Source organism: Pinus tabuliformis, chromosome X (assembly GCF_031772625.1).
Source record: "Pinus tabuliformis cultivar Carrire ecotype Pingquan chromosome X, CPIR1, whole genome shotgun sequence".
In the NCBI taxonomy this organism is placed as follows: domain Eukaryota; kingdom Viridiplantae; phylum Streptophyta; class Pinopsida; order Pinales; family Pinaceae; genus Pinus; species Pinus tabuliformis.
The window spans coordinates 777,718,429-777,862,607 of record NC_142308.1 but is presented as its reverse complement, the minus strand read 5'-3'; positions in this window follow the sequence as shown (position 1 = coordinate 777,862,607).

The following is a 144,179-nucleotide window of genomic DNA, read 5'->3' as shown; positions in this document are numbered from 1 at the left end:
TTAGGGATCACACTTGCATGACTTCAGATAGACTTCCAACTTGAAATTCCTAAGTTAACTAAGTCAACTTAACCTAGTTAACTATTACAAGTTGCCATGGGAAAACAATTACAATTTTAATTCACAATCTAATTCAAGGACAAATTAAATTGGAATTTCTGGATTCTATTTTAAACATTTCTTGTTGCTATTTAAAAAAAAAAAGGGTAGTTTCATCCTATTGATATGGTATTTTTATGAATAAGTATAGACATGAGGTCTCTTCTCATAAATAAACTACCACCATTCTAGCCATTTTTTACTACTATATACATAACTTGTAATGATTTACACCATTTGATTCAATAAGAGAATTTAGTTTTAAATTTAATACTCTAATTTATATATTGTATGTAGTATTATCTCTTTCATTTCATTCTCAACCTAATTTGGATCAATATATTTTCATTGGTTTATCGTGTAGTTAAATAAAAGTTTGTGCATGAATCATGGCCATGGAAATTGGATAATATTCCAATTCAACTTTTTGGGCCCCCCACCTTTTCACTAGGTCAGACTCTAATGTTAGGCTTATTATTATGTGCCTTTTTTGGTTCATATATTTATCATTTCAATAAATCCATATCATATCTATGCATTCCAATAGTGAAATGCAACTACATATAGAATGCTATTTGTAATAGAGTAAGCAAATGTTTTTTTTTTTCGTAAGAAAATTGTAATAAATAAGAAAAAGGGATAATTGAGCAATCGACAGAATTAGGAAAAATTAGGTAAACTTCATCAAATTGGGATAATTTGGGCAAGTAGAGATAATTGAATTAATTGGGGTAAATTTAGGCAATTATGAAAAATGGAGAAAGTGTGAAAATTCAAAATTTGGGGATAAATGAAAAATTATAGATAATTAAGGAAATTAGGGTTAATGGAAGAAATTGTGAAATTAAAAAATTGGTTACTTTTGGAAAGTGGCTCTAACTAGAAAATTTGGGTCAATATGGGCTAATTAGTCAAATTCAGCTAATTAAGCAAATTTGTTAAACTAAGCTAATTGGGGAAAAGTAAGGTAAACTAGAAACTAGTGAAATTAAGGCTAATTGGCCAATTTATAATTATGGTCAATTGGGATGATTGAGGCATTTAGTGGATTAAGGCTATTTTAGCTAATTGTTCTAGTTAGGGAAACTGTGGAAATTGGGAATAGTGGGGATAATTAGGAAAAAATGGGCTAGTTAGGACAATTGGGCATTTAGGGAAATTGGGATAGGAGGGATTATTTAGACAAATTAGGTTGATAAGGACTAATTGGGAATTTGATAAAATTATAAAATTTGGGTTGATTGTAGCACTAATTGGGGCAATTTGTGTGATTAGCATAAATTGGGATAAATTGGGCTAATTGGGGCTAAGTAGATACTAGGATAAATAGTTTTTATGAAGGTACTATGTTGTGGTTTGGGACACCATGCATGGCTAATGAGTGTTAAAGGTAATTAGTATGGCCTCAAGCTATGTCTTTTGTTCCTAGAAAATGTCTTAGGAATTGAGAGCCATTGTTAATGTTGAAAATATGGAAATGGACATCATGTCCCATTTTATGGAGAAGGATACTCTATATAGGTGTTATAGTTTTTTCTCCTTGAATATGTACGGAAAGGAAACACTTAAGACTGTGGATGAAAAACAGTTTCAACAATATAAATGGCTGCTAAATAGATCTACAGCAAATGATAGAAACAAAACCTACCAAAGTCCTGATCTATGCCACAATCATAGTTAAACAACAAAATGAAACAATAATAATAACTCCAATAATCCAATGGAAGCCAGATATACAAAGAATAGATTTTAATATAACACCTGTGAAGGAAACAAATAAATGTTATCAGTCCCCCTCTATGGGATGTGTTCTTGGCTATCCTCAAACGTCTTCAAATTGTGTAGAGTCTCTCTCCTATATAATGTGCAACAATGAAAATAATCAAAAGTGAATAATGAATGGAAAACCCTTCTATTTGTAACAAAATATTGAGTTATCCTCAAATAATTAGAAATAATAAAATAGTATTAACCCAATTCTAGGAATAACCACTTGGAATATTTTATTATATTTTGTTAGGAGAGAAAAAGTATTTAAAATTTTATTAGAAATAATAAATAAATAAATGATTTATTTATCATCTGAAGGAATATGGTTAAGGAATAATAAACAAACAATGATTTATTTAATTATTCCTGAGAGATTTAGTCAAACTTGACAGGGAATAATAATTAATTAGTGATTAAATAATTATTCCTAGAGAAAAGTAAGATAATTAATAATTTATTGGTTTATCTTCCATAACTGGGTCAAATATGACAAGGAGTATTAATTAATCAATGGTTTAATTAATTGTTCCTAGAAGAAAAATAAATAAATAGTGATTTATTTAATTATTCTTCATGGGTTTCATTTATAAATTACTTAACAAATGTGGTTTATTAAGTAATTTCTCACAGTGAAAGCGATTTTACTATGGTAAAATTGGCCCTACATGGTGTACTTCAATCCATCTAGTAAATTAGGCTAGATGATCAATTTTTTGGTGTTAACAGTATGTCTTGCATGATGAGCTTAGTCCTTTTCTAAGATCCATGTCAACCTTAAGTAATTTCTTTTTACTTAAGACCCTATATTTTATCCAAACCATGGAATAAGCCCCAGGAACCATATATGGTGTGCCAATACTTGAAATGAAAACTATATGGAACTCACATGTTATAGAATAAAGTTAATACACATGTACTACAAGCCCCATATGCAAATGTTATGGTCTAAGACTCTTTCTTTTGACTATGCATCATGGCTCTAGCCATTAGAATAGTCCTTTGTGTGAAAAAAATTGAAATGAATATTGTTGCCGCACAAACTTGCACTTCTTGAGATAAAGTACTAAAGCTCAAGTGTGACTTTGGTATAACTTAGAGGGGACCCTTGTCACCTCACAAAACTTATCTTACATTGTAGGTTATCTCTTCTCTAGCCCAAGGGGGCCTTCCCTAGGGCAGGGTTGCTATTGCGTCGGCTCGTCGTACAGTAGCAGGTTACTCAAATCGAGGTATATAGTTGGATCGCTTGACAAATAAGGGACTGCTGTGATATGATGCGAGGCTGGGAGGATAGGAAAACTGCTGTGCACACAGAGTCTCATGCGGTCAATGTCAACTTTTCTGTCATGATTGGTAATAATAGATTTACATGTGTTTTAATGATTCAAGAAATAATATACATACTCTTATGTGATTTATTACAAAGGTATAAGAGACAGAAGGGTGTTAATAATTACCTATTGGTGTATAAGTAATGTGACTTCAATACCATTGACAGAGCTCTGCTGCCGACAAGTGTCCATAACCTTGGCAGAGTTGTTTGTCTCACCCGTGGAACCATGATCCTTTGTGTATGCTTAGGAAATTTTGTGCGATGCCAAAATGTAGGCCATTATGCTAGCTTGGTGACCAGTTAGCCATAATGTCATTCACGAGGAAGGAGTGAAAGGTGGGCAAGCCAGCTCATGATGAGACCTCCTGTTCCAAAGGCTCTCTATTTGATGTACCTTTTGGACCATATCCCTGGTGTGGTGGCCATAGTGGGAATGCCACTTCACTTTCTTCCCCATGATCATGGTAGGCTGGCTCTTGATGAGACCCCCTATCTTGCATTTGACAACTTATATAAATAAGTCATTAAAACATATTTTTCATTTTTTTTCTTTTTCTCTTTCATAAAGTACTTTCCCATTTATACACAAAGGGTGGTTCAACACTCCTTAAGAGTAGGAATGGTGGAAGAAGTATTAACATCTCAATAGGAATATATAAACCCTTTGCTCTTATTCCTGAATAATAATCAAAGAAGATTGTGAAAATTTAAAAGGAACCAACACAATGAAGATAACCAATCAAATCAGAATTAGTGGAATAATGACATCAAAAGTAATAAGTAAGTGTATCCTTCCCTCTATCCTCTTACCAATTCAGAGAAATTTCTTGTAAAAATAGCGATTTTATAATTTACTGATTTCAGTATGTGGTCATTTTGTATCCATTGCATAAGTGCATAACTGTATTCCAAAAGACTTGAAATAGCAGGAATAGTAGGCATCCTTAAATTAGAGCAGCAAGGGGAGCACACATAAGTAAAGGGAATACGAGGGTGTTGTTATTTCAAAAATGAAGAGCAAAAGAATACAAGTGGTGTTCCTTTTGAACAAGGAACAACAAAAAAAAAAGTAAAATAAAATGAAAAAAATGCAAGTGTCGTTCCTTTGGAAAAGGAACAACAAGAACCGAAAGTGTTGTTCCTTTGGAAAAGGAATAGAAAAAATAAAAAATGTTGTTCCTTTGGAAAAGGAACAACAGGACACACCAATGCCATTCCTTTGGAAAAAGAACAACAAAAAAATCAGAAATGTTGTTCCTTTGGAAAAAGGAACAACAGAAAACACAAATGCAGTTCCTTTGGAAAAGGAACAACAAAAATAAAAAATGTTGTTCCTTTGGAAAAGGAACAACAAAAAAACAAAATGTCGTTCCTTTGGAAAAGGAATATCAAAAAATAAAAAATGTTGTTCCTTTGGAAAAGGAACAGTAAACAATCAAAATGCCATTCCTTTGGAAAAGGAACAACAAAAATAAAAAATGTTGTTCCTTTGGAAAAGGAAAAAAAAATAATCAAATTACTGTTTCTTTGGAAAAGGAACAACAAAAATAAAAAAATCTTGTTCCTTTGGAAAAGGAACGGCAAACAATAAAAAATGTTGTTCCTTTGGAAAAGGAACAACAAACAATCAAAATGTCATTCATTTGGAAAAGGAACAACAAAAAGGAAAGGTGTCGTTCCTTTGGAAAAGGAACAACAAAAAACGCGGGATAAAAAGAACATCAAAATTAAGGCAAAATGAATAGCTGATCCAAAAGGTGTTTTCCCTTTAGAAAAGGAACAACAAAACAAAAATGTTGTCCCTTTGGAAAAAGGAACAGCAAAAAATAATAGAATTGCTGCTGCTTCGAAAAGTAACAACAAAGTGCTAATACAAAAATATGTACAAAAAATGATTTAACAAAGAAATTATGTACAAAGTGTAAAAAGAGATGAATTACTTAATGAATCACAGGTGAGGAGGACTTCTCTCCCTCCCCCAAAATTTCCATATCAGAGTCTTCGCGTAGTTGCTAGCAAAAGGAATCCCGAGTAAGTGGTTTGCGATAAAGTCGAACTCGGTGGCCATTTGCCTTAAAGGCATATCCAGAACCATCAATAATGATTAGAGTAAGAGTACCATTATCATGTACCTTCTGGATTTCGTATGGCCCTAGCCACCGAGTTTGAAGTTTCTCGGGAAAGTCCTGAAACCTGGAATCGTACAAGAGTGCCCAGTCTCCTTCGCGAAAGACTTTGTTTTTAATGAGAGCATCATGCCATTTAGCTCGCTGCTATTGGATTAGTGCGGTGTTTTGAAGTGCAGAGAGCCTAATTTCATCCAACTCATTGATCTGCTGTAATCGATTAATCTGTGCCTCAGTTAGATCTAAGCCAATTTCTTGTGCTATTCGTAATGTTTGGATTTCGAATTCTATGGGAAAAATGGGTTGCTTTCCAAACACTAATTGATAAGGTGAGTAGCCGGTGGTGCTTCTCCATGTTGTTCTGTAAGCCCACAAGGCTTCTGGTAGTCTTACAGCCCAATCACGTCGATGTGACACAATGGTTTTTGTTAGGATTTCTTCTATTATTTTATTGTTTCTTTCTACCTAACCATTTGCTTGTGGGTGGTATGGAGTAGTGATTTTATGCTCGATATGATAGTTTTTTAGTGTTGCAGCTATTTTGTTACCAGCAAACTATGGTCCACCGTCTGTAATATTATCTCTTGGAAAGCCATAATGCACAAATATATGGAACATGAACTGTATAATGGAATCCTCTATAGCTCTTAGCAATGCCTCTGCTTCAAATCATTTGGTGACATATTCTGTTGCCACCAAAATATATGTTTTCTGGTTCAAGGATGGGTTAATTGGTCCAACGAAATCGAGGGCCCATCGCTCGAATGGCTCAATGACTAGCTGTGGGTTCAGGGGCATTTCATCGAACTGACCAGGGCGTCCTGCTCTCTGGCAACTATCACAGGCTTGGATGACTTTCTTTGCATCTTTGAAAATTGTGGGCCAATAATATCCTATTTGCAGCACTTTATGTCCAGTTCTGTGATCGGAAAATGTCCGCTGCATGGTCCATCATGAAAAGCTTTTAAAATATCAAAGATTTCATCCTCACGGATACATCTCCTGATGTGCATATCTGCCCCTGTGTGGAACAGGTAGCCCCCAATCCAAGAAAATCGAGCACTCCACTGAACAATCTGTTTCAACTTATTGGGGGTTAGATGTTTTGGTAGTTTACCTACTGCTAGGTAATTGGCAACATCAGCATACCAGGGCGTTTTAATGGCAACAACAAACAAATTCTCATTTGGAAATTAATCTTCAACTGTTGTTGCGTCGATTGGATTTAGCATTCGCGAGAGAAAATCAGCTACAAGATTTTCTTTTCCAGGTCGATCCTTGATTGTAATATAAAATTCCTGCAATAAAATCAACCATCGAGTTATTATGCCATTTGTGATAGGCTTGTTTGCTAAATATTTTATGGCTGAATGATCTGTATACAAGATAACAGGATATCCAGTAATGTAATGCCTGAACTTATTGACAACATGTATTACAACTAGAAATTATTTTTCAGTAACAGTATAATTCAATTCAGTAGGGGATAATTTTTTGCTAATATAATAAATTGCATATGGTTTCTTATCCTCTTCCTGCCCAAGGACTGCTCCAATGGTTGTATCTGAGGCATCTGATGATATTTGAAATGGCAACTCCCAATTTGGTCCTCGAAGGACTGGGGCTGTGGACACAAGTTTCTTCAGATCCTGGAAAGCACGTTCACATTTTTCTGTCCAAGGAAAATCAACATTCCCTGTTAGCGCATACAGAGGTGCAGCAATATGCGAAAAATAGTTTATAAACCTCCTATAATAACCAGAAAATCCAAGAAAACTACGTACCTCCGTTTGAGTGGTAGGAGTGAGAATTAGCAAAATTATTTGGATTTTGGTTGGGTCTACCTGAATGCCAGCTGCTGAGATATAGTGTCCTAGAACAAGTCCTTCAGTCATCATCATATAACATTTTTCATGACTTAAACAAATCTTGGTAGCAATGCAGCGTTGTAGGACTTTTTCCAGTGTATGTAGTGTTGGGTCAAAATCATCTCCGTACGATGGAAATTCATCCATATATACTTCAATTCATTCATTTATTTAGTATGAAAAAATGCTGAGGATAGCCCTTTGGAATGTGGTAGGAGCATTACATAAGCCAAAAGGTAGAACTCTATAGGCAAATGTTCCCCAAGGACAAGTAAAAGTGCTTTTGTCTTGGTCTTCAGGGGAAATCTGGATCTGATTGTATCCACTGAAGCCATCTAGGAAGGAAAAGAATTTCCTTCCTACCAAAGTGTCTAATACTTGATCAATGAATGGAAGAGGTAAGTGGTATTTTGTGTTACTTTATTTAGCTCTCTGTAGTCCACACAAATTCTCCACTTCCCATTCTTTTTTGGTACCACCACAAGTGGAGAGACCCATTTACTATCGGAGATACGGTAGATGAAATTGACATCTAAAATTTTTTGAAGTTTAGCTTTTACCACATCTTTTAGATGAGGATTAAGTCTCCTTTGAGGCTGGCGAACAGGTCTAGCATCTTTTTCTATGTAAATGTGGTGTGTACATAATCGGGGATCAATTCCTTTCATATCAGGGTAGTCCCATGCAAATGCTTCTTTATATTTCTTCAATAATTGGATGAGCTTCCTTTCTTGTTCAGAGGTGAGGTTGGCATTAATGTTTAAGGTCTTTCCCGGTTCAATCTCCACAATTTTACTATTTTCAACAAAGGTATTAGGTATTGTTTGATCATGTATATCTTTAAGAGGATCTTCTTCTAATTCGTTATCGAATGCTGCTTCTATCATGTGACATTGTGTGTGGGATTTGAGTTTAGTTTGACTAATAAAATTATTAATGGCATCATCTTCTATTTGGTCTTTAAAATCAAGTTCCTCTTGTATAGTTAATGGAGATCTAATGTTGTCAGTAAGGTATGATATAGGGTGCTTATTAGTTTTCATTATTGTGACACTTGGCTACGTTGGAGGATATAAGGCTAAGTTCTTGATATTTTCTCCTCTGGTTATGGTCATATTTCCTTGTCGGCAACCAATATAAGCATCGGTAGTTGCAAGCCAAGGTCTACCTAAAATCAATGGATGTCCATCAAGTCGGTTTTTGGGATTTCTTATCAGAAAATCGGTCGGATACTCCCAGGAGTCAACAGATACCATAATATCATGTAGTGTGCCTTCTAGCCTAACCACAGATCGGTCAGCCAGTTCTAGTAAAGTAGAGGTAGGTTCTACACATGTAATGCCCAGCTTTTGGCACGTAGTAGTAGTTAAGATATTGATTGTAGCTCCTAGATCAACTAAGGCATTGGAGAAGGTTTGACCATAAATTTGTACGGTTACTATTAGATTTCTTGGATCTTCATATTTAATGGGTGTTTCTTTCCCTGATAATAAGTCAGATAGAGTGCCAACTACTTGGACTCTTGGATTGTTTGTTATATTCCTCCTTGGTTTATTTACACAGAATTCTTTGATAGTCTTTTCATATATCGGGATATCTTGAATGGCTTGGAGGAATGGAATTTTTATGTACAAGTTTTTTAATTCTCCCAGAATGTCAAAATCAAGATATTGTGTAGGTCAAGGTATGATTAATCGTTCTAGGAATGGGGGAGAGGATGTGGTTGCTTGATGATGAATTTGTTGTCTATTCACATCCTCTTCTTGTGACGGTTGTTCTCTCAGTAACTGATTTTCAACATGAGCTGTCTTATCTCCCTCGGTTTCAATAATACACCTAGATCTTAGCTGAAGATCATTACACTCCCTTAGATCGGCTCCTATTTCTGGTGTTTCTACTATTTGGACAGATTTGACTGGTATGTTATTTGGATTAGGGTTGGGCTGGGCTGGGATTTGCGGTCTCAGGTTAGACTGGGAGTTTTGTTGTAAGGCTAGCAGTGTAGGTTGAGGGAGCGGAATGGTTCCTACTGGTTGATGCATCGGTCTTTGCCAGTTTGTCTACCAGGCTTGATTTTGTGAAGTAGGAGGGGTCCATTGTGCTGGATATGCATTATTTTGCCAATATGGTGGGGCATAGGGAAAATTCAGCCAATTGGATTGGCTTACTTGATTCGGCCACGAGGTTGATGAAGGAAATGACTGCTGTGACCAATTCAGGAAGGGGGGTTGATTTTTCCACATATTATATTGTTGAGCATGATACTGTGGAGGCTGAAAAGAAGAAGTTGGGTCTGAGAACATACCAGATTGTCACGGCTGCCATTGACGATGCCGATTGAGCAGATACACTGACTCTGGCTCTTCTTATGCTTCCTTGTATACTGGTTTTAATCTGGGAAGTGAGGGACAACTTTCCATAAGGTGGTCTTTTGTGCAAATGGCACAAATTTGGACTGCATCTAATGGACACTCCTTATGGTTGTGTTTCTTCCTGCATTGGGGACAGAAGATCGCCAAATTTTGTTCTATCTCCACTTGCTTTTGTTTGGCCTGCATAATATCAAGTTGTGTTGTTAGTGTCCCTAGTATATTAGTTTTAAAATTTTCCAATAAATTTCCAATTTCTGCATGTGCTACTCCTTCTTCCGGAATTCTATTATCTCTTACAAACTGATCATGTTCTTCCGATTTTAGTCTTGTGCTGCCTCTCGAGCTCTTGATACATAAATCAATAATGTCAGCAAAATTTTCCTGATAAATATCTCCTTTTCCCATAATGTTTAATGTTTCAATCCATTGTTCCTTAATTCCCCTCATTAATGTTGTTTTTAACACATTATCAAGTAAAGGTAGTGATGCATAAGGAGATCTTTGAAGATTATAATAAAACATTCCACATACTCCTCTAATGTTTCATTTGGTCTAGCTACCATCTGGAATATTTCGTCTTTTAGTTCTCTAGACTTGAAATAGTCCTGATATTTTTTTAGAAAAGATTCTTTCATTTGATCCCAATTATTTATAACACTGCCACCTAGTCCCATGAACCATCTTAAAGCATCCCCTTTTAATGTAGAGGGAAATAATTTCAGTTTCTGGGGGTCGGTGGTATAGTCATATCCCCTACACAGCACATTGAACTCAAATAGGAATGCATCTGGATCCTCTGATGTAAGACCGTGGAATATGGGGATATGCTGAAGAGGAATTGCTTTCATAGGTGCATTTGCTGCAGTATCCATGAAGGGGTATTGCAATGTAGAGGTTTGGGTGTTTGGCTAGTTTTGGGCCATTTGGTCAAATATATGCCAATAACCTTCTGGGATATCTAGGAGGGTATTCCTAGGTTGAGAGGGAATGGCTTTAACAGCAATGGTTTTAATAGTGCTTCCCTTATCTGGAATAATGAGAGTGCCTAATGTTTGAGGAGATTGAGTTTCTTCAACTTTGTTATAAATGATTTTTGCAGCACTTCCCTTGTCTGGGCTGCTTAATGGTTTAATTGCCCCAAGAGGAGACCTTGGTTCCTCAGTTTCTCCTGTCTCTCCTCTTCCTTCACAAAGATTGCTAAAATTCCCTTCTTGCAATAGTTCTGGGCTAGAATTTTCAATTTCTTGAAAATCTTGCTCTTCGGTTTGACTATGCACCTCAGCAAAGGTTACAGATGGTGATCCTGTGGCCTGAAGGGAACTAGTAGGCTGTCTAACTTTTCTGGGTCCTACTGAAAGCTGAGATTCTGCTTTCTTGAAGATTTCATCTATAAAGGTTGATCGGCCAAGGGTCACTGGCCCCTTAGCTTTTTCGGGCTTGGGTAGAGGTTTGGAATTCTTTTCTGGCTTTTTCTGCTTAGTCACGCACACAAATCAACTGCTAGATTCTACCCAAACAAAACAACAACAAATCTGCAGGAAAGCAGGAAAGGGAGCAGGGCTTTTACATGCTCCACACGTAGGTTCTTACCTTCTGTTTTTAAAACCCAATTCTTCCATAGTAGGCTCTTACACTACTTTGAAAAAGAGACAAATGGCTACACTCTGTCCCCGGCAACGGTGCCAAAATGTCGAGTCGTAAAAAGGGTCTCTTTCAATTCTAATTACCTCAAATAAAATTTGTCAATCCAGGAACATTTTTTTATTTCAAAGAGTGTCTCATTTTGAGGCTATCATTTTCCAGAGTAATGCTAGTAGTATAGTGCTCAGAAATACAAGAGTAAACGGATGCTTTTTTACAACAAACTACTTTTAAAGACTAAACCATGCATTTAGGAAACTAAGCAATTTATCAGTCAAGGGTTCAGTAACAGTAACTCATCCCTTTGTAAACTGATGGAACCAAAGGAAATCAGGGAACAAATCATCAATCTGGGAACCAGACAGTAAATGTCAATGCCCACTACAGTCTCTGATCGTTCTACACATTGAAGAAATCATAACGAAAATAACAGGAAATGGAACAACAAATAAGGAATGGAACAATAACTGAGTTTAATAAGCGGCAACACCTAAGTCTACAAGAATAAACGCAACAATTGTGTCCTACAGAAATCGAACGGCAATCCCCTACCTTTAAGGATGAATTGAACAACACACGGAAATAGAACAACACTGATTAATGATGGAATATGAAACAACACTTGAAAGCTAAATACAAATGCGCAACAACTTAACACACGGCTCACCTTAATAGTAATCTGATCTTGGTAATCCAATTATCAGTCTTAGTTATGAGGAATACGACTGTATTTTGTAATGGAATAGTAACGTCAATAGATTCAACAATCACGAGGAAATATGATCTCTAACATGAATTCAGTAATACCAATTAATAAGTGTTACAACACGGATACTCTATAGTTGAACAACAACAATATTATGTAGAAACCAGTTATATCAGCACTTAAAGAAATAGCAATGCGTTGCAAAGTCAATATGATATTACTGTCTCAGAACGTGGGATTAATTAATAGATCAAACATAACAGAGCTGTGATGTAAAATAATAGAACATACCAGATTACCGAATAACCCTGATAAGCAAAACCACACAGAACCCAAAAATAATAATACAAGAGCAAGTGTTCCACCAGGGTCGGGCCCTTAGCCTCCAGGGGCACACCGGTTGAGGTTATTCCAGGATCAAAGATGAAATAGTAACCAAGTTTTTATTAATGCATTTAAACAGAATTACAACAGATCACTTCTCAACGAGAGTCGATGATCAAAGTCTTAAATTCAAGAAAAGTTACATAGAAACATCACAGACCATCCCCCAGGCTAACGGTGCTACCCCTTTTTATAATGGCAGAGGCAGAGATGTCTAGGTGCAAAAATAGCTAAAGCAGCGATCCCTCGGGATCAAAGGATCCTGAGGGATTCGCCAAACTATTGACTCTCAGTTATCTCTTTACTTTCTTGCGTCGAGCCGCTATCTCCATTTCCTTTCTCTGGCTGATATGTTTTAATTTGGTTCGCCTTGTTTGCATGTGGTTCCCTTCCAAAGGGACAGTGATTAAATTGGCCCTATCTTTTGCTTTGGAATGACAGTCTTTCGTTTTTCCCTTTTCCTGCATAAGAAATGACAGTTGTTAATGTTTTCGTTTTGCACATTAATCTTACAGATTTTGTCATAATTTCTTATTATCTACCTAGTTCATGATGCAAAGGGTTTGTAAGTTTGAATGAAAAGATGTCAAAATAATCACCAAAAACATACCTTCTTTATTACTCCACATCTTCCATGTCTCATGCCTCAAGAAAGTGGTTGGGAACAATTGCATGATTCAAACCAGTCTATTGGAATTGGATGAAAAAGGTTCAATCTGGCTCCAACCTGAACAGGTTCTTGACATGTGAGAATGGCACCTAAGCAACTGCACGATCAAGGAAGTCCTCGTCAAGTGGAAAGACACCTCTCTAGAAGATGCGACTTGGGAACCAACCACTATTCTTCAGTAGTTTCCATAGCTTCAGCCTCGAGGACAAGGTTGTTTTTATGGGGGAGGTCATGTTAGGGTCCAACCCTAACCCCCTTATTTATGAATAGCGTCGAGTCATAGTTATAGTTAGTTAAAGAGTCAATAAAGCCCATGTTAATAATTGTAAGTGGTTGACTCACATTTAAAGAAGGGACCACAATTAGTTGCAAATGGGCCATGGTATTAATAAGAACCATGTTACTGACCCATGGTATTGCATGTATGAATCCTATATAAAGGATAGAGACTCCCCATTGAGGAGTGTCGTGTCTTATTTTTTAATCAAGCCCTGCTCTATTGGAGGTTTCCCCCTCAAAGAGGCAAGTGAACAATGCTTTCCTTTCTGAATAATAAAATACATGTTGTTCTTTCTCATTTGTTCTGTGTTCTGGGTTGTATTTCCTCGCATATTTGGTGTTCTGGCATCTTCTTGCAGGTCAAGAGCATAACACGACCTCTACAGGCGCGTTGGTTTCTCGTGCCTTTTTCTGGCTTCCTGAGGTGGATGTCTTAGTGAAGATTTTCTTGGCCTCCATAAATTTTTCCTTCGTGCACTCTAGATCAAAACCAACCTCCTTTTCTAGGGCCTTACGGACCCATCTGTCCTCTTCAAGATGTTTTCCCCTATCATCGCTAGTCATTATTGCGCTGCTTAGCACTATATTTACATTCTGATCTTCTTCTCAGGGTTCAGCTCTCTTCATTTGTAAGTTCTACGTAGGTTTCTCAGGTTGTGCCTTTTTCTCCTGCATCTTAGCTATTAGCACTGGGCATTCCTCTATAGTGTGGTCAAACTAGCTGCAATATTGACATGACAGGCGTGTCTGATTCTGACACTCCCACGCGTACTGCCTTGGTGTTCCATAGTTGTTAAAAATAACTTGACCCTGACCTCTACCAGTCCCTCCTCCTCCTTGGCCTTGTCCTCATCCTTGACATCATTCGCGCACTCCATCAGTGCCCTGAACTGGAGGCTAAGCTTCTGCTTGCATTTAGGAGGTAGGTTTTCTTTCCATCATCAGCTCAGAGCTACGATAGTGGTGCTCATCATGGACCATAGATTTACAGAAGTCACAAAACAACTGTTGTGGTGTCTGAATGGACTTTTGAAGAAAATGACAATTATATGTTGCTTGTTTTCCCGCAACTTGGAAAATAACACATGATAGTGCAACCCCCATACTCAGTCTTGCTAGAGCTTCTGGCCTTAGGGGAATTGGTCCCCCTCCTATGATATAGTTCGCAAATATGCGACAATGGTATTTATCATGCCCCTGGATCTTACATTTCAGTCACCAGACTATCGTGCGCATCTCTGGCTTAGCCTCCTTATCTTTCTTCAATCTCTGCAATTCTAAGAATAGGCTCTGTAATTGAGAATGGATTTGTTGTACCCCCAAGGTCGCATCCTGCATAGGCCTTGCATGCAACCTCATCAGGATTTTAAGGGCTTCTACCTAAGTTCCTATCTTCTGTTGTGACAAAGCAATCCCCAGGTGGGGTAGATGTGAAGCTATAAACCACTCGTGGTGCTGACAATTTGTGAGCTTCATATTAGCTTCTTCAATCACACATTTCAGCCTTTTATCTAACTCTCGTGGCATCTCATCAACCCTTATCCTGATCTCCTTAAATCCAACTACTGATTGTGAGTCAAACTTAGGCTTACTAAACTCTCTATTTAAAGCAGCCATAATCTCTCCTAGCATTGTCACCAGATGATCAGAGCAATACTTAATATACCAAGTCAGTGTGTGATCCTGCAAAGTAGTAGCCAACTATGCCTTCTTTATATTTTCATTAGTAATATTATGCACTATCCACACAAAATTTGGAACAAACAAAAATTGATCTGTATCTTCACTCCTTATGCCCTTGAAATTAGCAACTTCATTGTGTTCAACATGTTGAACGACGATGGCAGTGGTGGAGGTGTGGGCGAAGGTGTATGCAGTGGAGGTGGAGGTGGAAGTGGAGTGGATGGATGATGTGTCTGTGGAAAACCTTGTCTTATCAGCTGAAAAACACTTCGTGGTGAGGCATGTACTGCTCCCTCGTCATCGCTCGAAGGAGGTCCAATCAATGGGCTATATTCAAGACCTGATCTTTCCTAATCCTTGAAGAATTTTCCGCTTCACATAGCTCCGAAAATAAAGGCAATGGCATAACCCGTTTTCCACATAACAACATCTTAATCCAAGTGTTCAAAGATATTAAATAATTACATCATGGTCCATTGAAAAATCTTCACTCTGCCTCGCTATAGCTAGTTGAGGTATCAACTGCGAATTTTGTAACAAATCCTCCTATAATTCGATCAAGCCAGTGATCAACAGCCCACATGATCTTACCTTTAGAGGCTTCCAATCATCGCACTAGCTCTGGAGTCCACACTATTTGACTGTCAAGCTTCCACTTTCCATGTTCATCTTCCAATTTAGCTAACCAATCGTATAATGCAATTGGGAAGGTGTAGAATAAAATTTCATGTATTTTCATATACAAATATCTATCCAACCACTGCTCCTTTGACATGTGCAGATTTTTGTTCTCCTATGCTACGAATTTGTGAATATTTTTGTCCAACCACTTTTCAATTTCATTCTTGGTCAGAGTCCACTAATGTGACATCACACATCTCCTTCAAGCAGATCCTGGTCCCAACAACAGAACCATTTGTTGACTTACGGGGTCTTGACCCAGGTTCAGAGTTAGTGGTGCCAACCAACAAAACCCTACACTACTGGCCCTTTCAGCAACAACCTGCATAACGTAGGCTAGAGTCTCACCCAAGGTAGTATGGAGGGATGTTGGAACCAAGTTTACACATCTAAATATCAGTGTGATGTCTTTTAGCACCCTCGATCTGCTTTCGCGCAGACCTGTAAGCCCCTAGGGCTCGACACTACAATTCCATCCCAACAACCTTTAGACATTTGCGAAGGTCCATGATTGGTCTTTGTGGACCTTTAACATTATGTTCATTAATTTACGCGCACCTGAAAACAACCCTAGATCAGAGCTTGCACAAATCTACTCATGTATTTAATAAACATAGCAAAATTTATCATAGTCTTCATGAAAGTACTTGACATGCATTGTGTATAGTTGTTAAGGCTTATTAATTGAATCACATATCATTAGATCAATCTTCCATAAACATATTATTTATCAACAACATAAATCATAAACAAAATTAAACAATAATACACAAGATTTCTTTAGAAGCAACTTTTTTATTGATATCTAGTTCCAAATACAAACTCAAAACTTCTTTGTGCACTCAGCTGCAGGGGTCGTTGTACTCAGTTGCAGACTTTAACTAGGCCTCTGCGCACTCAGCTACAGAGCCTTTCTCTCCTATCTGACCCACTTCTCTGTGCTAATACTTTCTAGACTTCATTCCTTATCCATCATGACATTAGGTATCTCTGCCTTAGACTCTCTAAGACACACCTACTTATAGCTTTTTACATACAATCCCATGGTTTGCAGACCATGGGTGGATCTCAAACCAACTCATCTTTTACATAAAAAAAAGGGATAAACCCCTTTGACTCCTAACCATCTACATGCTCCCCATCCACAAATCGTGGAGACTTTACATCATTTACAACAATTACATCAAAACTTGGGTTTTTACCCCCAAAACTGACCCAGGGGACCCATCCCAACAAGCAAGAATCCATCCTCAACTCGATCCTTTTTATCAAGTACCCTCCTTCCTAGTGGTTTATCAACCATACATCAAGCACCTTGGGTGGTTTATCAACCCTTTAGGAAAGCACCCTGGTTGGTTTATCATCCCTTCTAGGCAAGCACTCATCACCCACCTCAAATATTTCCTTGAGCCTCTTCAAGCTTGGACACACATAATCCACAACTTCACAATACAAATAATCCCATTCCCTCAGCCTCATCCTGCCACACTAACGCTAAACCAACATTCCAAATTTATTTTCTCAATGCCAAAATCAAATTTCTTCTATCAAGGACCAACTAGAGACCCACCTCTCTCATGTTTCTCAAGTCCCTTTTTACCCTTTTCTTTAGGAAACATTCTTATCTAGATCTTTCTTACTGGATATATATTTAATTAAGTAGTGGTGCTAGCTAACAACACTCATAATCATATTCCTCTTTCGTCTTAGATCATGGATTTTTTGTTCCACTCTTCAGGCCATTTTTTATATAGAGTAAAATCACATTACAAATATCAGGGGGGTATACTAGGGGTGTTACAAACCCCACTTAAGGGGAACACCGCCCCCGTGTTCTTATCAACAATATAATAAAAATAAAGTTGAGATTTATAAACAACCCTTACATCCACTTATTCAAGAAATAAAATATGATACATCACCCTTATTTTCTCAACCATCTCTGAGGTGGATTCATCGGGTCTAAAATGCTTCTATTGAACCTTGACCTACTCTATTTCTCAATTTCGAAGTGTGATTTGTCTTTGATCCAGGATGCATAGTGGTTCTAGTTGGAACTCTCCATCAGTTTCCACTTGTATCATAGACCAATCAACAACATGATTAACATCATGAACATACTTCTTAAGAAAGGAAACATGAAAAACATTATGTCCTTTCATTGTGGCTGGTAGGGCCAAACTGTAAGCTACCACTCTTTCCAAGATCTGAAATGGTTCACAATATTTGGGTGCCACTTTGGTTCATGGGCCAACTTTCAATGGGATTTTCCTTGGCTTAATGTGGAGATAAACATGCTCTCCCACTTGGAACTCTTTATGCATTATTTGTGTTCACATAACGCTTTCATCTATCCTAGGATACCTTCAACTTTTGTTTGATTTTCACAACCTACTGCTATATTTCTTTTAGTATATCTCACCCAAGTGATATTATATCCAATGGATTATCCCAACTGATATGAGTGTTTCATTTATTGCCATATAGTGCTTCAAATGGGCTCATTCCCAATTAATTTGATAACCAGTGTTATATCTAAATGCCACTAGTGGTAGGTAGTCTTTGTTGACATGAGAGAAGATTTATTTGTTGGCATTGAATTCAATCTATTGGTGGTGGCCAAGAGTTTTAGAGGAGTTCCAAGGGGTTGTATAGGGTCTGAAGAAGTTGCAGGAGGTTTATAGGTTTTTGAGCTGCTTGTAAGTGAGGATCTGGTCAGAAAAGGAGTTGAATACAGGGTAATGTAGGTCATAGTGGGACAACCTACATTATAACACACCTTGGAAGGCTTCTCACGTATCTTATAATTCACTTACCAAATTCATATGGTGTGTTGTAGCCTCTAGGTTGAGAAAATGAAGAACCCATTGTGAAAACCAATGGATTGATCATGGTAATGTAGAGAAGATTTATTGTAGTGGTTGATTCAATCATAATTCATCACTAGGACATAGATATTTATATCTAATTGTTGGACGTAAGTTTGTTTGATGGGGGAACACATTCTCCTAATTAAGACAAATTAGAAACCTTGCAAAGAAAAATGGTACAAAGTGATGTGTACCTAGTTTAGATTGTAGAGATTATGATAGAGAGGCAGATAATGGTATACACATAACAAGGAGATAGAGTGCAAGAAGAATACATGTAGGTGATGGAGTATTTTACACCCCTGCATTTGATCTGAGTTTAAACGGTTGGTCTTGGATATAGGTCTAGTTAATATGATGGTGTGCATAGATTGATGGCATAGAGAAAACCTATAGCAGATCAAGTATGGGTAGAGGATTAATGGCTAACTATTTGTTGTTATAGGTGTCATGTGCAATGATTGTTTTACATGCTAATGGAAAAAGTATTTGATTTGAGATATTGGTATGTTGTAGAGAGAGTGTTTCTAATGTATTTGTGTTGATAAGTCATGTCAAAGAGAGAATTGGTATTTCGGTGATGTGTCTATGTTGATATTATGTATTTGGGGTCTGGTCTAAAATATTTTGAATTGTGACCTTAGAGAGTTTGAGGAGGTTGTGCCATTTGGACAGATATGGCTTGTCTTGACAAGGGTAATGGCTCCTTTCTGGAGGTGTCCAATTAAATGATTGTAAAAAAAATTGATTAATTAATAGAAGAAAGAGAAGCATAACAATAATAGTATCAGGGTGGTTTTTGTCCCTTCGAGGTTTCCACTAGAAATATCTTGTGTCTCAATGTGGTTGATTGTTTTATGTTTCATGGCTCTTATGTGTTGATTCTTGATGTAGTTCCATGCTCATATTTACTACTTATATGCTAGATTATTTGTCATTTAAAATATTGGAGAAAAATTTTAAAGTTATATATCTTTAACACTATTGATTCAACCCCCCTTCCCCCCCAATAGTGGCCTAGTTTCCAAAAAGTGGTATGAGAGATTGCTTCCTTCTAGTACAACTTCACTGCTGGAAGTTAGATCATGGATAACCAGTGAAGGTTTGTAGTAGATGGAGTTCCTTTTCATCATGGACCTAATTATGCACTATGCAGGGTGAGATTGGAAGCATACTTCATATTTCTTGATGTGAATGTTTTTCTTTCTATAGAGTTGGTAGAAAACATGAATTTAATGAAGAAGCCAAGAAGTTTACTTTTAATGGCTAATTAGATCATGATGTATCTGAAGTGAGACAATGTATGACTACAAAATACATTTTGGACAAGTTTCAAAATATGTATGGAAGATAGCAGTTTCAAGATTCCTAAAGGACCCTGCTACACTCTTGAGGAAAATGGGAATAATGTTAAAGACTCTACATTCATAGCAGTAGTAGATATAGACTCCTCTCAAGGAAATAATGAAAGCAACCACGAGATTAGTGATGTGTCAATCATTGATCTAAAGAGATAGCACAAAACGTTCAGCAAAGAAAATGAATTTTTAACAAATCAACTGCAATAATGACAAGCCTATTATGCAAGATTAGAAGATGAACTAACCTCATTTATATGTTAATTATAAAAGGCTAACAATAAGTTATCTCAATATCGGAGGCTTAAGAAAAGTACCTGAATTTTAGATGAGATCCTCATCAATCGAAGATCCCCTCTTATCAAGACCGACTTGGGGTTTGAAGAAGAATCATGCTCCATGAAGGAAAAGGAGAAAGAGGTGGACAAACATGATGAAAAGTACCATATGTCCACTAGAAATAAATTCAAATGAGCCCCTAAGGAGTTATAGTAGTAAGGAAATCCGAGGAATAAAAATACTTATCAGCAAAAACAAAGACAAGTAGATCACAACCACAACAAGAAACAACACTCTAGAAGAGAAAAGAAAAAGCCAAGCTCTTATGGTCCAACAAAACAAAACCCAAGGTATCAAAGTTTGTTTTATGGGTATTTATTTTCTTACAATAGTTTTTGACATCAAGCAGTAGAATGTAATTATCTTGCAAGAAAGAAAAGATTGTTGAATGAAAAATGTTTTAAGTCTGGAAAACTCAGCCACATATCACTAGCTAGCAAATATGACAGGATTAAGGCTACAAAAGGAGAAACCCATCCATTGAAGACAAAGAAGGTAGGGAGGAGAAAATATGAGCTACAAAGAGCTAGTATTATTGAACCTCCAAAGGGCTTCAAGGAAGGACACTTTGTTTTGCAGAAAGATAATCTACTCAAGGGGAGTAGATATTTGACCTGTGCACAATAGAAGATGGCTTCAAGAGAAGCCAAACATGATAGATGCATGAAATAAAGAGAAGAAATTTCAACATTATGAATCTAATTATTTTAGGTCCACAAGATCAATATGATGCGCAAAACGAAAACGTTGAACATTGGGGGAGTTTCACAAGGTTTGAAGGATTTCATCTCACTTTTATTTTGTCATCCTTTCATTTTTTATAATGATTGTAGTCATAAATGTATGAGAACCAAATTCCTAGTAATGTATTCTATTAAGAGTTTGTATAGAAATCATGATAGATGCATGCAGTGAAGAGATGAAATTTCAACATCATGCATCTAATTATTTTAGGTCCACAAGATCAGTATGATGCATAAAACGAAAATGCTGAACATAGGGGGAGTTTAACAAGGTTTGAAGAATTGCATTTCACTTTTATTTTTTCATCCTTTCATTTTTTATAATGGTTGTAGTCATAAATGTAAGAGGACCGAATTCCTAGTAATGTATGCTATTAAGAGTTTGTATAGAAAGAAACAATTGTGGAGTGTATCTCACTCAAAAGGAGAGTTGCCAAAACATTGAAGATATTTCTCTTCGATCATGAAGAGATGGCATATACTCAGGGGGAGTTTGAAATGATTTTTATTGTTTACTTATTTTACATTGATTTAATGCAGGATAATTTATCCTCCATGGAGATTATGATGATGCTTTGAATGGCTAAGTATAAATTTATTTATTCACATTAAAAACCTCATTCATTATAATTCATTAGATAATCATTTTTGCATGAAGAAAGGGTTGTTGATGTATGTATGTGTGTTATAGGGTCATTGGTTAAAATTTTGTTTGTTAGAGGATGATTGATAAAAATTCCTTGTATTTATATTGCTGCTAAGCCTAGTATGTTATAGTTGGAGTGTTACCAAGGGTACATGTACTGCCAGAATATTTTCATTGTATTGTTAGGAGGTTGAGTTGTGTTAGGGCCTTGATTGACCTTAGGCTGAAAGAAGGAAATCCTAGGATAACCACAAACCAAGCTTAACCTGGTAGCTAGCCCTACCAGGTCGAGAGAGGGCTCTCTCCTTGTGAATCTCAGTCAAGAATGGCTGGATAAAATATGGATTTCAGGCTAGACATAGTAGCTCTATGGTTTTTGATTGATTTTGTTGGGTTTTTTGCTGGATCAAATGGAGTAGGTAGTTTTAGTTCCAAGAAATCAAGTCAGGATGCAGGGTGTTCTATGGGGCGAGGTAGGTAGGTGATTTGGCACTTGAAATTGAGTGACATGGTAGGTCTAAGACTGTTGAGGAGCTAAGGAGGGCATGCAAAGATCATTTATCCTTCTCAAACAATAGAAAACATAAAAAACTAAATAGTTTCCCAATGCAGAGCACTGTAAACAATGAATTATACCTATCTATCTTGAAATCATTCAGCTATAAGAAAAGAATAAGATTGTGGCACACATAACACATGAGAAAAACTAATAATAGAAGAAGAAACTATGCAAAAACACTTTACCACAAGTATCCCAAAAAAATAGTTGCAAATCCTGGTTTATTTCCTTGCCAAACTGCTGATAAAGGTGTACAATGTAGAACGAGGTTTTCAGAGAGCGGGAGCAGTGGAGCGGAGCAGATAGGGTTTCTCAATGAATAGAGGACGAATCAAATGGAGAACGGCAGGGGAGGGAGCTCGGCTCCCTCCTACAAAGATGCAGTGGATAGCGGAAGTAAACCTCCATCTGGAAACAGTAAAAATGATATTAACTTCAAAAGCTGGGACAGAGAAAAGGAAACAGACGGGTCCAGAACAAAAGACAATAGTAACACAAAGGACAAAAAGGAAGAAGACAAAAGTCTAGGCACAAGAGACAAGAAACAAAAAGGACCCTGCAAACCAAAAGCAGAAATCACTCCTTCAGTAATATTAAATGATCCTGCACTAGAGGAGCACAGGGAACACATGGGAACCTACGCCATTATCTGTAAATTCATGGGACTGTGGCCCACTGAAAAGGCCTTATAAACATGGATCAAGTATCATTGGAAGCCAAAAGGGAGCATAGACCTACATCTTGGGTCAAAAGGATTCTTTACAGTAGTGTTCTCCACCATCGAAGATAAAGACAGAATATTCGAAGGAGGAACCTATTTTTTTGCTGCAACAAGCCTCTATATGAGACCTTGGAAAATGAACTTTGTGCCAGAAAGGGAGACTTTATCTTTAGTTCCTGTGTGGGTAAGGCTCTACTCTCTACCTCTTAATTATTGGCAAACTGAATCGTTGGCTGTGATTGGAAATAAACTAGGACGCTATATCAAAGCTTCTGAAGCCACAAGAAGGAAAAAATATACCTCCTTCGCTAGAATCTGTGTAGAAATGGATCTACCAGGGGCTCTCCCGGATGAAGTTATCCTGGAAGTTTTGGATGAGGAATGGGTGCAGGCAGTAGACTATGAGAATATGCCCTTCAGATGCCGCAGATGCCACGAACATGGGCATTTGTTAAGAGACTACCCTCTCAGCAAAGAATATCACAAAGAAAAACTTAATACAATGAAGGAAACCGATGGCTTTCAGAGAGTGGCGAGTAGAGGAAGAGGAAGGGGGGAAGGGGAAAAAAACAACCACACACTGAAGGGCAAAAAGGAATTCAGAACAATTTTAAATTACTTGAAGAGCCTGAAGAAAACACAAGAGAAAATCAAGAGCAAGAGGGAGTTGCTTAAGAAAAGAAAAAAGAATGAGAACATAAATCACTCTCCGAACTTTAGCTCTCCAAAAGAAGCCACGAGAAGTGAAACCGACATGGAAATGGACCAGGAAATGATTCAAAGTGAAACAGATCTAGAAGAACATGAACTACAAGAAATCCTCGACAAGGAAAATTTGGATCTGGAAGGATTTCTGATGCAAGGAACCAAAGGAGGAATAGAATCACTGCCTCAAGACGAATGCAACAAAATACATCTGTTTTTTTTATGGAACACTCAGGAACAAGGACGGGAGACAGGTAAAAACACCCACAAACAGGAGCACAAAGGGGTGAAAACAATGAAATTAATTCCAGGATTAGCCACTAGAAATCCAGGAATGAAAAGAGGCAGAAAAAAGCAAAATGAGCTCTTGATGGAGTGTGGAAAGCTAATGATAGATTCAGGTAAGATGAAAGATCTAACCAGTTACTCCTTTACAAATATTTAATTATGAAGTTCATTTCATGGAATATCAGAGGTCTAGGCAGTAAAAGAAAACAAAGAATGCTAAGCAATAGAATGAAACTAACAATGCTGGACATAATTTTTATTCAAGAAACAAAATGTTCCATTCAGAAAATAAAACAAATCCACAAGAAGTGGCTCAGTAATTTTGAGTTTCTAGAAGTGAAAGCAGAAAACACAACGGGGGGAATTCTCACTCTTTGGAACCCTCAAAAAATCATTATAGTAGATGCGGAGGCAATGAGAAATTACTTATCAGCTATTATTCAGCCTATGGGGATGTCGGAGACCTTCTTGGTTACGAATGTCTATGGTCCATAGAGAATAGATGAAAAACTTAGTTTCCTGAGCTCCCTGGTTGATCTCAGAAGTAGACACAAAGAGATCCCTTGGGTCCTTGGAGGAGACTTTAATATGATTAAATCTCTGTCGGAGAAGAAAGGAGGCACCAAGATCCTCAGTAAAGATGCATTAGGATTCCATTCTTTCACAGAAGACATGAATATGGTTGACTCGGAGCTGCAAAATGGTCTTTTCACTTGGAACAACAAAAGAGGAGGTAATGCTCAGGTTGCCTCTGTTATCACTCAAGAATTCTAATGCCAAAAGATTTCTCATACCAGATTGATGATAAAGGTCAATGTCAGTCTAAGCTTGTTTTTGTTTTTCCTTAGAGTCTTAGTTCAGAAGGTCTTGAGTCAAAAATGTATTCCTATCTATCATTGGTCACCCTCTTTCATCATCCATCTCATAGCCATGTGTCAGTATTATTCCAAAATCATTATGTACCAAACAACCTTTTTAGGTGATTGTGTAGTGCATGTAATCACTCTGAAGCATTTGTGCAGCGCATTAATCCTTTTAACAGTTTCGCAGTGCAAAAGCCTTTTAAGTGTTTTCACAGCGCAAAGGTCCTTTAGGTGATTGTGCAGCGCGATAAGTTTTAGGTGATTTCGCAGCGCATTATTCAAAATTTACGCTGAGCGCGCTGCAAAATCGGAGATTCATGCATTCCGCAACGAATATTTCCTCAACTATCAAATCTATCAAATTAACCTATGGCTACGTCACCTATTGTCATTTTATGTACTCCATACCTCATCTCCAACTGCTTATCTCCATCATTGCAATCACTAGTCAGTTTTGAAAAAACTTGAAACAACTTAAGGAAGATTCTAACAGCAAAGTGCTCAAATAAGTAAAGTTTGGGGCTAAACTGTGATTTTTGAAAGAACTCAGTAGTTTCATAGCGCGCTACGAAACTGCTGAAAGTGATGATTAAAGCTCAGCAGTTTCGTAGCATGCTACGAAACTGCTGAAGCTAAACAATCCAATTAGAATTAACCAGTTTAGAATATGAGCGGGAATTTTGAAAGGTGAATATCTATAAGGTATGCGAGATATCAGTTGAAGCTATTTAGATGCAACCAGGGCAAGACAGGTGGAGATCATATGCATATGAGTCTTACTTTAGATTTTTATCATAAAGTAAGCATATTTATCACACTTCAGCATACCTGGAACAGTTTGCAAGAATTGTGGCTTCCACGCATGAAAACGGTGGACAACACATCAAGGACATGGCAGTCAGCTCCATTTTGGGTAATTAAAGGATAAAGGATGAACTTCATTGGATCTGAACAGCTTGAGGCAAACTAAAGACCGGTACATAAGGGGTAGTTTCCTATACTTGAAGGCATTGGAAAACATGCAATATTGAAGAGCAACATGAAGCATTGAAGGTCCATCACAGCCACCGCCAGAAGGGAACCAGATGTCAGAGAACGAAAATGATTATAGACCAAGGCTATTATGGAATTAGAGTCCCATTTGATTTAGATGTCTAGAAGATCTAGTGGAAGTTTGTTATATTTAATAAGTAGTTAAAAGCTAAATAGGTGTCATTAGAAGTAGTTCTCGAGTTCCTTGAATGTAGAAGGAAGAAATCTATATATAGAAGGATGTGAAATGTAATTGGGGTTGGAAGTTTATGTAAAAAATCCTGTTGTGAAGCTTATGTAAAAACTTTGTTCCTTTAGTAATACAGTGATGGTTTTTTGCTGCTCAAGAATCATAGTGACTTCAGTATATGCATTCCTCTTGTTGTCTTTTATGTTATTTACAGTTTGATGAGTACTTGATTACTTGGAAATCACATACTGTGTTCTAACTTCTTTCATGTACTCATATGTTGTCCTTGTTGTGTCTACTGTACCTTATATATATTGAAATCTGAATGCCTTGATTTCATTGCAAAACCAATTCACTGTTGATGCTAAATGATATATGACTCCATGAGCCCAATGGATGCTTGTTAATTTAGATTTTACCAGCCTCATTCCTATTCGTTACATAAAAGAGTTAGCCATCTCAATCACAATCAAAAATCTTAAACCCTTTGAGAGAGCCCTCACAGGCTAAGGAGGCTAAGCCTTAGCTAAAGGATTGGTCTGAAACAGTTACTTGAAGTCTTCCTGGTCTGCAGCCTTCCAGGGCCTGATTTTGAGATAACATCCTCCAAGTTAGATAGATTTTTGATCTTCGAGGATCTGATGTTCACAAATTCAGAAATTACTGCAAGTGTTCTCCCTTTTGGAGGCTCTGATCACTGGCCAATTCAATTAGAAATCAAAGGAATTGATGCTCCCAAGAATAGACCCTTCAGATTTGAAAATATCTGGCTCTCCCACCCAGACTTCATCAACAACATTGAAGAATGGTGGTCAGAAGATCTTCAGGTGCAGGGATCCAAAATGTTTATCCTGCACAAAAGGCTAAAGCACATAAAAAACAAACTCAAAGATTGGAACAAGAAGGATTTTGGTAACATTTTTGCAAATAAAAAATCTGTCGAGATCAAAATGCAGGAACTAAACCAAGCAATGATCGCTGAAGGTTTTGATAAATCCAAAAATGAGCAAGCGGAAAAACTCAACCTTGATTGGGAGAATTTATGCAATCAGGAGGAAATTTTTTGGAGACAAAAGTCCAGAATCCAATGGCTCAGAGAAGGGGAATGGAACACTAGGTTTTTCCACCGGTCCACCATAGCCAATTGAAATCAGAATAGAATCTCCTCTATATTGAATGAAGATGGGGAGCTTCAGACCACTCACAAGAACATCGAAGCTGTGATGGTTCAACATTTCAGAGGCATCACCAACGAAAATAACCAAGACAGAGACCATTACATCAAGGAAATAATAAAGAATATCCCTAGGATGGTGTCTAGAGAAGATAACTTTAACCTAAACAAACCTGTTACCGAAGAAAAGGTTAATACAGTGATCAAAGAGATGCAAAATGGAAATGCACCAGGTCCAAATGGTTTTAATGTGGACTTTTTCAAAGCTTGCTGGAATATTGTCAAACAAGATATTGTGGAAGTGGTTGAGGACTCCAGAAGAAGTAGATTCATTATAAAAGCCCTAAACACCTCCTTCATCTCCCTGATCCCCAAACAGGACTCTGCCCTAACCCTGGATAATTTCATACCCATTGCTTTATGCAATGTTGTTTACAAAATCATTTCAAAGATCTTGGCCAACAGACTCAAACCACTACTACCTTCTTTAATTTCTAGGGAACAGTCAGGTTATGTGGAAGGAAGGAAAATCCTGGATAACATCATTCAGGCCCATGAATTGGTTCAATCTCTCACCAGCAAAAAGCAGGCAGGTATGATCATGCAATTAGACATAGCAAAAGTGTATGATAAGGTGAGTTGGATTTACATCAAAAAGGTCCTTGCCACTTTTGGGTTTGACCATGATTGGATCAGATGGGTTATGGCTTTGGTTACTTCACCCATCTTTTCAATTATGGTGAATGGCTCACCCTCAGAGATCTTCACTCCTTCTAGAGGCCTCAGGCAGGGAGACCCACTCTCTCCCTTTCTTTTCATCCTTATGATGGAAGGATTGGGTCGTACCATAAAAAAGGCTAAGGTTTTCAGAGAGATCAAGGGCCTTCAATTAACGGAGAACGACCAAGCCTTAAATCATCAATAATTTTTGGATGAAACCATGTTGCAGGGGATCCCCACGGTCAAGGAAGCTACAACGTACAAAAAAATCTTAAATAACTTTGCCTCGGCTTCAGGTATGGAAGTCAATCTCTCCAAATCAAATTTTTTCCTTTAATACTAACATTTCCATTCAAAGAAACATCTCCAGAATTCTAGGCTTCCAAAGGGAGGCCCTCCCTTCAAAGTATTTGGGTATCCCCCTTACGGATAAGCCAATGAGAAAGGGTATCTAGGAGCCAGTGCTCAACAAGATGCAGGACAAGATCAAAAGATGGACTTTTAGCTCCCAAAGGGGTCTTGCATCAACTCAAGAACATTCAAAGAGACTTTCTCTGGGGAAAGGAGGAAACAAGAAAGAAATGGGCCCTTATGTCTTGGGATAAAGTCTGTAAACCCAAAAGTCAAGGAGGCCTAGGCTTAGATGATCAGGAGATTCTGAGTAATGTCTTAGCAGCCAAACTCTGGTGGAGATGGGTTAAAGAACTAGGGGCGCAATGGGTTAAAACTAGAAGGAAAAGTATGCAAGCTCCTGGAAAATGAATGATCTCATCAAAATGTCAAGGAACATAAAAGGCTCACACATCTAGAATAAATCATGGGACAACAGCAGTATGGTTCAGAACAACAGCTTCTGGGAAATCAGAGGAGGAGAACAAGCTCTTTTCTGGGAAGATAAATGGCAGCAAGATCCGATGTTGTTGAGGGAGGACTTCATGAGCATCAAGCAGAATATGGATTCCCAGGGTCTAATTAGAGTCATGGATTTCTGGAATCCTCCTCAGGTCACTGCGAAATGGAGAAGCTGGAGGAAAATAGAAAGCAGAGGGGATGGCCCCATAAAAGCAAAAAAAGAAGAACTCATGAACATTTTAGAACAATGGAAGATCTTGGTGTTAGAAGGGAAGGATCAGTTAAGATGGGGACAAAACAAAGAAGGCATCTTTAACATCCATGAAGCAAAGAAAATCATCCTTAATCTAGAACCCTGTGGTTTGGCAAAGTCCTAGCAAAACTTTGGAGCCACCAAGGGTGGATGAAGACCAAGCTGTTTATGTGGTTAGTTCATCACAAGAAAATATTAACTTGGGAAAACATTCAGAAGAGGGGGATCATGGGGCCATCTATATGCCTATTATGTGAGGCTCAAGAGGAGACAATGGAGCATATTCTCAACAATTGTACCTACAGCAACTGGTTATGGGATGCTTTCAACATAATTTTTCAAAAAACAGACAGAGACAAAGGTAGCATCATTAACACCTTGAACAAGTGGAAAGGAAACTTTTCAGAGAATGAGATCCTTCATTTAGCCTGGACCTTAACTCCTAGCTTCATAATCTAGAATATTTGGAAGGAAAGAAATAAAAGAATATTCAAGGATAAAAAACTACTCCCCTTGGCCTAATGGAATTAATCTTAAAGCAGATTAAGGAAATTGTTTCCACCACTGTGCACAGCCATCCCTCGAATCCTCCCATTGCGCTGGAATTGAGAACTCTCAAGAAGCTGGGTTTGCAGGAAATCATCCTCCAAGGTCTTAGTAAAAAAGCAAGAGTGTTGGAGAACGAAAAGGATTTCTGGCATCCTCCACCAAAAGGGTATCTAAAATGCAACATCGATGGGGCTTCAAAGAGAAACCCGTGGACTACACGTTATGGAGGTGTGTTAAGAGATGAAGAAGGAAAAATAATTTTCACTTTCCACTGCCACCTAGGCAAGGTCGCCAATAACATGGCTGAATTAATGGTGTTGGAACAAGGTCTGGAGCTGCTTAAACTCAATCATAGCTCGAATTTTCTCATCGAAGCAGACTCAGAGATCTCCATAATTGCAGTGAAGAAAATCAGCTATGGTACAATTCTAGAAAGGGTCTCAAAACATTGGAGGCTCATTCAAGTGTACCAAAGAATCCAAAATCATCTATAGGGTCTTCGAACGGTTAGCTTCAATCATGTTCGGCGGAAGGCCAATAAACTAGTAGATCTACTAGCCAACCAAGGAGTGATTAATTCTTATTGCAGAATCAAAATGAAATGGTAGGAGATGCCTCCAAGTAGGCTAAAAGTTATCTGTGATGCTCAAGCCACAGAGGACAAGGAAGTTTATGATCACTAGGCTCGAGAGGCAAGAAATGATTATTAGTCATCACTTTTCCTTCTTTAAGGGAGTTTTCCTCTTTCTTCCTAGTTTCTTAATTGAACGATGAAGGCGGGTTCAGTTTCTTAGCAGATGGAGGATCAGAGGTCTTTACACAAGGGATTCTTCGAGTAAAAGGTTGGATAGATCCACCGGGGATCCCTAGTTTTGCTGGTTCAATGCGAATGTCAGTGGCACTATGAAGATTGAAAGAGGTTCAAGGGCCACAGAGAGGAGGGTGGTGATGGCTTGGTGCATCCGGGAAAAAAGAGTCGATACTGTGCATGGTTTGTATCAAAGGATTTCTGGTGCACGCAAAACCAGTGTTCCTTCCCTTCTGTTCCCTTTACGGCAACTTGAGTGGTTTTCAAGCGATCGCTGCTCCAAAAGGTGGAATATGGTTTTGCCTGTTTGGGAGCGATCTCATCCATGGTGCGCCACACGACAGTGCGGTAGGGAGGGAACCCCCCCCCGCGTGTTATCCTTCATACAATTTGGCCAGTCCGATATTAATATCCATCGTCGGATGGCTCTTGGTGACTCAACGAATCAAATCAAACGCACAAGTTGGTGGTCCCGGGTGGTGCTGGACAGCAGTGCGTCAGTACGGTTTGGTCAGCAGCCCATGGTTAATAAAGTAAGGCCTATGGATTGTAATTAATTTGGTTGATCAGGGGTGGCAGTTATGTCTTTCACATAATGCCGAACCATTATTTTAGAACTTGTTCTTTTATACCGTTCTTTCATGCTGACCACTCTTTGTTTTTTGTGGCCAAGCCCAAACTCTTTGATTTTTCTTTTTGTAGAAAGGTAAAATTTGTTGGTAGGGAGACAGGCAAGGTTTGGCTTAGTTTTTACTCTCAGTATTCGTCCCTAAAGGCTTGTTTTTATTCTATGTACTGTACTCTTTATTAATGATTTGAAAGGTCCGACTCTTGCATTAGCAAAAAAAAAAGGTGTATAATGTAGCTCAGAGCATCCAAGAAAGTCCAACCTCTGCTAATGGTAGAAAAAATACATAATATAGACATCAAACCACCTATTCTAGCCATCAAGGGTTGAATCCAAGAGAAAAGGAGTTGTTACAACCATTTTCAAACAAGGAACAGGAATATAGGCAGTGGAACAGCTTGCCTCTATAAGCATGGAAACTGATTCATTGACCCCCAAACCACCTCAAATTGATGAATCTACCCTCTAAGATCATTTCACTATTAAATTTACATACCAAGGCATTAATTATAATCATAAATTCATCCATAAAGAGAGAAAAAGTGAACTTGCAGTGAAATAGGCGAAAACTAGGTTTTTTTGTCAAACTGGCTCAATGCGTAGCGCCACTGGCTAGAGGAACAGCGCCACTTCACACCCACTTTTGGAGGCCTTACCCTTATCCAAATAGAGCCTGAGATAGCTCATTGAAAAGGTCTTCTAGTCTAGTTTCTGGAACATCTTGAATTTGTTCATTTGGAGGTCATTTCTCCCCTAAAACGTGAAATATCCCAAGGCTGCTTCTGTGTGTCCAAAAAGAGGTAGAGAGGTCCTTTTTCAGTACTTTTTTTACCTTTTGGTGGGCCAGTTTTGCTCCAAAATTGCTAAAACTTTTAGGGATGAATGCTCTCATCATGATGAATCCAAATATATAAGCCTTTACTCCAAAAAGTGCTCCAGGGAAAAGCGCAGTGCCACTGCCAATTTTCTGTGTTTGAAAATTAAAATTTGAAAAATGCACAATTTTCCCAAAATTTGCCCAGATTGGGCACAAGGCACTACAATCAAATAATTTGATGGGCTAGTGAGGCTTCAGCCAAGATTTTCAACTTACCTTGCTCCTTTCTGCTCTTTAAGGCCTTCCTCAACCTAGCCTGAAGCTACATCATCCCTATGTTGCAGATTTTGTTGCGGGTCATGTAGTGGTAGGCCATGTGGTGAAGCATCTTCTTGTCCCTATTGGCCTTCTCAATCAGCCCTTCAAGATGTATGGTGACCCTTTCAAGCCATGTTTCCATATCATTCTCAATATCTTGCTCAATAGGGGTCAATGGGACATTAGTCTCCTTGATAATTTGCCTATTTGCTTCAACTATTTCCAGCTCCATGAGGACTTATTTGTCACTCAGTTGTTTGTTTTCTTACACCTTTTTCTTGCCATTTATTTTCTTCTTATGTCTTTCCATGTAACTATCACTGAGTGTTTCTTCTTCATAGTCATATTCACTGCCTCTTTCCATTGTTTTTCTGTGGTTGTGAACACTTTATGGACAATGATGGGATAGGGTGGATGAATGAAATGAAGATGATGAAATATGTGAGAGTATGTTGTATGTACAAGTCTTAGGGATGATTAGGGTTTTATAGAGAGTGGGTAGGGTTTGTAGGGAGAGTGGGTATGGTTTGAAGGGTTGATAGAGAGTGTAAGTAGGAATTAGTGAAAATGTATGAGGGGAAAGGGATTTGGGAAATGTGGTATGTAGGATTTGGGTTTAGTGAACAATGGAAAGTATATAGGGTATATAAACACTAGTGATATGAGGAAAACTAGGCTTTCACCCTAGAAGCTAGGGTTTTAGATTTGAAAAATACAAAATTCCAAACTTGGCAACAAAACCCTAAAACATAAAATGTGACAGATGAACTTACTTGTAAGATATAGAAACTGAAGATTTTAAGGTGAATTGGTAACTTGGGAAGGTTTTGGGCTTAGCTGGGTAGATGTGCACTGCCTCACATAGGTGCGTAATGCCTCCCAGATGCGTAGTGCTTGTGTAAATTTACACTGGAAAACACTGTCAGGTGCGCAACGCCTCCTAGATGCGCAGCGCCAGCCTCATATGTGCAACGCCGTTTTACATACCACCAATGGAGGCCTTCTTGGTGTCCAGATTGGGCATGTGATAGCTCGTTGGAAAGGTTGTCGAGTCTACTTTCCATAACATCTTGAATTTTCCAATTTAGAGTTCATTTTCCCTTCCAAAAGTCCAATATCCCAAGACTGGTCAAAATGTGCGGAATGAGGCTGCCAAAATGCATAGTGTTGTTGCAGTCAACTTTTGAAGGTCTTCCTCAACTCCAAATTGAGCTTATGATAAATCATTGGAAAGATATTTGTGTCTAGTTATAATTTGACTCATCAAGAAAGTCATTTTGTCATTCAATCTAGGAGAAAAAATGATTTTACCAAGGTCACTCTAGAGGTGCATCAACCCTCTTAAGCCAAATGATGTTTTCGACATTTCTCCCAAACCATGAAACCTGTGTAATAACTAAAAGAGGTTTTTCTTCTCGGGTGAACGATGGACAAAACCCTCTCTCACGTTTGTCAAATTCATCTTCTATTTCTCAGAAACATGATTTGAATAAAACCTATCCCGATATGTGGAACAGGGGATTTGTAAAAATGAAGGGAAATTAAGGGGATAATGGGGCTTCTAGATTCTTGAGAAAATTTTGGAGAATAGGGAGGGATGTTAGGAAGTAGGGTAAAGTTGAATTTCAAATATTGAGTGAGGGGAAGGGTCCAAAATGGAAAAACATAGGCCTAGCCTAGAAAATTGTTAAATTGTAGCAATAAGCTAGGCTTTGTGGGAAAATGATGAATCTGAGGGATATCAGTGATGGGAAATGATTAATAATGCATATTAAGGATAGGGGAAGGTGTATGAGCATCAGGATACAAGTTTTGCTGATTATTTTACCATCCAAGAAAAAATTACCTTCAAAACCCTAGGAGAGGGAAATGAGCCTTACCCAAGTACAACTGAAGCACGAACAAGGTGTAAAATGACCCATTGGAACCTGAAATGATGATGAAAAATATTTGAATGATGGTACACTCAACCGAATGGTGACATGGACTGACACTTGGAAAACTTTGGAAGGAGTGAAAACAAATCCTAGACCAAATACCTAGTGACCAAAGTTTACTTGAAGACTCATTGAAATGACAAAATTTGGCTTTGGCACCCTAAGACCACTTTGTAAGAGCATGTTTGATCACTAATGTAAGGCTTCAAAGACTAACACTAACATGAGATCCATTGGCGATGGTATCTCCTTGGAGGTGCCAAGAACATCATAGACCTAGTAGAGTTATCCATTGGGGGTCAAAACACTTCAAAGACTGAAACTGACACAATGAAAGCTGAGATTGACTCATGACTCAAACTGACTCTGAAACTGTCTGTGCTCACTTCTGTGAGCTTATTAATCACACCCTACTCTAAGTGATCCATTCCTCACCTGATCAATTGAAATGAAACAACCAATGCAACCAAGTAAGCATTGTGGCTGCGGTTTTAATTCTCCGCAAGAGCTTGTTTATGAACAACAAGAAAGAACTACTGAAAGGCAGCTCCCATGAAAAATTGTAAACAGATTGCTTGAATAATATGGATTCTCTATCCACCTCCAAAAATACTGCATAAGGATCATGAAATTCATGTACACTGAGACTTAGCTCATCCAATGCATTACTTTTCTTCTCCTCATACCATGAATGCAAACTTTCATCTGATCTTTGTGATGAGACTCCCGCTGAAAATGACAAAGAAATTGGCTGTCAGACCAAGTTTGTATGAATACCTTTTTCAAGCTCATAGTTAACTAATGGAGATGGAATTTGACTGTAGACATCATCCAACACATCAGCTATTGGATCGTGAAAAACTTGAAAATACTGTTGCAACCTGTTGTGTGTGGAGCATGATTATTTAGAGGTCTTTGTTTCAGCCAGATGTATACCCCAAGAAGTTTTTACACCCCTCCACATGGGGGGGTGCGAGGGGGACTTGTCCCCCCCCCTTGCGGGGGTTTAGGGGGGTTGATCCCCTCCAGCTGGGGGGTCTAGGGGCCAGCAGTGCCCCGACGGGGGTTTCGGGGCCAACGCCCCCGAAGCTAAAAATAGATGTAAAATTTCCTTGTAAAACTATAGTAATTTCTAGTCAATCTGAGTCGTTCATTAGGTGGATGACCTGACGGTAGAACTTATGTTTAGTTTAGGGTTTTTTTCCCTAGAAGGCAACCCCTCTCTTTGTATGAGGGCATTGTATTGAGGCTTTGTAATAGAAGTGTGTTCTCCGAGCGAGAAATAGCAAGGTGAGATTGTGAGAGAAAACATAGGATATAACAGTGGATCTACTGTAGGTTGTCTCTGTTCATTTTGCTGGATAATAGAAAGGAAGGACTAGCTGTTCGGGGTGGATGTAGCCCAAACTAGGTGAACCACGTATATCTGTGTCTCTCCGGTTTCATGCATTTTCTGTGTTTATAGTTATGCAATATTCTATGTGTTCCATTGCTCTGTAATATATAATTTTCTAACACAACCCATTTTTTGTTGGTTCTAATGAGATTGCATGATTTTCTACAAGTTGCTCACGTGAAGATATACTATGAAAAATTCCCTTCAAAAACTGAAATGATTCAAAACATACTGGTACAGATTCATCTTGCATCATTTGATCATATGTTCCAGCTTCCAAGTCTTCATCTATAACCTGACATTCAATGGCATTCGGAGGCTGTAAATATGGATATGAGAAGTCTTGAACAAGGATTTCATTGCCCTCTAGATGGTCAAGATTGAAACTTATCGACGGTTGATTTCTGATTGCATGAAAGTTGTCTTTGATGAACTGAAATGAAGTAAAACAAAAAGGCAAAGATTCTTCACTTACTTCAAGATTTTCTACACTTTCCTCCTCACTTCCATAGCTGATATGCATTGGTTGATCACTGTATTCGAGTTGGTAAAAGTGAACTTCCTCCTTCCACAAACGAGTTGCTGATTTGTCAGAAAGATTAGCTTCTGTTTGGAGAACATAATCATCATCACACTGATCAAACTAAGGAAAATCATCAGTATAAAACACATCATCAAGCATACATGTCAAATCAACAGATCTCTTTTCTCCAAGATGATCTATAAAACTATCATTATCATATCTATGACAACTAGGATAAGAAAGGAAATGTTTTGGATCAGCCACTTGTTCTTCTTCAAATAGTGAGCCATGATCATGAACATCATACTCATCCTTGTGGTGATCTTTTGCATCATCTCTTCCACTGCACTTACCAAAATGTCGAGCTTTACCTCTAAAGATGTTGATTCCTCTAAATCTATGTTCTTCATCTCTTCTTCCTTCAACTTTGCCCTTCTGATCAATAGATTAGCCTCTACATCTGTTACACTATTCTACATCTCTTCAAGTGTTGCAAGGTTCCTTTCTCCTAGCTGAAACTCCATTTCCAGGTCAAAGGCTTTCGGGTAGTGCAAGAGAGCGGATCCAGGAGGAGGTCTTATAGTAATAGGCATTGAACAATAAACTTGGTTAAATATGGCAGAAAACTGTTGTACTATCTCCCCTGACAGCCTTTTCAACTAGTTATACTCTTCTAGAATCATGAAAGGATTTTTTCTGACCACCCACTTGTCGAGGAACACTTTGACGAACTGCTAGAAATCTAAGATGCTCACATCAGGCAGGGTTTTGAACCAACTCTTGGCTTTGCCTTGCAAAGAAAGAGCAAAAAGCTTAATACTGAAATCTTTTTCATCAACTTCAAAAAGGTCAAGATAAGACTCAAAATTTAGTACATGTCTCTCAGCACTGATGTTGTCACATTCGCCGTCAAATCTTGGTAGATATAGGTAATGATTTTTAGGGAAAGCATGGGATATAGGAGGTAAAATCAGAGGCTTGTATCTATCCAGAATTTTACAAGGTATAGGAATATGTACAGAAGGTGTAGAATCATTCTTGGTCCCTTGAGGTTCATCAGTTTGAATACGGTCATCCCAAGATTCAGAAGAAGGGTATTGATCAAGATCAAAAGCATGCGAACATTTTGTATTCGCAATCCCCAATGGGAAAGAATCAAATGCAGGTCTAGGATCTTTTCTCAAATACAATATACTTTGTAAAGCCTTCTTGACATTCTCGAGAAAATAGAAGAAATAATTTATAACAAAGAACATAATGTCTTGGATGAAATTCCAACTTGAATGCGTGATGTTTCCATATTGTCCTTTCATGTTTTTTCTAGTCAAGTTCATCCGCGAGTGGAGTCCTTGGATCTGATCTCGAAACTGATTTAGAGTTGCCAGGTGAATGATTTCAGCCTTCTGGTGTCTGATCGTTGTCCACTATCAAAAATCTGATCTAAAATTGATACATTTTTCCGAGGAACATAAAACTACGTTCCCCAGTATGGTCTCCACTATGTTAGGGCCTAGATTGACCTTAGGCTGAAAGAAGGCAATCCTAGGATAACCACAAACCAAGCTTAACCTGATAGCTAGCCCTACCAGGTCGGGAGAGGGCTCTCTCCTTGTGAATATCAGTCAATATGACTAGATCAAATATGGATTTTAGGCTAAGTATAGTATCTCTAGGGTTTTTGATTGATTTTGTTGGGTTTTATGCTGGATCAAATGGAGCAGGCAGTTTTGGGTCCGGGAAATCAAGTCAAGATGCAGGGTGTTCTATGGAGCGAGGTTGTTACACAGTAAATTGTCACTGTCTCCCTGTTGGTTGTTGGCCTTGTGAGCATCGACTCCCTTCTATGGCATGTCTGTTCGACCCTTTGCAACTACTTCCCTTGAAGATAAGCTCATCCTTCCACCCTTTTAGGAGGCTCCTTCTCCTATATAAACTTCCACCATTACCATGAGCAGCTAGTTTGGAATAGCTTGGATTGTGTGGAGCTTATAGTGCTCAGATTGCTGCTACTATAGGTAGTTGGTGTGATAAGTGTGGAAGTGTTTGATTGCTTAGGGAAGGTTGTGTTGTGTTGCTTGTGTGAGAGAGAGAGTTTCTTGTCTTGGGAGAATCATTTCCAAAGGTGAATGCTTAAGAGACTTGCTGGCTGAACCCTCCTGAGAAGGATTCGACGTCAGAACATTTGGTTGTACTCTTCTATGTATTTATCATTAATAATAGATGACTGCTATTATGGTTCCATTCTCATTTGTCTCATGATGGTCAATGTGAATTACATCCTTTCTGACTGATGTATAGTTGCTTTTATTAGATTTGACGCTTGTATTTGTATCTCTCTTCGTGTGTGCAGGTATCCATTCACTAGGATCGTGAAGGATTTTGATGAGCCAAAGCGAAGGAGCGAGGACTGGGCTTCTTCATCAAACATAAGCGTTGGAACTCAAGTAGGTCTTCTTTACCTATCTTTTATTTGCAATTAGGAACCTGCGTAGTAGCATTGTGTGATTGTTACTAGACCCGTTGTGGGCTAGTAGGGATCGTCTCTGTCCGCGGAGAGGATTTACCTCTCCAACAATTTGGAGATCAGCTCGGTTTTTTGGACAAAAGTCGCGTTGACAGCGCGGGTGGTCTGTGTAAAAGTTGCGCTAACCCTTGATCATCTCAAGTTCTCAGTGTAAAACTTGCGCTGACTCCTGAAAAGTTGTTTTTATAACTTTATCTCCTGAATTCACCAATCTTTCTTATCCCCTGTTGTTTCTTGTCCCTCATTAGCTTGTTTTGATTACTTTTGGTTAGGGGCACTCTCTCTTTGATTTCATTCGAGTGAGTCTTGTGTTTTTGACCATGTGACCTAGCCCTTTAGAAGTTTCATCGAGAAACCATTTGCTTGGGTTACTTGTCTATTCAAGGTTCATCCACAACCCTCTTATTGATTTGCTTGAGGCTTTTTCACTGCTTGTTGCTGGTTGATTTTTAGTGTCGATTATTGAACCACTTTTTTATGTTGATTCGATTTCTTCACTACCAAGCATAGATTACGATTGTTTGGATCGATCAGTTCACACTTGCTTCCTTCTTGCTTGAATTCCTTTTTGCCTTGTTGGGCTTAGATCACATAGCTCGTACAAGCCTTTGTTTTTCCTTTGATTTGGAGAAACTGTTTTGGTGTCTTGGGAACTTTGTGTGCTTTCATTAAGTGATTTTATCCTTTTTTGCTTGGTGTTCCTGTTCCTCAAAATTCATTTTAGGTGCTTTGTGCCATTGAAAAAAAAATCAAACTAGTATCTTTGTATTCAATAATTGAAAAGGAAAAGGACATTTCGTTGATTTGCATTCTCAAAAGAAAAGTTTCATTTCCTTGCCTTTAGCTGCATTAGATTGTTTGATTGCTTGCGTTCATTTTGTTTGATCGAAAAATCTTAACCTTCTCATAGCTAGAATTCATCGAAAGAAATGGTATTCTTTGGCATGTAGTTTGCATCTAAGTAATTGTGAGAGAACACACGGTAGGACCTGAAATCGAAACTTAATTCAAGATCAACCATAAAATAAACTGAATAAATCTAAAAACGCATTGGAACTTAACGCAAATATCTAGAGGTCTAGGCTAGAGACGTGTTCCGGCGTCGTTAAACCTAGTCATTGTTGTTTCACACTATGGTTGGGTGATTCCTCCTTTTGTGACTCGATAGTGGCCAAGCACGGACTTGTGCTCCCACGTACCGTCGCGTATATAGGGGAGACTCCACTAGGTTATCATCCTTGATCCATAGGAAGCCGAGTCTGTCGCCTTGTGAGCCGTAACGCACCGAACACAGCATTCGGGAAGATTGACTGCAATACAGAAAGTCCTTGGCTCTCATACGATTGCTAAGGTGTATAAGCAGTTTTACGGATTGCCTGGTAAACCCTTTTGCCTAGAATCTCCAGAGAAGTCACTTTTGATCCTTTTCGGACTCCTTAAAAGAAAAGGTGCCTGTGAGCGTCTTGTCACTTCGTACTCATTAAACATTCGAAGGAGACTGGAGTCATCTTTTCGTCCTTTTCTCGACTCTTGAAACATGAAAAGGTCAAGTTTAGTTCCAGTGTATTAAAAATTTATTCAGCCACGATAACATTACCTGGTTAGATTTTGTGTGCGTTAGCTTGAGTAGGTTTTGTTTTATTTCTCAATGGCAACTTTTCCAGGGTTCACCAACCCAAGCTCCCCTCCCGACGGGAATCTTGGGCATTTCCCTCCTCTTGGGAATGTTGGTGCTCCGTATATGGCAACGTTGTCCCTACCAGGGTTAACTGTTGGGTTGCCTGTCTGGTTGTTTTCGACCTCTTTGGTCCCTGCCGTGTCGGTTGTTAGTCCATCAGTCCCTCCACCTGAACAACATCATGTTGATCCTAAGGTGGACCTCTCCCCTTCGACGCCTACTTCTACGTCCTCATCTTCTACTTCGCCTGGTGAAGACCTCGTTTCGAGTAACCAGGTGGCTAAGAAGAAGAAGAAGAAGACCAAGAAGAAGAAGTCCCCTAAGGGAGAGGCTGCAAGTATGACTGTTACTCCCTCGAGTACACCTGAAGTCGGGCCTCCTTTCACTCCTTCGCGGAAGGTTAAGTTTCCTTGTCGATTATGCAAGGAGGACCATCTTCTTCGCGATTGTCCTGGCATTCCCAGAGTACTAGAAGTATGGTCTCGCGATCCGTCCCACCCCTCATCGTCCACTGAACCTCACGGCGATGCTACCTCATCAGTTGGGAATGGCAAGGGAAAAGGGAAGATTCGAATCCCCTGCAGACTTTGTGAAGGCAATCATCCCCTTCACCTTTGTCCACTCATGGATAAAGCCTCCACTGTTTTGGAAAGTCTCCCAGCTCCCTCACCCCAACTCCCCATTGGATATCAACGTCTTTCTGCAGCTGCAGATCATCCGCCTCCCGACAATGAGATTGGTTCACATTCTTCTCTTGTCCAGGCTCCTCTTCCCGAACCCGGCTGTGTCCAGCCTGTTCCAGACCAACCATTGGTCGGAAAGAGTGTCGACTCGAGTCCGCCGCTCGCTCATTCTGTTTCGGAAGAGCCAAATTCCCATGTTCTTCTCGTCTCATCAAATTCTCCTGAGCTTGATAATGGTTTTCCCATCCCAACCTCTCCGGAGAATTCTAATTCGGTTCCTTCCGAGCAGGGGGGCAACCATATGGTTCCCCCACCAAGTAGTTCGGTCGTTTCCTTCGATTGGAGTCGTTTGACTACCCCTCCCCTTCCATCCCATGTGCCTTTTTGGGTCACCGCCTATGCCTCCCATATGGCACTGCCTGGCACTATGTTAGATGAAGGAGCATCGATTAGTCTTATGCCCGTTACTACTTGGCAGGCTTTGGGTTCCCCATCGCTTGTACCTGTCGCACCGAATCTCACCGCTTTTGACGGAGGAACGAGTCAGCCATTAGGGATCCTTCCAAAGCTTCCTATTACTTTGGGGGGCAAGACTGTCTATATAGACATCTCAGTTACCCAAGGTTCTTTAGACTTCAGTCTTCTCCTTGGTCGTGATTATGTGTATGCCATGGGGGCCCTTGTTTCTTCACTTTTCCGTGTGGTTTGTTTTCCACACGATGGAAGAATCGTGACGTTCGATCAATTATCGTTCGTTCGTCCACAAGCCCCTCTGGTGCACTCGTCCTGCCCTCCTGGCTTTCATCCACAAGTTGCATCTGCCTCGCTGCAAATCAACTACGTGGCCACCTACCCCGTGCCCATACCCAGTGATGACACCATCATGCATAGTGTCCTGGGGGCATTAGGTCCTGATTTCCAAGATGTCGGCCTTCCCTCCGGAGCCACTTTCTTGGGGGCCTCCACTTCTCATTCATTATGATGAAGTCTGGATGGAGCACAGTTCTTTTCCGGTGTCAAGCTCCTTAAAAAATGAAACTGGGTCTGGTCGGAGCATAGTTCGCTTTCCTGTGTCAAGCTCCTTAAAAAATGCAACTAGGTGTTCGAGCATAGTTCCTGATCTTGTGTCAAGCTCGTTAAAACATGAAACAAGGGTTATGAGGATAGTTCTTTTACTGTGTCAACCTCATTAAAAAAATGAAACAACTCCCTTTTCAGATCGAGTCTTTGATTAAGATCTCGTAAAATCCCAGTCGAGTCTTTCCAAGATCTCGAAAGTGAACCTTCATTCCATCCACTTTGTCGAATGCAATGAAGCTTGGGGGGCATGTACCTCGATTTGCATTATTATGCTGGGGGCATGCGAACTTATAATAAGCATAGTTTTTCGTTTCAAGCTTGTGTAAACATGAAACCGAATCCAAGCAAAGTTATCCACGGTTCAAGCTTGTGTAAAAATGAACCCATACCCGATTTACATCTCGTGATTGCCATTTTTATCCGCTGAATTCTGCTAGATGAGCCTTGGTTGTTTCATTCCATTGCTACCATCTCTTTGGCCGATCATATGCTCTCACTTGGTTGTTTATCCTTTCCTGAGGAACCGCAGCGATGAGTGGTTTTATTAGCCAGCCTCTTAACCATTACATGTTTTGAACAGTTCCACCATTACCGAAACCAGTTGCTACCCTTTATACCACCCGTTCCTCTAGGACGAGTCTCCTTTAAGCTCTTTTCTGACTCATAAAATGTGAAAATATTGCCGAGTATTTTTCCCTTTTTGACTCGTTAAAGAGAATAAAAATGGAGGTCTGCTTTCAGCTCTTTTCTGACCGTTTAAAGATGAAAAGATTGCCGAGTCCCCCTCTTGACTCGTTAAAAAAATGAGAGGCGGTTGCCTTTAAAGCTCTTTTTTCGACTGTTTAAACTCAAAAATATTGTCGGGTTTTTGTCGTTTCGAACTCGTTATTTGGCTCCAAAACAACGTACTTCTGACCGCTTTTCTACTTTTTCGGGTCGAATTCACTACTTACGAAAAGTACTCCTCGATCGTAATGGTCGGGCGGTTCTTTCGAGCATTGTTTTATACTTTTTCGGGCTCGAGAGACACAACTTTACGAAAAAGGACCCCCCTGGAGTTTTCTTTTCTGTTGTCTTTTCATACTCTCTAAACAGGAAAAGACGCCGAGTTCTTCCTTTGTCAGGCTTGTTAAAACTTAATGACATCGGACACCGTCTAAATGACACTTTCCAAGCATATGCTATCCCCGTCAAGCTTGTCACCCAAAAATAATCGGGGTACCTGCCAGAAATGGTGGGGAAAATGGAACTGTAATAATTGTCATGTCGGCAGTATGTCGCTCTTGAACATGGCACTAGTCTGCATTCGTGTCTGGGTGGGGATATCTCATCTCGTTTCACATTAGCCTCCGTGGGTTTGGGTTACCCTGTTTTGACCTCTCATCTGCTCATTGCCCTGTCACCATGACCTCTGCTCATTTGATGTCAAATACTGCCAAATCCACCGTCGTGCCGCCGATATGTTCAAGAGAAGTTGACCTCTGCATTAGTACAACCTTCCCTTATATCTCACACAAACTATTTTACCTCTGTCTCGTGTCGATGATGTGGGAAACATTATGGCCCACCTTCGATCAAGGTCACTTCCTGTCGACTTCAGCTCATTATCCAGGAAGGCGACTTAGAGACTCCCTTCAGGTGCCTTGGAGCCTGCATGCCTTAATGGCAGGTTCTTCATGTTCGACGCGAGGTTTACATCATTGGCCTCCGATCGAATGATTCCGTGGGTGTTCGACACCAGCTCATTGATTCACACGCCGCGGATTGTACCTATAGTACCTTGAGGACCATTGTCATTATTGGTGGTACCTCTCGCGTCTGTTAATAGTTCTCATCATTGGCTGGTAATCAGACGATGTTCATGCATGTTCGACTTCAACTCGTGTATTCGCATGCTTGGACTTGTACTTTGTTCGGGTCGGGACAGAGCGCAAGACCCTGGATCCCTGTCTGTTATGGTCCAGGTTGCAATTTTGTGGATGATCATTACATGACTCATTGATGGATGGCTGCGCCCATACCTGAGTCTTTGGGATGGCTGCGACCATACCCTCTTATCTTTATGGTCTCTTTAGCTGGGTGGCTGCGTCCATTCCACAGACCTTTTCGCATGTCTTTCGGATGGCTGCGCCCATGCCTAGACTGCATGTACTTGATTATCAGAGATATTCGGTCCTTCCTGGTGGTGTTCCAGTTCGGCAAGTTTCGTAAAGCATTTCACCCCTCCCACTCTCTCGGTCTTCATGCTTTAGGGGACATCTGTTACAAAGTAAATTGTCACTGTCTCCCTGTCAGTCACCCTACTGTGTCAGGAATTCACAATAATCAAGTTCATGCCTTCTGAACTAGCCAAAAACCCACTTTTCCAAAGTTTTCCTCATCAGCGCGTCTGTTTCTAGAATATCCGCGATGACTGGCGCTTCATAACAAACTGCGCGCGCTGCCAGTGCGGAAGCACACGCCTTTCCCGCGCTGATCCAATTTCATGACCAGCGCAGCCCCTGTTTATATCTACCCGCGCTGACATGGCCTTTTCCATTATGTCTTTGCGACGTCAGCGCGCCAGACCAGTTATGCACCCGCGCTGATCCAGTTTTGGCGAATTTGTTCAACAGCCAGCCTTCCAGATAACTCCAGACTTGGTTGTTGGCCTTGTGAGCATCAACTCCCTTCTATGGCATGTCTGTTCGACCCTTTGCAACTACTTCCCTTGAAGATAAGCTCATCCTTCCACCCTTTTAGAGGCGGCTCCTTCTCCTATATAAACTTCCACCATTACCATGAGCAGCTAGTTTGGAATAGCTTGGATTGTGTGGAGCTTATAGTGCTCAGATTGCTGCTACTATAGGTAGTTGGTGTGATAAGTGTGGAAGTGTTTGATTACTTAGGGAAGGTTGTGTTGTGTTGCTTGTGTGAGAGAGAGAGTTTCTTGTCTTGGGAGAATCATTTCCAAAGGTGAATGCTTAAGAGACTTGCTGGCTGAACCCTCCTGAGAAGGATTCGACGTCAGAACATTTGGTTGTACTCTTCTCTGTATTTATCATTAATAATAGATGACTGCTATTATGGTTCCATTATCATTTGTCTCATGATGGTCAATGTGAATTACATCCTTTCTGACTGATGTATAGTTGCTTTTATTAGATTTCACGCTTGTATTTGTATCTCTCTTCGTGTGTGCAGGTATCCGTTCACTAGGATCGTGAAGGATTGTGACCAGCCAAAGCGAAGGAGCGAGGACTGGGCTTCTTCATCAAACATAAGCATTGGAACTCAAGTAGGTCTTCTTTACCTATCTTTTATTTGCAATTAGGAACCTGCATAGTAGCATTGTGTGATTGTTACTAGACCCGTTGTGGGCTAGTAGGGATCGTCTCTGTCCGCAGAGAGGATTTACCTCTCCAACAGAGGTAGGTAGGTTCTTTTGCACTTAAAATTGAGTGAGATGGTAGGTCTAATACTGGTGAGGAGCTGAGGAGGGCATGCAAAGATCATGTGTCCTTCTCAAACAGTAGAAAACATAAAAAACTGAATGGTTTCCCAAGGCAGAGCACTGTAAACAATGAATTTTACCTATCTATCTTGATATCATTTAGCTAGAAGAAATGAATGAGATTGTGGCACACATAACACATGAGAAAAACTAATAATAGAAGAAGAAACTATGCAAAAACACTTTACCACAAGTATCCCATAAAAACAGCCACAAATCCTGGTTTATTTCCTTGCCAAACTTTTGATAAAGGTGTACAATGTAGCTCAAAGCATCCAAGAGAGTCCAACCTCTGCTAAAGAAAGAAAAAATACATAATATAGACATCAAACCACCTATGATAGCCATAAGGAATTGAAACCAAGAGAAAAGGAGTTGTTACAACCATTTCCAAACAGGAAACAGGAATATAGGCAATGGAATAGCTTGCCTCTATAAGCATGGAAACTGACTCATTAACCCCCAAACCACCTCAAACTGATGAATCTAACCTATAAGATCATTTCACTATTACATTTACATAACAAGGAATTAATTAAAATCATAAATTCATCCATGAAGAGAGAAAAAGTCAACTTGCAGTGAAAATAGGCGAAAATTGGGTTTTTTTTGGCAAACTGACTCAATGCGCAGCACCACTGGCCAGATGCGTAGTGCTGCTTTACACACACTTTTGGAGGCCTTCCCCTTAGCTAAATAGAGCCCAAGATAGCTCATTGGAAAGGTATTCATGTATAGTTTCTATAAAATCTTGAATTTTTTCATTTGGAGGTCATTTTCCCCCTCAAACGTGAAGTATCCCAAGGCTACTTCTGTGTGTCCAAAAAGAGGTAGAGAGGTCATTTTTTGGTAGTTTTTTGACCTTTTGGTGGGCCAGTTTTGCTCCATAATTGCTGAAACTTTCAGGGACAAATGAACTCATCATGTTGAATCCAAATGTATAAGCCTTTCCTCCAAAAAGTGCTCCAGGGAAAAGTGCAACGCCACCGCCAATTTTCTGTGTTTGAAAATTAAAATTTGAAAAATGCAAAATTTTCCCAAAATTTGCATGGATTTGGCACAAGGCACCACCATCAACTACTTTGATGGGCTAGTGAGGCTTCAGCCAATATTTTCAACTTATATTGCTCCATTTTTCTCTTTAATTCCTTCCTCATCTTAGCCTTAAGTTTCCTCATCCTTATGTTGCAGATTTTGTTACAGGTCATGTAGTGGTAGGCCATGTGCAAAGCATCTTCTTGTCCCTATTGGCCTTCTCAATCATCCCTTCAAGATGTATGTTGACCCTTTCAAGCCATGTTTCCCTATCATTCTCAATCTCTTTCTCAATATGGGTTAATGGGACATTAGCCTCCATGATAATTTGCTTATTTGCTTTGACTATTTCTAGCTCCATGTGGACTTGTTTTTCACTCAGTTGTTTGTTTTGTACACCTTTTTCTTGCCCTTTCTTTGCTTCTTATGTCTCTCCATGGAACTATCACTGAGTGTTTCTTCTTCATAGTCATATTCACTCCCTCTTTCCATTGTTTTCTGTGGCTGTGAACACTTATGTACAATGATGGGATAGGGTGGATGAATGAAATGCAGATGATGGAATATGTGAGAGTATGTTGTATGAACAAGTTTTAGGGATGAGTAGGGTTTTAGAGAGAGTGGGTAGGGTTTGTAGGGAGAGTGGGTAGGGTTTGAAGGGTTGATAGAGAGTGTAAGTAAGAATTAGTTAAAATATATGAGGGGAAAGTGTTACCGGGAATAGTGTCTATGCAGAGCTGTTAATCCCACTAAGGCTGGTAGCTACCTTAGAAACAAACAAACTAAAACTACTTTCGTTTTCGTTTATGAGAGATAGATGAGAGAAGAATAAAGGAGACCAACCTCTGTCTTGCGCTTGGTTCCTTGTTCGATTCCTCTCCCTTCTGATAGATCTTTTGCTACTCGCTTCCTTGTCCACCCAGCTTCACAGGGTACCTGTAGAATCAAAGCAACATAATAATATCCAAGAACATAGATCTATTATCATAAACAATATAGGATCAGATGTACATTGACCACACAAATACATAAAACATTAATCATACAAACATGTGCAGGAAAACTTGAATAGCTTTATTGATAATCAATAAAGATCCAAAAGAATTACAACCAATTGTTCTGACCCAACATCATCCTCTCAGCAAGAAGCCCTTCTTCACCTCATGAAAAGCTTAGATCACCCAACACTATGATATTGCACCAAGAAACTAGCAGCACTTCCTTACAAGATACAAAATTCCAACCTCTGGATCTCTGGGATGAGGGATCCATATATAGATGTTTGCAAGGGGGGTGAGTCAGCTTTTGAGATTTGATTAGTGTCTTCTCTCTGATATTTCTTGATTCCACTTGGAGATTGATGATCTCTTACTCATCCCTGGTCGAATTTAGAGAGGTAAGTGTCACAGGAGAAGTTTTTGGAAGATTCCATGCTCCTCCACCTTGTGGACTGACCCTGCCATTTGTCCCTTCTCGCCCATCGCACCCCATAGAAGGGATTTTTGACATGCATCGCACCTAATGTGTGTATTCAGGTGGGATGCAACGCACTTTGCCTATGGAGCAGGTGAAATGGTCCAGTTTTGACTAGTTCTGAGTAGTTTTTCATGGAGAACTTCTAGGAGAAGATGTAATCAGTTGACCTTGTTCTTTTAGGGGTTGGAACAACACTTTTAGGGACTTAAGAGGCCTTGGTTTATTGACATTTATGATTGGGGTTGCAGTGCCCAAAAATGTAAATAACAGTTGCCCCCTAAAGCATGAGGTCGTTAATTTGTCGATGTCGGGTGAAATGCTTTATCATGAGGATCTGAAGTTCTTTCAAGCTGGAAGGAGACCTGTAATAAGATACAATACAATACATTATCTTCATAATATTTTCATGATCTAGCTGAGGCAGGCATTCCCATGCTCATCTTTATAAATTCATTTTTCATGTACATGAGACAAACAATCGTCTGAGTGTAGACTGATGATTCTGGAGTCGCACATGGAAAGACATCGCCTGATTACCAGCCAATGATGTAAGCCGTTAACAGGCGTGAGAGGAATTACCAATAATGATGATGATGACCCTCAAGGTACTATAGTACAATTCATGTGGTGTGAATAAAGGACTTGGCGTCGAACACCACGCAAAATCTGTTGGTCGAAGGCCATTGATGTAAACCTGTCGCCGGAAGTGAGAAACTTGCCATTGAGGCATGCAAGCTTCAAAGTACTGAAGGGGTTGTTCCTAGATCGATGGCCTGAATACACACAGTAGGTGCGATGCATGTCAAAAAGCCCTTCTATGGGGTGCGATGGGCGAGAAGGGACAAATGGCAGGGTCAGTCCGCAAGGTGGAGGAGCATGGAATCTTCCAGAAACTTCTCTGTGACACTTGCCTCTCTGAATTCGACCAGGGATGAGTAAGAGATCATCAATCTCCAAGTGGAATCAAGAACTATCAGAGAGAAGACACTAATCAAATCTCAAAAGCTGACTCACCCCCCTTGCAAACATCTATATATGGATCCCTCATCCCAGAGATGTAGAGGCTGGAATTTTGTATCTTGTAAGGAAGTGCTGCTGGTTTCTTGGTGCAATATCATAGTGTTGGGTGATCTAAGCTTTTCATGAGGTGAAGAAGGGCTTCTTGCTGAGAGGATGATGTTGGGTCAGAACAATTGGTTGTAATTCTCTTGGCTCTTTCTTGATTATCAATAAAGCTATTCAAGTTTTCCTCCACATGTTTGTATGATTAATGTTTTATGCATTTTTGTGGTCAATGTACATCTGATCCTATATTGTTTATGATAATAGATCTATGTTCTTGGATAGTATTATGCTACTTTGATTCTACAGGTACCCTATGAAGCTGGGTGGACAAGGAAGTGAGTAGCAAAAGATCTATCAGAAGGGAGAGGAATCGAACAAGGAAGCAAACGCAAGATAGAGGTTGGTCTCCTTTATTCTTCTCTCATCTATCTCTCATAAAGGAAAACGAAAGTAGTTTTAGTTTGTTTGTTTCTAAGGTAGCTACCAGCCTTAGTGGGATTAGCAGCTCTGCATAGACACTATTCCCAGTAAAAAAATGGTGACTCCGTTGGGGAAGATGTAATCAGTTGACCTTGTTCTTTTAGGGGTCGGAACAACACTTTTAGGGACTTAAGAGCCCTTGGTTTATTGACATTTATGATTGGGGTTGTAGTGCCCAAAAATTTCTATAACAGAAAGGGATTTGGGAAATGTGGTATGTAGGATTTGGGTTTAGTGAACAATGGCAAGTGGATAGGGTATATAAATACTAGTGATATGAGGAAAACTAGGGTTTCACCCTAGAAGCTAGGGTTTTAGATTTGAAAAATACAAACTCCAAACTTGGCAACAAAACCCTAAAACATAAGATGTGATAGATGAGCTTACTTGTAAGAGAGAGAAACTAAAGATTTTAAGGTGAATTGGCAACTTGGGAAGGTTTTGGGCTTGGCTAGGTAGATGTGCATTGCCTCACATAGGCACGCAACGCCTGTGTAAATTTACACTAGAAAACACTGCCAGGTGCGTAGCGCCTCCCAGATGCGCAGCGCCAACCTCAGATGCGAAGTGCGGTATTGTATACCATTTGTGGAGGCATTTGCTATGTCAAAATTGGGCATGTGATAGTTCATTGGAAAGTATGGCGAGTCTACTTTCCAGAACATCTTGAACTTTTCAATTTAGAGTTCATTTTCCCTATAAAATGTCCAATCTCCCAAGACTGGTCAAAATGTGCGAAATGAGGCTGCCAAAATGCATAGTGTTGTTGCAGTCAACTTTTGAAGGTCTTCCTCAACTCCAAATTGAGCTCATGATAGCTCACTAGAAAGCTATTTGTGTCCAATTATCATTTGACTTATCACAAAAGTCATTTGGTCATTCAATCTAGGAGAAAAATTGATTTTACTAAGGTCACACCAGAGGTGCATCAACTCTCCTGAGGCAAATGATGTTTTCGACATTTCTCCATAACCATGAAACCTGTGTAAAAAATGAAAGCGGTTTTTCTTCATGGATCAATTGTGGACAAAAACCTCTCTCACTTTTTTCGAATTCATCTTCTATTTCTCAGAAAAATCATTTGAATAAAACCTATCTCGATATGTGGAACAGGGGATTCGTAGAAATGAAGGGAAATTAAGGGGATAAGGGGATTCAAAATTCTTGAGAAAATTTTTGAGAATAGGGATGGATGTTAGGAAGTAGGGGAAAGTGGAATTTCAAATATTGAGTGAGGGGAAGGGGTCCAAAAGGGCAAAACACGGGGCTAGCATAGAAAATTGTTAAATTGTAGCAATAAGCTAGGGTTTGTGGGAAAATGATGAATTTTAGGGATATCATTGATGGGAAATGCTTAAGAAGGTATATTAAGGATAGGGGAAGGTGTATGAGCATCATGATACCATTTTTGTTGATGATTTGACCATCCAAGGAAAAATTACCTTCAAAACCCTAGGAGAGGGAAATGAGCCTTACCCAAGTACAATTGAAGCATGAACAAGGTGTGAAATGACCCATTGGAACCTGAAATGATGATGAAAACTCTTTGAATGATTGCACACTCATCTGAATGGTGACATGGACTAACACTTGGAAAACTTTGGAAGGAGTGAAAACAAATCCTAGACCTAATACCTAGTGACCAAATTTTGCTTGAAGACTCACTGAAATGACAAAATTTGACTTTGACACCCTAAGAACACTTTGTAAGAGCATGTTTGATCACTGGTGGAAGGCTTCAAAGGCTAATAATAACAAGTTGTTTTGATATAAAATGGAGAAAATTAGTGATGCTGTGCTAATTCCCCATTCAGAATAAAACCCAATATGCTTATCATTTTCTTATGAAGTGCTTAAGGACTCAATTTTTTTTCTTAATTAACTGATTCCCGTGAGAGTTTCATATGTAAATGTTAGAAAAAATTAGCATAAAACATATGTTAAACAATAGAAAAATAATAGCAAAGAAGATCAAAATACAACACGCAACAAGAACATGATAAAGGAGTTCACCCCTCCTGGGCTACATCTTCTTGGTCTAGATTCCAATGGCTTGGGCCTCTTTATTATTATGAAATTACAACAAAAGTGTGTTTATAATGCTCAAATGCCTCTGAAACCTATCTCCATGAGTTTAGAATACTCAAAAAGGGCTATATAGCCTCTTTTTTCATCTAATTTGGATAAGAACTGAAGTAGTTATGACTTCTCCTAGTTATCCCACTATATGTTCCACAAATTTCTCCAAAACCGACATCAACCCATAAATTCTCTCCAAAATACACTAATTGAGTGAGAATTTGGCCACGTCACGGGCCATAACCTGTCAGCCATATCACAAATCACAATCAGTGGAGTCCTGCAGTATTATGGACTATGGGCTAGGAGGGCAATATGTGATTGCAATACAGTGGACCACTGGGAGTATTAAACTTAACATATAAATTATCACATCAGGGAACCCAATCGCAAATCATAATAGACACTTTCCATCAGCGGATATCAAAGTCCATACCTCTGCTGACCCACTGGAATTATCAAACCTAGTCCATAAAATATCGCGTCTGAGGACCTTTCACAATCAGGGGAGTACTGGGGGTAACATGAATATCAGCGGGGTTTTGGTGCGATATGTGATTTTGATTATCGCAAATCGAAACCCAACCTATCGGGGACTGATTTTCATAATACCTTCCACCTGCGATATGTGATTGTGATAATATCACATCGCAACTTGTCTGTGTTGAGGCTGATTCTTAACTTGCATCCTTTGTTTTTCCCTGATATGAAACATGTAGAACCTAGTGGCAACCTGCCACTTGGCGCTTCCCCATTCATTGGGACCTTTGCCATGTCATCCAATCCTGCCATGTGTCCAAGTCAAACCTAAACTTTGACTTTCCCTAACTTCTGCATATGAGCTCAGATTTGAGTGTGGTTCACATCGTTGGATTCAGAATGAAAAGCTCTTTGATTTGAAGCCAAGTTTGACAAAATTCTGACACTTTGATTTTTTAGCATAAATTTTAGCACCTGATCACTCCTCCCCACTAGAAGCCTTTTGGACCCCAAAAGATTATATTTAGTTATTGAAAAAAAGAGGGTACTATTCCCTCACCTTCCCCTCTTCAATCCACTCAGCCTTTCATGGATTTGTACCTTTTAGACCCATTCGAAGATAATCAAAATTTCCCCTCTTTGATGACCTCATTCTTTTGTCGAGTATGGTGTCTTGCTAAATCTCATCAAAAAATTATAGAGAAAAATATTCAATTGATGGAATCTATACGGTTTCTCCTTGATCTTCAATCAAAGGAGGCTCATACAATCTCAAATTTTCAACATTAACAACGGAATAAATTTTCATATATGAAGGAAAATCTAGCTGAAAAGCATTATTACCAATCTTTTCCAGAATTTTAGTTGGACCATATCGGATTGGTTTCAGCTTTTTACCTTCACCTTGAAGCCTTTCCTTGCTAATTTAATGCCAAACTTCATCACCTACTTGAAACTGATGATCCACACGATGCTTATCATGTCTTTCCTTATACTTGCCTTGACTCTTTTCTAGTTTTTCTTGAACTGTTTGGTGAATCAACTAGATTTTCTCAATGAATTTCTTTGCTCTATTTATGTCGCTATGTCCATCTACAACTACATCTTTCTCAAAGATGAAATCCAAAGGTGATTTAGGCAAATAACCAAGACATTTCTCAAAGGGTGAAGTTAGAGTAGAAGAGTGTTTTGCTCGATTGTAAGCATGTTGAATATAATGCAACTGTTCATCCCACAACTTAGGATGTTTGCTACAATATCCTCTTAGCAAATGAATAATTGTCCTGTTAACCACTTCAATTTGACCATCTATTTGTGGATGGAAGGCTATACTTTTCTTCAACTGGGTGTCCATTAGGTTCCATAAACTTGAACAAAAATTTCCAATAAATCCGGAATCATGATCACTTACAATAGAAGTAGGTAATCCAAAATGAACCCATACATTTTGAAAGAAAAGTTGAGTTGCTTGTTCAGTTGTAATTTTTTTTACAAGGAATTAATATGAACATCTTGCTAAACCTATCCATAACTACATACAAATAATCATGACCTTTTCTTGATAAAGGAAGACCTCCTACAAAATCCATAGGAACACTCTCGCATGGACATGAAGGCACTGGAAGTGGTGTGTACAATCCTAATTTCCTATTACTAGGCTTATTGACTGCACACAATGAACAACCTCTGATAAAACGTGACACACTTTCAAGAATACGAGGCCAGTAAAAATACCTTTGAAGATTTTCCATTGTTTTACTTACACTGAAATGTCCAGCAATAAGAGAAATGTGTGCTTCCCTTGTGACATTTACTCTTTCTCCCTATGGAACACAAAGATTTCCCAAATGATACAACAAATTATCATGTACATGGTAGTCTAATTCCTCAACTTGGTGGCCTTGACTCAAGTTGAATATATCTCATGAAAGTGAGAATCATGTGCGTATTGTTCAACATAACTTCCAGGAAAAACATAATTGTTCTTAAGTAAAATGGATACATTAACAACCGGTCTAGAAATAATATAAGAAAATCTGTTATAAATATCTTTCTTATACTTGATTACCAAGTGGAATTGTTGTAAAAATCCCATCCACCGAAAGTTCCTTGATTGCTGCAATTTTGTTTGAGATTGTAGATATTGCAAAGGTTGATGATCGGCATTGTTAGAGAATTATATATTACAGAGCAATGGAACACATAAAATATTGCAGAAATATAAACATAGAAAACACATAAAACAAGAGAGACACAGATATACATGGTTAACCCAATTTGGGCTACGTCCACGAAGAAACAGCCAGTCCTTCTTTTTATATTATCCAACAAACTGAAGAGATACAACCTATAACAGATCCACTGTAATTCCCTCTTCGCTCTCAATCTCCTCTCTCTTCGTCACTTAGAATACAGATATACATAGAAGCAATATAGTTCCCTTATATATAGCGAGGGGTTGCCTTCTAGGGCAAAAAACCCTAAATTAAACATAACTTCTACCATCAAATCTCTGCCTAGTGAATGTCCCAGATTGACTATGAAATTACAACATTTTACAAGGAAATTTTATATCTATTCTTAGCTTCGGGGGCACTGCCCCCAATCCCCCCACCAGGGGGGGCTCCCAAAGGTCACAGCCACCCCCCATGGACCCCCCCTACAGCGAATATTTTATGGGTAGCATTGCTGCCCCATTACGAACTGGGGTCCAATGTGGTGATACCTTTGAATGTAGAAGATAATTAGGCTCCACACCCAACAGGTGTGAATAATGGTTTCTTTACCCATCAAGTAATGCTTCCATTTCTTCACACTTTGCACTGATGCATAAATATCTTTATCATATGTAGGATAGTTAATAACACCATTAAAATCCTCAGAATGAAATGAAATGGGCTTAACATGATGTAAAATAACTACACCCATGGCGTAGTCACTTGCATCTGTTTGTATTTCAAATGTTTGTTTCAAATATGGCTATGCTAAGACTGGGGTTGAACTGATAATTTGTTTTAAAGCATCAAATTCTTTTTTTTGTTTGCCTCCTGTTAGGCACATATAAGGTGTCTTTTAGAACTCGTAAATGCCTCACATTAATTATCAGTCTGGGAAAGTCATTTTGTTTCAAGAGTGTACACAATATGTGCAAGTGATGGAAATCATTATATCTACAGAGAGTAATGCTTTAAAATAACTTATTGATTTCAATACAAGAGTAAATGGATCAAACCATAAACTACCAACTTGTAACATCAAAGAAATTAACTTATTCAAACATCAAAACTCAATCTTAATCAAAAAATCTAATTGCAATTACATCACCCGAGTGCACCATAGCAATAACAGAGCTCTTTCAACTGAATCTAAACTTCTGCATAAGAGTAATACACCTGATCTAACCAATAACACTCTAGCTTGCAATTAATAAGAAATGATTAAATCAATCTACGACATAAATAAATGAAGCCAATGAATAGAAATAAGAATTACTGTAATCAATACACAAAATCAACACTAGTGAAAGTAAATTAATCGTAAAGCTATAAAATAGAGTAATTACACTTGCAATAAAAGAAAGGTAAAACTATAAAATAGGGAACAATAGTTAAATCCACTAGTGACTGGGCCCAAGCCGCTAGTGATTACTGCTTAATTACTTTAGAATATTACGAATAAACAGCAACACAAATTATATATTATTCATCAAATCCAAATGTCATTACAGCGTGATGTATCCTTCAGAATAACGCTTTGTATATTAAAATTACAATTGGAGTAAAAAGGCGAAAAGTTTTTCTACTCTATTCATTTTTACCTTCTTATAGTCAAAGAGGAAAAGGGATAAATGCGATTCACAACTAAATACTATTATCAGACAATATTCCATCTTGTGATGATCCTCCTGATTCTCTTCTCAACTTGCCTGCACAAGACGTGTGCTTTTCTCCTTGTTTAGCCTTTGTTGTTCAATAGTTTGAACAACATTTGTCCCATTTTTTAATCTCTGCATAAAAAGAAACAAAAGTTAGTTTTGACAGCCAAATCACATCAAAAGCATTTTCGTTCACTTTATATCAAAATTCCATCAAAACCTTATTACATAATGGCACAAGTTCATAAAAAGGAGGAAAAAGATAGTGTATTCAAGAGTAAATTTATACCTCTTGCACGACCCAACATACTCCCCTGCTTACCTTGTTTCATGTCCTCATGAGAATAGGTAGGTTATTATGTAATTCAGTTAAAGAGTAAGCAGGAAAGATCTTTTATTTATACAACCTAAAAGAGTGATTTTTTATTAAATTTGCAAAGGCTATCCCTTCATGACCTTCAGGAAACTCGTAATTAGAATGGTATCCTTCAGGAGGGTACCAAATAATAGGGCTCCTAAATCGACATCCTAGCCAATATGGTCCTTCCCTCAAGATAATATTACTGTATGTGACAAAATGGCCTGTGACAGCTTTAAAATTCCTGTAGCCAAATGGTTCTCTGTTCCTGACACTATTGGTAGAGACCATCCATCTCCGTTTGGATGCAAGTAAGGACATTTCCTATATGGATAATAAATATGTCCTTCCTACTTACATGATTTCTTTATGTATAGGCCCCAAGGTCTTAATTACTCCCTCCTGTTTCATGAGTGTTGGGTTCTAATAGGTGTCTTTTAAAACTCCTAATTGCATCACATTAGTTATCAACCCGGGCAAGTCCTTTTATTCCAAGAGTGTACACAATATGTGCAAGCTATGAATCCAAAGAGTAATGCTTTTTAAAACAAAGTATAAACCTTTGATACAAGAGTAAACAGATGCATTTATAAAACTCAACTTGCAACTGTTAAAGGAAATAATGCATTTAAGAATCAAGGCTTAATCTTCAATGGAAATCGTAATCAAATCTCAAACAAGAAATTAAATTGTCAATAGCATCAACCGAGAGCATAGTAGCATTAACCAATCTCTTCTAGCTAGTTCTATCTAAATCACACTCAATCTCAATTAAGAGATTCAAATGGAAATGATGTCAACCGAGAGTTTAGTAGTATTAACCAATCTCTTTCAGCTGATTCTATAATAACCACACTCAACAAGATTCAATGCTTTAATTGATAATCAATTTAATCTACAGTAAGCATAAATGGAATCAAATGACAAAACTGTTAATCAAATAAGGAAAGTAAACTAACTTCAATAAAACAAATCGGCAAATAGAAAACAAGATATACTCACAGAGAATGGAAAAACATCAAACCAATCAAACTTGTGTGAATTAGAAAAATATAATACAAAGGATAGCAGTTTGATCCACCAGAGGCCAGGCCCTTAGCCACCAGCGAATATTGCTGAGCTACTTCAGAGAATACAAATGAACAACAATGTAAATTAAGTATTAACCATTGAACTCAATCCTCATTACAATACGGTCGTGTTCCTCAAAAGCACCAATCTGTAAATTAAAATTACAATTTGAAATAAATAGAGATCGATTGATTCCCCCATTTTCTCCTACAGTTTTCACTTTTATAGTAAAAAAGGGTAAAAGATAAATGTGATCTGATCCTGAGGGATTCACAATTGAATGCTATCTTTTGACATTCTTCTTGTTTAGCATTGATTGTCCTAATTCATCCTATAGCTCGACCACAACCGATGCATCTTATTCTTCATTTGTTAGTTTACGTTGTTCCATATTTAGGGAACAACAGTTGTTCCTTTTGTCATTTTTCTACATATAAAGGTTTAATAGTTAGTTATGGTAGCTAAATCTTAATCAAGAGTAGTTCATTCATTTCTTATCATAATCCATCAATATGTTAGCATATTAAGGTATGAAAGAGATAATAAAAGAGGAAAAAGGAACTGTAATTGAGAGTAAATACATACCCATTGCACAACTCAACATACTCCACTACCTACCTTGTTTCATGTTCTCATGAAAAGTAAATAGTTCTTATGAAATGCAGTTAAAGAGTAGGTTGGAGAGAAAGCTTCAAAAATTGGCCTAAAGCCATGATGTTGAGCCAGGAGCACAGAGGCGGGAATTTCTTTTCGTTCAGGCAACTCATAGTCAGCCCGATACCCTTCAGGAGGATACCAAACAATGGGACACCGAAATCGGCATCCCAACCAATAAGGTCATTCTCTCAAAATAAGATTGTTGTAGGTGATCATCCAGGCCATAGCAGCTTTAAAATTCCTATAATTAAATGGCTCCCTTTCTTTCACACTAATAGTGGAGGTCATCCATCTGAGCTTAGATGCAGTCAGGGATCTATCGTGAATGGAGAGGAAATATGTTATTCCTTTCTGCACAATCTCGTTATGTATGGGCCCTAAAGTTTTAATCATGCCCTCTTATGTCATCGGCTTTTTATGGTTGGCAAACATTTGTAAAGGATTCTTAGGTTCACTCCTCACCCAAAGATCCAATCCATGTTCATGTCTTTGAAATGCATTATAAGCTTTAAACCATTTGAGTTGGTTAACTGTAAATGAGATAAAAGCTTGGAATTGAACGTCTCCAAAAAAAGGATTAGGGTTCTTTTCCACCTCGTTTTCTAATATGAAATTGTGAATATAGAACTCACAAAGAAGCCTCTAGACCTTTGCACCATGTTGCTTGTAGCAATTTATAAAATCTTCAGTTGTCCCTAATTCAATTGGTGTACCAGCTCTTACGGATTTGATTTTCAATAACAGGTACCATTCTAATAAGAACAAGGCATAATTGGCGGTGGGAGATCTACATGAAAGGACATCTGAATACAGTAAGCAGATGGTGTTTTTCTGACTCATGACTCTGTCTAGCTTGAATTTTACCTTCTCCAGCTTTTCTTCTGCCTTTCTATACCTATCGTCTCACTCTCCATTATAGTTAGTTCCCTAAGTTGTTTCTGCAGCTCTTGATATCTCTGGAGGGAAATTGTCTCTTGTTCATATTGTTCTAAAGTGAGTCAGGCTTGTGCCAGGTCCTCCTGAAGATTTAGTAAAATAGGGTCATGGTGCGTCAGAATGTCTTTGGCTTGTATGTTTTTCTGAGTGCCTATGCTACAAGAGGGGATACCCTCTGTCTGAGTGCTTGTTCTACAAGAGGGGATATCCTTTGTCTGCAATTCTTTATTGTGGGAGGTCCAAACCTTTATCTGAGCAGTTACATCTACTAAATCTCCATGCAATCTTACTTGAGTGGCGATTGCTCGAGTAGGTATGAGCTCAGTTTGAGTCCCTGTAGCCCTACCTTCACATAATTCCATTTTCACGGCCACAATGGCTACCTCAAGGGCATTGTCTAGAATTTTTCCCATTGTAATTTCCTTTATTTTTCGTCGGAGCCTCTTGACCGTCTTACGAAGCTTCTAGTTTTCTTTTCTTAGCTTCTTCAATTTCATTCTGGCTCTATGCTTCTTTTGAGGAGTAGTTGGTTTGCTAATAGCCTCGTTAATAGCCTCTATCTTTAAAGAGCTTGGTTGTTCACCCTGGATTTGCTCCAATAAGACCATGTCTCCAGATTGATTATCAGACTCCTGAATAACCTCTGTGTCTACTTCCTCTTCTTGGCCTATGACCTCTATGTCTAGACCTTCTTGTTGTTGATCATGGTTGTTTTCTACTGGGAGCATGTCACCAGATTGGTTCTCTAACCTCTGAATAGCCTCTGTATCTTCCTCTTCCTGGTTTGCATATTTTGGGGAAGGAAGAATTCCGGTATAACCAGAATTCCCTGGAGATTGGGGTTCTCCTAAGTTAGGATTAAGTGGTTCTTGTTGGAGATAATACTGAGAGGGGGGGGTGAATCAGTATTATCTAGCAATTTAATAAATCTTCCTTATTTGATCTTTGAATTATTTTTGCATGTCAGTACCATAAAATAATGAGCATGAACAAAGAAAAACAGATAGTCACACCAAGGAACACAAGATGTAAGGTGGAAACCCAATGTGGGTGAAAACCACCTGCTGCAATATGAAACTTCTTTTACAAAGATTTTGTACTGGTGCAGTCCTTTACCAGTACGCAGGCTACAACCTGCAGAGAGCTACAACTCTCTCTCTCTCTCTCGTTTTCCAGTCTACTCCTGGAAGGGAGCTACAACCCCCTACTTCTTTTCATAAAGCATCAGATGATCAACAAGTACATAACAGTTACAGTCCACTACAGATATCAGATCAGCAATAACAGAAGTAACCCAGAACACTTTATCAACAGAGAAATTCAATCAACAGAATGTCTTAAGACAGAGACGCAGTTTTTCCTTCTGTGGCCTGCGACCAGACGCAGTTAACCTTCTGCTCCCCTGCGTCCACACGCAGATATCCTTCTGCTGCGCTGCGTGCCCACGCACTGTTCCTTTAACTGCTCTGCGTTCTTTTGCTTCAGGGACGCATCCAGAAACACTATCGCGCCGCGTCTTTCTGCTACAGGGACGCACCCAAAAACACTATCGCGCCGCATCCTTCTGCTACAGGGAAGCACCCAAAAACACTATCGCGCCGCATCCTTCTGCTACAGGGACGCACCTGAACCTTGATCGCTCTGCGTCCCCACGCAGATCTCCAGTCACTGAACTGCGTCCCAGACGCACCTGAACTTCGTCTGCCCTGCGTCCCCACGCAGATCTCCAGACTCTGCACTGCGTCCCGGCGCGCTTTCCTTTCACTATACCTGCGTCCCTTCGGGTATGAATGATTTCAAGACTTTAAGTGTAACCCAAACAGTCAGATCTACAGATCTGATCTTGCGCCAAAGGGATCTCAGTCCTTCAGTAGATTCGCTTTTTAGATCTAGACCAGATCTCACCCAATAAGATATTCAACCAAAGACATACCTAAGCCAAATGATCTCCTTTGCTTTATATAGGCAAGCTCCTCCTCAAAACATGGAACAATACCACGAGCCGACACCATAATAACACAATACCGTCGGCTAGATACCAAGAGTAAAACACAAGAAACCCCCACGTGTGCTTTTCTCTGCCTTAAAATGTGTGCACTGGGTGGACGCACCTTCTGAACGGCTGGCCTGCGTCTCTGGACGCGGCTTCTGCATGGTGTACCTGCGGGTACGCACTTTCTGTAAGGTATACCTACGTCCTCCTTATTTCCTTCAATATTTGGTAGCTGATCATCAACTTCTGCTGCTGACTTGAAGAACAGTGAGCTGTCACCTGAATGGGTTGCCATCAAGGACAACACTTTAGTCATAATGCCAACAATCTCCCCCTTTGGACTTGATGGCAACCTCACAAACTTCAGCTTCATTCTCCCCCTTTGACATCAAGGGCAAAGGGGTATGCTCCCCCTAAGAACATGCTCCCCCTGAATATGAACCAGATCTGCAACAAAGAACCATAATCCAGAAAGAGATAGAGACATATTGCAGCTATTTCCAAGATCTTCTTTTGACCATCCTCCATAATGCCAACAATGCATTATATGCTCCCCCTGAACCTGTGAGCCAACCATGACTGAACCATTTCCTGAGTCTGTTCTGCTCCCCCTGAGCCTGAGCCAACCATGACTGAACCTGAGTCTGTTCTGCTGCCCTTTCTTCATATACGCGACTTTGCAGCCTGTAACTCGCGTATATACGTGACTTTTCTTTATTATATCAGCGTATGCAAGATGGAATACTGAATTTCATCACTTTCAGATTCCCCTGTGTTTGTTATGTCCGCTGTCTGAATTATGCCACACCTTTCTGTCTCTGTCTTCTTCAATTCCTGCAACTGTGATGATGTATGGTCCTTTTGTTTTGAATTTTGAAATCTGCTCCTACATTCCCTTGCTTTATGCCCATAGTTGTTGCATGTATAACATCTTACATTTTTCATGTTCCTTCTATCACAATCAATTGCTTTGTGTCCATATGCATTGCAGGCAAAACAATATCCTCTGAAATACCTGGGATGCGATGATCTTTCTTGAACCATTCTACTTCTACATCTGGCTGCAACATGTCCAAGATTATGACATACATAACATTCAACATTTTTCAGTGGAGGAAATAATCGTCTATCACGTCCATAGTTAGGAGTAAAGGATCTTCCTTGAGGAATTTCTTTCCTTGGTTGTTCCTTGTTGAGCATTTCAGATTTCTCATTAGAGTTTCTTGCCTCACCTTGTGAACTAGATTCACCTTCAACATATTCATGAAAACCAAGACCAGTCTTGATAGCAGGAGACCTTTGACTATTAAGAATATCATCCAAGACTTTAGTACTATCTTGAAATCGTAAAAGCTTATCCTTTTCTTCTATTTTACCTTTCAAGATATTTACCTCAACTTGATGTTGTTCTTCCTTTTTCAGATATTGACTCCTTAGGTCTTCTTCAGCTTTTCTTCCTTCTTCCACTTGTCGCTTTAGTTTTATCACTTCATGTTCTTGATCTTCAAGATCTTCTCTGTTCTGTTCTCTTGATTTTTTAAGATCTTCTTTTAGAGAGAGGATCCTTGATTCAAGTTTCTGAATAGTTGTACTCTGATCCTTTACTATATCCTGCAATTGCTCCCTTACCCTGATTTCTGTCTCCAATTGTTCTTTTAATTTGGCAACTTCTTCAGTTTCTGCATTCTTCTCTTCATGTGCCATGAGACTTTTAATATCTTCGCTATTATTGGATGAAGCATTCTTCTTCTTATGTGCCATGAGACTTCTAATATCTTCACTATCATTGAATGAACTTTTAATATGGGTATAATAGCTTCTACCATCTTCTTCAGATATCTTTCCTTTGTTATGAGGACATCTAGCAGCATAGTGACCAACTCTACCACATAGAAAACATTTGAAAGGTAGCTTACCTTTGAACCGTCCAGTTCCCCGTTCAAGATTCTTGACAAAATTTACCTCATCTTCTTCCTCTGACACTTCGAATGTGGCCTCTGGTGGTACCTCTTGTCGCATTTCAAAAGCAGTTAAGATCCCATGAAGTTGTGACATGGTGATTTTCTGCACATTCTCCTTTTCTTCTATGGCAGATACTTTAGAATCAAATTTAGCAGACAGAGATCTCAAAACTTTTTCAACTAAGACAACTTCCTCAAATTCTTCACCTAGATCCCTCATACAATTCACAATCTCATCCATATGCAGGAAATAATTAGCTATGCTTTCATTATTACGCATCTTAAGAGTTTCATACCGGATTCTGAGAGTTTGAAGCTTTGCTCTTTTTACCTGATCATCTCCTTCGTAGCTTGTGACGATTTTGTCCCATATTTCCTTAGCTGATTTGAAATGCATGATCTTCATAAATTCTGATTGAGTCAAACTACTCAATAGGACAGTAACAGCTTTGGCATTGAGCTCATATTGCTTTTTCTCTGCTAGATCTGTAGGAGTTGCTGATGGGAATTTGTATCCTCCTTCTACGATTCCCCAAACTTCTGCTCCAAGTGATTGTAGATATGCAGTGGTTCTTATCTTCCAGTGAGAAAAATTGTTCCCGTCAAAGATTGGTGGCCTGATGTGTGCCTCTCTTTCTGGATTAGCCATTCTGATGGATCTTTTCCTTCAAGCGATCAAGCTTCCTCAGAAGGACCTGCTCCGATACCAATTGTTGGAAATAATACTGAGAGGGGGGGGGTGAATCAGTATTATCTAGCAATTTAATAAATCTTCCTTATTTGATCTTTGAATTATTTTTGCATGTCAGTACCATAAAATAATGAGCATGAACAAAGAAAAACAGATAGTCACACCAAGGAACACAAGATGTAAGGTGGAAACCCAATGTGGGTGAAAACCACCTGCTGCAATATGAAACTTCTTTTACAAAGATTTTGTACTGGTGCAGTCCTTTACCAGTACGCAGGCTGCAACCTGCAGAGAGCTACAACTCTCTCTCTCTCTCGTGCGTTTTCCAGTCTACTCCTGGAAGGGAGCTACAACCCCCTACTTCTTTTCATAAAGCATCAGATGATCAAAAAGTACATAACAGTTACAGTCCACTACAGATATCAGATCAGCAATAACAGAAGTAACCCAGAACACGTTATCAACAGAGAAATTCAATCAACAGAATGTCTTAAGACAGAGATGCAGTTTTTCCTTCTGTGGCCTGCGACCAGACGCAGTTAACCTTCTGCTCCCCTGCGTCCACACGCAGATATCCTTCTGCTACGCTGCGTGCCCACGCACTGTTCCTTTAACTGCTCTGCGTTCTTTTGCTTCAGGGATGCATCCAGAAACACTATCACGCCGCGTCTTTCTGCTACAGGGACGCACCCAAAAACACTATCGTGCCGCGTCCTTCTGCTACAGGGACGCACCCAAAAACACTATCGTGCCGCGTCCTTCTGCTACAGGGACGCACCTGAACCTTGATCGCTCTGCGTCCCCACGCAGATCTCCAGTCACTGAACTGCGTCCCAGACGCACCTGAACTTCGTCTGCCCTACATCCCCACGCAGATCTCCAGACTCTGCACTGCGTCCCGGCGCGCTTTCCTTTCACTCTACCTGTGTCCCTTCGGGTATGAATGATTTCAAGACTTTAAGTGTAACCCAAACAGTCAGATCTACAGATCTGATCTTGCGCCAAAGGGATCTCAGTCCTTCAGTAGATTCGCTTTTTAGATCTAGACCAGATCTCACCCAATAAGATATTCAACCAAAGACATACCTAAACCAAATGATCTCCTTTGCTTTATATAGGCAAGCTCCTCCTCAAAACATGGAACAATACCACGAGCCGACACCATAATAACACAATACCGTCGGCTAGATACCAAGAGTAAAACACAAGAAACCCCCACATGTGCTTTTCTCTGCCTTAAAATGTGTGCACTGGGTGGACGCACCTTCTGAACGGCTGGCCTGCGTCTCTGGACGCGGCTTCTGCATGGTGTACCTGCGGGTACGTACTTTCTGTAAGGTATACCTGCGTCCTCCTTATTTCCTTCAATATTTGGTAGCTGATCATCAACTTCTGCTGCTGACTTGAAGAACAGTGACCTGTCACCTGAATGGGTTGCCATCAAGGACAACACTTTAGTCATAATGCCAACAGTTCTTTAGGATGCATGTAGATGTTCATATTGGCCAGGACCTGGGCCATCCCTGCTTCAAATTATTGCAAAAGATCATCTTGAGAACTCATATTTGGTGTTGGAGGAGGGCCCCCTTCATTTTCTCGTTCATCATTGGAATGACCTGCTCCTTCTTGCACTAAGTCAGGTCTATCTCCTCCCTCAGGTTCTAATCTAGGCTTATCTTGTCTTTCTGACTCTGGTTGCAAGTCCTATATATTTACCGGGCTAGACGATTCTGTTGGTTGACTAGCGTTGCCTTGAGGATTTTAAGACATTCCCTTGTCTGGATTCAACCTTGTAAATCGTCTACACTTGTGAGGTCTGCTTCTTGATGGGGCAGTCCTTTTTCTTTTTGGAACATGGTTAGGTGCTGGTAGGTTTTCACCCCTTTCGAGGGTCGATATGAGATCATCCCATGTTGATCGTTTTGGGCAAGGTTGTGACTAACTATTAACCTGATCAGAAAATGGTGGCTAACTACTATATCTCGGTGTTGAGACCGTCTCAGCCTCTCGGCAGTGTCATGCAATAATGAATTCAACAGTGCAGGCAAATTAATAGAGCAGTTTTGTTTTAAGACTACTAAAAGTTTGAGTTGTCACGACCTTACCACGTCTCGATGCCCATCGCAGGTAATATAGTTTTGGACAATTCATGCCAGTTCTCCCCATGGCTCTCCAAGAGAATATGACCGAATGCCTTTTCCTTTCTTGGTTAGCTCTTGTCCTTCATCCCTAAAAATCTCCATAGCATCATGCAACTTTAGTCGCTTATCAGCCCATACTGGTCCTTCTGCATGCAGCCCAGACACTTCTGCTATCATAGAATCTATTACTGTAATTTTTCTACCTCTCACCAAGGATTTTCCATTCTATAGATGATGTAGAAATTCAATGGTGATTTCCTCATTGGGGGGTTGAAATATTGTATAATATGTTGTCCATCCTGCGCGAGCTAGAATTTCCGTGGCTCCATCGGAGACAGCCAGTATTAAAGGTTCTCATTGCACTATTTTACCTCCCATGATGCTTGCATTCTTCCTACTCCTACAAATAATTAATGTAGTGGAGAAAACACAGCAACGAGAAGAGATGAGAGATGGAACAACAAGTAGTTGTAACAACGCTGTCAGGTGATGTCTTATAAAAATAAAAACCATTAAATCAAGGAATGTTATAATGCCACACGCTCTGTGATTATGGGATGTTTTATTATCCTATAACATCCAATTAAACGATGACAGCGCATGCATGAGTTTACTGGAAGTACCTGCACCCTCTCGAAATTAAAGGTTGCCTACGACTGAATGGACGGAAAGATGACGTTCTGGCAGTGAAGTATAGGGGTGATGGATTGGGTAGTAAAGGTGTCAGAGTACGTATATTAATGAAAGGATTGTAAAAGGATATTGGAGTAGTGAAGAGAAGGCATGTAACGAGAATTATTAATGAGTGATAAGATGCCATGAGGTGATGCGATAAGTAAAAAGGACAACATGCGTAAGAGATGATACCTTACCATCGTTATTCCACTTGAAAATGATGTGATTGATTTAGAAAAAAAATTAACTCATGCATCAAGGTTCAAGGTAAGGTAAGTTAGGGAAATAATCTCTCTGTAGAAAAATAGAAAAATAAGAAGAGGGCATTGTAATAATTATTGATGTAGGAAATAAAAATTCAATACCATAAGGAGAGCTGTTGCTTCCTGCAGGCATCCATAGCCTTCTAACCCTTAGGACCCAGGATCCTCTATGTATAGTTGGGGAAGTGCATTATGATGTCCATAGTAGAGATCAATGTGCTGGCATGGTGACCAGATGAACGCATTTCCATTCACTGGGAAGTAGTAAAAGTGGTCAGGCCGACTCGTGATGAGACCTCTTGTTCCAAGGATTTTGTTTCTTGATGCATCCATTGGATCGTATCCCTGTTGTGGTGGCCATAGTGGGAATGCCACTTCGATCTGTAGATCAAAAAAACATAAAAATTGTTAGTGACTTTTTTTTTTACACTCCCCATTTTATATATAGAGGGTGGCTTAGTACTCTTTAAGAGTAGGGATGGAAAAATAATTTTAAAAATATCAATAGAAAATAGTATACCCATTATCTTATTGATAATAAGCAGAGAGAATTATACTAGAGGAAGTAGAACCAACATGGTGAAGATAATCAATGAATATCATTTATAGCTGAAATGAGGACAGTAAAGTGATATAGATAATTGTGTCCTTTCTCTTTCACTCATCACAAAGAAATCTTGTTAAAGATAATAATGTTAAGGATATTCGCCTGCTTCAGTAGACTCCATACTTGTTTTCCTCATATATGTATTGTACTCTATGCCATAAAGAGGTGAAAATGAGCTGGGATGGGCTAGGAATGATCATGAAAGGGGAAGAAAGGGTTGTTCTAAAAAATAGTCACGAAGTGTTGTTCCCTTAGGGAAACAACAAAAACACTCAAAAAAGTGTTGTTCCTTTGAGGAAATAGCGAAAAGACTAGAAAAAGTGTTGTTCCCTTTAGGGAATAGCAGTTGTTCCCTGGAGGGAACAACAAAAAAAATACTCGCAGAAAGTGTTGTTCCTTGTTAGGGAACAACAATTGTTCCCTAGAGGGATCAGGAAAATCACACGAAAAAAGTGATGTTTCCTTTAGGGAACAACAGTTGTTCCTTGTAGAGAACAACAAACGAACACACCCGAAAAAGTGTTGTTCCCTTTGGGGAACAATAGTTGTTCCCTGTAGGGAACAACAAAAGAAAGCACATGAAAAGGTGTTGTTCCTTTTTGGGAATAGTAGTTGTTCCCTATAGGGAACAACAAAAGAAAGCACACGAAAAATTGTTGTTCCCTTTAGGGAAAAACAGTTGTTCCCTGTAGGGAACAACAAATGAAAACACACGAAAAAGTGTTGTTCCCTTTAGGGAACAACAACTGTTCCCTGTAGGGAACAACAAATGAAAACACATGAAAAAGTGTTGTTCCCTATAGGGAACAACCTTTAAGGAACAACAGTTGTTCCCTGTAGGGAACAACAAATGAAAGCACACGAAAAAGTCTTGTTCCCTTTAGGGAACAGCATCTGTTCCCTGTAGGGAACAAAAAACAAAAATAGGGAGAGAAAAAACATAGACAAAAGTCATCCCTACTGCTCTAAACAATAGAAGGGCTAGTATACAGAAGAAAGAAAAACAATATAATTTTTTACCTGCCAATGTGTCTAGAACTTGGTCGATAAACGAAAGGGGAAAATGGTCTTGTTGCATTTATTTGTTAAGATCTCTGTAATCGACGCATATACGCCATTTCCCATTCTTTTTGGGAACCACAACCAATGGAGAGACCCATTTACTGTTAGATATAGGATAGATAAAATTCACATCTAACAGTTTCCGCAATTCATATTTAACGATATCCTTTAAGTGAGGGTTCAATCTATGTTGAGGTTGTCAAATGGGTCTTGCATCTTTTTCAGTGTAGATGTGGTGCATACATAGTGTAGAGTCAATCGATTTCATATCTGGGTAATCCCAAGCGAAATCCCCTTTATATTTCCTAAGGGTTTGAATAAGCTTCTGCTATTGGTCATCACTCAAGTTTTTGTTAATGTTAAGGATTCTCCCTAGCTCAATTTCAATAGGTTTGCTATTATAGACAGTTGTTGTTGGTATTGTTTGGTCATTTATTACTTTTAAAGGATCTTCTTTAATTTCATTATCAAGGACTACTTCAATCATGTGACATTTTAGATTAGATGCGGCAGCATGGTGGTTAATGTAAGTGTTAATAATATCGTCTCTTGTTTGGTTTTTAAATTCAAGAGAATCTACTATAGTTAATGGTGATCGAATATTTTCGGTTAAATATGTTACAGGCTACTTCCTAGTTTTTATTATGGTTAGGCTTGGCTAATATGGAGTGTATAAAGCTAGGTTCTTCACATCGTTCCCTCTAGTTATAGTCATACTGCCTGTTGAGTATCTTATATAAGCATCTGTAGTCATTAGCCAAGGTGTACCTAATATTAGGGGACATCCATCTAGCCAGTTTCTAGGATTAATAATCAAAAAATCTGTTGGGTATTCCCAAGAATCTATAGACACCATCACATCCTGTAATGTCCCTTTCGGTTTAATAACTGAATGGTCAGCAAGTTCCAGCAAGGTCGTACTTGGATCTAAGGCTATGATGCCAAGTCTCTCATAGGTTGTTGTTGTGAGAATATTAATGGTTGCCCCTAAATCGACTAATGCATTGGGAAAGGAGCATCCATTTATTTGTACTGTGACAATAGGGTTTCCCAGATCTTCATATTTCATCGATTCCTCTTTGCCTAATAATAGATCATACAAAGTTCCGATTACATGGACAGTTGGTGCGGGATTTATTTTCCTTGTAGACTTTTTGGCACACAATTCCTTAATGGTTTTTGCGTAGATTGGAATGTCTTGAATAGCCTGGAGGAGTGGTATTTTTAAGAAAAGATTTTTTATTCCTCCCAAGGGATCGAAGTCGGTATATTCAATTGGGCAAGTTATAATCAATCTTTCTGGGGATGGCGGAGAAGAGGTAATTATTTGTTCGTGACTTTTCTGTTTGATTGTATTTTCCCTTTGAGGTGTTTGTTCTACAATCAATGGCTTATTTGGGTAAGTTTCTTCAAGTTGTAGATTTTTATCATCCTCTGGTGCAATTATTCATACAGACCTCAATTTGAGTTCATTACATTCTCTCAACTCAGTTTCCGGATCCAGACCTTCAATGATTTGTACCGACTAGACAGGTCCGTTGTTAGGATTTGGGTTGGGCTGGGCTAGGAGTTGTGGTCGTAGATTGGATTGAGGATTCTGCTGCAATGTATAAGGTGTTGGTAGCGTGGGTTGAGATAGAGGGACTATCCCTACTAGCTGGTTTGTGGGTCTTTTCCAGCTTGATTGTATGTTTTGGTTTTGTGAAGTAGAGGGGGGCCATTGAGATGGATATGGGTTGTTCTGCCAGAAGGATGTAAGGTAAGAGGAATTTTGCCAACTATTTTTTTGGTTTGACTGATTGGACCAAGGTGGCATGGAGAATGCTTGTGGTAGCCAATTGGGAAAAGGTGGCTGGTTCTGCCATGTTTCTCCTATATATTTCTGGGAATTATATTGTGAAGGCTGAAAGAATGAAGATCGGTTGGTAGGCATACCTGTTTGCTGTGTTTTCCATTGGTGATGTTGGTTTAACAGGTATACTGGTTATTTTCTTCCTTTGCCTCCTTGAAGACCACTTTTAATCTTGGGAGCGATCGGCAACTTTCTATGGCATGTTCCTTAGTGCATATGGCACAGTTCTGTACCATATCCAGTGGACATTCTTTATTACTATGTTTATTTCTGCATCGGGGGAAAAAAATAACCAGGTTTAGCTCTGCTTCAACCTACTTCTGCTTGGCTTGCATGATGTCTAACTGTGTTGTCAAGGTTCCCAGGATATCTGTTTTGAAATATTCCAGCAGGTTGCCAATTTCAGCACGAGTAACGCTTCCCCTAGAGACTTTGTTGTCCCTGGTGATCACATCACGTCCAACTGGTTTCAGTCTTGTACTACCCCTCGAGCACCTGATGCACAAATCAATAATATTAGCATATTCTTCTTGATAAATATCACCTTTACCCATGATATTTAGTGTCTCTATCCACTGGTCTTTCATCCCTTTAATCATTGTGGTTTTTAGAACATTATCAGGTACGTTTGCATAAGGAGACCTTTGGAGGTTATATTAGAAACGCTCCACATATTCTTCCAAAGTTTCGCTAGGCCTTGATACCATTTGGAATATCTCATCTTTTAGTTCTCTAGATTTGCAATAATCTTGATATTTTTTAAGGAAGGCAATTTTCATTTGGTCCCAATCATTTATGGTGCCTCCACCTAGTCCCATAAACCAACGCAGGGCTTGTTATAGACATTTTTGTGCCTCGCGTCAAGGAGCATGGAATGTCAATAATTACAGGGATCCTCAGTCCCTAAACATGTTGTTCTTACCCCTAAAAGAACAAGGTCATCAAACAACAGCACTTCCAATCAGTTCTCCACCTGAAAACACTTCAAAACAGGCTTATTTTGGATCATGTCAGCTGCTTAACTGAGCATCTGCGCTGTATTGCAACTGTCCCACTCTGTACCTGCGCTGGAAGTCAAAAACAATGAAGGCTACCTGCGCTGGGCGAGATTGGCCAAGTGGCACAGTCATCCTGCAAGGTGTCAATTGCCCAGGAAGCTTCCAAAATGACACTTGGTTCATGAGATTCGCCCTGTGATGAGTAAGAGGTACTTGATCACCATGTGTAAGCAAGGATCTCCAAGTGGACACAGGAACTGAAGATTAACTGAAGATGGAGAGGACACTAGTCAGCTATATGCCAGCCTCCAGCTGACTCATCCTTTCCTCTTCCCTCCTATATATAGAGCTCTTCTATGAGGTCTAGGGAGGCTGGAATTTTGTATAAGCAAGGAGGTGCTGTTGGTATACCGCCAGGATTATTGGGTGATTGTTTTACTAGAGGTGAAGAGGAGAGTTCTTGCTGCCGAGGAGGTGCTGCTGGATTGGATCCAACATCATTGGTTGTAACTTCCTCTGGAACCCTGTTACTTTCTATCAATAAAGTTTGCATGTTCTCCTATATACTTGTTTTACATAGATGCTTTGTGTTTACATGTATATTTGATGCACCCTAATCCATGCTTCAGTTATGAGTACATGTATCTTGTAGTTCGCTCTCTTGTTTAGTGCAGGATCTGTATGTAGCTGGATCGGCTAGGAGAGCAAAGAGCTGGGAGCAGGATACAAAGAGAGAAGGACAAGGATCGACTAAGCGCAAGACACCAGGTTGGTTGACCTTCTTACTATTCTCTCTGTACTTTCATAAAGTGGAACATGAAAACTTTATCATTCAGTTGTTGCTAAAGACTGTCACCTTTAGAAGGGTTAGTGTCATCCGCATCGGATACTTTGACTATATCAAAAGCGAAGTAGAGGGACTGCTACTCTTGCTCCTTTGCTGAGCAAATTCAAGATTTAAAGAGCTAATCTACAGATGAATCTTTACTCTTTGTGATAGATCTTTATCCTCTTGATCATCCCTTAGCCTGTACTTGACCTATAGCTTTTTATTTCAGCAAATACAGTGCATTTTTGAGCTTTTTATGACCCGGAATTCTTAGCAGACGTAACTCTCGTGAGTCAGTGCAGGCTGTACACAGGCAGCCTGCATTACAGCGCAGGTGCTCCCTTCGGGAACTGCGCTGAGAGTGAGATTGGCAGACTAGAACCTGCGCTGGTCCAGTTAGCCCTTGTCTTGCTCAGTCTTCCTTTTGTGTCTTGGCCCTGTTTGCACTTGTTTTTGGCTGATTGCTTGCCGGTCATTGTATTTGCTGTAGACCACTTCTCCTTGACTTTATTCCGCCTCAGTTGTGTGATGAAACTGTGAATGTTCTTTCAGTATTTCTTATTTCAGTTACAGTTTCCCATTGTGAAAAGCGAACCAGTATAGCTGTGACCTCTTAGATCCTGAACTGTAAAAGTGTCTTTGTGATCTTATGAGCTAGTTTTATTACTGTTCATGGCTGTTTGAGTTTGTTTGCTTTTCACTTTTATGGTTTGAATCTATACTTTTCCTGTGTTTAAACAAGTCTATCATAAGGTGTATTTTTGATTGTGGACAAACTTGTTTATTTCTACTTGAAAGTTGATTCAAAAATCATACAACAGTTTCCTTTTGTTAGCATCAACATTAAGGATAACGAAAAGAAATACATGCATTGTGCATTTTGCATTTGACTGTGTGCTTGACGATTTAGGAAAATGTGCATTTTAGTGTGTGTTCTTTGATCTGTGGAAAAAGTTGTGTCTTTCTTTTCCCTCAAGTAGATTAAGGTTTTCAAAAGTTGAAAGATTGAAAAGATTTGCTTCTCATTCTTAGATTGCATATAGGAAGTTGTATATATACATCTCGTGGCGAACCTGAAAGGCAAACTGTTAAGAAAGATCAACATTAAAATAAACTCAATTTACATAACAACGCTTTGGAATTTAACGCAAACATCTAGAGGTCTAGGTAGAGACGTGTTCCGGCGTCGTTAAACATAGTGACTGTCGATCTCTACGAAGGTGGGTGATTCCTCCTGAGAGTCGGTGGCACTAACACGGACTTGAGCTCCCGCGTACTGTCGCGTATATTGGGAGACCCCTATAGGCTTTTATCCTTTATCCTTAGGAAACCGTGTCGGCCGCCCTACTGATCGCGATGCAGTGAACACAGCATTCACGAAGATCGACCACCCGTACCGTAAAACGTATTCTGTGGTTTCACGAAAGGTTTGGCACACCCTCTGCCTAGATCTCCAGAGCAGTTTCTTTTGGCCCTTTTCAAACTCTATAACTGAAAAGGTCCAACCGAGCATTTGTCACTTCGGGCTCGTTAATACATCGAAGGCGACTAGAGTCATCTTTAGCTTTTTCTCGACTCTTAAAACATGAAAAAGCAAGTTTGTGTCTAAAAGCGTCGTTAATAAAATTTATTTTAAAGCGGAACATAATCACCTGTTATTCCCACGTTGATCTTTCAGTTGAAAAGTATGGAGCCCACCAACCAAGGAAGTAACCTTGGCGGAAGTCCAAATCCCTTCTCCTCTTGGGGAGATGTTGGTGCGCCTCATATGGCTACATTGTCTCTTCCAGGATTCACAATTGGCCTCCCTGTATGGCTCTTTTCAACTAATGTAGTCCAGATCGCCACTAATCCTGAGCAGTCGAATCAACAGTCAGAACAATCTAGAACTACCCACCAGCCTTCCACTTCTTGTGATACTTCCTCTGATCCTTCATCTTCGCAAGGTAGAGCTGGCAAAAGTCAGCCTCCCAAGGAGAAGAAGGAAAAGAAGAAGAGAGAAAAGAAGCAGAAGGAGCCTCTGGCGAAGGCGACTGGGGGCAAGCAGAAGAAAGCTGACAAAAACCCACACACTGCACCGACCGGGCCTAAAACGCCATGTGTCATTTGCAAAGGGATCCACTTCCATCGTGATTATCCTTGTATTCCCCGGATACTAAAGGACTGGTCCCCAAGGTTGCACAATCCGGTAGCATCAACCTCTGGTTGTCAAGTTGATTGCATTCCGTCAACTAGCGAGAGTGAAGGACGAAGAAGGGGACCAAGATCACCCTGTCTATTGTGTGAAGGTCATCATGCCATCCACAAATGTCCATTCTTAGATGAGGCCAAGAGAGTTTTGGAAGATCGCCCGGTGTCACCGGTGCAACTTCCACCTGGATATCAAAAACTCGTGCCTAATCCCTCGATAGTTGAAAATCCGGTTGAACCACTCAAGTGGTCAGCTGAAGTGTCGGTCATTGAGAATGAACCTACTGAATCTAGACTAGACGAAAGTCTAAAGGTCGATACGGCAGTTGGCCCGGTTCTTCCTTCAGAGGTTCTATCGTCCAATGACCCCGTCATTGAAGACCCGTCTTCAAATGGCACCGTCGCCGAAGAATCATCTTCATGCGACACCCTCACTGATGAGAACAAGGATGACACCATCCAGGTTCTTTTCATCAGCACCGACTCCGATGAGCATCAGGGCAATGCGCCCATTCCTTTATCGCAGGAAGGAACATCATCAGAGTCATATCCGGCCGTATATTCGGTCCCACCGCCAAGCAACCTAGTTGTATCCTTTGATTGGAATCAACTAGGCAGACCCCGGTTACCAGCCAGTGTACCATTCAGAATCATTGTCCAGATCTATAGAATGATTATGGCTGGTACTATCATTGATGAAGGGGCGTCTGTGAGTATCCTTTCCTCTGTTGCTTGGAAAGCACTGGGTTCCCCGGCGCTTTTACCTGAGTTGAGAAATCTCTCAGGTTTTGATAAAGGAACCAGTCGACCATTAGGGATCCTCCCCGATGTACCTGTTACATTGAAGGGGAAGACCGTCAGGATGAACGTGTTGGTAGTTCAAGGACCCTTGGATTATAACCTACTCCTTGGACGCGACTATATTTATTGCATGGGAGCGATAGTCTCCTCACTCTTTAGAGTAATGTGTTTTCCACACGAAGGAAGGGTGGTCAAGCTCGTAGACCAGCTTTCATTTCCGGGATCTCGCATCGCAAATAGTCAAATACCAATCCTAAATGGTCTGTTCACTCAAGATTCGCCTCCGCCCCCGGTCCTCCTTCCCGATGAGCGCGAGTAATTCGGAAAGAAAGACTAGGACCCAGGGGGCATGCACCCTGGTCTGCTTTGGGCAGAAGAAACTCCGGGTATAAGACAGAATTTCCGCAAGAGAACATGACTAGTCCGTACCCCGTCCATAGGAAGTGGGGTTGTTCTGGAAAAATGATCTTTTGTTAAAGTTATGTGTTTGGGAATCATTCACCTTTGTCTAAAAAAGTGGGCAATGCCCGAGTAGGAATTCCCTTATTACAACAAGTAGTCACCATCTTTAAATTCAAGCCTCGCCCATCGAAACATGTGTTTTGAAGGATAAGCAGGGGCAGTCTATTAAGAAGGAGACCGTATTGTTGTGACAGAGGGTAACCATCTTAGGACAACCCAATGATAGGCACCGCCGAAGAAAGAGATTGATCTGCGGCAGCAAATCGAACCGTCTTTGGAATAATAAGAAAGAGGCAAGCCTCCCTCAATAATACCAATGTTTTATCTTTGAGTAGTGTTCTTCTATTGTCATAAATAGCTGTTTGTTAAAAGTGGGCTGACGGGAAGCCTGAGTACTGCGTAAGACCCCTTAAAATAACGAGAAGACAAGTATCGTTAACATTAGATTAGCAAGATGACAAATAAGTAAGAACACCCAAAGAAAAACAGAAGTAGGGGAGAGGAGGGGCAGCCTCGAAATTCTATCCTATACCTGGGGGCATGCAAACTTTCTGGAGTGCAAGCTAAGGGCGGTTATTTATCTGGTTTTAAGATTAGCCGTTTCCGAACTTGCATGAAAGAAAGCCTGTGGGGCAGAAGTAAAATTTGCCAAAAGTGAGCACAGCTGTGGTAAGGCATAAGCTCTATAAAAATTGGTCCTTACGAGAGGCGTTCTTCATATGACTGGTATATCGAGCAGTTTTAGCATATAGTTCATGCTCGTTAAAAAATAAACGCAAATCCGAGCAGTTTTAGGCCTGAATTTAAGCTCGTTAAAAAATAGAAAAGTGTGAGCAAAAGTTTCCCCCAGAGTTCAAGCTCATGGAAAAAATGAACCGGTAAATAACCTTTTGAGATCGTAAATTCATCAGCCATAAGAACCTTGATCGTGTTTTCATCCATCACCTCCATTTTTCATTTGGCCGATCATTCACTTCCATTTGTGTGTTTACCTCTTTTGAGAAACAGCTGCGAAGAGTGATTTCACCTAGCCATCCTTGCGACACTGCCGTGATTGGAAAATTCCAACCTGTACCTGGAATCTGTAGCTATCCATGTTTATCACTCGTTCCTCAAAAGACGAGTCTCCTTTCAGCTCTTTTCACTGACTCGTAAAATATGAAAAGTTTGCCGAGTTTTGGCCTTCCAGCTCGTTAAAGGACCGGAACGCTATCCCTCCTCTAAATTTTAATCTTTTTGGACCTGAGGGATTATTGCACAAAAGGATCGAGCGCTTGTCTTGTTCGGCTCGTTAAAAGTACCGAACAGCCATCCCTTCTGTATTGTTTTATACTTTTTCGGACTTAAGGGATTTGCTGATGAAAAAGGAGTTATGGAGTTGACTTTCTGTACCTTTTTAGACTCTCTAAAAATGAAAAGGACCGAGTTTTCCTTGTCGTTAGACTCGTTAAAATGATTAAGTAGCGACAAACTTGTCTTTAGACGAGAACGAGTTTCCCTATCGCTAGGCTCGTTAAATCATAGCGATAGGCTTGCCCGAAGGGCAGGTTATAGAACAAGCATATGTTATCCTCCTCAAGCTTGACAAAAATAAAGAGGTACTGGTCAGAAATGACTGGGGAAAAATTGGGAGAACATCAAAGTTTAAAGGTAGCAAGTCACTCTTGGACATGACACTTTTCCTCCGTACCATATCGGGTTGGGTTGTTTCATTCACCGGTCTCATCACCATGGTCCTCGCCACACCATCCACATTTGGGGTAATGCTACCGATCCATCGCATCAGTGTCGTTATATGTTCAAGAGGGGTCATTCTGGAAGTGTCAACCGTGTCCCATCCACTACCATACATTATCCTTCATCCATTCATGATCGCCACCCTGAATCATATTTCACAGTTTGTTTTCACCTCCACTAAAGTCATTAGCTCCGTTCCATGTCATTGATGTGGGATTCATTAAGGCCCTCCTTTGACGGATCGCTTCTTGTCGACTTCAGCTCATTATCCAAGAAGTTGATCTAGGAACACCCCCATCAGTACTTTGAAGCTTGCATGCCTCAATGGCAAGTTTCTCACTTCCGGCGACAGGTATACATCAATGACCTTCAACCAGGAGATTTTGCGTGGCGTTCGACGCCAAGTCCTTTTTCACGCCACGTGAATTGTACTGCAGTACCTTGAGGGTCATCGTCATTATTGGTGATTCCTCTCGCGCTTGTTAACGGTTTTCATTATTGACCGGTAATCAAGCGATGTCTTTCCATGTTCGACTTCAGCGCAATTCTCACATGGATCGACTTGTACTTAGAGTGAAGATCGAACGAGTTTGAAGACCCCGGATCTAGTTTCATCCATCCGGGCTGCGATATATATTCAGGAAATATAAAAACATTTGCCATGTACATCATTGCAGCAGATGATCATCCTATTCAAAGGATGATAGTTTCAGCAGAAAATTATCAGTCTATCTTCAGACGATCGTCTATCATATGTACCAAAATGTATTTATGGAAAGCTGAGCATGGGAATGCCCGCCTCAGCTAGATCATGAGAATAATGATGAATGAAAAATAATGTATTGTATTGTATTGTATTACAGGGCACTCTCCTCAGCACTGGAACGAACTTCGGATCCTCTAGCTAAAGCATTTCACCCGATAAACGGCCTCATACTTTAGGGGGCAACTGTTATAGACATTTTTGTGCCTCGCGTCAAGGAGCATGGAATGTCAATAATTACAGGGATCCTCAGTCCCTAAACATGTTGTTCTTACCCCTAAAAGAACAAGGTCATCAAACAACAACACTTCCAATCAGTTCTCCACTTGAAAACACTTCAAAACAGGCTTATTTTGGATCATGTCAGCTGCTTAACTGAGCATCTGCGTTGTATTGCAACTGTCCCACTCTGTACCTGCGCTGGAAGTCAAAAACAATGAATGCTACCTGCGCTGGGCGAGATTGGCCAAGTGGCACAGTCATCCTGCAAGGTGTCAATTGCCGAGGAAGCTTCCAAAATGACACTTGGTTCATGAGATTCGCCCTGTGATGAGTAAGAGGTACTTGATCACCATGTGTAAGCAAGGATCTCCAAGTGGACACGGGAACTGAAGATTAACTGAAGATGGAGAGGACACTAGTCAGCTATATGCCAGCCTCCAGCTGACTCATCCTTTCCTCTTCCCTCCTATATATAGAGCTCTTCTATGAGGTCTAGGGAGGCTAGAATTTTGTATAAGCAAGGAGGTGCTGTTGGTATACCGCCAGGATTATTGGGTGATTGTTTTACTAGAGGTGAAGAGGAGAGTTCTTGCTGCCGAGGAGGTGCTGCTGGATTGGATCCAACATCATTGGTTGTAACTTCCTCTGGAACCCTGTTACTTTCTATCAATAAAGTTTGCATGTTCTCCTATATACTTGTTTTACATAGATGCTTTGTGTTTACATGTATATTTGATGCACCCTAATCCATGCTTCAGTTATGAGTACATGTATCTTGTAGTTCGCTCTCTTGTTTAGTGCAGGATCTGTATGTAGCTGGATCGGCTAGGAGAGCAAAGAGCTGGGAGCAGGATACAAAGAGAGAAGGACAAGGATCGACTAAGCGCAAGACACCAGGTTGGTTGACCTTCTTACTATTCTCTCTGTACTTTCATAAAGTGGAACATGAAAACTTTATCATTCAGTTGTTGCTAAAGACTGTCACCTTTAGAAGGGTTAGTGTCATCCGCATCGGATACTTTTCCCCACAACAGGGCTGCTCCATTTAAAGTGGAGGGGAACAGCTTTAGTTTCTGGGGGTCGGTGGTGTAATCATAACCCCTACATAAGACATCGAATTCAAACAGGAATGCATCTGAATCTTCTGAAGTGAGTCCATGAAAGGTAGGAATATTTTGTAATGGTATAGCTTTCATGGGGGTGTTGACAGTTGTGTCAACAATAGGATACTGTAGTGTAGAGGTCTGGGGTGGCTGTGGATTATTGGCCATTTGGTCAAAAATATGCAAATATCCTTCTGGGATCTCCAGAGCTGGAGAGTTGTTTCTAGGATGTCCAGAATAGGCGGAATGATTTTAACAACACTCCCTTGATCTAGGACACTGATTGTCCTCTGCTCAATTACTACCTCAGGAGATCTTGGTTCTGCTGATTTAACCTCAAATTTACTTGTTTCTCCTTCTCCTTCATGGAGGTTGTAAGAATTCCCTTCTTGTGAGGGAATTGATCGTGAATTTTCAATATCTTGAAAACTCTATCTAGTCCCTTCATTTTTACTGTGAACCTCAGCGTAGGCTATAGATGTTGATCTTGTGGCCTGAAGGGAGACAGTAGGGTGTCTAGAAGCAACAGTTTGGGGTCCTATTGATGGCTGAGACTCAACTTTCCTTATGATTTTGTCGATAAAAGTTGATCATCCAAGGGTCACTGGTCCCTTAGATTTTTTAGGTTTGGAATGTTGGATTATATCGTTTTCTGGTCTTTTCTTCTTAGTCATTCATGCGAAAATTCAAACGTTTATTTATACCTTAAATTCCTAGCAATTCTGCTGGAAAGCGGGTAGGGGAGTAGGCCTTTTACTTGCTCCTTACACAGGTTCTTACCTTCTATTTTTAATACCTAGTTCTCCCTTAGTAGACAAACATCAAAAACCTACTTCACTTCTATGCAACTGCTCTGCAAAGCGAGCGGAGGAGCAAGTACTTTACTTGCTCGTTACGTAGGTTATTACCTCCCATTTTCAATACCCAATTCTTCCCTAGTAGCAATTATCAAATATACTTCACACTTTGTAAAATGGCAACACTCTCCCTACTAATAGGTGTCTTTTAAAACTCCTAATTGCCTCACATTAATTATCAACCCAAGCAAGTCCTTTTATTCCAAGAGTGTACACAATATGTGCAAGCTATGAATCCAAAGAGTAATGCTTTTTAAAATGAAGTATAAACCTTTGATACAAGAGTAAACATATGCATTTATAAAACTCAACTTGCAACTGTTAAAGGAAATACTACATCTAAGCATCAAGACTTAATCTTCAACGGAAATTGTAATCAAATCTCAAACAAGCAATTAAATTGACAATAACATCAACCAAGAGCGTAGTAGCATTAACCAATCTCTTCTAGCTGATTCTATCTAAATCACACTCAATCTCAATTAAGAGATTCAAATGGAAATGATGTCAACCGAGAGTTCAGTAGTATTAACCAATCTCTTTCAGCTAATTTTATAAGAACCACACTCAACAAGATTCAATGCTTTAACTGATAATCAATTTAATCTATAGTAAGCATAAATGGAATCAAATGAAAAAACTACAAATCACATAAGGAAAGTAAACTAACTTCAATACAGAAAATCGGCAAATAAAAAACAATATATACTCATAGAGAACAGAAAAACATCAAACCAATCAAACTTGCGTGAATTAGAAAAATATAACACAAAGGATAATAATTTGATCCACTAGAGTCCGGGCCCTTAGCCACCAACGAATACTGCTGAGCTACTTCAGAGAATACGAATGAAAAACAATGTAAATTATGTATTAACCATTGAACTCAATCCTCATTACAATACGGTTGTGTTCCTTAAAAGCACCAGTCTGTAAATTAAAATTAAAATTTGAAATAAACAGAGATCGATTGATTCCCCCCTTTTCTCCTACAATTTTCACTTTTATAGTAAAAAAGGATAAAAGATAAATGTGATCCCTTAGGATCGGGAGATCCTGAGGGATTCACAATTGAATGCTATCTTCTGACATTCTTCTTGTTTAGTGTTGATCCTCCTGATTTATCCTCCAGCCTGACCGCAACCGACGCGTCTTATTCTTCCTTTGTTAGTTTACGGTGTTCCATGTCTAGGGAACAATAGTTCTTCCTTTCGATGTTTTTTTGCATAAAAAGGATTAAGAGTTAGTTATGGTGGTTGAATATTAATCAAGAGTAGTTCATTAATTTCTTATCATAATCCATCAATATGTTAGTGTATCAAGGTATGAAAGAGATAAGAAAAGAGGAAAAAGGCACTGTAATTGAGAGTAAATACATACCCATTGCAAAAATCAACAATGAGCCTGTTGTGTCTAACAAAAATATGCAAGGGTTGAGTAGGCTCACCCCTTACCCACAAATCTAGTCCATGTTCTTTCCTTTGAAAGGTGTTAAAAGCCCTTGACCACTTGAGTTGGTTTGCTGTGAAGGAAATGAAGGCCTGGAGTTGAATGTCCCCAACAAAAGGGCTAACATTATTATCCACCTTCCCTTCTAGTAAAAAATTATGAAAATAAAGTTCAAAGAGAAGATGTTGGACTTTTATCACATGCTCCTTACAAAATTTTATAAATTCTTTAGTTGTCTTCAATTCAACTGACTTTCCGGCCTTAACAGCTTTAATCTTCAATAGTAAATATCTTTCCAATAAAAACAGAGCATAATTTGTAGCAGGAGACCTGCAAGATAAGATATCAGAATATAAAGAGAAAATAGCATCAATCTGCCTGACGAACTTATCTAGCTTGGCTTTTACTTTCCTCTACTTTTCTTCCTCCTACCTTAACTTATCAAAATTTTCATTCTCAATTACGGTCAAGTCATTGAATTACTTCTGCAGCTCCTGATACTTTTGCAGAGGAACCGTCTCCTTCTTACATTGCGCTAAAGAAAGATGGGCCTGTACCAGCTCCTCTTGTAACTTTAGAAGAACAGGGTCATTGCTTGATAGAGCATCATTGACTACCTCTTTTGTCTGGGGGCCTTTATTGTGAGAGGATAAACCTTCCGTCTGAATAGCCATATCTATTAAATCTATATGAGAGCTTGTTTGTGTGGCAACTGTCTGAGTAGAAATAGATTTGGTCTAGGTTCCTATTGCCTTACCTTCACATATTTCTGTTTGTGTGGCCACAGTGACTAACTCAGGAGTAGTGCTCTGAGCTTTCCTACTTGTAGTTTCTCTTAATTTTCGACGTAGCCACTTAACCATCTTTTAAAGCTTCTGGTATTTCTTCCTCAGCTTCCTTAACTTTATTTCGGCTACCCACTTCTTCTGAGAAGCATCTTTTGTAGGAACAGGTTTATCAATAAGCTTTTTATCTGAGGGATCTTGGTGCTCATCTTAGCTATGTCCCACTATAACCATGTCACCTAACTAGTTATCAGATTCATGAATTATTTCTGTGTCCACTTCCTCTTCCAGGCCTGCAGCTTCTGGGGAAGGCAAAATTTCTGTGTGATCAGAATCTCCTGAGGATTGAACTTTATTCAGGTTATAATCAAGTGATTCTCCAGGTTGCATATATACATTCAAATTTGCAAGAACGTGTGCCATCCATTCCTCAAATTCCTACAAGAAATCATCTAGAGGGCTCATAGGTGGTGTTTGAGAAGGCCCTGCTTCATTTTCTGGTTCACCATAATTTTCAAAAAAATATTGTGCTTTCCTTTGTTTTGGGTCAGAATCATGTTCTTCCCCCTGTTCTAGTTCAGAATTGCATTCTTCCTCTGGTTCTGATTCAGAATTACATTCTTCCTCCGGTTCTGGTTTAGAATTACATTCTTCCTCCGGTTCTGGTTCAGAGTCTTGTACAGTAATTGGACTAGACGACTATGTCGGGCGTTCAATGCTACCCTGAGGATCTACAAAAGTCCTCTGAACTAGGTTTAGCCTCACATAATGCATGTGCTTATGAGGTCCTATTACTGTATGAGAAGTTCTTTTCCTCTTCAGAACAGGGCTCCGATGTCCAATTTCGAAGGTTGCAGAGTTTTGGACTATAGGGTCTGGCCTAATCTCTAGTGGCACTATAAAATTATCCCAAGTTAAATTTTGCTAAGCAAGACTATGACTAACAATCAGTCTGATCAAACCATGATGACTAACTACAGTATTAGGATGTTTAGCCCATCTTACTCTATCAGCTGTATCATTCAATAATGAATTTAAGAAAAATGGCAAATTGACAGTAAGCTTTTTCTTTAAAACGACTAAGAGTTTAAGTTGTTGTGGTTTTACCACATCCCGTCGACCATCACAAGTAATGTACTTTTGGATGCCACTTACCAATTCGCATCATGGTTCTCCTAGAGAGGACGATTGAATGCCCTTGCCTTTTCGGGTTAGTTCTTCACCTGCATCTTTGAAAATCTCCACCGTGTCATGCGATATTACGTGCTTTTTAGACCATACTGCTACTTCTACTGATAGCCTAGAAACTTCAGCTATCACAGCCTCCGATACTGTTTTTCTTACACCTTTTATTGTGGACTTCCCATTCTGTATGTGCTGTAAAAACTCGAGAGGGATTTCACTGCTAGGGGTTTGAAGCCTAGTGAAATATGACATCCATCCTATGCACACTAGAATTTCCTTGGCTCTGTCAAAAATTTCCAACACTAAGGGTTCTTGGCGAACTGATTTTCCACCCATAATGCTCGAAATCTTCCAATATGCGCCCTACAATTTTCAAAGATTAACACAACAAAAAACGCAGCAGAGAACAAAAATTTCTTTGGTAAAATGGAATATCAAGTAGGCATAACAAATAAATTCCATAATGTCAAGTGAAATTTCCATGATAATTAATAATACTGCCACATGTCATTTGATCATGGGATATCATAGCAACATACCAAGTCCAATAAGCAGAATCAATATAGTGCATGCAAAGGTGTAATGGGAATCCTCCCCATCCTTAAAAATAGAGGTTGCCTACGACCGAGTAAATAGGGAAAGTGTTGTTTTGATGGCAAGGAAAGGGAAAGAACAGTATGACATTGAATGAAACAGAGTACGCATATAAATGAAAGGATGGTAAGAGGTATGGTTATAATGAGAATGGAGTGTGTAAAGATAGTTATGTATAAGAGATAGGATGCTTTGGATTGATGATAAGTTATGAGAGAAGGAAAAGGACAACAATATGCCAAAAATATGCTCTGCTGACAGTATTCTAGCCGAGAATGATACGACTGATCGAAAATTACTATCTCATGCATAAAGGTTCTAAACAGGAAAAATTAAGGAAATAATTTCTCCAATAAAATGAAAGAATAAGAAGAGGGTATGAAAGTAATAATTGACGATAAGATATGTTATGAAACCAGCTGACAAAAAGATAGAAAAGATAGATGAATGCCTTAGAAATAAGCCTCTTCGAGGGGGCAACCTCATTTACATTACACAAATGAAAAATTCTTGGATGATACAAGTGACAAGACCTCCTTTCTATATATAGGATTCTAAGGGGTCATAATATAATCAGAGCCGACATAACAATAATAATGTAATGGCGCAATAATAACAATAGTGGGCTTATATGGGGCACAATAGTAATAATATGGGGACTACATGGGTACAAAAATATAATAAGGGGGCTGTACTAATAACAATAATGGGTTACAATAGTAGTATAGGGGCCTAATATGCCCCTCTACTTCAAAAAGTGTTGTCCTTAACGCTTGAGTAGTTCTTGATGCTTCTCTATAAAATTCTTGTCCTCCCATGTGGAATCTTTAGCGAGTAAGTTCTTCCACTTGATGAGATAGTCTGAAATTGATTGATTTCATAGCTGTCGAGTTCTTGCTTCTGTGATTGCTCCAAGTTCCAATATGAGTTTTCCTTCCTCTTCAATTTCTGGAAATATTGTTTGAATTGGGATCTTCTACAACTTTTGAATGAGTGGCCACACTTCTTCATCCTCCTTCCATTCATCCCTTGCTTCATTTATCCAATCTGGTTGGATAAAAGAAATAGCACAAAATAATGCTTCGACATCCTCATCCTTTCTTGAGAGTGCATCTGCAACAAAAGTTTTCTTCCCTTTTCTATAGATGATGTCAAAGTCATAACCCAACATATTTGTGACCCATTTTTTTTGTTCTTCTAGAGATAGTATTTGTTCTAAAAAGTATTTTAGGCTATCACGATCCATTTTTACCTTCAAGTGTCTTCCCATTGGGTAAGGTCATCATTTCTTAAGTGCATGTAGTATTGCCAACATTTCCTTCTCATAAATAGCTTTCTTGAGATGTAGCCGTAAAAATACCCAATCACCTACATCAAAACTTTTTTCACTGCGATGTTCATCTACTTGTTGTTTCATTCGATTCTGCACCAAAGTGGTGTTATCCTTTAAAAGTTGGAGAACTTTTTGTTAATGCTCGATGTGATCTTTCACTACTTGAACCTTTTTCTTCTTGATATGTCCTTCTATCTTAAGAGTTTGGGGAGAGGTAATTTCTTCCAATGCTTTACAAGATATGGCCAGAATCATTTCTTGATGCTCAATGTGATCTTTCACTTCTGGAACATTTTTCTTCTTGATATGTCCTTCTATCTTGATAGTTTGAGGAGGGGTAATTCTAGCCAATGCATTACAAGATATGGTTGGATTCATTTCTTCTTTCTCAATGTGATCTTTCACTTCTTGAACCTTTTTATTCTTGATATTTCCTTCTATATTGAGAGTTTGACGATTGGTAATTCTTGCCAATGCTTTAAAACATATGCTCGGATTCATTTCTTCTTTCTCTGGGGTTGGGTCCTGGAATATATCCTCTTCATTTGATTTTTCTTGATCGTTTTCTTCCTCCTCTTCATACTCTATGTAAAATAATTTCTTCTGGGCATACTTATGACCTTTAGTACATTTTCTATCACAATTGTAACAAAGCCCTTCTTTTTTCTTCCAATTGTTGTGGTGTAAACCTTGTAGGTTGTGGAAGGCTAGGAAAAGAAACACTTTCATAATTATAGCCATGAGTGGTAGGATTCATTGTTTCCATACTTTTTCTTTCAATTTTTCTTGCCCACCTGAATGCCTTCTCCAATTAATCAAGTTCCCAAAGACGAACCTCATGTTGGATGTTATCTTTTAAAGTCCCTATGAACATATCAATCCTGTGATCCTTTGGAATATATTTTATCCTTATATTCAATTTTTGAAAGTCCTCAATGTGCTCTGCCTTTGAACACTTTTGTTTGAGATTTATCAATTGGCTAAAGAAGGTGTTTCTCTTCATATCCTCATAATGTGCTATCATTTCCTCCGTGAAAATTGACCACGTGACAAGTGGTTTACGAGAACGAAGCCCTTTATACGATAAAAATGATTCGTTTCTAAATAATTATATGCAATACATACCTTTTGTAATAGTGGTACACCATGTAGATCAAAATATTTTTCCATCTGTAGTATCCAATTTACCGGATCCTTTCCATCAAACTTCCTCATCTCGCTTTTTCTTGATTTTAGGAGCTTGATCTTGAAAGGACTATAACTTTGAAATTTTAGATCTTCCAATTCTAAAATCGTGATCTGCAGTAGCACTCTGTGTCCTCTTTCCAATGCCACCAGTCTGATCAAAATTGGATTCTCCAAGAAATCGTTATGCAAAATCTCCCAAGATGACTTGATTATATACCTTTTCAGAAGAGCGAACTTGTATGAGTACCGTGTGTCACTGTTTTGACCTTCGAATATGAAAAATATACAAAAAAAAACTAAAGTTCATCCTCTTTCTATAACGTCATACGAAATTTCAATCTGATGCTCAAAGAGATAGTTATGACGATTTTTCCCAGACCACCTATTTAGGATGTAATTTAGGCATCTTCCAAAACCCTAACTTCCTCATATCATATATCCACAAATATAGTGAGACAAGACCTGAACTTTGGACCCGAGGTTCAGATAAATTTCTTCTCAAATGGGATTTTTTTTTTAGCTACTGAAACTTCGTATCAACAAAGTTATAGCGAAAATGCCACAATGGCCTATTTTAGATGAAATTCTAGAACTTGGAAAAACCCTAAATTCCTCAGGTCATATCTCCAAAAATATAGCAAGACAAGCTCCAAAATTTGGACCCGAGGTTCAATGATATTTCACCTCAAATGGGTTTTTTATAGATTCAGAAACGTCGCAGAAAAATAGTTATAGCGAAAACGCCACGATGACCTGTTTGGAGCAGTGAAAACCCTAGAATCCAAAGCTCTGATACCAAATGTTATGAAACTAGCTCACAAAAAGATAGAAAAGATAGATGAACACCTTAGAAATAAGCCTCTTCGAGGGGGAAACCTATTTTACATTACACAAATGAACGATTCTTGGATGATACAAATGACAAGACCTCCTTTCTGTATATAATAGTCTAAGGGGTCATAATATAATCAGAGTTGACATAAGAATAATAACGTAACAGCACAATAGTAACAATAGTGGGCTTCTATGGGGCACAATAGTAACAATATGTGGACTACATGGGTACAAAAATATAATAAGGGGGTTGTACTAATAACAATAAGGGTTACACTAGTAGTATAGGGGCCTAACAAGATATAACTTCAATACCATAAGTAGAGGCTCTGCTGCCAGCAAGCGTCCATAGCCCCAGAAGGGTTGCTTTTTAACCCATATGAGCTAGGATCGTCAATTTATAAATGGATAATTCTAGTGTTGTCTACAAAAGAAATTAGTGTGCTAGTGTGGTAAGCAGATGACCACACTGCCATTCACTGGGATGTAGAAAAAGTGATCAGGCGAACTCATGATGAGACCTCCTATTCCAAAGATATTTTGGCTATCCAATGGATCATAACCCTGGTGTGGTGACCATAGTGGGAATGCCACTTTGCTACAGCCTTATGGACATGGTAGGATGGCTCATAATGAGACCCCCTATCCTCCATCTTAAGAAAAAAAAAAATCATTGTTATTACACATTTTTATGATAAATAGAGGGAGGCTCAATACTCCTTAAAGGTGGGGATGGTGGAAGAAGTTGAACATGTCAATAGAAAAAGTATACCCATAGTCTTATTTATTATAGACAGAGAATATTATAACCAGGAATGGTGGAACCAGCATGGTATTAAGATGATCAATCAGTATCATGTACAACAGAAAACGATGTAGTAGAGTAGTATATAAATAACTGTGTCCCTTTTCTTGAAAAGAATCTATCATCAAGAAGTTGTGTTGTTAAAGATAATAATGTTAATGGTATTAACTCCCTTCAATAGAATCCATAAGTTCTTATCCTCATAAAAGTAGTGTACTTCATGCCATGAAAAGAAAACAAAATGAAAAACAAAAGAAAAATGGGGTTGAGATAAGCAGAGAGTGTTATGAAACCAGCTCAAGAAAAGATAGAAAAGATAGATCAACGCCTTAGAATTCAGCCGCTTCGAGGGGGCAACCTCCTTTACATTACATAAATGAACAATTCTTGGATGATTCAAATGACAAAACCTCCTTTCTATATATAGGAGTCTAAGGAGTCACAATATAATCCAGCCGACCTAACAATAATAATATAAAGCCACAAAAATAATAATAGAGGGATTCTTTGGGGCACAAAAATAACAATAAGGGGGTAATAGGGGCACAAAAATATAAATAAGGGGTATAACTATAATAGTAATGGGGTAATCACTAGTATTATAGGGACCCAACATGCCCCTCTCCTTCAAAAAAGTGTTGCCCTCAACGCTTGAGTAATTCTGGATACTTCTGCATAAAATTCTCATCCTCCCATGTGGAATCTTCAGCGGATAAGTTCTTCCACTTGATAAGATACTCTGAAATTGATCGATTTTGTAGTTGTTGAGTTCTTGTTTCTATGACTGCTTCCGGTTCCAATATAATTTTTCCTTCCTTGTCAAGTTCTGGCAATATTGTTTGAATTGGGAGCTTGTCGCCTATAACCTTCTTTAAACATGAAACATGGAAAACTGGGTGCAATCGAGAAGCTGCAGGAAGCTCCAATTTGTATGCCATAGTACCAATCTTTTGCAACACCTTGTACGGACCATAATACTTTGGTGATAGTTTATTATCCTTCTTAGCTTGCTTTAGGGACATTTGCTTATATGGTTGTAGCTGTAGGAATACCCAATCACCTACATCAAAACTTCTTTCACTGCGATGTTGATCTGCTTGTTGTTTCATTCTATTTTGTGCCAACACGAGGTTATCCTTTAAGAGTTGGAGGACTTGTTGTTGATGTTCGATGTGATGTTCCACTGCTTGAACCTTAGAATTTTCTCTTAAATATGATGTGATGGATGGTGCTTGATACCCATAAAGTGCCATAAATGGGGTCATTTTTGTTTCTGTATGGAAGGAAGTGTTATACCACCATTTAGCCAAAGGCAACCATTTGACCCATTGTGTCTGTTTATCAGATACAAAGCAACGAAGATATCCTTCCAAACATTTGTTTACTATCTCAGTTTTCCCATCAGATTGAGGATGATAAGGTGAGCTATGAGCTAACTGAGTACCAAGACAAGAAAATAATTATGTCCAAAAATTTCCAGTGAAAATGGGATCTCTGTCACTTACAATAATCTTTGGGTTTCCATGTAGCTTTTGAACTGTTTCCATAAATGCAATAGAAAATGTACTGGCTTTAAATGGGTGTGATAATGCACAAAAGTGTGCATACTTGGTAAGTCTGTCAACTACCACCATGATGACACTCTTTCCCTCAGACTTGGGTAAACCTGTGATAAAATCCATTGAAACCTCCTCCCAACGTTGGCTTGGAACGGATAAAGGTTGTAATAGACCGGGTGTCTTAATTGTTTCAAATTTATTTTGTTGGCAAACCAAACATTCTGCCACAAACGTTTGAATATCTGATTTAAGGCCATCCCAAAAAAATTCCTTCTTAACCCTGTGGTAAGTTTTTAAAAATCCTGAGTGCCCTCCTAAGGGAGAAGTGTGCAATTCCATAAGAATCTTTTGTTTTAGCTGGGAATTCTTATAGAGGTATAAGCGATCTTTGTACCATAACGAATCATTTTGCCAGCTGAATGTATTAGAAGTACTGGAATCTTGTTGTAGCTTTCGAATAAGTGCCCACACTTCTTCGTCATTCTTCCATTCCTCCCTTGCTTCGTTTATCCAATCTGGTTGGATAATATAAATGGCACACAACAATGCTTCCACATCCTCATCCTTTCTTGAGAGTGCATCTGCCACCACATTTTGCTTCCCTTTTTTGTAGATGATTTCAAAGTCATAACCCAACAGCTTTGTGACCCACTTTTGTTTCTCTTCAGAGGATAATCTTTGTTCTAAAAAGTATTTAAGGCTATCATGATCCGTTTTTACCTTGAAGTGTCTTCCCATTAGGTAGGGTCACCATTTCTTAAGTGCATGGAGTATTGCCAACATTTCCTTCTCATAAATAGCTTTGCTTAAAAACTTTCCCTTGATTGGACGACTTTCAAAAGCAATGGGTCTTTCATCTTGCATTAGAACAACACCAATTCCATTTCCTGAAGCATCACATTCCACAATAAAGGTTTTTGTGAAGTCCGGTGTAGCTAAGACCGATGCTTGACACATTGCCTCTTTAAGATGTTCAAAGGCCTTTGTTGCTTCCGAAGTCCATGAAAATGAATCTTTCTTCAATAATGTTGTTAGAGGTGCTACTATTCTCCCATAATTCTTAACAAACTTGCGATAATACCCTGTCAACCCAAGAAATCCTCGCAGATGCTTTATGGATGTGGGGATTTTCCATTCCTTAATGGCTTTAATTTTGCTAGGGTCTACCTTAACTCCTTCATGAGATACAATATGACCCGAATATTCCACCTCCTGGACTCCAAAGAAACATTTGGATCTTTTTGCATATAATTGTTTCTCCTCCAATAGTTGTAGCACCCTGTCAACATGTTCAACATGATCCTTCCAAGACTTGTTGTAGATTAGTATATCATCAAAAAATACTAACACAAATTTTCTAAGGAATGGATTGAAAATTGAATTCATCAAACCTTGAAATGTTGAAGGTGCATTGGTAAGGCCAAAAGGCATGACCAAAAATTCATAATGACCCTCATGAGTTCTAAATGTCGTTTTCGGAATGTCTTCAATCTTCATTCTGATTTGATGATATCCCGAACGAAAATCCAACTTGGTGAAGTAAATTGATCCATGCAATTCATCCAGTAATTCATCAATGACAGGAATGGGGAACTTATCTTTAATAGTGAGCTTGTTGAGCTCCCTATAATCTTGACACATGCGCCATGATCCATCCTTCTTGTGCACCAATACTACTGGAACTGAGAAAGAACTTTGACTTGGTTGAATTATACCAGCCTCTAGCATTTATGCAACCATATGTTCAATTTCACTTTTTTGGACATAGGGATATCTGTACGGCCTGATGTTTGGAGGAACACTTCCTGGAATCAGATGAATAGCATGATAATGATCACGCATAGGTGGAAGACCTTTGGGAGTCTCAAATACCTTGGAATGATTGTCCAGGACTTTTTGGAGATCTGGAGCAATAGATGATTCCAATGTGGAAACATCTAGCGAACATAATTGTGCAATTACACCTCTTTGCTCCTTTTTAGAAGCTTAGTCATCCATTAGAGCTGATTATCTTTCCGAGTTTCCCTGCCAATACCCCTTAATTCAACTTCCTTTCCTTCCACAAAAAAATTTCATGAAAAGTTTCTTGAAAATTAAAAGCTATTGTACCCAAGGATGGTAGCCATTGGACTCCTATGTACAACATCGACACCTCCCATTGGGATGGAAAGCATTGGGCTAGTCAATACATATTCTCCATGGATAGCTTGATATTTGGCACTTTCCAGAGCAATTTATTGTTCCTCCATTTGCAATCATCACTTGACACTCTGGTGCTGGATATAGGAAGCAATTCAATTCTTTTGCTACCCTACAATGAATAAAATTGTGGGTGCTTCTTGAATCAATCAACACTATTACCTTTTTCTTCTTGATTTGTCCTTCTATCTTGATGGTTTGAGGAGTGGTAATTCCCGCCAATGCATTACAAGATATGGTCGGATTTATTTGTTCTTCATCTAGGCTTTGTTCCTGGAATATATCCTCTTCTTTTGACCTTTCTTGCTCCTTTTATTCTTCCTCTTCACAATCTATGTAGAATAATTTCTTCTCGGCACACTTATGACCTTTTGTGTATTTGCTATCACAATTGTAACAAAGCCCTTTTGCTTTTTTTTCTTCCAATTGTTGTGGTTTCAACCTTGTAGGTTGTGGAAGACTAGGGGCAACAACACTTCCGTCTTTATAGTTGTGAGTGGTATGCTTCCTAGTTGCCATAATTTTCCTTTCCATTTTTCTTGCTAACCTGAATGCGTTCTCTAATGAATCAGGTTCCCAAAGGCGAACATCATGTTGGATATTATCCTTTAAAGACCCTATGAACACATCAATCCTATGCTCCTCTGGAATATCTTTTACCCTTGTGTTCAATTTTTGGAACTCCACAATGTGCTCCATTATTGAACCCTTTCGTTTGAGACTTATCAATTGGCTAAAAAAAGTGTTGCTTTTTGTGTCCTCATAATGTGCTATCAATTCTTCCGTAAAAATTGCCCAAGTGATAAATTGTTTACGAGAACAAAACCATTGATACCATATAAACTGATTTGGTTCCAAATATACAGTTGCCATACGTACCTTTTGTGCGTTTTGCACATTATTGAGATCGAAGAATTGCTCCATCTGTAATATCCATGTGGCGGGATCCTTGCCATCAAACTTCCTCATATCAATTTTTGGAATATGGTGATTCTTCGATTCTTGGAATCATGATTAACATTTCTTTTGTTCCCATCATGAGTTTCCTTTACTACCTTTTCACCATTAGTAAGTATTTCTTGTAGAAAATTTGTCAAATCTGTCTTCAAATCTGCCATGCCTGTCTTCAAATTTATGTTCAAATCTATCTTCAAATTGTCCATCTTAGCTTCCACGCCATTTTCTTAGCTTCCACGCCATTTATCTTAGCATCTGTTAACTTTTGTGAGCGTGACATTTGTTGCACTTGTTCTTGTAATTTTGATATATCATGTAGCATTTCTTCCTCTTCTTCATGAGTCATGCTAGAGCTTTCAGGTTCCCTTACTAGGTGTTTGCATTTTCTTCCTCGGGGATCAGTTACCGATAATAATTCTCTACTATGCCCTTTTTAATTTCTTCAAAATAAATTTTCAAACCAAGCTTAAGCAAAAATTTAAAAAATCTACACACCTTTATTCACTTTGTAGGAGCTGTATATTGCCTCTGATGTATCTCTGTACTTTCCAATCATCTAGTTCTAAATTGTAATATGTAGTAGTTCTCTGTGTGTTATAGACATTTTTGTGCCTCGCAGCATGGAGCATGAAATGTCGATAATTACAGGGATCCAAAGTCCCTAAACATGTTGTTCTTACCCCTAGAGGAACAAGGCCAGCAAACCATAGCACTTCCTATCAGTTCTCCACCTGAAAACACTCAAAAACAGGCTATTTTTGGATCATGTCAGCTGCTCCACTGAGCATCTGCGCTGAATGCCAACTGCACCTCCTTGTACCTGCACTAAAAGTCAAAACCAATGAAGGCTACCTGCGCTGGGCGATATTGGCCAAGTGGCACAGTCATTCTGCAAGGTGTCAACTGCCCAGGAAGCTTCCAAACTGACACTTGGTTCAAGGAATTCGCCCTATGATGAGTGAGAGGTACTTAATCTCCATGTGGAAGCAAGGATCTCCAAGTGGACTCAAGAACTGAAGTTTAACTGAAGAGGGAGAGGACACAAGGCAGCTTTAGGTCAGTCTCAAGCTGACTCATCCTTTCTCCTTTTACCCTATATATAGAGCTCTTCTATGAGGTCTAGGGAGGCTGGAATTTTGTGCAAAGCAAGGAAGTGTTGTTGGTTTACAGTTAGAGCTATTGGGTGATTGCTTTTATAGAGAGAAGAGAGATTTCTTGCTGCTGGGGAGGTGCTGCTGGATTGGAGCCATTTATGGTTGTAACCTTCTCAGAACCTTTTTCTTCTATCAATAAAGCTTTTGATGTTCTCCTATATACTTGTATTGCAATGATGTATTGTTTTTATCTGTATATTTGATCCATTCTAATCCATGCATCAGTTATGAGTACATGTTTCTTGTAGTTTCCCCCTCTTGTTTTTGCAGGATCTTTGTGTAGCTAGGCCGGCAAAGGGAGCAAGGAGCTGGGAACAAGAGGCAAAGAGAGAAGACAGGATCGACAAAAGCGAAAGACATCGGTTGGTCAATCTTTTCTTCCTTCTCTGTACTTTCATAAAGGAAAAATATCAAAGCTTTACTTTCAGTTGTTGCTAAGGAACTATCACCCTTAGAGTAGGGATAGGGTCATTCCGAGTCAGATACTTTTCCCCACAACAAACTGGCGACTCCACTGGGGATCTAGTATCTTGTTGGTTTATTGTGTTTCTTGCTATTCATCTCATAAACAAGGAGAGCACCAAATCGAACTGCAATTGAGTCCTTCAATTGCAAAGTAGAGGGCAGCTGCTCTGGCTCAGTTTCTGAGCAAGTTTATGATTTAAAGAGCTGATCCACAAGGACTCTTGTGCTCTTTGTGATAGCTTTTCATCCTCTTGATCATCCCTTAGCTTATACTTGACCTATAGCTTTTTATTTCAGCAAAAACAGTGAATTTTGAGCTTTTTATGACCCGGAAATCCTTGTAAACGCAACTCTGTGTCTCAGTGCAGGCTGCCCAAAGGCAGTCTGCATCTCAGCGCAGGTACTCCCTTCGGGAACTGCGCTGAAAGTCAGTTTGACAGACCAGAGCTTGCGCTGGACCAGTTAGCCAGTGTCTTGCTGAGGTTTCCTACTGAGTCTTGGCCCTATTTTCACTGTTATTTTGCTGCTGATTGCTTGTCATTTGTACTTGCTGTAAACCAACTTTCCTTGACATTATTCCGCCTCAGTTGTGTGATGAAACTATGATTGTTCTTTCAGTATTTCTTGTTTCAGTTACAGTTTCCCATTGTGAAAAGCAAACCAGTATAGCTGTGGCCTCTTAGATCCTGAACTGTAAAAGTGTCTTTGTGATCTTAAGAGCTAGTTTTATTACTGTTCATGGCTGTTTGAGTTTGTTTGTTTTTCATTTTGTGGTTTGAATCTATACATTTCCAGTGTCTAAACAAGTCGATCTTAAGGTGTCTTTTGATTTTGGACAAGCTTGTTTACTTTCGCTTGAAATTAGATTCAAAGTTATACAACAGTTTCCTTTTTGTCTTACATCAACATTAAGGATAAAGAAAAGAAATATCTGCATTGTGCATGTGCATTATTGACAGTTTGCATGTTGATTTAGGAAAAAGTGCATTTAGTGTGTGTTCTATGATCTGTGTGAAAAGTTGATGTCTTTCTTTTCCCTCAGTAGATTAAGGTTTTCAAAGTTGAAAGATTGAAAAGTTTTGCTTCTCATCTTAGATTGCATTTAGGAAGTTGTATATATACATCTCGTGGTGATCCTTAAAGGCAAACTGCTAAGCAAGATCAACATTAAAATGAATTGAATTTACATAACAACGCATTGAAACATAACGCAAACACATAGAGGTCTAAGCTAGAGACGTGTTCCGGCGTCGTTAAACGTGATATCTTAGCGTTGAGTGGTTGGGTGATTCCTCCACGGTGAAGCGATAAGTATCAATACGGACTTGTGCTCCGCGTACCGTCGAGTATATTGGGAGACCCCTATAGGAATAAAGCCTTTATCCTTAGGAAGCCGTGTCGGCCGCCCTACTGATCGCGATGCAGTGAACACAGCATTCACGAAGATCGACCACTCGTACCGTAAAACGTATTCTGTGGTTTCGCGAAAGGTTTGGCACACCCTCTGCCTAGATCTTCAGAGCAATTTCTTTTGGCCTTTTTCAAACTCTATAACTGAAAAAGTCCAACCGAGCATTTGTCACTTCGGGCTCGTTAATACATCGAAGGCGACTAGAGTCATCTTTAGCTTTTTCTCGACTCTTAAAACATGAAAAAGCAAAGTTGTGTCTAATAAAGCGTCGTTATAAAATTCATTTTAAACGGAACATAATCACCTCTTATTCCCGCGTTGATCTGTGAGTTGAGAACATGGAACGCCCCAACCAAGGAAGTCCATAAGATGGAAGTCCTAGTCCTTTCTCCTCTTGGAGAGAAGTTGGTGCGCCCCATATGGCCACATTGTCGCTTCCAGGACTGACAATAGGCCTGCCAGTTTGGCTGTTCTCGACCAATGTAGTTTAGGCCACCATGGTTCCTGATCAATCGAGTCAACTGTTAGATCAGTCTAGAGCTGCCCACCAGCCTTCTACTTCTGATAACTCTTCCTCCAATCCTTCATCTTCGCAAGGTAGAGCCGGCAAAAGTCAGCCTCCCAAGGAGAAGAAGGAGAAGAAGAAGAAAGAGAAGAAGAAGAAGGAGCCTAAGGTGACTGGGGGCAAGCAAAAGGCATCTGACAAAAACCCACACACTGCACAGACCGGGCCTAAATCGCCATGTGTCATATGTAGAGAAGACCATTTCCATAGAGATTGTCCCTGTATTCCCCGGATACTAAGGGACTGGTCCCCTCGTCTGCACAATTCGGGGGCATCAACCTCTGACAATCAGGTTGATTGCTTTCCGTCAACCAGCGAAAGTGAAGGATCAAGACAAAAAGGGGGAGTAAGATTCCCCTGTAAGTTGTGTGAAGGCAGTCATGCCATCCACCGTTGTCCCTTCTTAGACGAAGCGAAGAGAGTTTTGGAAGATCGTCCAGTTTCACCGGTAAAACTTCCTCCTGGATACAAAAAACTCGTGCCAAGTCCTTCGTTGGTTGAAAATACAGCTGGCCCGCTCAAGTGGTCGGCTGAAGCGTCAGTCACTGAAAATGAACCTACTGAATCCAGACCGGACAAAAGTCCAAAGGTCGATACGGCAGTTGACCCGGTTCTACCTTCAGAAGTTTCATCTTCAAATGACACCGTCGCCGAAGAGTCATCTTCATGCGACACCCTCACTGAAGAGAATAAGGATGACACCATCCAGGTTCTTTTCATCAGCACCGACTCTGATGAGCGTCAGGGCAATGCGCCCATTCCTTTATCACAGGAAGGAACATCATCAGGGTCATATCCGACCGTATATTCGGTCCCACCACCAAGCAACCTGGTTGTATCCTTTGATTGGAATCAACTAGGCAGACCCCGGTTACCAGCCAGTATACCGTTCAGAATCATTGTCCAGATCTATAGAATGATTATGGCTGGTACTATCATTGATGAAGGAGCGTCTGTGAGTATCCTTTCCTCTGTTGCTTGGAAAGCACTGGGTTCCCCGGCGCTTTTACCTGAGTTAAGAAATCTCTCAGGTTTTGATAAAGGAACCAGTCGACCATTAGGGATCCTCCCCAATGTGCCTGTTACATTGAAAGGGAAGACCGTTAATATGAATGTGATGGTCGTCCAAGGACCCTTGGATTATAACCTACTCCTTGGACATGACTATATTTATTGCATGGGAGCGATAGTCTCCTCACTCTTTAGAGTAATGTGTTTTCCACATGAAGGCAGGGTGGTCAAGCTCGTAGACCAACTTTCATTTCCGGGATCTCGCATCGCAAATAGTCAAATACCAATCCTAAATGGTTTGTTCACTCAAGATATGACTCCACCCCCAGTCCTCCTCCCCGATGAGTGCGAGTGATTCGGAAAGAAAGACTGGAACCCAGGGGGCATGCACCCTGGTCTGCTTCGGGCAGAAGAAACCCTGGGTATAAGGTAGAATTTCCGCAGAAGAATATGACTAGTCCGTACCCCGTCCGTGGATGGGAGAGGGGTTGTTCTGGAATAATATTCTTTTGTTAAAGTTATGTGTTTGGCAAAAGAGTCATTCACCTTTGTCTAAAGAAGTGGGCAATGCCCAAGTAGGAATTCCCTTATTGCAACAAGCAGTAACCATCTTTGGGGAAAAGCAAGCCTCACCCATTAAAACAAATGTTTTGAAGGATAAGTAGGGGCAGCCTCCAAAGAAAGAGATTCTATTGTTGTGACAGAGGGTAACCATCTTTGAGTAACCCAATGATAGACATCGCCGAAGAAAGAGATTGATTTGCGGCAGCAAATAGAACCCTCTTCGGATAATAAAGAAAGAGCAAGCCTTCCTCAATAATACCAATGTTTTGTCTTTGAGTGGTGTTCTTCTCTTGTCACGAATAGCTGTTCGTTAAAAGTTGGGCCGACGGGAAGACAAGTACCGCGTAAGACCCCTTAAAATAACGAGAAGACTAGTATCGTTAACATTAGATTGGCAAGATGACAAGTAGCTGTGAACACCCAAAGAAAAGCAGAGGTGGGGGAGAGGAGGGGCAGCCTTGAAATCCTACCCTATACTTGGGGGCATGCAAACCTTTTGGAGTGCAAGCTAGGGGTGGTTATTTATCTGGTTTTAAGATTAACCGTTTTCCGAACTTACATAAAGGAAGGATGAGTTGGAGCATAGCTGTGGTAAGGCGCAAGCTCTATAAAAAATGGATCCTTAGAGGAGGCATTCTTATCTTATGACTGGTATATCGAGCAGTTTTAGCACATGGTTCATGCTCGTTAAAAAATAAACGCAAGATCCGAGCAGTTTTAACGGTCTTCATGCTCGTTAAAAATAAATAAAAGCAGTGAGCAATGTTCCCTCCAGAGTTTAAGCTCATTTTTATCTAAAAAAAGAACCTATCCGGTAAATAACCTTCTGAGATCGTAAATTCATCAGCCTTAAAAGCCTTGGTCGTGTTTGTGCACCGTCCTCCACCGTCATTTGGCCGATCATTCACTTCCATTTGTGTGTTTACCCATTTTGAGGAACATCTGCGAAGAGTGATTTCACCTAGCCATCCTTGTGACACTGCCGTGATTGGAAAATTCCAACTTGTACCTGGAATCAGTTGCTATCCCTGTTTATCACTAGTTCCTCAAAAGACGAGTCCTCTTTGAGCTCTTTTCAGACTCGTAAAATATGAAAAGTTTGCCGAGTTTTGGCCTTCCAGCTCGTTAAAAGGACCGGAAGAGCTATCCCTCATTTAGACTTTAATCTTTTTGGACCTGAGGGATTATTACACAAAAAGATCGAGCGCTTGTCTTGTTCGGCTCGTTAAAAGTACCGAACACCCATCCCTTCTGTATTGTTTTATACTTTTTCGGACTTAAGGGATTAGATGACGAAAAGGAATTATGGAGTTAACTTTCTGTACCTTTTCAGACTCTCTAAAAATGAAAAGGACCGAGTTTTCCTTGTCGTTAGACTCGTTAAAATGATTAAATAGCGACAAACTTGTCTTTAGACCAGAACGAGTTTCCCTATCCTAAGCTCGTTAAATCATAGCGATTTTGCCGAAGGGCAGGTTATAGAACAAGCATATGTTATCCTCCTCAAGCTTGACAAAAATAAAGAGGTACTGGTCAGAAATGACTGGGGAAAAATTGGGAGAACATCAAAGCTTAATGGTAGCAAGTCGCTCTTGAACATGACACTTTTCTTCCGTACCACATCGGGTTGGGTTGTTTCATTCACCGTTCTCATCACCATGGTCTTCACCAAACCATCCCCATTTTGGGGTAATGCTACCGATCCATCGCATCAGTGTCGTTATATGTTCAAGAGAGGTCATTCTGAAAGTGTCAACCGTGTCCCATCCACTGCCATACATTATCCTTCATCCATTCATGATCGCCACCTGAATCATATGTCACAGTTTGTTTTCACCTCCACTAAATCATTAGCTCCGTTCCGTGTCATTGATGTGGGATTCATTAAGGCCCTCCTTTGACGGATCGCTTCTTGTCGACTTCAGCTCATTATCCAAGAAGTTGATCTAGGAACAACCCCATCAGTACTTTGAAGCTTGCATGCCTCAATGGCAAGTTTCTCACTTCCGGCGACAGGTATACATCAATGACCTTCGACCAGAAGATTTTGCGTGGCGTTCGACGCCAAGTCCTTTATTCACGCCACGTGAATTGTACTGCAGTACCTTGAGGGTCATTATCATTATCGGTGATTCCTCTCGCGCTTGTTAATGATTTTCATCATTGACCGGTAATCAAGCGATGTCTTTCTATGTTCGACTTCAGCGAAATCCTCACATGGATCGACTTGTACTTAGAGTGAAGATCGAACGAGTTTGAAGACCCCGGATCTAGTTTCATCCATCTGGGCTGCGATACATATTCAGGAAATATAAAAGCATTTGTCATGTACATCATTGTAGCAGATGATCATCCTACTCAAGGGATGATAATTTCAGCAGAGAATTATCAGTCTACCATCAGACGATCGTCTGTTCTATGTACCAAAATGTATTTATAAAGCTGAGCATGGGAATGCCCGCCTCAGCTAGATCATGAAAACAGAATGAAAAATAATGTATTGTATTGTATTGTATTACAGGGCACCTCTCAGCACTTGAATGAACTTCGGACCCTCTGGATAAAGCATTTCACCCGATAAACGGCCTCATACTTTAGGGGGCAACTGTTATAGACATTTTTGTGCCTCGCAGCATGGAGCATGAAATGTCGATAATTACAGGGATCCAAAGTCCCTAAACATGTTGTTCTTACCCCTAGAGGAACAAGGTCAGCAAACCACAACACTTCCTATCAGTTCTCCACCTGAAAACACTCAAAAACAGGCTATTTTTGGATCATGTCAGCTGCTCCACTGAGCATCTGCGCTGAATGTCAACTGCTCCTCCTTGTACCTGCGCTGAAAGTCAAAACCAATGAAGGCTACCTGCGCTGGGCGAGATTGGCCAAGTGGCACAGTCATTCTGCAAGGTGTCAACTGCCCAGGAAGCTTCCAAACTGACACTTGGTTCAAGGAATTCGCCCTATGATGAGTGAGAGGTACTTAATCTCCATGTGGAAGCAAGGATCTCCAAGTGGACTCAAGAACTGAAGTTTAACTGAAGAGGGAGAGGACACAAGGCAACTTTAGGTCAGTCTCAAGCTGACTCATCCTTTCTCCTTTTACCCTATATATAGAGCTCTTCTATGAGGTCTAGGGAGGCTGGAATTTTGTGCAAAGCAAGGAAGTGCTGTTGGTTTACAGTTAGAGCTATTGGGTGATTGCTTTTATAGAGGAGAAGAGGAGATTTCTTGCTGCTGGGGAGGTGCTGCTGGATTGGAGCCATTTATGGTTGTAACCTTCTCAGAACCTTTTTCTTCTATCAATAAAGCTTTTGATGTTCTCCTATATACTTGTATTGCAATGATGTATTGTTTTTATCTGTATATTTGATCCATTCTAATCCATGCATCAGTTATGAGTACATGTTTCTTGTAGTTTCCCCCTCTTGTTTTTGCAGGATCTTTGTGTAGCTGGGCCGGCAAAGGGAGCAAGGAGCTGGGAACAAGAGGCAAAGAGAGAAGACAGGATCGACAAAAGCGAAAGACATCGGTTGGTCAATCTTTTCTTCCTTCTCTGTACTTTCATAAAGGAAAAATATCAAAGCTTTACTTTCAGTTGTTGCTAAGGAACTATCACCCTTAGAGTAGGGATAGGGTCATTCCGAGTCGGATACTTTTCCCCACAACACTGTGTCCTCTTTCCAATGCCACCAATTTGATCCAAATTGGATTCTCCAAGAAATAGTTATGCACAATCTCTCAAGATGACCTGATTATAGACCTTTCCAGAAGATCGAAGTTGTATGAAGTTCCACATGTACAATTTTCGATATTTGGTTCTAAAAATGATATACAAGAAACTACAGTCCGTCCTTTTTCTGTACCTTCTTACGAAATTTCAATCTGATTCCTAGAGAGAAAGTTATGACAATTTTCCCCAGGTCACCTATTTTGAATGTAATTTAGGAGTCTGTAAAAAGACCAACTTCCTTAGATCATATCTCCGAAAATATCGCGTTAAAAGATCTGAAATTCGGACCCAAGGTTCAGCGCAATTTCTTCTCAAATGGTTTTGTTTTGCGACTTCTGAAAAGTCCCAGAAAAAACGTTATAGCGAAAATTCCACGATGACCTGTTTAGAGCAGCGAAACCCTAGAATCCAAAGCTCTGATACCAAATGTTATGAAACCAGCTCAAGAAAAGATAGAAAAGATAGATCAACGCCTTATAATTCAGCCTCTTCGAGGGGGAAACCTCCTTTAGATTACATAAATGAACAATTCTTGGATGATTCAAATGACAAAACCTCCTTTCTATATATAGGAGTCTAAGGAGTCACAATATAATCCAGCCGACCTAACAATAATAATATAAAGCCACAAAAATAATAATAGAGGGATTCTATGGGGCACAGAAATAAAAATAAGGGGGTAATAGGGGCACAAAAATATAAATAAGGGGTATAACTATAATAGTAATGGGGTAATCACTAGTATTATAGGGACCCAACAGAGAGCAATCACACAAAAAAAAAAAATTGATGTTCAATTGGGTTGAACAACAGTTGTTCAAAAGATTGAACAGTAGCTGTTCAATTAAATGAACAACAAAACAATGCAAAAAGAAAAGGATTGGTGTTCAATAGATTGAATAATAGCTGTTCAATTAAATAAACAACGAAACAACAAAAAAAGAAAAGAAGTGTTGTTCAATAGATTGAACAACAGTTGTTCAATAGATTGAACAACAGCTGATCAATTAAATGAACAACAAAACAATACAAAAATAAAAGAAGTGTTGTTCAATAGATTGAACAACATTTGATCAATAGATTGAACAATAGTTGTTCAATAGATTGAACAACAGTTGTTCAATAGATTGAACAACAGTTGTTCAATTAAATGATCAACAAAACAATGCAAAAAGAAAAGAAGTGTTATTCAATAAATTAAACGGCGGTTGTTCAATAGATTGAATAGTAAAACAATGAAAAGAAAGAAAGTTTTGTTCAATTGGATTGAACAACGGCTATTCAATAGATTGAACACCAGCCGTTTAATTGACCGAACAACAAAACAAGCAGAGAAAAAGAAAAAAAGAAAAAAAATCAAATCAGCAATCATATTTACATATTTTATAGAGAAGAAATAAAATTTATAAAGATGAAGTTGTTGAAGGATTTTCTTCTGCAACTAAAACTTGCATGGCGGGGTCCTCACATATCTGCTGATAGAAAGATTCTCTGGTAAGTGGTTTTTGGTAGAGGCGAACTCGATGCCTGTTCGCTTTAAAAGAAGAACCAGACCCATCAATGGTGGCCAGCGTAAGAGTGCCATTGTCATATACTTGCTTTATTTCATAGGGGCATAACCATCTAGTCTACAGTTTTCCAGGGAAATCTTGAAACCTTGAATCATAAAGAAGTGCCCAGTCGCCCTCATGAAATGTCTTTTTCTTAATCAGGGCATCATGCCATTTGGCTCTTTGCTGTTGAATAAGTGTCGTATGTTGTAGAGCCAATAGACGAATTTCATCTAATTCGTTCATCTGTTGTAACCTGTTAACCTAGGCTTCAGTTAAATCCAGTCCCACTTCCTGGGTTGTCCTTAGTGTTTGTATTTAAAATTCTATGGGAAAAATGGGTTCCTTACCAAATACCAGTTGATACGGAGAGTATCCAGTAGTGTTTCTCCAAGTTGTGAAATACGCCCACAAGGCCTCTAGTAGTCGAGTAGTCCAGTCTCGTCGATGTGATGAGATTGTCTTTGTTAGAATAGCTTCGATAACTTTGTTGGTGCTCTCCACCTGCCCGTTTTCCTATGGGTGATACAAAGAAGTAATTATGTGTGTGATGTGATGATTTTTTAGTGTAGCAGCAATCTTGTGACCCACAAATTATGGCACCCCATCAATAATTACTTCTCTGGGTAAGCCATACCACACAAAAATTTCAAAAAGAAAATTAATAACAATTTCCTCTATTTCTCTTGGTAATGCTACTTCTTCCACCCACTTAGTTATGTAATCTGTTGCAACCAATATATATGATTTCTGGTTGTATGGTGGTTTGAATGACCCAATGCAATCTAATGCCCAATGCTTAAAGGGTTCTATCACCAGTTGTGGATACAGGGGAATTTCATCAGATTGGCCAGGGCAACCCATCCTTTGGCAACTATCACATGCCTGGACAAATTTCTTAGCATCTTTAAAAATAGTGTGCCGGTAGTAGCCCGTTTGTAGAATTTTATGTTGACTTCTGCAATCCACAAAGTGTCCACCACAAGGTCCATCATGGAAGGATTTTAGGATATCAAAAATTTCGTCCTCCCTAATGCACATGCGGATGTGTATATCAGCTCCCATGTGAAGGTATCCTCCAATCCAGGAGAAATGAGTGCTACGCTACACAAACAATTTCCTTTCTCTGGGTGCTAGATGTTTGGGCAATTTTCCCACTGCTAAGTAATTCGCTACATCTACATACCATGGCATTTTTATGGCCACAACAAACAAATGTTCATCTGGGAACTGATCCTCTACCACCACTGTATATTTTGTTCTTAGCACTCAAGAGAGGAAGTCTGCCACGAGGTTCTCCTTCCCTGGTCAATTCCTTATAGTTATGTCAAATTCCTACAAAATCAGTAACCAACGAGTTACTCTTCCATTTTTAATTGGTTTATTGGCTAATTATTTAATGGCAGAGTGATCATTATATAGAAATACAGGGTATCCAATTATATAGTGCCTAAATTTTTTGATACCATAAATAACAGTTAGAAACTCCTTTTCTGTTACTGTGTAATTCAACTGAGTAGGAGTTAGGTTTTTGTTGATGTAATATATAGCGTAGGGTTTCTTGTCTTCTTCTTGGCCAAGAATAGTTCCAATAGCTATATCTGATGCATCTGATGAAATCTGGAAAGGTATATCCCAATTCGAGCCTCGTAATACTAGTGTTGTCGATACTAACCATTTTAGACCTGTGAAGGTTGTGTCACATTTATCAGTCCATATAAAATCAATATTTCCTATCAAGGTATATAAAGGTGTAGCAATTTGTGAAAGGATCTTTATAAATATACAATAATATCCAGAAAATGACAAAAAAATATGTACCTCTGTTTGCGTGCAGGGAATAGCTAATAAGAGAATTACCTGTATCTTTGTTGGATCTACCTTAATTCTAGGTGTTGAAATGTAATGACCCAGGATCAGGCCCTCTATCATCATCATATGACACTTCTCATGACTTAAGCATAACCTAGTAGCAATACACCATTCTAGGACTTTCTCCAATGTTGTAATGCCTGATCAAAGTCATCTCCATAGGGTGTGAAATCATGCATGTACATCTCCAATCCTTCATTTATCAAGTCTACAAAAATACTGAGTATGGCTCTTTGGAATGTAGCTGGTGCGTTGCACAATCCGAAAGGCAATACCTTGTAAGAAAATGTTCCCCAGGGCATGTCAAAGTAGTTTTATCTTGGTCTTCAGGGGCAATTTGAATTTGGTTGTAGCCACTAAAGCCATCCAGGAAAGAGAAGAATTTCTTTCCTGCTAGTGTATCTAGGACCTGGTCGATAAATTGAAGGGGAAAATGGTCTTTTTGCGTTGCTTTATTGAGTTCTCTGTAGTCAACACATATCTAGAATTTTCCATTCTTTTTGGGGGAAACTACTAATGGATAAACCCATTTACCGTCAGATATAGGATAAATAAAATTCACTTCTAACAGTTTTTGAAGCTCTTCTTTCACAATATCCTTTAGATGAGGATTTAATCTACGCTATGGCTGTCAAATGGGTCTTAGATATTTTTCGATGTAGATGTGGTGCATGCATAACTGAGGGTAAATCCCTTTAATGTCTGGGTAGTCCCATGCAAAAGCACATTTATATTTCCTAAAGACTTGGATAAGTTTTTGTTGTTGGTCATTACTTAGATTACTGTTAATGTTCAGGATTTTCCCTTGCTCGATTTCAATAGTCTTGCTATTATAGACAGTGGTTGTTGGTATTGTTTGTTCATTAATGTATCTCAAGGAATCTTCTTCAATCTCATTGTCAAGGACTACTTCAATCATGTGACATCTCAAATTAGACACTACAGCAGGGTGATTGATAAAGGTGTTAATGACACCATCTTCTATTTGATTTTTGAATTCAAGCGCATCTGCCACAGTCAATGGTGAACAAATATTTTCTTTTAAATATGCTACTGGTTGTTTCCTAGTTTTTACAATGGTCAAGCTTGGTTGTGTAGGAGGGTATAAAGCTAGATTTTTAACAACATTGCCTCTAGTTATGGTCATACTACCTATTCGACAGCCTATATAAGCATCTGTTGTTGCTAGCCAAGGCCTTCCCAGTATTAAGGGATGTCCATCTAGCCAATTTCTGGGGTTAATAATAAAAAAATCTCCCAGATATTCCCAAGAGTCCATAGAAACCATCATATCTTGTAATGTTCCTTCTTGCCTAATGACTAAATGCTCAGCTAGTTCCAGCAAGGTAGTGGCTGGTTCTAAGGCTGTGATGCCAAGAACTTCACAAGTTTCTATTGTAAGAATATTAATAGCTACCCCTAAGTCAACTAAAGCATTGGGAAAAGAGCGGCCATTTATTTGGACTGTGACAATGGGATTCCTCGGGTCTTCGTATTTTATAGGTGTCTCTTTGCCTAGTAATAAATCAGACAAAGTTTTGACGACATGGACAGTTGGTGTTATTTTTGTTTTCCTCACAGACTTCTTTGCACACAACTCTTTAATGGTTTTAGCATATATCGGAATATATTGAATGGCCTGGAGGAGGGGTATTTTTATTCAGAGATTTTTGAGTTCACCCACAAGATCAAAGTCAGGATATTCAATTGGTCAAAGTATTATCAATCTTTCTGGGAATGGTGGAGAAGTAATTATAATTTGCTCGGGATCTTTCTTCCTGACTATATCTTCTCACTATTTTATTTTCTGGTCATCTACAGTCAAAGGCTTATTTAGATGTGTTTCTTTAACTTCAAGTTGCAGATTTTTGTCATCATCTAGAGCAATTATGCGTCCAGATCTTAACTTAAGTTCATTACATCCTCTCAACCCAACTTCAGGGTCCAAACTCTTAATAATTTGTACTGACTGGATCGGTCTGTTGTTAGGATTTGGGTTGGTTTGAGCTGGGAGTTGCAGTCGTGTATTAGGTTGAGGATTTTGCTACAACATGTAAGGTGCTGGTAAGGTTGGTTGAGGTGGAGGAACTGTCCCCATAGGTTGGTTTGTGGATCATTGCCAATTTGGTTTCCAATTCTGATTTTTTGAGGTAGAAGGAGACCATTGAGAGGAATAGGGGGTGTTCTGCCAGAATGGTGGACGGTAAGAGGAATTTGGCCAATTATTATTTAGATTTGATTGGCTGGGCCATGATGGCATAGAAAATGATTGAGGTGGCCAAGTAGAGAAAGGTGGCTGGTTCTGCCATGTTTCTCCTGAATACTGCTGAGAATTAAACTGCGAAGAAGTAAAGAATGACGATGGTTCTATAGGCATACCTGTCGGACGTGTTTGCCATTGATGGTGCTGGTTCAGAAGATATACTGGTTCCACTTCCTCTTCTACTTCCTTGAAAACTTCTCTTAATCTAGGAAGCGATGGACAACTTTCCATAGCATGATCCTTAGTGCAAATGGTGCATGTTTGTATCATATCTAATGGACATTCTCTATGATTTTGTTTCTTTCTGCAACATGGATAGGAAATTTCCAGATTTTTTTCAGCTTCAGCCTACTTTTGTTTGGCCTGCATGATATCCAATTGTGTCATCAGGGTCCCCAAGATATCAGTCTTGAAATCTTCCAGCAGATTACCAATTTCAACTCATGTGATGCTTCCCCCTAAGGCTTTGCTGTCTCTAGTGATCGCATCCTGTCCAGTTGGTTTCAGCCTTGCACTACCTCTGGAACACCTTATGCACAATTGTATAATATTGTCATAATCTTCTTGATAAATATCACCCTTCCCCATTAAATTTAGTGTTTCTACCCATTGGTTTCTCATACCTTTTATCATAGTAGTTTTAAGCACTTCAAGAGGAAAATTTGCATAAGGAGATCTTTGCAGATTATATTGAAAACATTCTACATATTCTTCAAGAGTCTCATTAGTCTTAGCTACCATTTGAAAGATTTCATCCTTCAATTCTCTAGTTCGGCAATAATCTTGGTATTTTTTTAGAAAGGTTGTTTTCATTTGGTCCTAGTCATTAATGGTACCTCCACCAAGCCCCATAAACCAGCGTGTAGCTACTCCCTTGATAGTAGATGGGAACAACTTCAGCTTCTAGGGGTCGGTAGTGTAACCATACCCCCTACATAAAACATTGAATTCGAAAAGGAATGCATTAGGATCCTCTGAAATTAGCCCATGAAAGGTAGGAATATTCTGTAATGGAATAACTTTCATGGGAGCATTGACAACTGTATCAACAATAAGGTATTATAATGTAGAGGTTTGGGGTTGTTGCTGATTATTAGCCATTTGATAAAAAAAATGCCAATATTCTTCATGGATTTCCGGAGCTGGAGATTTGTTCCTGGGGGATTTAGAAGAGACTTTTAGAATGATTTTAACAACACTACCTTGGTCTAGAATATTGGGTGTCCTCTGTTCAACTTCTACTTCAGGAAATTTGGGTTTTGATGATTTAATCCTTTCAACACTACCTATTTCTCCTTCTCCTTCACGGAGGTTGCAATAATTCCCTTCTTGTAAAGGGTTAGGCTGTAAGTTTTCAGTGTTTTGAAAATTCTGTTTAGACCCTTTAGTCTTGTTTTGAATCTTAGCATCAACTGCAGATGGTGATCATGTGGCCTGAAGGGTTACAGTAGGATTTCTTGTAGAAATGGTTCGGGGTCCTACTGATGACTGAGACTTAGCTTTCCTTATGATTTCGTCGATGAAGGTTGATCGTCCAAGGGCCATCGATCCCTTAGATTTTTGAGATCTAGGCGGAGGAATTATATATTTTTATACTCTTTTCTTCTTAATCATTCATACATAAATTCAAACATTTATTTCTACTTTAATTCCTACGCAATTTATGTTGAAAAGCAGGCAAAGGAGCAAGCACTTTACTTCCTCATATGCAGGTTCTTACCTTCCATTTTTATACCCAATTCTTTCGCACCAAACAAACATCAAACATCTATTTCTACTTCAATTCCTATGCAATTGTGCTGAAAAGTGGGCAAGGGAGCAAGCACTTTACTTGCTCGTACGCAAGTTCTTACCTTCCGTTTTTAATACCCAATTATTTCATAGTGAACAATTATCAAACACACATCACCTTCTGTGAAATGGAAACACTCTCCCTGGAAAAAGTGCCAAAATGTTGGGTGCATATAAGGTGTCTTCTAGAACTCCTAAATGCCTCACATTAATTATCAACCTAGGTAAGTCTTTTTGTTTCAAGAGTGTACACAATATGTGCAAGTGATGGAAATCGTTATATCTACAAAGAGTAATTCTTTAAAATAACTTATTGATTTCAATAAAAGAGTAAACAGATCAAACCATAAACTATCAACTTGTAACTTCAAAGAAATTAACTTATTCAAACATCAAAACTAAATATTAATAAAAAACTCTAATTGCAATTACATCAACTGAGTGCACTGTAGTGATAACAGAGCTCTTTCAGCTGAATCTAAACTTTTTCATAAGAGTAATACACCTGATCTAAACAATAACACTTTGTCTTTCAATTAACAAGCAATGCTTAAATCAATCTACGAAATAAATAAATGAAGCCAATCAACATAAATACGAATTAATGCAATGAATACAAAAACTCAACACTAGTGAAAGTAAATCAATTGTAAAGCTATAAAATAGAGTAAGTAAACTTGCTGTAAAAGAAAGGTAAAACTATAAAATAGGGAACAACAGTGAGATCCACCAGTCACCAGGCCCAAGCCGCCAGTGATTACTACTTAATTACTTCAGAATATTATGAATAAACAACAACAAGAATTATATATTATTCATCAAATCCAAATGGCATTACAGCACGATGTATCCTTCAAAATAATGCTCTGTATATTAAAATTACAATTGAATTAAAAAGGCAAAAATTTGTTCTACCCTATTTGTTTTTCACCTCTTATAGTCAAAGAGGAAAATATATAAATGTGATTCCTCAGGATCAAGAGTTCCTAAGGAATCCACAACTAAATACTATTATCAGACAATCTTCCATCTTGCGTTGTTCCTCCTGATTCTCTTCTCAACTTGCCTGCACAAGACGTGCTCTTTTCTCCTTGTTTAGACTTTGTTCTTCAATAGTTTGAACAATAGTTGTCCCATTTGCTAATCTCTGCATAAAAAGCAACAAAAGTTAGTTTTGACAGCCAAATCACATCTAAATCATTTTCGTTCACTTTCTATCGAAATTCTATCAAAACCTTATTACATCATGGCACAAATGCATAAAAAGGATGAAAAGGATAGTGCAGTCAAGAGTAAATTTATACCTTTTGCACGGCCCAACACCTCCCTACTAGAAGAAAACCTTCACGCTGGTCAAAGGATGTAGTGGATCTGCTATGGAAGAGAAATTTTCAATGAACTCCTACATCCCATTGAAAATTTCTCTTTCAATGAACTCCTATGAACTCTAGTATTGCGTTGCTCCCAAAAAAACTCCTTAATTTTGTGATTTATTTGGGTATTGGCCAATTCACAATGACCAAAACTTTAGAGGGGTCAATCTTCAGCTCACCTCCTCCAACTATGTGACCCGGATACACTAAGAAAGTTTTCCCGAATTCGCATTTAGACATCTTCAGAAATAACTGTTCTTTTCTCAAGACATCCAACACTTTCCTCACATGCTTGACATGCTCTTATCGTGATTCGCTGAATATAAAAATATTATCTAAGTAGACATTTACAAACTCATCAAGAAAGGATCTTAAAACATCATCCATAACTCTCATGAATGTAGCTGGAGCATTGCAAAGACCAAAAGGCATAACCAGCCACTCAAATAATCCCTGTTTGGTTTTAAAAGAAGTCATCCAAATATCCTCCTCGACTATTCTAACTTGATGATATCCACTTCTCAAGCCTAATGTAGTGAAAAATATTTCATTCTTCAACTGATCTAGCAAATAATATATTTTGGGCAGTGGGTATAGATTCTTTATGGTAATTTTATTCAAAGCTCAATGATCTATGCACATGCACCAGGTTCCATCTTTCTTGGGTACCAAAACAATTGGTGAACCACATGGCGAAGTAGGGGTATGAATTACACCTTCATCTAATAATTCCTAGACTTGTGTCTTAATTTTTAAACTGTCCAAAATTGGCATTCGATACATACTGATGTTTGGGAGTGGATGTAGCTAAATTTCATGCTGAATTAACCTTTTTGGTGGCAATCCCTTTTGTTCTTGAAACATATCTCCATACTGATTGACTACATCAACCAATTCATCTTTCAGCTTCATGTCACAGTGTGCAAATGATTCATGCTCCATGTCATTCTTCTACTTGATCATAAGGAGCACGAGACTCTTGCTGGAATTGACTAGTCGTTTAATTTACCCTACACTTGCCAAAGATAGATTAATCTTCCTACAATGGGCTCTCACAATATACTCCACTCCATCTTTGAACAAAGTATATTTTTTCTCAAATCTATGTAAAATGGCTTTCATGTCATATAGATATGAGATTCCAAATACAATTCTAGAAATATCAGCCAACACTACATCTAATTCAACTTCATCAACGAAATTGGCAGTAATAGCAAACCTAAAAACACATTTCCTTGTGACTTGAAGATTTGCATCCTTGGTTATCCAACCCAATGGATACAATTTATGATGAAGCACAGTTTCCAGATTCAATTTCTTGACCAAATTAGGAGAAATTAAATTTGCCTGAGATCCACTGTCAAACAACGTATCAATCTTTGTGTGTTTGCAATCTCCGATATGGAACAACTCAATTATGTTTCCCTGATTTGAAGCGTTATTCGAGTTATTTTCTGCGTTGGTACTTTCCACGACTTCCTCTTTACTTTATTTTGACAAGAACTTTTCCCTTAGTGACTGTGGCTACAATCTTTGATTCATCACCTGAGTCAGAACCTATGTCTTGTTGTAAAACGATGTTTGTCTTCTGTTTCCCTTTATTGTTAGATTTATTCGGTTTTAATTCAAGATGAAGCTTCCAACAATGTGCTTCATCATGGCCCTCTTTGGAACAGTTCTTGCACATAGGTTTCTCCCCTTCTTTCTTAACATAAGCATTTTTCTTCTAGTTTCCTTTGAAATTCTTTCCTTTTGCACCACTTTGGAATGGCTTCTTCTTACCTTCTTCTTGTACATTTTTCCCTCTTGCTTCGAGGTGTGTATCTTGAACATGTACCTCATCAAGATTCGTCAAATTAAAAATAAGAATGGTATGTGAAAGATAGCTATGCAAACCTCCTATATATTTCAGCAAAGTATCTTATGACTATAGGTCTACTCCTAGCATAAGAGCTCTTCTCCTAAACTCTTGAGTATACTCTTGCACATTTTGAACTTTTAACTGTCTGAAATATTGCAAATTCATGACAGCTTTTTGCATATGGACTAAAGAGTATAATTTTATTTTTATAGCAACAATGAAATCAGACCAAATAATAGAGATCTTACCATGTTTTTTATCTCATCTTGAGTCCTTGATTCCCACCATACAAGTGTCGCAACCTCCATTCTCAATGAAGCCAACTGAATTTTGATACCATTCTCTTAAAGGTTCTGAATTCTTCAGTACACCTCCAACTGACGAATCTAGTTATCCAACTTTTCTACATTAACTTCTTCATTGTACTTAGGAAACGCGAATTTAATATCAAGCATTAGAAAGGGTGATTTACCAGTTCCTTTTGTAGAATGACAATGAGTATGAGTAAGGGTTGTATTAGTGGAAGAGTGTGAAGATGCCTGTGAAGTAGAAGATGAAGAAGATGGTGTAGAGGGTGGAGGTTTTTCTCCATTTCCATTACATCCTTTTCCATCACCTCCTCTTGAAGAGTCATCTCCTTTGGGAGGTTTGGAACTTTCTCCTTGTAATCTGCTATTCCTTTCTTCATAGAGGACCTTCACCATCTGTGTCATATCAAAGAAAGCCTTTCTAAAGGTCTTCTCATCTTCTATCATGATAGCTTCTCCTTCATGAGACATGGTCTCTGAAGACTCAACTGAAACTTCTGCAACTTGAGGATGTAATTGTGTGGAAGAATTTGGAAACCTTACTGTTCTTCTACTTGAACCAACTTCAAGGCTTCCAACCAGCTTTCCTTCTCCTCTTTTGAGTTTTAACCTTGTTATCATGACACAAAATTGCAAACAATTAAATCCTTCTGTCACGAAGCAAATCTAGCAAGCAGAAACCAGTGCTCTCGTACCAACTTGATATGAAATGGAGCAGATTAGTAATGCTATGCTAATTCACCATTCAGAATAAAACCCAAGATGCTTATCATTTTCTTATCAAGTGCTTAAGGATTCAATATTTTTCCTTAATTAATTGGTTCCCGTAAGAGTTTCTTATGCAAATGTTAAAAACAATTTAACATAAAACATATGATGAACAACAAAAAAATAATAGCGAAGAACATCAAAATACAACAAATAGCAAGAACATGATAAAGGAGTTCACCGCTCCTGGGTTATGTCTCCTTGGTCCAGCTTCCAATGGCTTGGGCTTCTCTATTATGTTCAAATTACAAAAAAGTGTGTTTACAACGCTCAGATGCCTCTAAAACCTGTGTCCATGAGTTCAAGATACTCAAACAATGGCTATCTAGCCTCTTTTTTCATCCAGTTTAGATAAGAACTAAAGAATTTATGACTTCTCCTAGTTCTCCCACTATTTGTTCTACAAATTGCTCCAAAACCAACATAATCCCACAAATTCCATCCAAAACCTACTAACTGAGTGAGAATTTGGCCACACCGCGGGCCATAACCTGTCGACCACATCGTAAATCGCAATCGGTGGAGTCCCACCGTCTTATGGACTGTGAACTAGGCGAGCAATATGCAATTTCAATACAGTAGACCCGTCGAGAGTATTAAACTTAACATATAAGTTATCACAAATCACAATTGAAACTTTCCATCGGTAGATATCAAAGTTCATACATTTGCGGACCCACTAGGATTATCAAACCTATTCCATAAAATATCGCGTCTAGGGACCTTTAGCAATCGGCGGAGTACCAAGGGTAACAAAACTATCAGTGGGGTTTTTGTGCAATATGTGATTGCGATTATCTCAAATCACAACCCAACCTGTCAGGGGGTAATTTATGTAATACCTTCCACCTGCGATATGTGATTGTGATAAGATCACATCGCAACTGGTTTGTGTTGGGTCCGATTCTTAACCTGCATCCTCTATTTTTCCTTGATATGTGACAAGCGGGACCCAGTGGAAACCTACCACTTGGCACTCCCCCATTCGTTGGGACCTTTGCAATTTCATACAATCTTGACACGTGTCCAAGTCAAACCTGAAATTTGACTTGCCCTAACTTCTGCATATGGTCTTATATTTGAGTGTCATTCACACCATTGGAATTAGAATTATGAGCTCTTCGATCTTCAGCCGAGTTTCAAAAAATTCTGACACTTTTATTTTTGAGCATAAAATTGAGCACCTGATCATGTTTGTTACCATCATGTCATGCAAAGTTGAGTCAAGGTCTAAGCATTGAGATTCCTATGGTTTTAAACTTTCTTATGAGGATTGTACATTGAAGATTACTACTACAAGATTTTGGAAGTGCTACATTTGCTAATGTATGTGTACATGATAATGATGAAGGGTATTGTTGAGTTTCTACTACCTACTGACATGCTTTCCAAAGAAAAGGTTTGTGCTTTCTATTTCTAAATACTATTGTACCTACTAATGTGTATTTTATATCAAGATAATGTGGATAAGGTTTGTACTGAAAATTATTTAGTGGTGCTGATGGTCACAAAGGATTAAGTTGTCACTTTTTTTATGCCTAGAGGTTGTGCTTCAGAAGTATGGTTGCAGGGTTTTTGTTGTTGATTTTGGTTGCATCTATTGCATTCTCTTCACAACTGGAGTTTATGTTTTCATTTTTTATCAATATACAAATGGATATATTATATCTGATTGATTGCAAGAGGATGGTTAATGATATATTGCTGGTCATTGCTATGTGTTGATGAAGAGTTGTTGCTACTATTGATTTAATGAGCCTTGTGATGTTAGATTAATGCTTCTAATTATTGTTGATGTGGTTTGCTAGTGTTTCCATATATTTCTATTGGAAGGGATTGAGTGATTATATTTGTGAGGGTTGTGTGTACAATTTCCAGTTTGATGATATTTATTCCATGATGGTCATCATGGCTGCAAACAATTGCATATTTGCTACTACTAATGGTCATTTTGCTGAGAGTAATGGAGGGTTATCATATTTCAGCCATGTATAGGTTGTTCTATGCATTGTTACAACATAGCACTTTTACAGTTATATCCTTTTCTTCTCATTATGAAGCCATGTATCATCATTTCTTATCATTCAGTGTGTCGGTTGAGTGGTCTAGATAGAATGCATAGAGGTGAGAATCTTCAATATTATTGCAGCCATATGTGGGCTAATGGAGTCATTATTTTAACTTTATAATTCTTATTATGTAGCCTTGTATATCAAAATATAGCCCTTTAATTTCATGTCGTTGTTTGGTCATGAGTGATTATGGAGTTAATAGTCACACTTGGAGTAGCGTCTTGCATGTCACAAGTGTTAGAAAATTATATATTACAGAGCAATGGAACACAAAAAATATTGCCAAAACAAAAATACATAAACACATAAAACAAGAGAGACACAGATATACATGGTTCACCCAATTTGGGCTACATCCATGAAGAATCAACCAGTCCTTCCTTTTATATTATCCAGGAAAATGAAGAGATATAACCTACAATAGATCCGTTGTAATTTCCTCTTTGCTCTCACATAGCCTCCTCTCTCTCTCGTTCTTTCAGAATAATAACACACAACCACAATACAATTCCCTCATATAAACTAAGGGTTTCCTTCTAGGGAAAAAAAAAACCTAAATTAACATAACTCTACAGTTATAACATTCACCTAACGAATGAACCAAATTGACTATGAAATTACAATATTGTACAAGGCAATTTTTCATCTATTTTTATCTATGGGGGCATTGCCTCCAAACCCCTGCTAGGGGGGATATTTAAAGGTAGTGGTTACTATTGGGTGCAGGAATTGCACTTAAGCAAACTCCTCAATGCTTAATTGTCAACCTGGGGGTTTCATAAACATAGAGACGAAGCACAGGCAATGCCAACAGTGGTATGAAATTTTCTTATTCCTAATCCTACTTCTTAAAGGAAATGTTTGTAGAATCACAGAAAACAATCTTAAAGGTAATTGACACCAAAGCAACTCTAGTGCTGGAATGTAAAAGAACAATTTGCAAGTAAATCAAGTAAAGGAGTTTTCACACAACTAGAAGAAATATTAAATGCTGGAATGAAATGCTATGTTTATCTTCAAATAGATGGTTAACAGTCTAACAATTGGGCCCTTGCAGAGATTTTTTTTCCTCTTGATCTTCCTTCTACAAAAACAACCTATTCTTGTTCTATTGCAATATTCTTGCACTAGTGCAGGTATAGTGCCTCTGTGCAAAAGTATATTTTACCTCCCTTACTGAAGATTTATGTCTTTGTGAAGGTGCTCTAAGCCTCAGGGCTTAGAGCACTCTGTTTCTATGACAAGAGACCAACTCTTGCACCGAGGCAGAGTTTCCTTCACCAAAGTTTCCAATTTACTTTCGAAAAGATTGAAAGATGTGTTGAAAAGAATTGCAATTGAAAGCAAAATTCTGAGATAAATTATCTATGGAAAAGAAATGATTTAATTAATTAAATCGTGCAATGGAAGTAAACTTCATGAAATGAAAGAAACTCGAAGTAATCGAAGTAGTAGTCTAAGTGATCTGCATGTATAATCTAGATTTGGAAATTCACTTAAAATGTTTCTGTTCTTTTTTCATAAGTCATAAAATGCAAGCATAAAGTGTCTATGATAAATTCATGTAATCGTTCTCAAATCCTTCGAAAATGCACTCTTAATGTTAAGGATGATTACTAAAATTAATAATGTATTTGCTTACAGAAACAACTTAAAATGGTAAGTGGTAAGAGAAATACAATATTTGCTATGAAAGGAATAACTGAACCAGAGTATAGCAAACTATATGCACTGGTACAGGAAGAGACTTCCTACATGATCCAAGTGGAAGAAAATCGAAACTATAATTGAGAGTAAAGAAATGCAAGAAAGGAATTACAAGAAAGAAATAAACTCAATCAACTTCCAAGCCATGGATCTGCTCATACTTAACAATCAAATAGATTTAAATCATAACTTCAGAAGTAAATATAAAATTTATTCACACCATGCAACTGCAAAGGGAAATATTCACACAGTCTTTCCAAATGATGAAAGCACAAGGGTAAATGAGCTAGATTGGTTGGACCTTAGCCAACTAGCTCGTTTCCTATTTAAGAAACGAGATGATTCAACACTCAAGTATGCATGAGAGATAAATTAAACACAATGTATGAATAACTGGGCGAGTTCCTTATATTGCTTGATCAAAAAATGTACATAGTAGTGCGATTCCAGCCCAGAGCCTAGGGCGATACCAAATTACATAGAAAATGAAATTATAGCCTAAGGATTGCTAGCTAGTTCTACCTACAATCTACATTTTATACATTCTTTCGGCCTTACCCTTATTCCACTAATTACAGTCATTTTCCTATTCAGGCCTTTCGGTCGAACAAACTAACAACCAAACATTACAAAATTGGCCATTAGTTATAATAGAATGTGTACTTCACTGATTGTAGACCACCCTTGGAAAATATCATTGACTGTGCGCCACCGATATCCATCCTCAGTTAATCAACAAGCGAACTCGGATTCATGGATCAAAATGTCTCCATGGAATGATTCAGCTCACAGAAATCTCGGAACAATCATCGTTGGCGGTACAAGAATCTGCCTGCACTGATCATGCTAAGTCATAATTAACACTTAGTTTCTCAACTACTTTTAGGAAATTAACATAAGTTACAAGAGGTACTTAATAGGCATGAAATCTATGTAAAAATGATTAATAAATCACTTTAATAAATCTTAATGTAAGATACGAAGCATATGCAGGAATAGGTAGTTATCTTGGACTAGTGCAGGAAAGAGAGGTTTAAGTTGAGATAAAACAGAGGTTAATGTTTATAGAAATGGGGTAAAAATAGAGAAATTTGGGACACCAACATCCTCCCATCCCTAAGTTGTTGTGTGTCCTCACACAACATTTTACCTTCTGCAAAAAATCCTCAAAAAATGAGTGGCCAACTCTCAATCCTGAACTTCAATGCTTATTCCTGCTTTCACTATCTTCGGCTTTTTACCTCAGGCTCTTCTCAGCTGATTAGTCACCTTCTTGAGGCATTTGTAGCATTTGGAAGCCTGATACTTCCATACTTTTACTTGTTTCTTCTGCCTTTTTACCTTTGCAAGTAGCTCTACCTCGCTTTGCTTCTGCCAATTTTTCTCCTTCATGACCTGGTTCAAAGCCTCCAGGTCATGAACTTGCTGCTCCAAATCTACTATTCGGCTATTGAGGTAGAGAGTGGAGGGTTCCGTGCTTAGGTCTTCAAGTGTAAATGTCTTCTCTGCAACGGACCTTAAAAAGGTCCCATCGTTCAAGGCCAAGCTCGTCTAATGCCTGCATTATAAAGTCACCAAGGTTTTTGCATTTGGGGTTTCCTTGTCACCGAGGGTTTCGATGCCCTCCACAACCTTTGTGCCAAGGGTTTCAGTACCTTGTGCACTCAATTCCTCGGGGTTTTCAATGCCCTATTCTTCCAGTTCCTCGGGGGATTCAGTACTGTGTCCATTTGACCCAACAGGGGTTTCAGTTCCCTGTCTTTTTAAAATAGTAGGGGCTTCAGTACCCCATTCTTCTAAAAAAACAGGGGCTTCAGTACCTCGTTCCTCAAAATCATTGAGGGTCTCAATGTCTGGTTCACTGAAATTATCGAGGGTCTTTATATGTTGTTCCTCTTCATCCTCATGACCCTTTGCTTGGACTTCACATGTACTCGGTGTCATCTTCGACTTCCTTAATCTGCTGACAAAAGTTGACAACAATACATCATCTTATGTGTTCTCTTCATCTTCCATGGTGTGTGTTGTTGCAACTACAAGAACTGAAAGGTTATGAACTTTAGGGGAAACTTGGGGTGATTCATCAATTATAATCGGAGAGCTCGACTGGTTCATCCCTTGAGAGACTGTCTTCTTCCTCACTGAGGTTCTAGTCTTTCTCTTCTTAGCTAAGGGTGGAGTGTTTTCGACAGTCTTCCTCCCTGCTTGCACCAGTGTGCTTTCACGTTTCTTCTCGGTAGGACATGATGTATCTTCTTTCCTTTTCTTACTTGTACTCATTCTAGCAGACTTCCCTGCATTCCTTGCCTGAAACTCTTTTAGGAATGCTCCCCAGGTTACTCCTTTTTCTTCCATCTTCTTCTTGACCAGGATCATGATAAGCCCATGATGGTATAGATTTCTTGCAACTTGGCTTGCGTTCCCACGTTGCATGCCCTTCACCATTTTCTCAAGACTTCTGAGCAAGTAGTAAGGTAAATTAATCAATTTTCCCGACTCCAAGTGCAGCAATAGCCGAAGGTGATATATGAACACCAATGTGTAATGCCCCTCACCAATCATGAATTTCTGCATTATGAACATGAGGTCTCACCACTTCCCCATGATGGCACTCTGCAGAAGTCCCTTCCTCCAGTCAACCTTAAGCTTTTTGTCAACCACGAATCAGTGCCATCATTTCCTCCTGAGCCGCTCCTTTTTAAACCAATGCTCCTTGTGAGTGGCAACCCTGTAGCTTGCACAATAGACTCCTCTGTGACTTTGAACTTCAATGAGCCAACCCTGACTCGACATCCTTTGAATGTATTCATGAACTCCAGTACCACAACCATGTCGAACCCGTCAAACCTCTGTAAAAATTGTAGGAACCCAGATTCTTGCAATAGTGCAAGACTGTTCTGGTATTATGTGGTTTGCTCAATCTCCTACAAAGACAATGGCTCACTCCTTATGGGTGCCATGTCGAACTGCACTTCACCCTTTCCGATCACAACCTCAAAAGAATTCCAGTGAGTGACACCAACGCTTTCCGAGAGCTTTATGCTAGAGGTTCGTCACCCTCCGTCTTTTCAGTCCCACTCACCTGGTCATGATGAAAACAACTCTTCATATTAGGTGCAGATTCGTATCAACCCACTATAGGTGAGTCATAATGATTGGGTGTAGTGGAGGTTTATGCGGTGGGGGTGAAACAGTTACAATGATTGGGTTACGAGGTAAGGTAATAATGAACAAGCAATACGAAATTATTTCAAGGAAGGTGAATACAGGCTATCGGACAATAGTGCTATCCCACAGCCCCCTCATAATTTAATGAAGACATACTTCAACACTTATTAAAAAAGAATTGGATTTCAGAAACCTATACACCTTGCACTTTAAAAAAATTTCCTAAGTCAGTAAATGAAGAAACAGAGTATTAATTGAAGCATGCAATGCTATGATATATTAATACTCATGTGTACGAAAGTAAAGATCCATAAACATTCTTTATAAGACAATCCTGGACCGTGTGAATTTTATTTTACACTTGCTTTCACACTTAGCTACATTCCTGCACTAAACCTGCTTGCATTGCACCGTTCTTGCACTGCGTCATGCTTGCACTGCACGTCTTGCACCAGGGACTTTTACCAAAACAAAAAAATTATGGTAGAACAAAATTTTGTAGCTAGACTAAATTTTTTTCCTCAATATAAAAGAAAAGTTTTATTCGCCATCCTTTGGTGTTTCACGAGCATGCCTTCTGGATTGACTGCATTAAATTCTGCAATCAATTTATGAAGGAATAAATAAGTGGGAAGGGGGTAATTTTTTTTGAATGGGAAGGAACATTACAGCAGGGATTCCAGAAACAATATCCCCAAGGGGGATAAAAAAAATGTGATGTGGAAAAAATTCAAGGGAAAAGAGGGATTTTACAAAATTGGGCAAGGGTAGTTTTCTTAGAAGAAAGAGGAAGGTAATTCATTGGGTATTTTAGAAAATAAACTAGTGGGAATTTTTGAAATGGGAAATAGAAGAAAGGAAAAGTTTTTACCTTGAAATCTGCCTGCACTGGTGCAGGAAAAAGTAATTGCAGCGGGAAGTAAGCATTTACTTGAATAAAAATTTCCATGCTAGTTACCCCAAACATGGGTAAGTGCTCGGTTTTGTGAACCTGCTTCTTCTTGGTGGCAGCCAGCATATCTAAAAGATCAAGTGACATTCCATTTTTATTAAAATGTTGATATTCCTGCGAGCATTCTAGTTTTCAGGTTGATCCTTCTACAATCATGTCAGTCAATTGATTTTATAATTATAGGAATTTTTTTTTCCTTTTATACTTTTTATTTTTGTCATTTTTTCTTTTTATTTTTCTTTCATTATTTTTAATAAGGACAATAAGGAATCAAATATTCGATAGGTTGGTGTTACCACCTATCAACTCCTTTTCAACTTCTTGTTGGACTTGCCGCATGAAATCTCCTTTAGTAAGGGGCTGAAAATATACCTTCAATCTATGCTAGTTTACCAAGAACACAGAATTTCGACCATCAATAGTTTTTATTTCTACCACTACATTTTCGAACACTTGACCACCTCATAGGGTCCCATCCAGTGTGTATGGAATTTTCCCTTAGAATATTTGAATCTAGAATCGTAAAGGAGTACCCAATCACCTAGTCGGAATTTCTTCTTCTGAATGGACTTGTCATGCCACTTCTTGCGCTGTTGTTGAAACAAGATGTTCTACTGAACAATATCCCTTTGGAATTCATCTAACTCATTCAATTATAGAATACATTGTTGTTGTGCTTCAAATAGATCCAACCCTAATTGGATTGTAGTCCTAAAAGTCTTGATCTGGAATTCTATCAGTAAGAGGACTTGTTTTCTATACACTAGCTCATATGGTGTGTGTCCTGTGTTGTTTCTCCAAGTGGTTCGATATTACCACAATGCTTTCGGTAAATTTTCAGCCCAATCCTTTCTGTGCATATTTACCATTTTTGTGAGGATGGACTCAATCACCTTATTCGTGGACTCCACCTTACCATTTGCTTGCAGGTGATATAGTGTAGATTTCCTGTGCCATATTTTGTACTGCTCCATCACACCCTGTACCTGATTAGAAATAAACTGCAGTCCATTGTCAGAAACAATTTCTCTAGGCACACAAAATCTGGTAAAGATTTCAGTAAAAATAAAATCAACAACAACTCTTTCAGTAGCAAAAGAAACAACTTTAGCTTCTACCCATTTCATAACAAAATCTGTATAAACCAAAATATGCTTTTTATTTGATGATGTTGGATTTATTGGTCTTGCAAAATCAATTGCCCATGTTTCAAAAGGCTAAATCATAACCTAAGGACATAAAGGCATTTCATTGGTTTGATTAGGTTGGCCAACTCATTGACAACTATCAAACCGCTTGACATATTGTTTGGCATCCTTAAACAAGGAAGGCCAAAAATAGCCAGCTCGTAACACTTTGTATGCAGTCCGCTTATTAGCGAAGTGACCCCCGCAAGGTTCATCATGGGTAGATTTTAAAATATCAAACACTTCTTCCTCTCTTACACATCTACAGATAATGATATCTACTCCAGTGTAAAAGAGGTCTCCTTGGATCCAAGAATATGCATCACTTTTCTGTATGATATTTCGCTTTTCACGAGTGGATAAGTGAGGTGGTAATTTTCCAGTGAATAAATAGGTAACTATGTCAGCAAACCATCGGGATTTTGTTGACACAACAAAAATATGTTCGTCAGGAAAATCATCATCAACAAGAATTGCTTCACCAGGATTATTTAACCTTGAAAGATAATATTCTACTACATTGATTTTCCTGGTCTATCAACAATAGTAATATTAAATTCCTGTAACAATAGTAACCACCTAGTCACTCTACAGCTAGTTAATGGTTTATTCATCAAATATCTTATTTTGGAATGATCAGTATGCACAAAGACTTCATATCTTGTAATATAATGTCTGTTGTGGGGAAAAATGCCTATGCAGGACGATTCTATCCACCTAAGGTGTGACAGTGCCTTAGCAACAAACAAGGACAGCTATTCTGGTTTCTTCCTTTATGAAATGTGAAAGAAGAGAGATAAATAGACTTACCGGTGTCTTCCGTTTGTCCCTCGATCCGGTCTCTCTTCTCTTTGGGAGTTCACAGCTACTTGCCTTCTCGCTCGCCCAGCTTCAACAGGTTCATGCAAGATCACAAGAGAACAACTACTTGCCTTCTTGCTTGTCCAACTTCAACGGGTTCCTGCAAGATCACAAGAGAACAACTACTTGCGACAAGAGAAGAACACTACACAAAGACAGATATTCACATTCATAACTAGTTCAGGATTAGAAATAAACCAAATACACTAATGCAATCATACATCAAAAATACATCAGTATATAGGAGAAACCAAGATAGCTTTATTGATGAATAACAAGGTTCAGGAAGAGATACAACCCAGAGGGCTCCAATCCAGCATCTCCTTCCCAGCAAATGGAATTCCTATCTTCACCCCCTTCAAAGCATTAAGCACCCAATGATTCCAATCTCAAACCAACAACAATTCTTTGCAACAACAAAATTCCAGCCCCCTAGATCTCATGAAGGAGAGATCCATATATAGATGTTTGGAGAGAGGATGAGTCAGCTTGAGATCTGACTAGTGTCCTCTCCCTCTGTCAGTTCTTGATTCCACTTGGAGGTTCTTGCTTCCACTTGGAGATTTGGAACCTCTTACTCATCACCAATCGAATTCCCTGAGGCAAGTGTCATTTTGGAAGCTTCCTGGGTTTTGACACCTTGAGAAATGAACTTGCCACATGTCCACTCTTGTTCAACGTAGGTAGCCAGTGTTCCCTTTGACATTCAACGAAGGTAGCCAGTGTTGGCTTTGACATTCAGCGCAAACAGCTAGTGGAGCCACTGAAATGATCCTGAATTGACTTGTTTTGAGCAGTTTCTGGTGGAGAACTTCTGTGAATTGCTGTGGTTTGTTAGCCTTGTTCCTCTAGGGGTAGGAACAACATGTTTAGGGACTTTGGATCCCTTAGATTATGGACATTTCATGCTCAATGCTGTAAGGCACAAAAATGTCTATAACAGTTGCCCCCTAAAGTATGAGGCTGTTTATCAGGTGAAATGCTTTATCAGGGGGATCCGAAGTTCATCCAATGCTGGGAGGAGACCTGTAATAAGATACAATACAATACATTATTTTTCATACTACTTTCATGATCTAGCTGAGGCGGGCATTCCCATGCTCAGCTTTATAAATCCATTTTTCTGTACATAGAACAGACAATCGTTTGATGGTAGACTGATAATTTTGATGAAATTATCATCCTTTGAGTAGGATGATTATTTGCTGCAATGATGTACATGTCAATGTCTTTATCTTTCCTGAATATATATCGCAGCCCGGATGGATGAAACTAGATCTGGGGTCTTCAAACTCGTTCGATCTTCACTCTAAGTACAAGTCGATCCATGTGAGAAATGTTCTGAAGTCGAACATGGAAAGACATCGCTTGATTATTGGTCAATGATGTAAACCGTTAACAAGCGCGAGAGGAATCACCGATAATGATAATGACCCTCAAGGTCCTGCAGTACAATTCACGTGGTGTGAATAAAGGACTTGGCGTCGAACACCACGCAAAATCTTTCGGTCGAAGGTCATTGACGTATACCTGCCGCGGAAGTGAGAAACTTGCCATTGAGGCATGCAAGCTTCAAAGTACTGAAGGGGCTGTTCCTAGATCAACTTCTTGGATAATGAGCTGATGTCGACAAGAAGCGATCCATCAGAGGAGGGCCTTAATGAATCCCACATCAGTGACACGGAACGGAGCTAATGATTTTAATGGAGGTGAAAACGATCTGTGACATATGATTCAGGGTGGCGGTCATGAAAGGATGAAGGATAATGTACGGCAGTGGATGGGACACAGTTGACTTTTCTGAACGACTTCTCTTGAACATATGGCGACACTGATGCGATGGATTGGTAGAATTACCCCAAATGTGGATGGTATGGCGAGACCATGGATGTGACCGGTGAATGAAACAACCCAACCCGATTGTGGTACGGAGGAAAAGTGTCATGTTCAAGAGCGACTTGCTACCATCAAAGTTTTCTTTAGTTTCTCCCAATTTTTCCCCAGTCATTGCTGACCAGTACCTCTTTATTTTTGTCAAGCTTGAGGAGGATAACATATGATTTTTCTATAACCTGCCCTTCGGGCAAGCCCATCGCTATGTTTTAACGAGCCTAGCGATAGTGAAACTCGTTCTCGTCTAAAGACAAGTTTGTCGCTATTTAATGATTTTAACGAGTCTAACGACAAGGATATCTCAGTCCTTTTCATTTTTAGAGAGTCTGAAAAGGTACGTAAAGTTAACTCCAAAAGTCCTTTTTCGTCATCTAATCCCTTAAGTCCGAAAAGTATAAAACAATACAGAAGGGATGAGTTTTCGATAGTTTTAACGAGCCGAATAAAACAAGCGCTCGATCTTTTTGTGCAATAATCCCTCAGGTCCAAAAAGATTAAAATCTAGAGGAGGGATAGCTCTTCCAGTCGCTTTAACGAGCTGGGAGGCCAAAACTCGACAATCTTTTCATATTTTACAAGTCAAATGAAAAGAGCTTAAAGAAGACTCGTCTTTTGAGGAACGAGTGATAAACAGTGTTAGCAGCTGATTCCAGGTACAGGCTGGAATTTTCCAATCACGGCAGTGTCACAAGGATGGCTAGTGAAATCACTCTTCGCAGCTGTTCCTCAAAATGGGTAAACAAACATATGGAGGTGAACGATCGGCCAAATGAAAAGTGGAGGTGATGGTGCAAACACGACCAAGGCTTTAATGGCTGATGATATTACATTCACTGCGGTCATTTACCGGGATAGTTCATTTTTTTAACGAGCTTAAATGCGGGTGGAAACATTTGCTCGATCTTATGTTTATTTTTTAACGAGCATGAACTATGCGCTAAAACTGCTCGGATCTTGCGTTTATTTTTTAACGAGCATGAACTTTGTGCTAAAACTGCTCGATTACCCAGTCATATGATAAGAATGTCTCATTAAGATTCTATTTTTTATGGAGCTTCATCTTACAAAGCTATGCCCCGCATCCTTTCGTTACGCAAGTTCGGAAACGACTAATCCTATGAGTTTAAAGGGTTAGACCTACAGGTTTAAAGGGAGGACCTAAAAATTTAAAAAATAAATAGCCGCCCCTTGCTTGCACTCCAAAAGGTTTGCATGCCCCCAGGTATAAAGTACGATTTCAAGGTTACCCCTCAATTTGCAGATAAAACATTTGTTTTACCGGGAGAGGCCTACCTCTTTCAGGTTACCCAAAGATTGTCCTGTTATTCTTTCAACAAAACACTTCCTCGGCGGTGTCTACCGAGATAAACAAAGGTGAGTGACGACGCCCGCCCTCTCACATAACTTTAACAAAAGAATCTTATTCTAGAACAACCCCTCTTCCAACCATGGACGGGGTACGAACTAGTCATATTCTCCCACGGAAACCTACCTTATACCCAAAGTTTTCCTGCCGAAGCAGACCAGGACGCATGCCCCCTGGGGTCCAGTCATATCCTCCCGGATTACTCGCGCTCATCAGGAGGATGGACCGTGGGTTGAGACACTTCTTGCGTGAAGAGACCATTTAGGGATGGTACATGACTATTTGCGATGCGTGATCCGGGAAACAAAAGTTGGTCCACGAGCTTGACCACTCTTCCTTCATGCGGAAAACACATTACTCTAAAGAGTGAGGAGACGATGGCTCCCATGCAATATATATAGTCTCGTCCAAGGAGTAGGTTATAATCCAAGGGTCCTTGAATGACCATCACGTTCATTTGAACGGTCTTCTCTTTCAATGTTATGGGCACATTGGGGAGGATCCCTAAAGGTCGACTGGTTCCTTTATCAAAGCCTGATAGATTTCTCATTTCAGGCAAAAGCACTGGCGAACCAAGCGCTTTCCAAGCAATAGAGGAAAGGATACTCACAGATGCCCCCTCATCAATGATAGTGCCAGCCATTACCATTCTGTATATTTGAACGATAATTCTGAATGGTATGCCTGCTGGCAACTGGGGTCTGCCTAGTTGGTTCCAGTCGAACGAGACAACTAGGTTGCTTGGTGGTGGGACCGAATAGACGGCCGGATATGACTCTGATGAAGTTCCTTCCTATGATAAAGGAATGGGCAAATTGCCCCCTTGTTCGTCGGAGTCTGTGTTGATGAAGAGAATTTGGACAGTGTCGTCTTTATTCTCCTCTGTGATGGTACCATTCGAAGATAGAGCCTCTGAAGGCAAAACCGGGTCAACTGCCGTCTCAACCTTTTGACTTTCATTAGGCATGGATCCAGACGGTTCATCTTCAATGATAGGTGCTGCGGCTGACCACCTGAGCGGGCCAACCCGGTTCTCAACTAGTGAAGGACTTGGCAGGAGTTTTTGATATCCAGGAGGAAGTTGCGCTCGTAGAATCAGGCGATCTTCCAGAACTCTTTTAGCCTCGTCTAAGAAGGGACAACGGTGGATGGCATGGTCACCTTCACACAGCTTGCAGGGAAATCTAGCTTTCCCTCTCTGTCCTGGGACTTCACTTTCACTAGTCGACGGTGAGCTGTCAACATGGCTATCAGAGGTCGACGCTACCGAATTGTGCAAACGGGGAGACCAGTCCCTTAGTATCCGAGGGATGCAGGGACAATCTCTGTGGAAGTGGTCTCCCTTGCATATGACACATGGCAATTTAGACCTGGTCAGTGCTGTGTGTGGATTTTTGTCAGACGACACTTGTTTGCCCCCAGTCGTTTTTGGCTCCTTCTTCTTCTTCTCTTTCTTCTTCTTTTCCTTCTTCTCCTTAGGAACTTGGTTTTTTGTTTTACCAGTTCCGTCAAGCGAAGAGGAAGGAGGAGGGGAAGAATTAGATGAAGTAGAAGGCTGGTGGGAAACTCTGGTCTGGTCTAACTGTTGACTCGACTGCTCAGGAATAGTGGTAGTTTGAACGACATTGGTTGAAAAGAGCCAGACCGGCAGGCCAATTGTCAGTCCTGGAAGCGACAATGTGGCCATATGGGGCGCACCAACATCTCCCCAAGAGGAGAAGGGACTAGGATTTCCACCAAGGGGAATTCCTTGGTTGGTGTGCTCCATTTTTTCAACCTAAAGATCAACGCAGGAATAAGGGTGATTGTTCCGTTTAAAATAAATTTTAACGACGCTTTAGACACAACTTGCTTTTTCAATTTTAAAGAGTCGAGAAAAAGCTAAAGATGACTCTAGTCTCCTTCGATGTTTTAACGAGCCCGAAGTGACAAATGCTCGGATGGAATTTTTCCGTTATAGAGTCTGAAAAAGACCAAAAGGAACTGCTCTGGAGTTCTAGGGAGAGGGTGTGCCAAACTTTTCGTAAAACCGCAGAATACTTTTCAGGGTACGGGCAGTCGATCTTCCTGAATGCTGTGTTCAGTGCATTGCGATCAGTAGGGCGGCCGACACGGCTTCCTAAGGATAAAGGTTTTATGCCTATAGGGGTCTCCCAATATATACGCGACGGTACGTGGGAGCACAATCCGTACTGGCGCTATCGTCCCTCAGGAGGAATCACCTACCATCAACGAGATCGACAGTCACCAGGCTTTACGACGTCGGAACACGTCTCTAGCCTAGACCTCTATGTTGTGCGTTATGTTGCAAAGCGTTTTTAAGTTCATTCAATTTATTTTAGGTTGTATTTTTTGATAAGAAGTTTGCCTTTCAAGGTTCACCACGAGATGTATGATACAATTCCTAAATGCAGTCTAAAGATGATAAGCAAGCTTTATATCTTTTCAACTTTGAAAATCCTAGCTACTAAGGGAAAAGAAAGACACCATCTTTTCTCAAAGAGCAATCAGCACACTCTAATGCACTTTTCCTAAATCAATCATGCAAACTATCAAAATGCAAATGCACAATGCAGGTGTTTGTTTTTTGCTTTCTTAGTATTGATGCCTACGAACGAAAGCTTTTTGTACAACTTTGAATTTGCTTTTAAATGACAAATACAAACAAGTTTACTTTCTCGAAATCAGAGAGGGTAGAAGAGATTACAACACTTAACGATTTCCGAAATGAACACTTGTTTCGACACTTAAAAGAGACAAACTCAAACCAATAAGCAAAAGCAAATGTATAATCCAATGCAAACAGCCAATGAACTCTCTTCTAAGATCACAATCAACAGATCTGAATCAAGGGCTACAGGATGATTATTTCACTCATGCAAAGGAAAACTGTAAATGATGCCACAAACACATAAAAACAATCACAGTCTTTTTGTACAAAAGGAGGCGGAATTTAAGCAGAGAAAAGGAGTTATCAGACTGGTACCTATGCTGGTTACAGGCTGCAAAAATCAGAGATCAAAACAAGGCAAAACAGAGCAGAGAACCCCAGCTGCACAGGGGCAAACTGGTTCAGTGCAACCTCAACACAGGGGTTTTGACATTCAGCGCAGGTAGCCTTCACGGGACCTGCGTTGAAATGCAGAATCCCTTCACTGGGTCTACGCTGAAGGAGAAACTCTCGTTTCTCACTGGGTTCTGGGTCACAGATTGCTATTTAATTCACTGTTTTAGGCCAAATAAAAGCAACAAGCAAGGTACAATCAGAGGGATGCTTTGAGGGAGTACTAAGATCTATCTCAAAGGATCATCAAATCATTTGTGAGTCCATTGTTCAGATCATAGACAAGTCCAGTGATTGGATCAAAGCAACAACTGTCTACTTTGCATCCGGGAATAGCAAATGCAGTTCGATCGTTGCTGTCCAGTCTATGAAACAAACAATGATAGAAACACAAATAAAATGACTAAACAGATCTCCCTAGCGGAGTCGCCAATTTGTTGTGGGGAAAAATACCTATGCAGGACGATCCTATCCACCTAAGGTGTGACAGTGCCTTAGCAACAAACAAGGACAGCTATTCTGGTTTCTTCCTTTATGAAATGTGAAAGAAGAGAGATAAATAGACTTACCGGTGTCTTCCGTTTGTCCCTCGATCCGGTCTCTCTTCTCTTTGGGAGTTCACAGCTACTTGCCTTCTCGCTCGCCCAATTTCAACAGGTTCATGCAAGATCACAAGAGAACAGCTACTTGCCTTCTTGCTTGTCCAGCTTCAACGGGTTCCTGCAAGATCACAAGAGAACAGCTACTTGCGACAAGAGAAGAACACTACACAAAGACAGATATTCACATTCATAACTAGTTCATGATTAGAAATAAACCAAATACACTAATGCAATCATACATAAAAAATACATCAGTATATAGGAGAAACCAAGATAGCTTTATTGATGAATAACAAGGTTCAGGAAGAGATACAACCCAGAGGGCTCCAATCCAGCATCTCCTTCCCAGCAAATGGAATTCCTATCTTCACCCCCTTCAAAGCATTAAGCACCCAATGATTCCAATCTCAAACCAACAACAATTCTTTGCAATAACACAATTCCAGCCCCCTAGATCTCATGGAGGAGAGATCCATATATAGATGCTTGGAGAGAGGATGAGTCAGCTTGAGATCTGACTAGTGTCCTCTCCCTCTGTCAGTTCTTGATTCCACTTGGAGGTTCTTGCTTCCACTTGGAGATTTGGAACCTCTTACTCATCACCAGTCGAATTCCTTGAGGCAAGTGTCATTTTGGAAGCTTCCTGGGTTTTGACACCTTGAGAAATGAACTTGCCACATGTCCACTCTCATTCAGCGCAGGTAGCTAGTGTTGGCTTTGACATTCAGCGCAAACAGCTAGTGGAGCCACTGAAATGATCCTGAATTGACTTGTTTTTGAGCAGTTTCTGGGGGAGAACTTCTGTGAATTGCTGTGGTTTGTTAGCCTTGTTCCTCTAGGGGTAGGAACAACATGTTTAGGGACTTTGGATCCCTTAGATTATGGACATTTCATGCTCAATGCTGTAAGGCACAAAAAAGTCTATAACAATGTCTGAATTTATTAATGGAAAAAATTACAGCTAAAAACTCTTTTTCGGTAACTGTATAATTGAGTTCAGCGGGTGATAAGTTTTTACTAAAGAAATAAATAGCATAAGATTTTTTGTCTTCTTCTTGTCCTAAATCAGCACTAATAGCAATATCTGAGGCATTAGAGGAAATATGAAATGGCAGGGGCCAGTTTGGTCCTCTAAAAACTGGTGCCTGGACTAATTTTTCCTTCAATGTCTCAAAGGACTGTTGGCAAGCTGTGGACCAAGTAAACTCATTATCCTTAGCCAAAAGTCAGAAAAGTGGGGTAGCTATCCTTGAGAAATTCTCAATGAATCTCCTATAGTAGCCTGCATGTCCTAGAAAACCTCTCACTTCCCTTTGAGTTTTGGGTATAGGGAGACTCAAAATGACTTCTATTTTTGCAGGGTCAACCTAGATACCTTTGTCAGAAATAATATGGCCAAGAACCACCCCCGCCTTGCACATTAATCTTCATTTCTTTTCACTCAAGGAAAGATGAGCTTCTTGGCAGTGAAGAGGCACTTTTTCTAGATTCTTGAGGGCTTCCTGAATGAATCACCAAAGACAGAGAATTCATCCATATATATTTCTATTCACTCAAGGTTAGTAAAAATAGCCAAGACTGCCCTTTGAAAGGTAGCGGGGCATTAAATAGCCTAAAGGGAAGCACTTGGTAAGCAAACGTACCCCATGGACATGTAAAAGTGGTTTTTTCTTGATCCTTGGGTGCTATCTGTATCTAGTTATATCTGTGTTGGGGCCGATTCTTAACCTGCATCCTCTATTTTTGCCTGATATGTGACATGTGAGACCCAATGGCAACCTACCACTTGGCACTTCCCCATTCGTTTGGACCTTTGCAATGTCATACAATCCTGACACGTGTCCAAGTTAAACCTGAACTTTGACTTGCCCTAACTTCTACATATGGTCTCATATTTGAGTGTCATTCACACCATTGGATTTAGAATGACGAGCTCTTCAATTTGAAGCTGAGTTTGAAAAATTCTGACACTTTGATTTTTGAGCATAAAATTGAGCACCTGATCATGTTTGTTACCATCATGTCATGCAAATTTGATTCAAGGTCTAAGCATTGAGTTTCCTAGGGTTTGAAACTTTCTTATGAGGATTGTACATTGAAGATTACTACTACAAGATTTTGGAAGTGCTGCGTTTGCTAATGTATGTGTACATGCTGATGATGAAGGGTATTGTTGAGTTTTTGCTACCTACTGACATGCTTTCCAAATACAAGGTTTGTGCTTTCTATTTCTAAATACTATTGTACCTACTGATGTGTATTTTATATGAAGATAATGTGGGTAAGGTTTGTACTGAAAAATTATTTAATGGTGCCGACAGTCACAAAGGATTAAGTTGTCACTTTTTTATGTCTGGAGGTTGTGCTACAGAAGCATGGTTGCATGGTTTTTGTTGTTGGATTTTGGTTGCATTTGTTGCATTCTCTTCACAAATGGAGTTTATGTTGTCATTTTTTATCAGTATACAAATGGATATATTATATGTGATTGATTGCAAGAGGATGGTTAATGATATATTGTTGGTCATTGCTATGTGTTGATGAAGAGTTGTTACTATTGATTTAATGAGCCTTGTGATGTTAGCTTAATGCTTCTAACTATTGTTGATGTGGTTTGCTAGTGTTTCCATATATTTCTATTGGAAGGGATTGTGTGATTAGATTTGTGAGGATTGTGTGTACAATTTCCAGTTTGATGATAGTTATTCCATGATGGTGATCATGGCTACAAAAAATTTCATAGTTTCTACTACCAATGGTCATTTTGCTGAGTGTAATGGAGGGTTATCGTATTTCAGCCATGTATAGGTTGTTGTATGCATTATTACAACATAAAACTTTTACAGTTATATCCTTTTACTCTGATTATGAAACCTTGTATCATAATTGCTTATCATTCAGTGTGTTGGTTGAGTGGTCTAACTAGAACGCATAGAGGTGAGGATCTTCAATATTATTGTAGCCATATGTGGGCTAATGGAGTCATTATTTTAACTTTATAATTCTTATTACGTAGCCTTGTATATCAAAATATAGCCCTTTAATTTCATGACATTGTTTGGTCATGAGTGATTATGGAGTCAATAGTCACACTTGGAGTATCGTCTTGCATGTCACAAGCGTTAGAAAATTATATATTTCAGAGCAATGGGACACAAAAAATATTTCCAAAACAAAAATACATAAACACAAAAATCAAGAGAGACATAGATATACATGGTTCACCCAATTTGGGCTACATCCACAAAGAATCAGCCAGTACATCCTTTTATATTATCCAGGAAAATGAAGAGATATAACCTACAATAGATCTGCTGTAATTTCCTCTTCACTCTCACATAGCCTCCTCTCTCTCTTTCTCTCTCTCAGAATAATAACACACAACTGCAATACAATTCCCTCATATAAACTGAGTGTTTCCTTCTAGGAAAAAAACCTTAAATTAACATAACTCTACAGTTAGAACATTCACCTAACGAACAATCCAGATTGACTATGAAATTATAATATTTACAAGGAAATTTTTCATCTATTTTTATCTTTGGGGCCATTGCCTCCAAACCCCTACTAGGGGGGGTATTTAAAGGTAGTGGTTACTATTGGGTGCAGGAATTGCGTTTAAGCAAACTCCTCAACACTTAATTATCAACCTGGGGGTTTCTTAAATGTAGAGATGAAGAACAAGCAATGCCAGCAGTGGTATGAACTTTTCTTATTCCTAATCCTACTTCTTAAAGGAAATGTTTGTAGAATCAGACAGAAAACAATCTTAAAGGTAATTGACACCAAAGCAATTCTAGTGCTGGAATGTAAAAGAACAATTTGCAAGTAAATCAAGTAAAGGAGTTTTCAAACAATTAGAAGAAATCTTAAATGTTGGAATGAAATGTTATGTTTATCTTCAGATAGATGGTTAGCAGTCTAACAATTGGGCCCTTGCAGAGATTTGTTTTCCTCTTAATCTTCCTTCTACACAAACAGCATGTTCTTGTACTATTGCAATCTTCTTGCACTAGTGCAGGTACAGTGCCTCTGCGTAAAAGTATATTTTACCTCCCTTACTGAAGATTTATGTCTTTGTCGAGGTGCTCTAAGCCAGCTTAGGGCTTAGAGCACTCTGTTTCTATGACAAGAGACTAACTCTTGAACCAAGGCAGAGTTTCCTTCACCAAAGTTTCCAATTTACTTTCGAAAAGATTGAAAAATGTGTTGAAAAGAATTGCAATTGCAAACAAAATTCTGAGATAAATTATCTACGGAAAAGAAATGATTTAATTAATTAAATCTTGCAATGGAAGTAAATTTCATGAAATGAAAGCAACTTGAAGTAATCGAAGCAATAGTCTAAGTGATCTGCATGTATCATCTAGCTTTGGAAATCCACTTAAAATGTTTCTGTTCTATTTTCGTAAGTCATAAAATGCAAGTATAAAGTGTCTATGATAAATTCATGTAATCGTTCTCAAATCCTTCAAAAATGCACTCTTAATGTTAAGGATGATTACTGAAATTAATAATATATTTTCTTGGAGAATCAACTTAAAATGGTAATCAGTAAGAGAAGTACAATATTTGCTAAGAAATGAATAATTGAACCGAAGTACAAGAAACTATGTGCACTGGTACAAGAAGAGACTTCCTTCATGATCCAAGTGGAAGCAAATCAAGAATAGAATTGAGAGTAAAGAGATGCAAGAAAGGAATTACAAGAAAGAAATAAACTCAATCAACTTCCAAGCCACGGATTCGTTCACACTAAACAATGAAATAGATTTAAATCATAACTTTAAAAGTAAATATAAAATCCATTCACACCACGCAACTGCAAAGGGAAATATTCACATAGGCTTTCCAAATGATGAAAGAACAAGGGTAAATGAGCTAGATTGGTTGGGCCTTAGCCAATGAGCTCGTTTCCCATTTAAGAAATGAGACAATTCAGCAATCAAGTACGCATGAGAGATAAATTAAATACAACGTATGAATAACCGGGCAAGTTCCTTGTATTGCTTGATCAACAAATGTACATAGTAGTGCGAATCTAGCCCAGAGCTAAGGGAGATACCAAATTACATAGAAAATGAAATTACAGCCTAAGGATTTCTAGCTAGTTCTACCTAAAATCTACATTTTATACATTCTTTCGTCCTTACCCATATTCCTTCTAATTACAGTCATTTTCCTATTTAGGCCTTTCAGTCGAACGAACTAACAACCAAACATTACAAAATCAGCCATCAATTATAATAGAACGTGTACTTCACTAGTCGTAGACCATCCTTGGAAAATATCCTTGACTCTGTGCCACAGATATCCATCCTCAGTTAATTAGAAACCGAACTCAGATTCATGGATCAAAACGTCTACATGGAATGATTCGGCTCACAGAAATCTCGGAACAATCATCGTTTGCGGTACAAGAATCTGCCTACACTGATCATGCTAACTCATAATTAACATTTAGTTTCTCAAATACTTCTAGGAAATTAACATAATTTAGAAGAGGTACTTAATAGGCATGAAATCTATGTAAAAATGATTAATAAATCACTTTAATAAATCTTAATGTAAGATACGAAGCATATGTAGGAATAGGTAGTTATCTTGGACTAGTACAGGAAAGAGAGGTTTAAGTTGAGATAAAACAAAGGATAATGTTTATAGAAATGGCATAAAAATAGAGTAATTTGGGACACCAACATCCTTCCATCCCTAAGTTGTTGTGTGTCCTCACACAAAATTTTACCTTCTGCAAAAAATCCTCAAAAAATGAGTGGCCAGCTCTTAATCCTAAACTTCAATGCTTATTCCTGCTTTCATTCTCTTTGGCTTTTTACCTCGGGCTCTTCTCCACTGATTAGTCACCATATTAAGGCATCTGTAGCATTTTTAAGCCCGATACTTCCATACTTTTACTTGTTGCTTCTGTCTTTTTACCTCTGCAAGTAGCTCTACCTCACTTTGCTTCTGCTAATTTTTCTTCTTCATGACCTGGTTCAAAGCCTCTAGGTCATGAGCTTTCTACTCCAAATCTACTATTTGGCTGTTGAGGTATAGTGTGGAGGGTTCCGTGCTCAGGTCTTTAGGTGTAAATGTCTTCTCTGCAACAGACTCGAAACAGGTCCCATCGTTCAAGGTCAAGCCCGTCCAGTGCCTGCATGATGAAGTCGCTGAAGGTTTCCGCATTTGGGGTTTCCTTGTCACCGAGGGTTTCGATGCTGTAACAGTCCAAAAATAAATATCTAATTAAATTTTATAATTAACATTAAATTCAACTAAGAATAGTTCTTACCTGTCGAAGAAGTAGGCTTACCGCAACAAGGTTTTGGGGACGACTCTCCACCCAACCGTAGGCTCAATTGTGCAGGGGTTCTGCTACAACTAGCCACCTCTGAGCCCTCAATCAACGTACTACTACCAGTGACTCCTAAGTCTTAGAACACCATTCTCCCAAGAGAATGAAAGATAGAATCTTGGAATGATGGAATGCAAGAATGCCTCTCATCTTCCTCACCATCTATTAAATAGAACAAACATTGGAAGGGGGAACCACATGCACACACTCCATGTGTCTACATGCAACTTTCTTTCTTGTTTTATTTCTTTACTTTTCTTTTGATTTTTAACTTTTTTTGTTTTATTTACATTTTTTTGATAGTTTTCTTGTTTTATTTATTCTTATCTAGAGCTTTAGTATGGTTATTATTATTTTTATTTTTATTATTTTTATTTATTTTCTTTGTATATATTTTTTTTAGTATCATTTATTATTTAACATTTATGATTTATTATTTTTATTGTTTATTATGAAGTGATTTATTTATTATTATTTATTATTTCTATTATTAATTATTATTTTTGTATTATTTATTATTTATTATTATTATTTTTATTATTTATTATTTATTATTTATTTACTTCACGTTGCCAACACCCTCTGCTGAACTAGTATAACCAGCAGGCATCGAAAGTCCCCAACACCCCGGGAAATCTCAAGGAATCTCTGTCCTTTTTCCCACTTTCGGCACTAGGCATAAGCCTGACCCAGTCTGTATCCTAGTCCAAGGTTGGCCCCAAGGCTTGCGCCTAACTCAGACCTCATCTGCCCCAAGGTAGGCATCCGATCCGGTACTCAATGACCCCGGGCATCTGGCAAGGCTGGCCCACTCCCCTCACAACTACTAAGGCGCACAGCCCCAGGCATCGAAGTCCTTTACATCCCTTCCAGACTTCAGCATCCCAATCCAATAACAGGCACCAAGCTTAGAACATCAGGCACTTGGCCTCCTCAAGATGGTCCCATAGCTCTTCTAGAGCTATCCATCAAGAGCTATACACCAGACAAAGGAACCACTGGCATATGTAGTGTTGATTGAGTTTTGTCCCCAACCCATATGGTGTTACTTATTCTCCCTCGTGTGTATGGGCTCACACGAGATCATCAAATAAACCGGCCCTCTAGGCCCATTTGTGGAGTCCTGTGAATCATCACATCTCCACATGCATCCAATGCATTAACCATACCATCATAGTATCATAGGAAATAATCCACATGCCAACTCTTGCATGTCATCATAAGAACGTTCATCTTTGTTAATTGCAACATTATGAATAATAAGGAACTGCATGCTCATGCATGTCATAGATTTGTACGGAACTATCGCATGCTTCAGTTATACCATCAACATAATTATATTAAAGACATATCATGACTTCTCATAAATGAACCACATGTCAATAATCCTCATATTATAGCATCATAATTCCTATGCCACATTATGCATATCATATCCATCATGAGTATTGAACATTAAATACCTATCATCACTTAGTAAATGAATATGTCAATATATCTTGACATAACATCATAATACCTCTGCATATCGCTACTATTGTATGGATACCTTATCACTATAAGAACCATATGTACATCATTATCTTCCTACCATGATAGCATGAAACATCGTCAATATGTTTTCATCAAGTTGTCAATTACTTTTCAATAATCAGTTCGACTTCTTTCTACTAGGTAGTTGATTATTTACACCAACGGTATAATCATCTAAGTACATCGTTAAATTTCACATGAGCCTCATCATCTTGAGTCTTAATCTCTCGTCATATATTCTTCCTAGTGATAGCATCATTATTTAAATCATCTATCTCAAAATTAAAATCCTTTGATTTTACATCCATTTACCCTTTGGCTTAATGATTCCAATACCGCTATATGCAATTGCATATAAACATTTTTTCATCATGATTTAATTTTATATCATGCCTAATTTACTTGCAAGGATTTGTTAATCCATGTTGACTTATTTAACAATCAACACTTCATCCACAGAAATATTTTCTGATCTCGTCGAGTTCGTAAAGTTCGTATCTCAATACCACTTGATTCAGTTTCATCAAGTTTGGGAAAATAATCTTTCTTATTAAATAGTATCATTATTTTAGATTTTGAAACAGTTGGAAACACTACTACCATCATTGTCCATGAGAAACTTAAATTTGGAAACGACCTCTTTTAACGTTATGGAAAGTCCTACTCATGAAATAATGAGTCAAGTACAATCTCTATTAATTGACTTTCACTTCTTTTGTCACTATGTACCCAATCCTTCTCAAGGTATCCATCTAAAATTTCTAGCAACATTCCTTCCTATATCTTCCTCGTTTATTATCATTTGGTCATCATGCAACTTCACACCTTCACATTTTTAAAATATGTAGATCATCATTATGACCATTACCAATGGTGTTTCTAGCTCTACTCATTAATACCTTTAAAAGAACTTCCTTCTTGATAGAACATCCCTTCATTTCTCCTATCCGATATTCATAGATATATTTTTCTTTTTCTCCCTGTCTTGATCTCCTACTATTCCATGTCTATTGGCTTCAAAAATGGAAGTTTCTTCACTTCATTCTATTTTATTAAATTGACTTGAATTTCTCACCTCCAATCATTGTGGTTTTTCCTCCTCTCCTATAGCACTGATATACCTTGGGAATGTTGTTACTATTTCCAACTTGGGTAAGACCTGATAAATAAATTCATTAAGATAGCTACCAAGTGTAATCCACTTATCTTTTCCTGTTTTAAGACATCACATAATAAAATCTCCTGATCATACGTCTTGTTATCCATAATTCATTCATATAGTTAGTCACCTATGAAAAACTTTACAATGTAGCTCTCCCATTGTTATAGATGTTGTTATGCACACAACTTATCTTCTCCAATCATTCTATTTATCATACCTTACAGGTTCCTTAAAATAACCTTCATTATTACCCTGATTTTTCAAGTTCATTAGTTGATTGCCAATATTTTCTTCTTTATGTGCATCATCCTTAGATAGACCTTATAGTGAGACCTTTAGAGTACCAAGTCATGATTATACCAACTCTTCCATTATGTTCTAAAATCGGTTGTTTCTTCTTATTAATTTCTTACACCTGTTGTGATACTTCTTCTCTACGATCCAAGTTGGCCATAATCACATGAACTATCATTAGTAAGTTTCTCCTTTCCATTTCTCTTTCGACATATTTATCCACTATATGTAATTAAACTTGAATCACAAAACCTCATGTAACATTATACTCAACATCTAAACTGAAATCCAAGTCTGTATGATTTGCCATTGAGAATATAGTAGTAAATGAGCAGATACATGTAATTTGAATGGCAATGGCAGTGTAAAATTAAATTTATTAGAAGATCATATTGAGAGAGTTGTGTTGTTGCAATAATAGACCAGAGAAATGCCAAGCAAGTGCTATTGCTAAAGGACAATGAGAACAACAATCCAACCCAAATAATTAGTGAATAGTATGATCAATATTCAAGGAATGTTATCTCTGTGTTTTTAGATTAGATTGAACAATGAAATAATGAACAGATGCTAGTGAACAATGATCATCTAAAGGTAATAAGATATCAGAGTTTATCCATTGTCAATTGGAACATATTTCACTATTTTAGAGCACTTTAATTGGTGACAAATTTCCACTTCAATTATCCAAATACATCAAGTGCTATATAAACTGTGTTGTAAAATGAACCGGTGGTGAGTAGTTACACCAGCATTAAAGATTTGTTACAAAAAAACATACCAGTATACCATTTCAATAGTGCAATCTTTTAGAGAATTATACATCGTCAATTATGGGTAGATTATCAGTATCCAAGATTAAAAGATTATATACTTTTCCAATGAATTAATGAGTCATAATAAAACTATATCTTTAATTTTGTGACTCATTTAGATTTTCACTTTGTTATATGGTTGTGAGTTATGAGTTTAATAAGATATGTTTTTATCATAATTTATCAACAATCACAATACTTAAACCATAATTAAACCATAAATTATCAACAATTACAAATGAATGATGTCAGAATAAAACTTAGAGAATTGTCTCAATGTTGGTGGAATTATTGTGTTAAGAAAGTTTTGATCTTCGAAAGAAAATCATTATATGTCACACCAATATTAATTCCATAGATTCATGATTTGAAATTTTGTGATGTAGAGTGAAATATTTAAGTATCTGTTTAAGAAATCATAACTTATGTTAGAAGAACTAAATGGATTGCTTTCAACAAAATAAATCGTTAAACAAATTTATTGAATGTATCTTGAGATTTTTATGGCTAATAAATAATTACTCCCAAGAAATTTAAGAAATCAAACCATCAAAGAAATATTCCACACCATAATAAGAACAGACACTGCCACCCGACCCAGAACCTGATCGGATGACTAGGAAGGTTATTCCTCCCCAACACCAAAATAAAATCATTTTATTAATTATATGGCCTGCCTGCAAGCGCACCCGCGAAGGCAACACCATATCAAATACCTTAAATTACAATACATTTAGCCATATTAATTTCCCGGATAAGACATAAATTGCCTGCATAAGACATAAGATTGTAAGCTTGCGGCCATGGATATGTGTGCTCCTGCAAATTCCATTGTTCCTTTTGACAACAATGTCGAGAAATATGCACACACTATAAGATCAATAGTACCATTTACACAATCAATAGTACCATTTCCTCATCCAAGATAGGTAATTGTTCCTTCAACAATTATATAGAATTGGTATTTGTTTATACTCTTTTATGCTAATGATGGTAATATCATATGTATTCTTGATGGAGATGAGGACAATATTTGCAGCCAAAGCAAAGAACCGAAAGAGGAAATGCATGTGAATTTGCATGTTGAAGAATTGTATATGAATCGTAACTCTGCTACCCAGAGGAAATCAATCACAGAATATAAATGAAACCATGCTGATGATATTTACAGCAATCAAATCACTGTTGAATGGATAGAGAAGATGATTTCTTCATCAATTTTCTTGAGGATATATCTTTAGAAATTAAAGATGCTGATGTATGTAACAGCCTCCAAACAGCTCCAGATAATTCCCATAATGTCTTGGACAGTCAAGAAGAAGTCTGCCATGTTTTCTTTAAAAATTCTGAATGTAAAGAGCAATCATTTTATGAAGAGAATGATGAAACATTAAGAAAAGAAGGTCTCAAAGTGTTGTTGGCAGCCATACAAAGAAGCCATCCCCTACAGGCTGCACCTATTCCCTCGCTACAATCTGAAATTTGAAAGAATCCAAATTGGACTAAAATCAGGCCGTAGAAATAAAATGTTAGTGAAGACTTCCTGCAATCTGAAATGGAAAAAGTTGCAAGGTCATCCTATTCTCAAGGGTCGAGCTGGACATACAACCACACTTGTTGGAAATAAATTATTTGTCCTTGGGGGTCGCAATGGAAATTTATTTTTTCATGCATTCCATCATTCCGAGATTCTATCTTTCATTCTCTTGGGAGAATGGTGTTCTAAGACTTAGGAGTCACTGACAGTAGTACGTTGATAGAGGGCTCGGGGTGGCCATTTGTAGCAGAATCCTTGCACAATTGAGCCCATGGCTGGGTGGAGAGCCGTCCCCAAAACCTTGTTGCGGTAAGCCTACTTCTTTGACAGGTAAGAACTATTCTTAGTTGAATTTAATGTTAATTAGAAAAGTTAATTAGATATTTATTTTTGGACTGTTACAGATGCCCTCCACAACCTTTGTGCCAAGGGTTTCATTACCTTATGCACTCAATTCCTCAGGGTTTTCAATGCCTTATTCTTCTAGTTCCTCGGGGGATTCAGTATCGTGTCCATTTGACCCAACATGGGTTTCAATTCCCTCTCTTTCTAAAATAGTAGGGGATTCAGTACCCCATTCTTCTAAAATAACAGGGGCTTCAGTACCTCGTTCCTCAAAATCATTGAGGGTCTCAATGTCCGGTTCACTGAAATTATCAAGGTTCTCTATATGTTGTTCCTCTTCATCCTCATGAGCCTCTGCTTGGACTTCAACTGTACTCAGTGTCATCTTCCTCTTCCTTAATCTCCTGACAAAAGTTGACAACAATACGTCGTCTCCTGTGTTCTCTTCATCTTCCATGGTGTGTGTTGCTACAACTGCAAGCATTGAAAGGTTATGAACTTTATGGAGAAACTTGGGGTGATTCATCAATTATAATCGGAGTGCTCGACTGGTTCGTCCCTTGAGAGACCGTCTTCTTCCTCAATAAGGTTCTGGTTTTTCTCTTCTTAGCCAAGGGTGGAGTGTTTTTGAAAGTCTTCCTCCCTGCTTGCACTAGTGTTCTTTCACGTTTCTTCTCAATAGGACATGATGTATCTTCTTTCCTTTTCTTACTTGTACTCATTCTAGTAGACTTCCCTACATTCCTTGCCTAAAACTCTTTCAGGAATGCTCCCCAGTTTACTCCTTCTCCTTCCAGCTTCTTCTTAACTAGGATCATGATAAGTCCATGATGGTATAGATTTCTTGCAACTTGGCTTGTGTTCCCACATTGCACACCCTTCACCATTTTCTCAAGACTTCTAAGTAGGTAGTAAGGGAAATTAATCAATTTTCCCGACTCGAAGTGTAGTAACAGCCGAAGGTGATATATGAACACCAATGTTTAATTCCCCTCACCAATCATGAATTTTTGCATTATGAACAAGAGGTCTCACCACTTCCCCATCATGGCACTTTGCGGAAGTCCCTTCCTCCAGTCAAACTTAAGTTTTTTGTCAACCCAGAATCAATGCCATCGTTTCCTGCAGAGCCGCTCCTTTTTAAGCCAATGCTCCCCTGTGAGTGGCAAGCCTGTAGTTTGCACAATAGACTCCTCTGTGACTTCAAACTTCAATGAGCTGACCCTGACTCAACCTCCTTTGAATGTCTTCACGAACTCCAGTACCACAACAATGTCGAACCCGTCAAACCTCTGTAAAAATTGTAGGAACCCAGATTCTTGCAATAGTGCAAGATTGTTATGGTATTCTGTGGTTTGCTCAATATCCTACAAAGACAATAGCTCACTCCTTATGAGTGCCATGTCGAACTGCACTTCACCCTTTCCGATCACAACCTCAAAAGAATTCCAGTGAGTGACACCAACGCTTTCCGAGAGCTTTATGCTAGAGGTTCGTCACCCTCCGTCTTTTCAGTCCCACTCACCTGGTCATGATGAAAACAACTCTTCGTATTAGGTGCAGATTCGTATCAACCCACTATAGGTGAGTCATAATGATTGGGTGTAGTGGA